The sequence below is a fragment of the Schistocerca serialis genome, chromosome 2, assembly GCF_023864345.2.
Source record: "Schistocerca serialis cubense isolate TAMUIC-IGC-003099 chromosome 2, iqSchSeri2.2, whole genome shotgun sequence".
Taxonomy (NCBI): Eukaryota; Metazoa; Arthropoda; class Insecta; order Orthoptera; family Acrididae; genus Schistocerca; species Schistocerca serialis.
In genome coordinates, this window is record NC_064639.1 from 953,876,027 (window position 1) to 954,020,205 (window position 144,179).

A 144,179-nucleotide genomic window follows, 5' to 3' on the forward strand; every position below is an offset into this window, starting at 1 on the left:
GAGTAGGTATTAAAATCCATGGAGAAGAAATAAAAACTTTGAGGTTCGCCGATGACATTGTAATTCTGTCAGAGACAGCAAAGAACCTGGAAGAGCAGTTGAACGGAATGGACAGTGTCTTGAAAGGAGGATGTAAGATGAACATCAACAAAAGCAAAACGAGGATAATGGAATGTAGTCGAATAAAATCGGGTGATGCTGCGGGAATTAGATTAGGAAATGAGACGCTTAAAGTAGTAAATGAGTTTAGCTATTTGGGGAGCAAAATAACTGATGATGGTCGAAGTAGAGAGGATATAAAATGCAGACTGGCAATGGCAAAGAAAGCGTTTCTGAAGAAGAAAAATTTGTTAACATCGAGTATAGATTTAAGGGTCAGGAAGTCGTTTCTGAAAGTATTTGTATGGAGTGTAGCCATGTGAGGAAGTGAAACATGGACGATAATTAGTTTAGGCAAGAAGAGAATAGAAGCTTTTGAAATGTGGCGCTACAGAAGAATGTTGAAGATTAGATGGGTAGATCACATAACTAATGAGGAGATATTGAATAGAATTGGAGAGAAGAGAAATTTGTGGCACAGCTTAACTAGAAGAAGGGATCGGTTGGTAGGGCATATTCTGAGGCATCAAGGGATCACCAATTTGGTATTGGAGGGCAGCGTGGAGGGTAAAAAAATGATTCAAATGGCTCTGAGCACTATGGGACTTCTAAGGTCATCAGTCCCCTAGAACTTAGAACCACTTAATCCTAACTAACCTAAGGACATCACAAACATCTATGCCCGAGGCAGGATTCGAACCTGCGACCGTAGCGGTCGCGCGTTTCCAGACTGAAGCGCCTAGAACCGCTCGGTCACCCGGCTGGCTGGAGGGCAAAAATCGTAGAGGGAGACCAAGTGATGAATACATTAAACAGATTCAAAAGGCTGTAGGTTGCAGTAGGTACTGGGAGATGAAGAAGCTCGCTCAGGATAGAGCTGCATCACACCAGTCTCTGGACTGAAGACCACAACAACAAACAGGAATTCAGGACAGAATTAGATCCAGGGAAAAATCATCATGGACAGAAGAGCGAAGAATGTTGCAAAGTATGAGAATTATAGAATATTGGACAAGCATAAAGAAAATTAAGCTGATCCTAAATAAAGTGATCGTGAGATGTGCAAGATAAAAGAAGGAGGAGAAGTAGCACTAAAGGAAAAAGTCACTCCTTGTTAAATTTTGTAGAAGCTAAACATGAGAAAGAAAATACGTTTCAGAGGTGGTTCGCAGGAAGCTACGTCTTTCCCCCCATCCAAACTCAGCATTCCGGAGTGTGGATGAGTCAACAGCCGCCTCCACCCCTGCAGCGGCTAGAGACTCCTGAGGTACGACGGTGAACTTCTTTTTCCTTGCCGGGACGCCGCGATAACGCGAAAGCAGTCTTCCCTCTTCCGCGCCTGCGGCGGCAATGGGAACCCTGAAAGCGATCCAACCAAAACACTCTTCGCATCGCCGCAGACGCGCGGGGAATTTCCGCATCCCCCACTCCACACCACCCCCCGGCGCCCCGCCCCTCAGATATCAGAGTATCGGGACGCGCAGCAGGTGGAGCGGCGTCCTTCGCGCCGCATCTCATCGCGTCGCGACGCACGCAATCCTTTGCGCATGCGCACTAGCGCCCCGCCGCGAACGCAATTCAGAGGTCCGAACCGGTTGCCAGCCACGACTGGCCTCAGTCAGCGTTAACCTCCTGCGCCGAGTGGACGTCCGTGCAGTGTGCTCTCCGCTTAAGACGCTACTCTTTCGCGACCCGATATCACTGGTAATGTTGTGAAACACTTTTCTTTTGTTATCTATTTCTCCAAGTACATCAGTATTGCTGCTTCAAGCAGCTAATTGCTTCCTAGTTTTCCTATCTCCGTTTAAGTGCTGTGTGTGTGTGTCACTAGTTAAAGAATTGATTTCAAGATGCAAATTTTCGTGAAGAGGCAGATCTCTCGCATTCTCAAGCCACATTTATGTTCGCTGAGGCACGGTGAAAGAGAGTAAATAGTTTAACACGAACATTTTGCCTCTTATTCATTTCGCCGATGCTCTACATCTTCATACACATCTACATCTACATTATTGCTCCGGAATTCACAATTAAGTTTATTGCAGAGGGTTCAGTGAACCACCTTCAAGCTGTCTCTACCTTTACACTCTCGAACGGCGCGCGGGAAAAAAGAGCACTTAAATTTTTCTGTGCGAGCGCTGATTTCTCTTAGTTTATCGTGATAATCATTTCTCCTTGTGTAGGTGGGTGCCAATAGAATGTTTTCGCAATCGGAGGAGAAAACTGCTGATTGGAATTTCATGAGAAGATTCCGTCGCAATGAAAAACGCGTTTGCCCCGCGGGATTAGCCGAGCCGTCTAAGGCGCTGAAGTCATGGGCTATGCGGCTGGTCCCGGCGGAGGTTCGAGTCCTCCCTCGGGCATGGGTGTGTGTGTTTGTCCTCACAATAATGTAGGTTAAGTGGTGTGTAAGCTTAGGGACTGATGACCTTAGCAATTAAGTCCCATAAGATTTCACACACATTTGAACATTTGAAAAACGCATTTGATTTCATGATTGCCATTCCAATTCACGTATCATGTCTGTGGCACTATCTCGCCTATTTCTTTGAACTTTTTCGATGTCATCCGTCAGTCCTACCTGAAGCGGATCCCACGCCGCACAGCAATACTCCAGAGTTTGGCGGACAAGCGTGGTGTAAGCAGTCTCTTTAGTAGACCTGGTGCACCTCCTAAGTGTTCTGCCAATGAATCGCAGTCTTTGGTTTGCTGTACTCACAACATTGTCTATGTGATCGTTCCAATTTAGGTTATTTGTAATTGTAATCCCTCAGTATTTAGTTTAATTTACAGCCTTCAGATTTATGTGACTTATCGCGTAATCCAAATTTAGCAGATTTCTTTTAGTACTCATGTGAATAACTTCACACCTGAAACTTCCTGGAAGATTAAAACTGGGTGCCGGACCGAGACTCGAACTCGGGATCTTTGCCTTTCGCGGGCAAGGGCTCTACGAAGTGCTTTGTAGAGCACTTGCTGTGTGCCGGACCGAGACTCGAACTCGGGACCTTTGCCTTTCGCGGGCAAGGGCTCTACGAAGTGCTTTGTAGAGCACTTGCCCGCGAAAGGCAAAGATCCCGAGTTCGAGTCTCGGTCCGGCACACAGTTTTAATCTGCCAGGAAGTTTCATATCTGCGCACACTCCGCTGCAGAGAGAAAATTTCATTCTGGAAACTTCACACTTTTCTTTATTCAGGGCCAATTGCCACTTTTAGCACCATACAGACATCTTACATAAATCATTTTTGAAATCGTTTTGGTCATCTGATGACTTTACCAGACGGTAAATGACAGCATCGTCTGCAAACAACCTAAGAGGGTTACTCAGATTGTCGACTAAACCGTTTATGAAAATCAGGAACAGCAGAGGGCGTTAACACTTTCTTGAGGAACGGCAGATATTACTTCTCTTTTAGTCGATGACTTTCCGTCAGCTACTACGTCTGTTACCTTTCTAACAAGAAATCACGAATCCAGTCGCACAACCTGGACGATAGTCCATAGGCACGCAATTTCATTAGAAGTCGCTTGTGACGTACGGTGTCAAAAAAAAGCCTTCTGGAAATCTAAAAATGTGGAATCAGTCCGACATCCCCTGTCAATCGCACTTATTACTTCGTGAGAATAAAGAGCTAGTTGTGTTTCACAAAAACGATGCTTTCTGAATTCATGTTGGCTATTTGTTAATAAACAGTTTCCTTCGACGTAACTCATAACGTTCGAACACATTACGTGTTCCAAAATCCTACTGCAAATCGACATTAGCGATTTGGGTCTGTAATTCGGCGGATTACTCCTATTTTCTTTCTTGGGTATTGGTGAACGCGAAGAAAAATCTGCCACCGTATAAAGCTCTAATATCTCTAATTTTGCTATGATGGCCACTATGTAAGATGAATGTAGCAAGAAAAATCCTGTTTCTTGGTTCGTCTAGGGGCATTCGCTCTCGTAGTTCCCAGAGTAATTTACACAACGCACAAATGTCTTTGTATTAGCGCCTTCATTCCGCTGGCGTTTGTTCGACATGTATACGACGCTGTTGCGCTCCAGAAGTAATACAGTCACAAATTGCGAGTCTCGGCTTTGCATTTTTCTCTCCCTCATCATACTAACTAACAAATTGACAAGCAGTACATAAGAATCAGTCAATGAGTTTTGTAAGAATTAAATTACACAGTATTATGCAGGCAAAGTAACTTTCCTTGATCGCTACACTGCACAGATACATGCCACTATTTCTAACATTGTTATCGAATCTCTGTGAGCAACGGAGATGTCTGCGTATATTTTTAAGTGTTGTCAAGCAAATAGTTTGGTTTCAGAACTGGTTGAAGTGCTGCAAATGCAATATTCTCTTTTGTCCGTGAGGCACTGGCTGGATTAAACAGATAGTCCATAGGCGTCTTTTTTTAATTTCACTACGGCACTTGATTGTGTTGATAATAGAAAAAATACTAGACAAGTTGGGCCATATATAACAAGTGATCCCATAATATTTCTGCTGATGATAATAGTTTGATAATGAAGGATGTCGAGGGCCATATAGGCAGTGCATCAAGTAGTGTAGTTCAAGACTTGTTCATGCGTGCAGAAATGAAACATGTTAAATCACAGTAATACTCGGTTATTACGGTTTCTAACATACAGTTCAGCCAAAAATGACATTTTAATTACACAGAATGGGCACGTGTTTACTGAGCCTCAACGGTCCAAATTCCTAGGTGTTCAGATAGATGGATGGCAATCTGTCATGGAAAGCCCATGTTCAGAATCTTTTTGAAAAACCCATTGCTGCTATATTTACCATTAGAAGAATATCTACAGTAGGTGATAGTGCAGCACGGAAACTAGTCTACTTTGCTTATTTTCATTCGCTTGTGACATTCTGGATTTTATTCTGGGTTAACTGTTCCCATTCGCAAAGGGTATTTTTGTCTCAGAGACGGAGAGTCCGGGCAATATGTGGTAGAAGTTCGCGAACCAGTTCTTGAGCCCTGTTGAGAAGTTGGGGATTTCTGACACTGGGCCTTTCAATATATATTTTCTTTAATATCGTTTGTTGTTAACAACATTAGCTTATTCCAAAGAATCAGCAGCTTTCAATCGGTTAATAGTAGGCGGAAATCGTCTGAAAACGTCTGGTCAATGGTGGCCGAGCAACTGGCTCGTCACAAAAGGCCAGTCACAACTCTTGATGAACTGTGGTATCGTGTTGAAGCTGCATGGGGAGCTGTACCTGTACACGCCATCCAAGCTCTGTTTGACTCAATGCGCAGGCGTATCAAGGCCGTTATTACAGCCAGAGGTGGTTGTTCTGGGTACTGATTTCTCAGGATCTATGCACCCAAATTGCGTGAAAATGTAATCACATGTCAGTTCTAGTATAATATATTTGTCCAATGAATACCCGTTTATCATCTGCATTTCTTCTTGGTGTAGCAATTTTAATGGCCAGTAGTGTACGTTAATGCATAACTCTGGGAAGTGGGATGGTCTTTCTCTCAGCTCTGAGCAAGTGAACTAGTTGATAATAATCATTCCCAGCTGTGCAGTGCTGCAGTCTTACCTCAGTCTTTTTTTTTTTAAATTATTAAAAATTTATATCCCTTTCGATACGTACATTATATTCATCCTTGCTGTCCTTTACAACAAATCCTTCTTCATCTAACAGATACCATGACAAGTCAACACAGCACTACAGAATACGTCCATCACCTACCACCCTTCAACTAAGAACGTATCAGACTGCGCAGAGGAAAATAATGTGCCATGAAAAGACCAAAGTTTGTTTAACAGTAACGTAACTTGCTCTCTCTTTGATGTGCATATCGATGACATACAAAAACCAAATGACATGACCACCTTACACATAGATTCACTATACACAAGAACAATATTTCGTCACCAGAAGTTGAAGGACACGGCAAATAGGTCCTATGAGTATTCGCAGACTGGGATCTGAACCTACTTCACACCGATTACGAGTGCATTACTTTACCACCACTAGCAGTAATGGGCTAGTATCTTTGTCGTAACGTAGTGTGACATAATGCTTTTCTTTAGAACAGCACTTAGTTCAGACGCTTCTGAGGCGTACTTAAGTGCGTTTACTGTTAGTGGGAGTGAAGTGATAACAGCACAGTATGCTGTAAACGACAACTACCACAATTGAAGGGTTGTTGCTCACATGCGAAAAATTCTTTTGTTTTAATGAGTAGAGACGCATCACGTAGAGTTCTATCAGCAATTGAGAGAAAAAACTGTAAGATGCAGATGTTGTATATGTGATTCAATTGATGCGCGAGGCTTCATCGCAGACGATAACCTCTTAGATTTTTATTATTCCTCCCAGTTATTTTTCAGTTCCCTCTCCGATTTGTTTCAGTTTTGGGTGAAATGTTTCGGTGAGTATCGTCTAGAGTTTGCATCAAAAATTATTTAACTAAAATTTCCAAGTGAACAGAGGCAGTGTATGTACACGTGTTATCCATTAGAATTCAACATTACAATGGATAAATACTTTAGATTAAAACTATAGAGAAGCAACAAATCGCATGCAACTTTCCTTTATTTTGACATGTTTCAACTCGACCAACGCAAGCTTCTTCACAAAATACGTTGCCGAGGGTCACACCTTACCAATATCTGGCTGTGTATAGTACCGCCAACATACATTCTCTTGTCGTCCAACAATTCCTAACAGATCGTTAAGCATTAACGTAAATTCAGCTATATTTCTGTCAGTTTCTTGCATCCTGTCCAACATGATGGAGACTAACATTACAGAGTGAGTTTCGTACAAATCTGACGTAGCATGAGAACCGAGGACAATTTAGTTCAGTAACGCAATCAGTAAATAAGTCTTACTCATTTCCATGTATCGTCAGCAGAGATTTCATTGAAGTCGTAACAATGTAACAGCCATAAAATTTTGAAGCAGGAAACTAGGCGTAGTATAAGTGAAGGAAACATACCGGCACTTAAGAGTATGGGAGACAATTGGGTTAGTGAAACATCCCATTTTACACCTGAGATCTTTTATCACGGATAGTAGTAGTGGGATTTAAGCCCAGTACGTCTTATGATCGGAAATCACTTCAGCGACTTCCGCATACAGTATTGCACTGTGCTGTTTGGCTTAAATAACTTTGTTGATCGTAGGTTATCAGTGATGTTACACTCATACTGTGACAGATGACTCCTGTCCCCGCCGATGAAATGTGCTGCATTACTGAAGCATAAATCACACCACATGTGTCTTTCAGTAAGGTGACCTAATCTAGCTGACATCCAGCTCTGCATCCTCCTCTCACGTGACGCAATCAATGATGACCTCCGTCTGAACGTGAAAGTTAAAATCTCAGCTAAGAAGTCGCTTATAGCGTTAACGCTTATAAGCAGAGTAGATGATACGAAATTCGAGAATGAGTCACAACTATTCATCATTTTGATTTGCAGCTCCTTGTGTTGGTCGTGTTTGGAACTAAAATTGTTGGATGTGAGGTCCGCCAGTTACGGAAAACACCGTTTTTTCTCAGTACCCAAACATGTTTCGGCACCACTGTGCCATCATCAGTGGGTTTTCGTTTTTATTTATTCTGTAATGTGAACATTTTTGTTAAATGATTATAAAATTATGTGCATCTTTAGTTCAAACAATAGATCGTTATTTGTGAAAAATACTTGTTATAGTTACGTGTGCAGCACATCTCAGCATGATGCGGAGAGTGGAAGTGCTTGCCACACAAGAACAGAAGTAAAAACGAACATAGGCGCGAAGACATCGCGACAAACTGAATTACATTCTAGAAGATTGGTTAACTTCCAGCAAAAAACTTTCTCATCAACATCGTTTGGTTTCAGATGACAAGCTACCTGTAGTAATTAACACACAAGTGATCCAGAAAATTCATGCACACCAAATGTAAAGGTAATTACAAAAAGAAACGATCTATTGCTTGAACTAAAGATGAACATAATATTATAATCATTTAACAAAAAATGTTCACATTACAGAATAAATAAAAGCGAAAACCCACTGATGATGGCACAGTGGTGCCGAAACATGTTTGGATACTGAGGAAAAACAGTGTTTTGCATAACTGGCGGACCTCACATCCAACAATTTTGATTCACAACTGCCTAACGCGATTGTGTGAAGATATTTAAAGCCACCATCAAACCTATCTGAGTAAGCTACAAATAGTAACATCTGGAAGTCGAAAACTATCACTCTATTCCTCTCAGTAACATCTTGACGTATTAAATAAATGCACAATAAGGAGGGTTAGAGTTTAAGATCCCGCCTACACTAAGTCTGTTAAAGACGAAGCACAAGTAGAGTTGGACATGATGGGAAAGAAATTTTCCACGGGCTGGTTGAATGAACCACGCACACATTCGCCTAGACTAATTTAGGCGCCTTGTTGAAAAAAGTATGCATACATTCTCCTACAGTAATTCAGCTGTCAACATCTACAGCTAATGGCTATTCTGCAATTCCAAGATAAGCCCTTGGCAGAGGCTTCATCCAACCGCTTTCAGACTATTTTTCTACCGGTCTATTTCCGAACAGCGCAGTGAAAAAACGAACACTTTCTCTGCGAACTCTGATTTCTTTAAATACAATGGTCATTTCTCGCTATATAAGTAGGTACCAAAAAAATATTTTCGCATTATTTCATGAAAAGATCTCGCGGCAACCAAAAACACCTTTGTTTTAATGAGTGCCACTCCAGCCTGCGTATCATATAAGTGACACTCCGTCCCCTATTCGCTGCTTATTGTGTCAGCAAATACAATACGCGCGATCTCTACGTCTACGAGGTGGCTGACGGAAGTAGCTAAACCGATATGAATCGAATTAATTTGATCATTATTTATTGCTTAGCGGTAGCTAGCTACTTTACCTTGTCGACAGCACAGTGGTCAAGCGTCTAGCAAATCAGTAAATATGATAATTTGGAAAATCACTTACACAAAACATTTCTGTGACGGTTCTCTACATTTACGTTGAAAACCATTGTGATGTGCTGTGCAGAGGGTACTTCCCACAGTGCCACGTAGTAGGTTGACCGAGAGGGGTGGGGGGTTCAAAGGGCTCTGAGCACTATGGGACTTAACATCTGTGGTCATCAGTCCCCTAGAACTTAGAACTACTTAAACCTAACTAACCTAAGGACAGCACACACATCAATGCCCGAGGCAGGATTCGAACCTGCGACCGTAGCAGTCGCGCGGCTCCGGACTGAGCGCCTAGAACCGCTAGACCACCGCGGCCGGCGAGGGGTGGGGCAGTTGGACTCGCATGTGGAAGTACAACGGTTCAAACTCGCGTCCATCCATCCTGATTTAGGTTTTCCGTGATTTCCATAAATCGTTTCTGGCAAATGTCGGGATGGTTCCTTTGAAAGGGCACGGCCGATTTCCTTCCCCATCCTTCCCTAATCCGAGCTTGTGCTCCGTCTCTAATGACCTCATTGTCGACGGGACGTTAAACACTGACCTCCTCCTGTCTCCTGTTACGTAGTAGGTTCTTGTTCCATTCCCGCACGGAGCGCGGGAGGAATGACTGGTTAAATGCCTCTAGACCTGCTGTAATTTGTCCTTGTCTTCGTGAACCGTACAGGAGCGATGTGTAATGAATTGTAGAATATTCCTAGATTCGTCACTTACTACCGGATGGGACAAATATAAGTGTCCCAGACGAGTGGATACGATAATGAAACTATTTGTGTCAGCATTAACGGAGGAATGAAAGACCTACACTTACAGGATGCAGCAACTGCCCATACAGCCGGCCGAACCTTGGAGCACAGTTGTGTTACCTTCACGCCTGACAGTTGTTAGCAGAGGTCAGTCTACTCGCGGCCACCCAGGTCACCTGATCTGTCAGTGTGCGATTACTTTGTGTGGGGAGCCCTCAGGTTTGAGATGTATCGCAACAACCCTCTTAGTCTTCAAGAAATGCAGCACAACGTTTCGGATCAGACTGCAGCAATTCCAGCAGTCCAGTTTCGATCCGGCTTCAGCAGCTTGCTGACCAGGGCCCAAAAGTGCCAAGAGACGGACGGTGGTCAGTTCCAACATCTGTTACAGTCAGGTTAGTTCTGTATTTCCTGTGTTTCTTTGTTACCTGGAACTCTGTTCTCTAGACACTTTTATTTGCCCCAGCTTGTTCTAGGTTTTTGAGCTTCGTAAGTAGCCTCTCACGAGATAGTTGACGTCAATCTTCAGGCTTCTGCCTTCAGAATTCCCGTGATGCTTTCCTATGGGTTAAACAAATCTGCTAAAATTCGTGGCGCACTTCTTTGTGAACGAAATTTATCCACTGTTAGCCCTGTTTCATGTAGATCCTGCAGACAAATGTTTTGTCAGCAATTTCCTTGATTGCACTCTCCTAATATCCTGCCAGTTAACCGAAGCTTGCTACTTGCTTCATCTACGACTGAGCCTTTGTGATCATTGCATTTCATATCCTTACAAATTTTTACGCACAGGTAGTTTGTGTGATTTGACTAATTCCATTTGCGACTTACTGACACTCTAGTCATAGGATACAATTTTCGCGTTTTGTGAAGCCCACAGTTTTAAATTTCTGTATACTAAAGCAATTTACCACTCTTTGCACGACTTTGTACTATTGCCAAGATCTGACTGAATATTTGTGCAGCTATTTTCAGGCAGTACTTCATTATATAGGATGATTTCGCGATGATGTCACAAACTTTCAGGGACAATGATGGTTTCAAAATTTGAGGTAAGGTATCCCGGTACTAAAACGACCGAGTTGAAAGCTACAAGCGAGAATCGTTCTGCTACATGTAATGGTAATGTTGCTGCTAAAATTATAGCGTAGGCAACCTTCAGAGGTTGTAGTATTGACCAGAACAAGAAAAAACTGCCCACTAAATATGCGGTCTAAAATGCATGCCTCAAGAACTATGAGCATTTGTTCTTCTTCGCTTCCGAGAAACATACCTCTTCTACTGATCAAGTGTCCGTAACTGTTAATGTAAGCGTTTTAGAGCCCATTTTTACTAGACATTTCTTTCCCGTTTTGGTCCATGCTACCATCTCTGAAAGTAGCCTACCCCACAAGCTTAGCTACAACTGTACCGGCACGTTACTCCGCTACCACAGGTATCAGAATGGTTTTCGCATATAACTTCGACTTGGTCGTTTCCTGATCAGGGTTGCTTACCTCAGACATATATTTATCCTTCTCTGTCATGCCTGAAAGTTTCTAACTTCATCACGGAATCACCCTGTAGATAAATGCATCATCTCGAAACAGTCTTATAGTAATATTGGTATTGTTGGTCAGGTGATTAATATACTGGGTTGCTGCATTAGTTCGTAGCGTTTATTCGTAAGTTTAATACACACAACAGACACACATAACAGACTTTAGTCGTCAATAATGTATTCTCCTTCGTTATTTATAACAGTATGCCAACACAGGGGTAAATTTTCGATTTCATAGCTGTAGAAATCACGTGGTTTTGAGGAGAAAAACTTGTAGAGCCATGTTCGGAGCGCTTTTTCGCCCGGAAAGGAAGTTCCTTGAAGGTTGCTCGACGGCAAGCTGAACAGGTGAAAATCTGTGGGTGCAATATCAGGTGAATAAGGTGGTAATGGAATGGCTTCTCAACGCAACTCCTGTACAGTGTTTTTCGTCAATCTAGCAGAATACGGGCAGGTGTTATTGTGGAGTAGCATCACTTCATTCACTTTTCTTGGACGTTGTGCTTGGATTGCGTCTGCATGACGCCTTAGTTGTTGACAGTAAATTTCATCAGCATGGTGGGAGCAATTCTTAGTACACCGCACCCTCGCTGTTCCACCAGATACATAACATTACGTTTTGTCGGTATGCGCAGTTCTTCTCCTTTCTCTGGCCTGGACCAGTCCTTTCTTTTCCTTATGCTAGCATAAGCAAAAATTTCTCGGCACCAATAACGATACAGAACAGGAATGGTGGGTGCTGTTCACGAGCCAATTGATGACGAGCAAGCAGAGATAAACACATGACTAACAGCTGATTTTTGTGATTTTGGCGTAGAGCATGCGGTGCCCCTATACCCGATGTTTGAACGTTCCCCATTGCACACAAATGTTGTATAATGGTAGAATGATCACAGTTCATCACATTGGTCAGATCTCGAGTACGCTGACGTGGATCATTGTGGATTAATGCGTTTAAACGACCTTCAACAAACCCCAAAGGTTTTCCTGAACGTGATGAGTCACTAATGTCCAAACGTTTCTCCTTAAAACGGGAAAATAATTTTCTTGCCCTGCTCTGTCCAATGGGGCAACGGCCTTGCCGCAGTGGATACACCGGTTCCCGTGAGATTGCCGAAGTTAAGAGCTGTCGGGCGTGGCCGGCACTTTGATGGGTGACCATCCAGGCCGCCGTGCGCTGTTGCCATTTCTCGGGGTGCACTCAGCTTCGTGATGCCAATTGAGGAGCTACTCGACCGACTATTAGCAGCTTAGGTCAAGAATACCATCATAACGACCGGGAGAGCGGTGCGCTGATCCCACGCCCTTCCTATCCGCATCCTCCACTGAGAATGACACGGCGGTCGGATGTTCCCGGTAGGCCACTCGTGGCCTGAAGACGGAGTGCTTTTTTTTTTTGAGTCCTCTGTCCAATGGCATTACCCCATAAACGGCGAAAATGTTTCTGACTGCTTCCGCTACTGTCATCCCTGCACTGAACTCAAACAGAAGAATATGCCAGAAATGTACCGATTTCTCCACTTGGCACACCATTTCCTAGCGCCTACAGCTCTACTCACCATCTCCAAATGACAAAATGTAAACTCAAATAGAAACAGTTAACTACAAATAAAAAATGACAATTGACAAACAACCCACAGCAACCGAATACCAACACCCCCCCCCCCCCCCCAAAAAAAACAAACAAAAAAAACAACAAAAAAAACCGCCATGAACTTATGCGCCAACCGAATATCGCACAGCATGACTGCTAGGATCGTAACACACTTCCCTGGGCCACGTCTGACCTTATTTGTACATCTATCGATGACTCCATATACGACGAGATTCTCCATCTTCACTAAAGAGGAATCCACAGTATAATCACAAATTTCGTTCGAAACCACTTGTTCGTGCTATGATTAAAATGAGAAGGAGCGATGCTATATCGCATACTTTTCGGAAATCAATCTAATTTGGCTCCTTACATCTATGTCTTTTAGAATGTCGTGAGGGTGAAGTGCGAGTTGGATTTCGCATGGGCGATGTTTTCGGAATCCACCATCGCGTCACTTCTGCCTTTGTAGACGTATACTAAACATGGTGTTGTCTGCTATGTAGTGTTTGTGGAGACCGGAAACCAGTCAATAGCAGTTAACGTCATTTGATTTTTTATCGTTTCGGCTACTCCAACCAGCAACCTCGCCGAGCGTGTTCTTAGAGAGCGCGTATAGCAGTATCTCTGCGAGACGTCGTACCCACGTGGAGAATGGTGTATTGCAGTAACTGCAGTGCTCTAGAAAGCTGGTTTAGCGAGTGGACGTACTGCCCGCCTCCCGCGCTTTCTCTGCAATGGATTCCTTATATGTCTAAGGCCTTGACGCTACACTAGTATCGCGTCTTGATCGACAGTTCAGAGGCAGACTGTTTTGTGACCCATATGTTTCTTACGATCCGTGGGCTTAGTCTCGAAATCGCTGCGTCGCACCGAGCCCCTCCACGAAGGACCTAATCAAGTCCTGAAGTGTTACACGCCGTTTAGGCAAACGACATTTCACACTCCTTGTATTGAACGAGGGAATATGTTCGCGGCAGAATAATATTGAGTAGGGAGTAAGTCGCGGAACATATATTGTGCGTGGGTGTTTGTTTTCTTACGTGCAGACATTAAACGGGAGGTGTGGAATACAAGAAAAGACAAGGTGTGATGACAAGTAAATGGTTTCACTTACAGTGGGTGGGGCCTTTTTTGTTTTGGCGTCGCGACTAGGCGGTGGCTTGACCATCAAAGAGCAACCACGCTCTCCAAGAACGAAAATAAAAGACAAGGTAGTTTGGTGACAAATAAAATATATTGTAATCTTGGATGTCATTTGGAGCCTTCGAGGCGCATGTCATATAAAAAGTTGTGTTCTACACTAATTCACGAGTCACTCTAATGATATGTCCACCCTTTCAAGGAAATATATAATAAATATGTAATAAAAGTATCTAATTTCATATACTGGTACGAAATTCACTTGTACGTCTTACGGTCACTTCCTGGTAATTTATTTACAAATCCAGATTTTCCTTTGCCTTTCCTTGTCACGCAGTTTATAATATTAATAAATACAATATATTCAGCATTATTTCGGTTTATTTGCAGTGTAACGTAAAAACTGAAAATGAAGAAGAAGTTCGTGGATAGCGACACTACCTTCAATATAACTTTCTGTGCTTTTCCCTCTATGCCAATCACAGCCTGAAGACCGCGCTAGCATAAATGACTCATGCCTCACCCGACCTGATCCAGAAATGCTATTTTTTTCTAAACGCGTGGTCATCTGGAGCTCTCACTTCTGCCACTTTTATTTCTGGCCAAGTCATGCATACACTATAACTTTGGACGAAATCGGTGATGACAAGTAGGCGCTGTCTCATTGTCAGTACAAACCATTCACGGGACTGTGTAATAAATTGGAACACCTACAGCCGTCACTACGATGTTATTTATTATATAGCCACCAGTTTCGATGCTTCAGTGCATCATCTTCAGGCCTTAACTGACGCTGAAGGCGTTAACTCCAATCGTATACACTATTCATCAGTGGCCAACATCTGTGAACTGGTGTTTGCAGACTACCTGTAACAACGATGTTGTGTCTTAAAACATCAACCACCAACTTGGTTGTTAAGGTAGTCTGCGAAAAACAGTTCACTGATGTTGGCCACTGATGAATCGTATATACGACAGGCGTCAACCCCCTCAGCATCAGTTAAGGTCTGAAGATGGTGTACTGGAGTATCGAAACTGGTAGCCATGTAACAAAAAACATCGTAATGACAGCAATAGGTGTTACATTTTATTGTACAAGTGAACGACCGAAGTCCCTCAAAAAACCAATCAGAAGGATGGATATACACAAATTCACAGAACCGAGCTCACGGCTCACAATAATTTGAACCCACTTCTTCCGCACATTATTCATCGTACAAGCTGTCTGTGTGTCCACCAGTACCCCCCACACCGTATTCTTCTAAGTGAGCATTTCGTGGTCCAGCTGACCGCTGTTTGTTCATGGATCTTACAGCACACAATATAACAAAGTCTCCTCAAATTTTACTATCAGAATAATTATTTGTCGAGAAACTTGGACAGCTCTCTGCGGACAGATTCATCCAGTTTCTCATCTGCATTACTAAGTAGCTAAATAGGTCAGCTACTCCCAGCTGCAGGTTGACTGTATCTAACGGCTTCCAGTGGTAACAAATTTTTTATTATCATTACAGTTATTTACCAGATTTAAAAATTGAAAATACCGTCATAATCTATTCATGAAAAGGTATGATCTTACGTTGAAGGCGCTACAGTCTGGAACCGCGCGACCGCTACGATCGCAGGTTGGAATCCTGCCTCGGGCATGGATGTGTGTGATGTCCATAGGTTAGTTAGGTTTAAGTAGTTCTAAGTTCTAGGGGACTGTTGACGTCAGAAGTTAAGTCCCATAGTGCTCAGAGCCATTTTTACGTTAAAGGTTTTTAACACAATAGAATCCAGTATAAATGCTAGAAACTGTTTATATGTCTCGAGCAGTGTAACTCGTGCCGTGCAAATCCCTCAGACTATATTCATCGAGTAGCAGCGATCTCGCTCCGTCTTCGAACGGATACCTCTGAATACCTACGGCCGGACTAATCGTCGTGCATAGCGACAATAAATTATACGCACAAATCTTCCTCGTGAATGAGTCCTATCTGTGAAAACAGTATCAAAATGTCTACAGTAGTTCCTGAAATTGGCCTGAACCAACAGACAGAAACTGCGGCGTAGGACTTTGATTTATGAACCGTATAGATTTGAGAATGACAGCACTTAGTGATTTCCAACAAATTTTACAAATAATTAAAAACCTTTGAAACTTTTCCTACCTGAGATCCCTACAAAATAATGAAAGGAACAATTTTATAGGTTACAACATTTTCGTTGTTCATGCAGTAACACTTCAGCATCAAGCACGACGTTTTAATGTATTACTTCTGTACTACTAACTCTATTCGCAACAAACTTTGCGGATAGTATCCACAAACACTGAGCAGGCAGAACTCTATGACTATCTACCTAATAGCCGGTATGTCCATCTTTGCCACGAATGCAAGCGGCGGCGCGTCGTGGCATGGAAGCAATGAGGCTTTGGTAGCTCGCTGGAGGGAACTGGAACCACATTTGCACACACAAGTCACCTAATTCCGGGGAGGGGTGCGATGAGCTCTGACGCCACGTTCAATCACATTTCAGATGCGTTCGATAGGGTTCAGATCTGGCGAGAAGGGGAGCCAGCACATCAGTTGGAACTCACCACTGTGTTCCTCGAAGTACTCCATCACACTTCCGGCCTTAGCGCATTATCTTGTGAAAAATGCACTGCCGTCGGGAACACGACGGTCAAAGGGTGTACGTGGTCTATACTACTTGGCCGTCATGGTGGCTTGCATGAGCTCCCCTGGACCCATGGATGTCCACGCGAATGTTCTTCAGAGCATAGTGGAGCCAACGCCAGCTTGTCTCCAATACAGGTATGAAGGGTCTATTCCCCTGGAAGAGGACGATTCGCGCTCGGTATGAGGAATAAAGTCCCGGGATTCATCAGACCATGCAACGCTCTACCACTACGCCTACGTCCATTGCCGATAGTCACGTGCCCTTTCAGTTGCAGTTCCCTATGTCGTCGTATTAACATTGGCACATTCTTGGGTCGTCGGCTGCGGAGGCCCATCTTTCTACATTTATACTCCGCAAGCGACCCAACGGTGTATGGCGGAGGGTACTTTACGTGCCACTGTTATTACCTCCCTTTCCTGTTCCAGTCACGTATGGTTCTCGGGAAGAACGAATGCCGGAAAGCCTCCGTGCGCGCTAGAATCTCTCTAATTTTACATTCGTGATATCCTCGGGAGGTATAAGTAGGGGGTAGCAATATATTCGATACCTCATCCAGAAACGCACCTTCTCGAAACCTGGACAGCGAGCTACACCGAGATGTAGAGCGCCTCTCTTGCAGAGTCTGCCACTTGAGTTTGCTAAACATCTCCGTAACGCTATCACACTTACCAAATAACCCTGTGACGAAACGCGCCGCTCTTCTTTGGATCTTCTCTATCTCCTCCGTCAACCCGACCTGGCACGGATCCCACACTGATGAGCAATACTCAAGTATAGGTCGAATGAGTGTTTTGTAAACCACCTCCCTTGTTGATGGAGTACATTTTCTAAGCACTCTCCCAATGAGTCTCAATGTGGCACCCGCCTTACCGACAATTAATTTTATATGATCATTCCACTTCAAATCGTTCCGTACGCATACTCCCAGATATTTTACAGAAGTAACTGCTACCACTGTTTGTTCCGCTATCATATAATCGTACAATAAAGGATCCTTCTTTCTATGTATTCGCAATACATTACATTTGTCTATGTTAAGGGTAAATTGCTACTCCCTGCACCAAGTGCCTATCCGCTGCAGATCTTCCTGCATTTTTCTGCAATTTTCTAATGCTTCAACTTCTCTGTATACGACAGCATCATCCGCGAAAAGCCGCATGGAACTTCCGACACTATCTATTAGGTCATTTATATATATATTGTGAAAAGCAATGGTCCCATAACACTCCCCTGTGGAACGCCAGAGGTTACTTCAACGTATGTAGACGTCTCTCCATTGAGAACAACATGCTGTGTTCTGTTTGCTAAAAACTCTTCAATCCAGCCACACAGCTGGTCTGATATTCCGTAGGCTCTAACTTTGTTTATCAGGCGACAGCGCGGAACTGTATCGAACGCCTTCCGGAAGTCAAGGAAAATGCATATACCTGGGAGCCTGTATCTAATATTTTCTGGGTCTCACGAACAAATAAAGCGAGTTGGGTCTCACAAGATCGCTTTAGGAGTGTTCGGTGTTCTGAGTGTTCAGACACAGTTGCCCTCTGCCCAGCATTAAAGTCTGATATTAGTTACCGCCACAGATCGCCGCCTGTCGTGTTCTACCAGTCTGCCCAGCCTATGATGTCCGACATCTGTAACGAGGGGTGGGCGCTCAACCCCACGACGTCTGGACGTGGTTTCACCTTGGTTTCGACTTGTGTCGAAGACACTCACCGCAGCACTCCTCGAACACCCGACAAGTCGTGCAGTTTCCGAAACGCTCGTACCGAGCCTTCGGGCCATCACAATCTGCCCTCGGTAAAAATGGTTCAAATGACTCTGGGCACTATGGGACTCAACATCTGAGGTCATCAGTTCCCTAGAACGTAGAACTACATAAACCTAACTAACCTAAAGACATCACACACATCCATGCCCGAGGCAGGGTTCGAACCTGCGACCGTAGCGGTCGCGCGGTTCCAGACTGAAGCGGCTAGAACCGCTTGGCCACTCCGGCCGGCCCCTCGGTGAAACTCAGATAGATCGCGCGCCTTTCTCATTCTAGACACGGACAGCACGCTCACTGATACTACATGCACCGTGCGTGTGTCTGACTAGCGGTAATTCCTCGCCATGTGACGCTGCTATCACCTGGACAGGCTAAACCGATAATTGGTAGGTGATGTTCTTGCTGATCAGAGTATACCTGTGGGTATACCTGCAAGATTATATCATTGTACGACATATTGTACAGTACATATGGCGTCATAAATATTGAAATGTTTGAAAACCTAGCTTTTCTTAAAACGGAGAGTAAATTACCCAGGCTATAGTCACCAGTGTTAATTTTGACTTTCTCATTAGTCTGTGTATGAATAATACGAAACTAATAAAACCAACATAAGTAGGGTTTTGTGTCTTTAACCACAACAATTTTATCTGCTTAACGTCAGACGTTTAATACATGAAGATAGTATTGTAATCATACGTTTGAAGCTGTTATTTACGTGAGAGTTTGATTGTTTAAAGAATCTGTGAAACGGGGTGGGGGGGGAGGAGGGGGCAGGATAATGGTAAGTCCCTACCAGCACACTTTGTATTGTTCGTACTCGTTCTGCCGGCCGAAGTGGCCGTGCGGTTAAAGGCGCTGCAGTCTGGAACCGCAAGACCGCTACGGTCGCAGGTTCGAATCCTGCCTCGGGCATGGATGTTTGTGATGTCCTTAGGTTAGTTAGGTTTAACTAGTTCTAAGTTCTTGGGGACTAATGACCTCAGCAGTTGAGTCCCATAGTGCTCAGAGCCATTTGAACCATTTTCGTACTCGTTCTGGTTATAACAACATATTTCTGTTCTCACGTAACACAGACTTTTTTAAACACGATTACAAGCGCGATCTCGAAGTACGTCTGCATTTGAAAATGGCACTACGTTGCTCAAACCACTTTTCAGGTTGAGGACAGCTTTACATGTTTCGCACGTGGTCCTACAAATGCTGCCCCGAAGAGGGGACGAACTCTGTTTCTGAAAGGTGACCATTCTCCTTGCATTTGTAGATGCAGATATCAACATTCTCGAAACCATCGCGACTGATGATGAAACATCCCACGCCATTTTACTAAACCAGACGGAGCATTAGTCAGCTAATGTAATGCGGAACAGGAAGGTAACGAGCGTAAGTCATTAGCGACGGAATCTAAGTACGGATAGTATAACGATAGTAGCCGACCGCATGAACCATCCCGGTAACGGTCTTATTCGATTCAAGGAAACTATGAAATACCTAAATCTGGGCGTAGGTTTGAACACCATTTGTTTGATACGAGTGGAAATCGCATAACGTGTTGCTCTTACTTCTGTTGTGGCAAATTAACTCTATTATTTTCTACTTGAAACTTTCTGAAGCTTAAAACTGCGTGCCGGGCAGGGATGCAAACCCAGAACCACGCCTTTTGCAAGAAATTCTCTTACCAACTGACTCACCCATGCACTACCCTCACACCCTCCAATTCTGCCAGGGGACCGATGACCTCAGCAATTTGGTCCCATAAAAAAAAATCTGCCAGTACGTCTCTCCTACTTCCCAAACTTCAAAGAAACTTTCCGGCATACCTTGCTGGACGAGCACAACGTAAGGGTCCAGATGGAAGAACCCACTCTACAGGACTAGTCTTGGGAATTCCTTGTTAACTTTCTCTTTCGTAGAAAAGACATTCCTCCTTGCCCTTAGAATCTTTCCAGTGGACCGTATTTTCCTTCCCCAGTATGACGCTGCATTTCTACCTTCTATTGCATTCTCTGTCGCGTCTGGGTATTGGACTGACGTGACCGGATCTCTTGATTTGTCACTGATGTCGCATATAAGCCTTCCGGTTGTCGTGCTTATCGGGAACCGTCTTCTGTGATGGTGGTCTGTGGCGTCGGTTGAGAATACTGAAACAAGGCAAGGAGGAAAGTTCTCCATCCGGCACAGAGATGCCGTTGATATCGGCACAGCTTTGATTAGTTCATGTAGCTACGTATAGCGCAGTAACCTACGTCGTCAACTTGATCGCCGGAACATTTCTTCCGAAATTAATTTTGTATCGTTCTCTGAAACGGATAAACTGGAATATAGCGCCTCATAAATTTCTTTTCTATGCGCGGCTCACGTCATTCATCCAATGTTAGTGAAGGTTAGAAAGGTATCAGGATCTATGTAATGACTTCCCAGAATGATTTTTTCACACTGCAGCGGCGCATGCACTGTTTTGAAACTTTGTTTCAAATATTAATAAGCAGGATCCACGTACATTTGTAGATGAAAATGGCCACAAGCCGGAAATCGATAATAACGCACATTCCAGAATGAGATTTTCACTCTGCAGCGGAGTGTGTACTGAAACGAAACTTCCTGGCAGATTAGAACGGTACGCCAGACGGAAACTCGAACTCTGGACCTTTGCCTTTCGCAGGCAAGGGTTCTACCAACTATGCTACTGACGACTGACGACTGTTCCTCACAGCTTTACCTTCAACATTACCCCGACTCTTACCTTCCAAACTTCAATGAAGTTCTCCTGCGAAACTTGCAGGACTAGCACCCCTGAAAGCAAGTTTTAATCTGCCAGGAAGCATCACGTAAGCACACACTCCGCGGAAGAGTGAAAATGTCATACTGGAAACATCCTACAGGCTGTGTCATAACCATGTCTCCCCAATATCCTTTCTTCCAACAGTGCTAGTCTTGCAAGTTTCACAGGAGAGCTTCTCTGAAGTTTGGAAGGTAAGAGATGAGGTAATGGCGAAAGAAAATCTGTCAGAAACGGTCGTGAGTCGTTCTTGGGTATCTCAGTCGGTAGAGAACTTACCCGCGAAAGGTAAAGGTCCCGAGTTGGAGTGTCAGTCGCAGGTTCGAATCCTGCCACGGGCATGGACATATGTGATGTCCTTAGGATAGTCAGGTTTACGCAGTTCTAAGTCTAGGGGACTGATGACCTCAGATGTCAAGTCCCATAGTGCTTAGAGTCATTTGAACCATTTGGAGTGTCGGTCCAACAAACAGTTTTAATCTGCCACCAAGTTTCATACTGCGCACCGAATGCTGAAGTACAAGTTTCTACTTTTTTCTAGGAAGTTAGACAGTCTACGATGGTTAATGATTTTGAACTCCAGAAAATACGAGGGTCAGTCAATAAGTAAGTCGCGAGCTGGCATATAGACATGTACCAGCCTGAAATTTATTTTCCTTTCCAATATACTCCTCCTGTAAGCTTAAACACATACATTCGAGAAGGCGTTAATAGTCTGCTGCATAGAGTTCTTGTGGCAGCTTTCGCATCTAACGAGTGACCTCTCTGGATATTTGGCTCCTTAAATTGCTGCAGACCACAAGACCGATGTGTCTTCGGGGTAGCGAAATACATCTAAACAGGGAAACAATGCGCCATCACTGTATTACCACGGCGCTCAGGACGCTCCTTGTTTGTGATTTTTCTTGTTCTTTGCTGAATTCCTGTATGCAATTGAACACAAATTTCCGCGAAGTACAGTTCTAACCACACACGGGACGAATTTCGCTATGGACGTGGTCTGCGGACAGTCCGTCGGCTCACAAAAATCACGTTGTTCTAGTCGGGTACACGCTCATAAGACAACCACACAAGAGTGATGGTATCACTTGTGCTGTGTCAGATTAAACGATTTGGCCTGAAATTTCCTTGTAGATTAAAACTATGTGCTGGACTGGGACTCGAACCTGGCGCCTCCGCTTCTGTGGTCAGTGCTCTTGGCAACTGAGCTAGCCAAGGACGACACCCGATCCGTCCTCACAGCTTAAGGTCCACCAGTACCTCTTTCCTACCTTCCAAACTCCACAGATGTAAAGCTGTGATACCGGGTCGCGAGACTTGTTTGGATGACCGCTGAAGGAGAGGTGCTGAGTTCGAATCCCCGTAGAGCCCACTTTTAATCTACCAGGAAGTTGCAAATAATGAATTGATGAGTTGCTGAATTTCAACGTGGTTGCGTTCGCCTGGCAGGCGATCAGTGTGAAGGATGTCAAAATACAGCAAGCACACCTGAAAACGTCGCGAAAGAGCACAATATGGTATCCAGCTGTCACAAATTAGGCGTGTACGGAATACACAAGGCCGTAGTGGTATTAGAATCAGAAATACGCATCGGCTTAGGCTAACTTTTCGCTGGCGATAAACATGTCATAACAATGAATTTTTGTGAAGGGACAATATTACAGTTTGCCCATCTGAACAGAACATGCACAGCGTTACTTTAAATAATTTTGGTTGCGACATGGTACACAGCCGCCACAAATTGCCCGACTGAAGCACTTTTCACACTGTCAGTCATGGCATTAAGGCTCGCAAGATACTGTGTATGTATATTGGACAGGATCATTCTGTTTTTGTTATCCATAAAACGATAGTTACTCTGTGATTGTTACGAAACAGTTCCTCGATTGCTTGGATGGCCTGTGCTTGATATCGCTCGCTTTCCTTCCCGATCAGCATCATCCATGTCTGTGAGGCCTTGGTCGAATCGTTGCCTCCATTTCACTACACCTAGATGCGACATTCCATCTGGTCCATATAACGCCAGAATTTCGCCTGTGTGCACTTTAGTCGTTTTGCTCACAGGAATTATATCGTCTCGCGTACTTCAACACTGGAGTACATTTCCAGTACTGACAATGCGTCACCTTTAGAGTTGTAAAACAACCCCAGACTACCATGGTTTATCATAAGTAAACGCAGACTACGGTAGTTTTTCTACTATCTTTGGTCAGTTAAGGTCATATCCGCGTTACCTGTACGCCAGGTGTGCTGCATAATTATCAGGCGTAACCTTACAACGATCGCTTTCTTCACGTATCCGATAAGTGACTTAATAAATTCCCCTAAAAACTGGAAGCGCGGAACCGTTTAGAAACTGAATGAGGATATCTAACGGGCCGGGTAACCTACGGAACATTTTTGTTCTGCATAGTTATCCTTAAGAATAAACAGTATTTGTAGCAAAAATGGAAATTGTCAATGTTTACTTCAGTTTTTATTCGAAAATTGTTGATTTGTAACGTGAAACAGAGGGATGTTGTAAAAATAAAGGGAGCAATACAGATGTATCATAGAGGCTATAAAAAGCAATTTCCTCAACAAAAAGGTAAAATAAAAGAAACTTCCAAACAAAAAGATATCGAACATCGCTTCCATACTTCGTCAGAGTTATATAAAACATATTTCTGTCATTCATAAACAATTTTGGCATTTATCAATAATAGGAAACTCTTGCCTTTGATCACGGTGAGAACTTTCTATTGAGTACAAAACAGAACATATCTATAAGATTATTTACATACATATATATACCACCTTTCGGGTTGAGGACAGCTTTACATGTTTAGCACGTGGCTCCGCAAATACTGCCCCGTAGGAGGGAAGTACTCTGTTTCTGAAAGGTGACCATTCTCCTACCTCCGTCCATCACCTTTCCCCCACTCTTCGTATGTCTTTTTTTATCCCACACTCTATCTATCCACTCCTCCTTCCTCATTTTTCTGTCCATATATATATATGTTTGTGCATATATATATATATATATATATATATATATATATATTACCAATTCTATTAAAGTGGACAGCAAGTTAGAATTGGTACATATATAGAGGCTGGAATGTATATATATAATTTGCTACGTCATGTGCGTAGTGTTCGAAAACTACCGGACCACCGTTTTGGTAGAGCGCAATTCTAGCCACCTTTGTTGAGCAATGGTCTTTGCATCGGACGACTTGTGTAACTTACTCTCTGGCTCCTACGTAATCACACTAATAATCAGTACTTCTGCATTCAGGCTGATTGGGTCGCAATGGCAAAAGTCATATATCAGCAAAGAATGACTTTATTGTGATTCTTCAGTTTCTCCCGGCGTATTTCTTGCTCGAACAGTCCACAGGTGTACTGCAGGTCCATAGTGTCCAACGGGCACAATATTTCGGCAATCAGACATGTCGCCATCGTCAGGTTCGTCAGCGCACCTGACGATGGCGACATGTCTGATTGCCGAAATGTTGTGCCCGTTGGACACTATGGACCGGCAGTACACCAGTGGCCTGTTCGAGCAATGACTTTATTGCTCATACGATGCGTTTCGGAATTTATCCATTATCAGATATCCAGGAGCGATTGCTGCACGTAGATATAGCGTTTCCAGTCGTATGAGGAACAAATACTCACAGGCTAGTTCTGAATATTTGTTCTTATACAAACATCTCAAAATGACCGAACAGCCGGAACTGCACACTAACGACAACTTCCAGTTCGTCCAGTGACAGCATCTGATCATAAAATGTTATCGTGCAGTCCATTTTAAATGCCGAATAAACAAAACACTTGACATTACGACACTGTGCTAGATGCACCAACGCAACACAAACAGATATCTGCACCATCTCTGCGCCGGGTCGAGGACAAATTTCTCCTCGCACTCGTAATGTTTAAGCCAGTGTCATCGTCACTGCTGATGAAGTAATGGACGCGCTTTTCTGTGAAGCATTATACCGCGTGCCCTCGCCTCCTAGTAAGACGAGGTCCGTAGCTGTTGCGGCGGCCCCAGACACGACCCCTGCGGGCGCCACCCTGCGGAATGCGGCGCAGTGTTTGTCGCCGCGGCTTACGCAAGGCTGACTTAAGCGGGCAGCTGCTGAGTCGGGCCCCAGTGTGCCCGTTCATTAGGAAACGCACTCACGCCGGGATGCCGTCCCATCCCATCCCAGTCACGGGTGCGACGCCTCTGACTCATTCCGCCGCCCAATGAATTTATTAGAAGGTCGCGGTTAAAGAGCGCCCGCCGCTCAGACGGCCTGCAGGCGCATCCGCCGTGTACACTGTCACGCACTGTGTTTACCATTGATTACTCGTTATTCCTTAACACGGCTCCCGGTTCTTTACGATAGCAGAGCCTTAACATCTACACGTTTTGATTATTTCTCCATTGCTGGCATTATAGCACTGCAGTATTGCATGTTGTTCTTACTTAAGTAATGTCCTTACACGGAAAACTGTCCATCGTACGCCCTCACATCTAGCGGTACCACGGCCGAGTGTAACGCCCGTCAAAAACTGACCACAGATCAAGCATGAAAACGAGAAGACGTTGTACTGAACTGTGAAAAAAGAAGCAAAATAGAAACAGCGAACGATCCAGGATCAAGATGTGCAACATCGAACATCTTGCAAGAACCACTGTGTCGTGGTGTGTGAACACGGTCTTGGCCTGCGAAGTGGGAGATCCGTGTTCATATCTCCCTCGCGCCTCGTATTTGTGAACCGCCCCTCCGGTCACTGACGTGTCTTTTCTTCTGTAGTCTTGTCTACTGTGATACTATACGTTGGTTATAGAATATCAGTCATATGGTAAGCATATATTACCGTCGCAAGAAAACTTGATGAATAGTGAGAGCAGGCGAGATGCCGCGTAGACCTCTCACAGAAGTCAAAACAACAAATAAACGGGTGTGAACTATGTCACAACGAAGGAATTCAAGAGTCAAAACTTGCAAAACGGAACGTAAGGGGCATAAGGTGTGGTTCAAATGGCTCTGAGAACTATGGGACTTAACATCAGAGGTCATCAGTCCCCTAGAACTTAGAACTACTTAAACCTAACTAAGGACATCACATACATCCATGCCCGAAGCAATATTCGAACCAGCGACCGCTGCGGTCGCGCGGTTCCAGATCGACGCGCCTAGAACCGCTCGGCCACACCGGACGGCTAAGGTGCGGTACTTGTGTAGAAGAAACAGGAGGTAAGTACGACTGGAGGCCCCTTTGCTACACGTCGTTGATGCAAACGGACGTTACACCACGACACAGACATGAATCTGAGTACAGCAAACAGACACTTTAATGGATCGGACGAATAGTTTATAATTTTGTAGAAAAAATAAAAAAACAGCGGGGCGACAGAGATTTGAACCTGAATCTCCCCGTTCTCAAACCAACACTGTCACCACATTACCACTACGCCACGGTTAGTTTGAGTAGCGCAATGTTGCACATATTCCTCTTGGACCGTTCACTGCTTCTACTTTGCTTCTTTTTTCCACACTTCAGTACACCCTCCTTCTGTTTTCATGCTTGATCTGGGTTCAGTTTTTGACGTGCTATACAAAGAACCAAGGCAACGGCATTGTCGCAGTGGATACACCGGTTCCCGTGAGATCACCGAAGTTAAGCGCTGTCGGGCGTGGTCGGCACTTGGATGGGTGACCATCCAGGCCGCCATGCGCTGTTGCCATTTTTCGGGGTGCACTCAGCCTCGTGATGCCAATTGAGGAGCTACTCGACCGAATAGTGGCGGCTTCGGTCAGGAATACCGTCTTACGACCGGGAGAGCGGTGTGCTGACCCCACGCCCATCCTATCCGCATCCTCCACTGAGGATGACACGGCGGTCGGATGGTACCGATAGGCCAAATTGTTTTATACAATGAGCCATCTTTCCACTATTCCTGAGGGGCTGCGATGGTGAGTTTCTCTTCTTAGTAGCGCAGGGAATTTTTATAGGCAGACTAGCGAACCCAGCAAAGCTTCACTATTGCGAAGGACGTATGGAATTGGATGTAAGTCGTAATCTCCCTCTCCACCTCTCTCTCCATCCCTCTTTCCTTCCCCCTCCCCCCCAACCCTTTGTCCATCTCCTCGTCCCTCCTACCTCCGTCTATCATCTTTCCCCCACTCCTCGTATGTCTTTTTTTACCCCACACTCTCTCTATCCACTCCTCCTTCCTCATTTTTCTGGCCATATTCCCCTTCCCCTTCTTTATATCCATTTCCTGCCCCCTTCTTTCTTCGCCTCTTTCTCTCACCCTCTCTCTGACCTTATTTATTTTTACTGCAAACGAAACCTTGATTTGGAATAGAACTCAAAACGAATGGGAAAACTGGTTGGAATCATTAGTAAACGCGGTATGAGAGAGATCTTTACAGCTGTGAGGATAGTAGTTTTAATGACTGTAATTCGCATGGTTGTAATCTATAAACAGGTAGATTACAAAGATAGCCGTAAACACAACTTTCCTGCTTTCTGTTAAAAAACACTGCAAAAAGGAAAACAAAACCGCACATTTTCACAACACAGCTTAGCACGTTCTTTCTCCCAGACGGTTTAACGGAAAGTGTTTACCGTATAGCATATCTGTATCTCCCAAGTATCTTGGCTCTGCATTGCCTGTCTGTCAGTCAGTCAGTCAGTCAGTTGGTCGAAAAGGGATTCATCCAACCAAATCTTTCCTTGATTTGTGTGAACTGAAATAAAACAGTTGCAGTAAGATAATGAATTTATTGAGATGGAATAAACAGGAATTGATTGTTTCGGCAATTCTTTGTTGGCGTTTTTAATGGGTTCATCGCAGCGCACCGATGACAAATTGAAAGTAAGCTTTCAATTGTATTATTTTTCGCAAAATATCAATATCCAAAGTGGAATTCGTTCTTGTTATGAAGACATGTGACAACATAGCTGTCAAACTGAAGTTCATATTCCTTTATTGACATTTTCATACAAAAATACCGTCCAGATTTCCGACTTTTCCGGTGGATTTTCCAAAAATTTTCTTTCCTGCAAATCTTGCCCTGACAATTACGAACACGACAAAACGAAATCAGCTATACCGGTCGAGCCATTCTCAAGGGATGATCCTTCATATATGCGGCAATTGATTTTTATTTATATAGTTTTAAATATGTCATAGTTAAACTTCTTTATACGAGTAAGAAAGGTGATAAGAAAGAAGTAGAGTTCTACAATTACCTTACTGACACTTTTTTGCCAAAATACTCTAAAAAGTAAAGTACTCATGAGTTGTCTCAATTCAAGTAGAAACAATTTTTCCTAGCACATCACAGTTCGGATTCGAGACTGAAATTGCTATTTATACTTTCACTAACCAAATATGACACGTTTAAATTAATAAAAAATATTGGCGTGTGGTATCTTTTGTGACCTGTCAAAGGCGTTTGATTGTGTAGGTCAAGTCACTCTCTTAAAAAACCTAAATTTCTCTGGAACTGATAACTTTACAAACAACTGGTTCGAATCATATTTAACAAACAGAATGCAAAAAGTTTGTACTCAGTAATTCAGACATTGTTGGAGGGAGAAAAACTTCAGTGATTGGACAGAACTCACAGAGTGACACGGAGTTTAATTTTGGGCTCGCTTCTGTTCCTTACGTATACCAATGACCTTCCTATTAACATTAATCTAGCAGAATTGGTGCCGTTTGCAGACGACACTAGTGTTATAATAAAACCTATTCGAGAGAAAGTAAAAGAAGAAATTGTCAATGATGTTTTTTAAAGAATTATTAATGGTTCTCTGAAAATAAATTCTCGCTTAACTTCGAGATAACATACTATATTCATTTTTTTTACAACAAATAGTGTCTTGCCAACCACCGATGTAGCCCACGAGCGAGAGACTGTTAACAGAACTGTTCCCTATTTTTGGTGCACACAGTGATGAAAACTTGAATTGGAAGAAACTTATTACCAAGGTTGACTGAAATCATTCTGAGTATTAGGCAGTATCATTATGAAACACTAAAATAATTAAAACGCTGAGGTTCCGACCGACTTTGCAGTGGTCTTCTTCACGGTGACTAACTGACCTGAAGAGGACCGTTGCATAATCCGTCGAAACGTGGGAATGCAGTTGTTTTAGTGTTTCATAACGAGAAGGTCTAATCATGTTAACATAATCTTCCGTCGGTTCTTGGCAGAAAAACATTATAATAAATGAAAAGCACCAGTTTGCTTTTGTTCTACAATATGACTTTTATTGTGTTAACCGGTTTTCGGCTTACAAGGTAATCTTCAGACATTTACTGAGCATTGTCACCAAAGAAGTTACATGAGACGTAACACGTCTAGACTGAAGCAAAAACATACAGTAAGTAACATCTTTGACAGTGTGTTGGTAATGCAATGAAAAAGTAGAAAAGTGAACAGTAAATAAATAACAATGGAGTATACAGGAAAACCTTTAACACAAATTAGGAACAGCATACCTACATAACAGTTTCTATTAATAAACAGAACTAATAAAATAAAATGTAATTAGTACTAGACAAGGCTGCATCAGGAGGTATAAAACATGAAGAGTGATACACAAACCAATTATAAGAAGAAACAATTATCAATGTAACTACGGAATACATAAGGAACTCCTCCAGCTGCGTTCATGTCAGTCAAACTAGTTGCTATATCTCTGCCTGACTGACCGATGTAAAATTTGTCACAATCAGAACAGGTGATTTTGTATGCTCCACTGTTGGCTAATAATTGGATCTTATCTTTGCTATGAAAAACACACAGGGCTGTCGTGTTCTTAACATAGTAGGAAAGCCTATACTTGCAGGCTTTCGGTGCTTTGGCTACAATCTGTAATACCTCACCTAGAAATGGTAGTGTACACCATTTCTTGCAGACAGTGGATGGGGAAGCAGGTGGGGCATAGAGGAGGGGTATAATTTTCCGTTTTTGTTTCCTGTGCAAGATGTGGTCAACAAGATCTGGACTGTAACCATTGGCTGTGGCAGTAAATTTTATTGTATCTGATTCTGCTTTAAAATCATCTCTGGACATGGGGATAGATGTGGGACAGTGTACCGCTGATTGGAAAGCTGCATGTTTGTGAGCTATGGGGTGTTGTGAGCAAGAAGGTATTACTGTGTCTGTAGTTGTCGTTTTCCTATAAATTTTGAAATAATGTGTGTGTGTGTACTGATGTCAATGCAATGGTGCAGTTGCGCAAAGCAGGGTGGCATAGTGATTAGCGCATTTGCCTAGTGATCAGGAGACCCGGGTTTGAATCCCAGCCTTGGCAAAAATTTTCATTCCTCTCTTCAGAAATGCTCTAGGGCGAGAATGGTCTTCGTTCCACTTCTGAAATCGGGCGGCAAGTACGACACCGCAGCTGGACTGAAGAAAATACGAAACGTAGAGCGAAAGCAAGGCAGTTTGGCGTCTTATAGAACTAGTGGTAAGTGATGTCGCCATTTCTTATAGCTGCGGACCTTATAGACTAAGGCACGTCGAAGTTACAAGGGCAAACGGCTTCCGGCAGGCCTTCCCCTTTAGCATCACACGTGAGTTGTATCTCTGAAGCCTCTGTCGCCATTGCGCTTAACGGCCTCGACAGCGTTGTTGTCATGTAGCGTCCTGAATAATCTGAGGTCCCCTGCGATGAGTACCACCAGTAGTCAGTCAGCGTTCCAACTGGCGTTTGCCGAAAGGGTGACCTAACGGCAAACGATGCCCTGCAGCATCGTTGAATGACTTTACCTCAGTGCGTTCCTTAAGACACTGTTTATAATCCTTCGAAGTTGGCAGTACACCTGGGATAACTCTGCCTGTGTCATCGACGCACCATGTTGAGGATACTTAGATACAGTGATGAACCAAAGCATTTTGGCGCCGTGCTTAAGGAGGCACACGTTCATGAAAAACAGAAGATGCATCAAATCTAGAGTTTCGAAGATACAGCAATAAAATTTTATACCATGCATTTTACGAAACGAACACATTTAAGTCCCTTGGACTAGACATTACTGTTTTATAGAATTTAAAAATTTTATTTTAAAAACGCGATACATGTACTTTTTTTTCAAAAATTATTCAAGAAATTTTTACAAATTTTCTGTTTTATCTCTTTGCATACAGTAAGTTTCTCCCATGAGGTTTTTTGAATATATCGAATAGGAGAATTTTAATCATTTTAATTATAATTCTATAAAATAAAATTCATGCTAAATTCCCAGCACTTTGCTCCACATCTCAGATTATACTCAGAATTTCAAAATTTACGCTTGAGACAACATTTATTGCGTTTTAAAGAAATAAGTACAAAATTTCGTAATTCTAGCCTTCATAGATTCAGAGAAAAAGGAACAAAAACTGTAAAAAATATAATTTTTAGGAAATGCTTTTATAGTTCAAGCTAACATTTTTTCTTGTCAGCTCTTCAGAAGGCACCAAATTTAGACTTAGGGTCCCCTTTCCTTTCTCGTTTGGTCTTTTCTGCCTTCTTTCCTTTGCCAGATCGTCAACTGATTTTTCAGCTGCAGAGGGGCGCTGTAAATCTATTTTTCTCGAGTAGTCATGAGTGAAATTTCCTGTCTTTGACCCCATTCTCCCTAATAGCTACATCTTCTCTGTGTTGCCACCATTAATACAAGAACTGCATCTTAAGTTCCAATTCTGGCAACTGTAGCTGATGAAAATATGGTTTTAGGGCATCGTTTACATATGAGCGAATTATGAGATTCCTTTCGGATTCTGGATTTTGCCATGAACAAATTTTTCAGATCTTCAGTATCGGTCAGAAGCCTATAAGTGGGCTTAACAACACCCAGATTACAATTTGGAAGCTTCTCCTCGTGAATGAATGGCTTGTTATCTCTCTGATCTCTGAGTATGTAGATACTGAAGCGTTGCTTCAAAAAGTGAGCGTGGCAGGAAGGTCGCGTTACACGTTTCGTTATTTTTCAGGCACTTCGAATGCGATTCCATCATTGAAACTTTTAGAACTTACGTCCTTGAGTTCTACCAATAAAAAAAAATTGAAAATTGCCATTTTCAGACAATTTCATGAACGCCTCCCTCTACCCCCCCCCTCCCCCCCCCCCCCCTTAACGGCTTGTTGATCCACCATTGAGACGCAATGGCATAGACTGGACAAGCCCTTGGAGGCTTCCCGATGTGAGTGGCAATGTCACGCAATTCCCGCAGGGGGTTTAGAAGGGTGGGGCTGGTGCTCAATAGCATCCCAGACGTGTTCCGTCGACTTCAAACCAGGCGAATTTGTTGCCCAAGACGTCAACGTAAGTTCGCTAACACGCACCTCAAACCCCTTCAGTAGATTATGGCCTGCTGGAAAATTCTGTTGTCATGTGGGGAGACGTCAAGCGTGAAGGCACGTGAGTGGTCAATAGTGATATTCATGCAGTCCACAGCTGTCCTCGCGCCTTCCAAATACCATGGTAGTCGAGGTGTATGTGCTCCCTAGCATTATGCTGCTCCCACCGGTCTGCCTTCGCGCCGCGGTGCATGTTCAGAACAACAGTTCGCCTGGATGGCGGCGAATCCAGACAACTACTATAAAAGCATGACGATTTCTCCGACTAGGTGGCAGTTTCCACTGATCTCAGTGGTCCCCTGGCTACTACAATCGTAAATGACGAAGTCGTTCTGTCGTCATGGAAGCACGTCGGGATCGTCTGCTGAGGTGCTCCATGGCCAGCTACGAGGTGCGGCTAGAAAAAAACCGGACTGATGCTGGAAAAAACATTTATTTACAATCATTTACAATTTCATGTCATCTCCTTCAATGTACTCTCCTCCTCGGTCTCTACACCGCTCCATACGAATTTTCCACTGTTCATAGCAATGCTGCAGATCATTTTCGGTAAGTCCATACATTACTTCCGTCGCTTTTTCTTTTACTGCTTCAACAGTCTCAAATCTAGTTCCTTTCAAAGCTGACTTGACTTTAGGGAAAAGAAAAAAGTCACAGGGGGCCAAATCAGGTGAGTAGGGTGGATGATCTAAGATGGGAATGTTGTGTTTTGCCAAAAACGTCTTCCCTGACAACGCACTGTGAGCTGGGGCATTGTCTTGGTGAAGGATCCATGACTTTTTTCTCCACAAATCGTTCCGTTTTCTCCGTACTCGCTCACGTAGGGTAGCCAGGACGCTAATGTAGTAATGCTGATTCACTGTTTGTCCCTCTGGTACCCAATCAATGTGCACAATCCCTTTGATGTCAAAAAAAAAAAACAATCATCATTGCCTTGAATTTCGATTTTGACATTCGTGCTTTTTTTTTGTCGTGGAGAACCAGGAGTTTTCCAATGCATGGATTGGCGTTTAGTTTCGGGATCGTAAGTAAAAAACCACGATTCATCGCAAGTAATAACATTTTGTAAGAAGGTGGGATCACTTTCAATGTTTTCCAGGATGTCAGAACAAATCATTCTTCGGCGTTCCTTCTGTTCAATTGTGAGACACTTTGGAACCATTTTTGAACACACTTTGTTCATGTTGAAACTTTCATGAAGAATCTGCCTAACACTTTCCTTGTCAACTCCTGTTAACTCAGACACTGCGCTGATTGTTAAACGGCGATCTTGTCGAACAAGTTTCCCGATTTTTTCAATGTTTGCATCAGTTTTTGCTGACAATGGGCTGCCAGTGCGAGTGTCATCACTGGTGTCTTCGCGGCCATCTTTAAATCGTTTAAACCACTCAAACACTTGTGTTCGCGATAAACAATCATCGCCGTACATTTGTTGTAACATTACAAACGTTTCACTTGCAGATTTTCCTAGTTTGAAACAAAATTTGATGTTTACACGCTGTTCTTTCTGTACACTCAACATTTTCCGACGCACAGACAAAACGTCAACTACTTAAAACAGACGCCACGGGCAGACTGAGTGCAGGAGGCAGATGAAACTCGAGCAGTAGGCGGAGCGAGAGTCACGTGACAGGCCACGCGACTTTCAGCCTTATTGCATTCGTTTTATTGTTTCAACAGTACTAGTCTGGTTTTTTTCTAGCCACACCTCGTATGTGCCCTGGACGGTGTGCTCCGCACTGTGTATGAACCAGCATTGCACTCTGTTGCCAGAGCCGCCACAGTTCGCTGCATATCCTCCTTTACAGAGCTCGATAGCCTGCAACCGCCACGTTTTGTCATGAGCCGTGAACATCAACATCTTTTCGCCTACGGTTTCACCATCCTTCAGTCTCTTTCCATTGCTCAAGACAGTAGCACGCTAACAGGCGACCTGCATCGCCGTTTCCGAGACGCAGGTACCAGGCCATAACAAACTGTTCTTTTCAACCAAATGAAATATACGGTTCCAGCGACCTTTTCAAGTTTCACATATCTATTACATATATATGCTCAGACTGAAGCGACAAATGAAAATTCGTACCAAGGCTGCGATTCGAACCCGAGTGTCATGCGCGCTAGGCAGACGTACTAACCACTACGCCACCCTTAGACGATGGCTTTGCGCAACTCCCTCCTCATTCCAAATTCCCCTTTGGACTTCAGCCCACTGGTATTCCCCTACACTCGAAAGCGTAACAGAGGCTCTCAAACTGTGTTGGAATAACATCTCAGTATCAAACGTGGGGTGCTGTCTGAGATCCAAGCACAGGTGCTTTTTAATCAAATGAAACTATACACTTTTCAAGTATCAAACGTCTTTGATTTATACAGCGTGTCTCTCCTAAAGTCGTCAGACGCATTGTCTCTTGTGCTCAGGAGATACTTGCAGTGTATCTTTTACATTGTGTAGCGAGAGTCAGCTCAAACAATTAGTGTTCATCACGCCTACGATGCGTCGACTCCCCTTCGTCACACGGACAACATACAAACGATAATCCATATCACGCTATATATTCTGAAGCATGTGTGGGGTCGTCAACGCGTGCACTTTTGAGTTCTAAAATAGTTTTCAGTGAAGGAGGCACATACGCGAGATACTTCACATCATCGCATAAAAAAATCCTCACGTGTCAGGTCCGAATATCTATGTGGTCCAGAAGAGAACATGGCGTTGTCATGTCCAGTACAACAGATCCAATGGTTTGGAAGATGATGATTTAAAAAAGTGTGCTTCGCTTGCGCAACGATCGAAATTTTGCACTTTCTATTACATTCTATGAAATTCTTAACAATATATCGCTGGGTATAGTTATAGCCGTTTGAAATTGCTATATTCACCTCGAATTGCCCTATATTACTGTTGAATATTTCATCAATCAGCAGTATTTGAATTGACTATCTTCAGATCGAGTTTATATCACGGTAGCGACCTTAATGTCGAGGGATATTCGAGAGAAGGCTGTGATAATTATAACAAGAATGTTAAATTATTTATTTTTTATTTTTTGTGGGTGTCCACAGACTCATTGTGTTTTGAGGATGAACACATGGTCCAAGTAGGCTGTAATCTATATATTACAGATTCAACAGTGAGCCATTTTGAAGCATACTTTTTAAGCTTCACGCATCATTTCACATTTTCCTACATCGCTGGTACATTTGTATACCTGGACAGGTGAGGCGCGAAGCTTAAAATACATGCTTGAAAATGACCTGTGGTTGAAACTGGCTAATTGCACAGATAATGAACAGACTTCAGCCTACTTGGACAATTTTTTCATTCTCAGTATTACATTAGCCTAAAATTACTACTTGATACACTGTGTATCTTAATAACAAACGACTCAGAATTAGTTAAACAAGTAATTATCATAACCATAATTTTCTTTCTAGATCAGTGAGGACGCCAATAACAGCGAAGTATTTCAATGAAAAACAAAAATAAAATTCAGTTGTGAGAAACATGCAATAGAAGTTCATATTTACAAGAAGATCAGTGTGTTTCACAGAGCTGGGCTAATTAATCTACCAAACGTGTACATGCGGTATTTGCAACGAAAATAGTCAGAAGAATGTCTCTACATGCGTACATGGACATCACCTAGAGAAGACATGTATGTCTCCTGTCTAAACGGCTGTTGTTCCACCTCCTTCCAGTTCGTTCTGGTTACGAGCAGTCTCGTTGACAATTACAGTCTCAACGGACCTTCCTCAGCACATCCAAATTGAAGTGTTGTGTACAGCTCCTCATGATAATCAGCGTTCCAGAGACTGACTCCACCGTATATTCACCAGGTGTTCAAAAGACACTCTCATTCCTCTAACTTCCCGTGAGATAGAGGATGTCAAATTAAATACCTTTCAGCCGTCAACTTTCAACTCTATTCTATTTGGCAACCAGTTTCAGCGTTTTATTACGCCGTCTTCAGGCCTCTGACCGACGTCTAGGAAGAATCTACCTCAGTTGTGTTCAAAACAGGGGCCTGCAATACTGGTTTTAGTAGACACCTGCCACAGCGATCACTTCAACCACACCTGCCGACCGTCGGTGATGGTTTTGAATACAACCGAGGTAGATTCTTCCTAGCGTCGGTCAGGAGCCTGAAGATAGGGTAGTAAAACGCTGATACTGGTTGGCAAATAAAATAGGGTTGAAAACTGACGGCTGAAAGGTATTTAATTTGGCATCGTCTGTCGAACAGCCGAGTTCCGCAACCATTTCTAAGAAGATGGACGTACAGAGTCCCGTGAGATAAAACAGTCAGAGCAGATGGCTTCCGTTGCAAGGGTAGCCCTGAACTAGAGCTTCACTGGTGAATCCTGAAAAGAAGTTTTCGAGAGAATGGAACACAACGAGAATAAGATAACAATCAGAGGTTCTCCATTTATGCTTATGAGAAATATGTCCGAATATGTAAGTCACTGTTTAGAAATAGAGATGCCACACTTAATTCCAGTTGGTTTCGTTAAAAGTGGCTGTTTCTGTAAGATGGTGCGGGAATATCATAATTCACTGGGGAAAACTGAGATGTCGAAACGTAAACGATAGCAGAAACAAGAATGTTCCATTAAGCATGGTTCCGCAAACGAGTCGTTTATGAGATAATTTGAGAATGTGTGATTACGAGCAGCCACTGGCAGTGCGAAATACTGCCCTAGTTAGCACAAATACATTTAAATTGTAGACTTTTTTATTAGCCTCTATAAAGTTTACCCGTGGCCTATGTGTATATTTGTAAGATATTTTGCTGGTGGTGTACGACAACTACAGCACCAGTATGGCCCAAAATGCGTTAATAGATGGAGCACTGCAATTACGTCGGTCTTCAAGATCACATGACGTCACTCAAAACTGTATAGCAGTCACGCTGATACTGCTGAAGATATTAAACAGCGAATTATACAGTTTTGTCAAGATGTAAGGGGATGTTAGAAAGTTTACTGCAGTGAGGAGGCCAGAACTGTTTTCAGCTGCGAGAACAGCGTATGGAACATCCGCTTTAATACACTACTGGCCATTAAAATTGCTACACGACGAAGATGACGTGCTACAGACGCGAAATTTAACCGACTGGAAGAAGATGCTGTGATATGCAAACGATTAGCTTTTCAGGGCATTCACGCAAGATTGGCGCCGGTGGTGACACCTACAACGTGCTGACATGAGGAAAGTTTCCAACCGATTTCTCATACACAAACAGCAGTTGACCGCCGTTGCCTGGTGAAACGTTGTTGTGATGCCTCGTGTAAACAGGAGAAATGCGTACCATCACGTTTCCGACTTTGATAAAGGTCGGATTGCAGCCTATCGTGATTGCGGTTTATCGTATCTCGACATTGCTGCTCGCGTTGGTCGAGATCCAATGACTGTTAGCAGAATATGGAATCGGTGTGTTCAGGAGGGTAATACGGAACGCCGTGCTGTATCCCAACGGCCTCGTATCACTAGCAGTCGAGATGACAGGCATCTTATCCGCATGGCTGTAACGGATCGTGCAGCCACGTCTCGATCTCTGAGTCAACAGAAGGGGACGTATGCAAGACAACAACCATATGCACGAACAGTTCGACGATGTTTGCAGCAGCATGGACTATCAGCTCGGAGACCATGGTTGCGGTTACCCTTGACGCTGCATCACAGACAGGAGCGCCTGTGATGGTGTACTCAATGACGAAACTGGGTGCACGAATGGCAAAACGTCATTTCTGGATACAGAAAATGTTCGACTGGTGCCCTGGCCAGCACATTCTCCAGATCTCTCACCAATTGAATACGTCTGGTCAATGGTAGCCGAGCAACTGTGGTATCGTGTTGAAGCTGCATGGGCAGCTGTACCTGTACAAGCCATCCCTGCTCTGTTTGACTCAATGCCCAGGTGTATCAAGGCCGTTATTACGGCCAGAGGTGGTTGTTCTGGGTACTGATTTCTCAGGATCTATGCACCCAAATTGCGTGAAAATGTAATCAAATGTCAGTTCTAGTACAATATATTTGTCCAATGAATACCCGTTTATCATCTGCATTTCTTTCTTGGTGTAGCAGTTTTAATGGCCAGTGGTGTATATACGCTGAGGTGAGGAAGGTCGTGGGATAGCGACACGTACACAGATGACGGTAGTATCGCGTACACAAGGTATAAAAGGGCAGAGCATAGGCAGAGCTGTCATTTGAACTCAGCTGATTCATGTGAAAAGGTTTCCATCGTGGTTATGGCCGCACGACGGGATTTAACAGACTCTGAACGCGAAACGGTAATTGGATTTAGACACATGGGACATTCCATTTCGGAAATCGTTAGGTAGTTCAGTATTCCGAGATCTACAGTGTGAGGAGTGTGCCGAGAATTCCAAATTTCACGCGTTATCTCTCACCACGAACCACGCTGTAGGGCAACCTCCACCTCCCCCCCCCCCCTCCTCCCCCTGCCCACCGCGCGCACGAACCTTTTGCAACAAAGGGGAATAAAGAGCTGAAAACTTATGTAAACATCAACCAATGTGTATCTAAATGTGAACAGCCCTCTGAAGATTAACTTGTCGGTTCCAAACCGGTAACATCGCTGTTTATGTAAATACTCTACTGGCCGTTAAAACTGCTACACCAAGAAGAAATGCAGATGATAAACCGGTATTCATTGGACAAATATATTATACTAGAACTGACACATGATTACATTTTCACGCAATTTGGGTGCATAGATCCTGAGAAATCAGTACCCAGAACAACCACCTCTATCCGTAATGACAGCCCTGATACGCCTGGGCATTGAGTCAAACAGAGCTTGGATGGCGTGTACAGGTACAGCTGCCCATGCAGCTTCAACACGATACCACAGTCCATCAAGAGTAGTGACTGGCGTATTGTGACTAGCCAGTTGCTCGGCCACCTTTGACCAGACGTTTTCAATTAGTGAGAGATCTGGAGAATGTGCTGGCCAGGGCAGCAGTCGAACATTTTCTGTATCCAGAAAGGCCCGTACAGGACCTGCAACATGCGGTCGTGAATTATCCTGCTCAAATGTAGCGTTTCGCAGGGATCGAATGAAGGGTAGAGCCACGGGTTGTAACACATCTGAAATGTAACGTCCACTGTGCAAAATGCCGTCAGTGCGAACAAGAGGTGACCGAGACGTGTAACCAACGACACCCTAAGACCGGAGCAATTCGGCTTTAGGAATCACCACTCGACAACACAACAACTCCTCCGCGTAGTCGAACATATAACACACGGCTACAACATGAACAAAGCCACAGGGGCCGTGTTCCTAGACATCGAAAAGGCTTTCGATCGTCTCTGGCACAACGGACTCATACGCAAACTAAGCGAAGCTGGTTTCCCGGACGGACTCGTGCGTCTCATACACTCATATCTCACAAACAGATGTTTCAACACTAACGTGCAGGATAAACAATCAACACAACACGGTATCCAAGCTGGAGTACCCCAAGGAAGCATCCTAGGGCCCATCTTGTTTAACCTGTACATTAATGACTTCCCAGCGACACGAAACACGACGTTAGCCGTCTACGCGGATGACACAGCCATCCTCGCGCAAGACTGGAAACCGTCGAACACCAACTCACGAATACAGACAGCACTCAGAACAGCTGAGCCTTGGCTGGAACGATGGCGTATTAAAGTAAACGTCGACAAGTGCGAAGCAGTTCTGTTCACACGCAGACCGAAACTACTGCGCAAACACCAACACTGTAGACCGATAACACTACATACACGCCCAATACGTTTCCGAGAGAAAGTCAGATACCTTGGTGTCTGGCTGGACCGGAAACTTACATGGGAGGACCACATCGAATACGTTGCCAACCGAGCGCACTCGAGGCTCAAACAGCTCTACCCAATGCTCAACAGGGCAAGCACACTGAATAGGAGGGTGTCGAGGTCCTTATACATGACACTGATTAGACCTCTGATGACGTACGCAGCTCCCGTCTGGGGATATGCAGTTCCCACACGACTGCGCCGCCTGCAGATCGTACAGAACAAGGTGCTACGAATCATCAGCAATGCTCCACGCTACACACGCACCGTGGATCTTCACCATGAATACCGCCTTGATACCCTCAAGGAAGTATTCAAGAAACACGCCACACGACTATACAGGAACTCGAGACACTCGAGCAATCCTTTCATCCTCACTCTGGGAAACTACGATCACAACCACAGGTGGAAACACAAGCGGCCAAAGACGCTGCTAGCTAGGGCATAACCACCTATGGTAAACTAACATACACAAACAGCGACAATCGCCGGTAAGCCCCTGCATATCAGCAACACTGACTGGCAACTACCAGCTGCTGTTAGAGCCAACCAACAGGCCACAGCAGGGACACCGACGAGCTCGCCCACAGACGCACGAACTAGCTGCCAACACTCCCTCACACTGTGCCTCCGGTATATGACCTATCGGGCACAAGACCGATAACAAACCTAACTGTTGCAGGTTGCAGGACGCTGAACGAGGACTCTGTACCAGCACCCAGCGCCAGCCGCCGAGCAGCACAAACGCACAACGTCAAGGTATCGACATGCATGATACCTACTACTAACAAAGCCTATCCTTACACAACCTATCGCAGGCAGCAAGACAACCGCTACTGCTCTTGCCGCCCGACCTAACTTTCGCAGAGGTTTTTTTCCCTTGGCTCTTGCTTTGGCACTTTTTTTCCTCTGCCCTTCAAACCGCTACCCTTCGTCAGATTTCGACCAATCTATCTCCAGATGAGCGCGTATTAATGGTTAATCCTAGTCAGACGTACGCAGACATCGCAGTACCCACATCCTGCGACACCTCACTTTAGTGAATACTAACCCTTATGCAGAGATGGCAGTAGACCTTTTGTGTTGGCCATCATGCCGGTGTGGGCGTGGAGGGGATCCACCTCTATTAAAAATTGCACCCCATACCATCACGGGTGATTAGCCAGTATGGCGATGACGAATACACGCTTCCAATGTGCGTTCACCGCGATGTCGCCAAACACGGATGCGACCATCATGTCGTTTTGCCATTCGTGCACCCAGGTTCATCGTTGAGTACACCATGGCAAGTGCTCCTGTCTGTGATGCAGCGTCAAGGGTAACCGCAGCCATGGTCTCCGAGCTGATAGTCCATGCTGCTGCAAATGTCGTCGAACTGTTCATGCAGATGGTTGTTGTCTAGCAAACGTCCCCATCTGTTGACTCAGGGATCGAGACGTGGCTGCACGATACGTTACAGTCATGCGGATAAGATGCCTGTCATCTCGACTGTTAGTGATACGAGGCCGTTGGGATCCAGCACGGCGTTCCGTATTACCCTCCTGAACCCACCTATTTCATATTCTACAAACAGTCATTGGACCTCGACCAACGCGAGCAGGAATGTCGCGATATGATAAACCGCAATCGCGATAGGCTACAACCCGACCTTTATCAAAGTCGGAAACGTGATGGTATGCATTTCTCCTGTTTACACGAGGCATCACAACAACGTTTCACCAGGCAACGGCGATCAACTGCTGTTTGTGTATGAGAAATCGGTTGGAAACTTTCCTCATGTCAGCACGTTGTAGGTGTCGCCACCGGCGCCAACCTTGTGTTAATGTACTGAAAAGCTAATCATTTGCATATCACAGCATCTTCTTCCTGTCGGTTAAATTTCGAGTCTGTAGCACGTCATCATCGTGGTGTAGCAATTTTAATGGCCAGTAGTATGAATAGAATGATCAACAGTAGCTGGTTGATTTATTTCAAGAATCAACCTGAACTCTTTAAACGTAGCGAAATGTATCTGAGTGAATTAGTGAAAGCGGTAATCTATTTCAAATGTAGGGATATTATTTAGAGACATAGTTCGGTGACACATAGAGGGTGTTGAAAGGCGTGAGCAGTTTTGAACGCACTGTGTTGGTGCTTACGTGAGAACTTCTGATGTACGTACCAGTTCCTTGTCGTACCACACCAGGGACTATGGTCGATTCTATACTTAAGAGACAAATGCACTATACTCTAATGCTCGAGTCTCGTAACCGTCCGGCGAGAGCGTAATTGGAGCTCGTGCGACACTTGCTGTGTCGACGAGGTGCTAAACGCGAAGAGAAGTTCACGGCGCCTGTAGGCGCGCTGTTACCACCGTCACTCGTGCAGAACAACACGCCAGTGTCACGCGATAACACACGGCAATTAGCGCACAGCGCCGGCAGCTTTAACGAAGGTGACTTTTTCCCTCCACCCGGGGGGCCACCGAACAGGTTCAGTCAGGGTATTGTAATACTACGGTTGTCATCACACGTCCCTTTACAAAGTGTAAACATCGCCGGATGGTGAGGCGTTGTGAAGTTACAGCATAAACAGTGCTACAAAAAAATTTTCCATCGGCATATTTTCCCACTCTTTTCACTTTCTCATGATATTGTGGTGAAGTTCCTATCCTACTCTACATCTATATTCTAAAATCAGTTTAAATTCCTTCGTAGAGAATCTTTTCGACTTTTCCGGTCCCATTCCCGAGTATTACGAGGTAAGAGCTGGTCTGTGTTATTACTTCTCTTTCCGACTTAACTATGTCTCGCTCCAAGGCGTACATGCCCGAAAAGTTTGCGTTGCGAAATTGGTTGTCTGTCCTCGACTGTTTCTATAGAAGTATAAGAAACACCTACGGTGTTCTTGTATCATATTGTAGCTTAACCATGAACTGAAATGACTGCTAAGTGTTCGTTACAGTTCATGAGTAGCAGATATTCTTAACAATTACTATTCAAAAATAGGTGATAAAATTGGTGAAAATATTTATGAAGAGGAAAAGAAAAACCAACACACTGAAGAATCAATACCGAGAAATTTAGTGAAAAAAAAAAATCTCAGATTCCCATCCGCAATAAGAAACACCATCATGACTGAAAAGTAAAAGTTCATATGGCGTGGATTATAGCTCCAATAAGACACTAAAAAGTTCAGGCCCTATAACATGTCACGCTGTTAGTCACTTATGCAATGCATCGTAACTCAGAGTGTTTCCTCAGGAAGATAGAATATCCCATTGTTAGGCATCTCTATAAATGAGATGAGTCCACATATGTCAACAACTACAGCCCACCGGCAGGAGTGGCCGAGCGGTTCTAGGCGCTACAGTCTGGAACCGCGCTACCTCTACGGTCGCAGGTTCGAATCCTGCCTCGGGCATGGACGTGTGTGATGTCCTTAGGTTAGTTAGGTTTAAGTAGTTATAAGTTCTAGGGGACTGATGAGCTCAGAAGTTACGTCCCATAGTGCTCAGAGCCATTTGACCCATTTTTGAACTACAGCCCAACGTCGCTTCCTACATTATAAAAAAAAAAATCGAGAGGGTAATGTACTCCAGGGTTGTCATCCACCTGTGTAATAATGGGATACTTAGAATGTCGCAGCTGGGATTTCAAAAGGGCCACTCTACTGAGCCAGCTACTTATGCATGCTCGGAGATGTTATGAAAACTTTAAAGGACAAAATATCAGAACTGGAATCTTCTGTGACTTGGTGAAGGCATTTGTGTCAATCGTAATATTCTAGTAGAGAAGTTAAGTTTTTATGGACAACGAGTGTTGTAGTTCAGCAAATGCCTGATTTAGCTTTTATTTAAGAAACTAAATGCAGAAAGTTATCCTAGGCTGTTCGAGTCATACAAAAGTAAACGGCATAGCTTCTGCATGAGCAGAAACTACAATCAGAATGCCAACGGCTTCGATCATTGGCCTTCTACTTTTGATGATAATCATTAGCCTTTCTATTTGAATCGAGAGGCAAAATTGCTCCTGTTTGAAGATGATTCAAGCATTGTTGTGAAGCCAAGTGAAATCGTATCAATAGAGAAAATTGTAAACAATGATTTTTTTAAGTTATTGAATGGTTTTACAGAAATGGAGTAGCTTCAAACTTTGAAAAAACGCAGCTCACCCAGTTTTGAGCTGTCAAATATATCCTACCTCCTATTAACACAATGTAGCCTACAAAGAGATAGTAAAAAGCGTAGAAAATTGAAGATTCTTATATGTGCGTAGTGATGTAAACTGAAACTAGAAAAACGGTGTAGTAGACGTGCTAACACGTTTAGTTTCAGCTACTTTTGCTACAAGAAAAATTGCTAAATTTGAGGATACAAAATTTAGTAAGTTAACCAGTTTTGCCTATTATCATTCATTGATACCTTATGGATTAATATTCGGAGATAACGCTTCACTTAGGCAAAAGATACTCATCACATAAAAAAGTAATTAGAATTATGCGTGGGGTTGCAGGTATCTCTTTCATCAGATATGTTATAAAAAAACGCCCAGTTATTTACTCACTTATGAAATTTCTTACCAACAATCCGCCTAAGTTTGATAGTAACAGATTATTCACAAGTACAATATTAGAAGGAAAAATTATCTGCATTACACTTTAATGGTTGTAACCTTGGCACAGAATGGGTCCAATTATGTAGCTATAAGGCTCTTTGATAGCTTACCAGATGGAAACATAATGTCTGACAAATAGTAGAAGTATTTTCAGGTGTGGATAGAAGACATTTCTCCTCAACAGCTGCTTGCATGTCACAGATTAGAGACAGTTACTCATTTTTAAAGAAAAAACCTTGTAAATGACCAGCTCGTTGACACATAAACAGTATTTTTAATTTTTTCAGTTGTATATAAATGTTCTATGTTTGTTCTGTTGACACGTTCCACGTCGTAGCGTTTATCGTGAGTCTGGAACAAGTAACTAACTAATGTTTCCAGAATGTCGTTGACCCCGTCAACGAAACGAGGCGAACGCTACGCGATGATACTGACACGAGAATGAGTGATTAGTTCTCATCGATGTGTTGACACAAATGCATTGCTTTATACGTTTGTAGATTATCTGATTATGTAGTGTAATACGAAAAGTATGAAGCAAGAAAACTGTAATGATGATACAGTTACAAGTTACGGCAAACAACATTGCAATGTCGACTGTGCAACGACAGTAAGCTAATTTTAAAATAAAGAAGAACGTTAAGTGATTTGGGAGGACATAGGCACATGAAACGTACGCCCTTTTCAACTACAGTTATAACACTTGTACCACAAACAAGAGGCAGCGAGCAAGCAGCACGTTTTCTTAGATGGAAATTTTTTGACAGAAGCAGAGGTAACCTCATACGTTCCACAGGGTAGTGTGTTGAGAACTTTGTACATTAATGACGAGTCAAGTGTATTAAGTCGTGCTAGACTTTTCACAGGTGATGAAGTCATCTGTAATAATGCACCGTCTGAAATAAGCTGTATAAATATATAGATCTTGATGAGACTTTAAAGAAGTGCGAATATTGACAGCTTCAGTTTAAATGTAAAATTAGGTTTACAACACAAAATAAAAACCGATCAAGTGCGAGTAGAACTTGCGCCCTGAGGGTTCCATAGAAAATGGCCAGAAACAGTGTGAAAAGCTTGTAAGGGTATTGCAGGGTAGAATGTGACGATAAATAACTGTTAAGAAAAAAATTCGATGCCTTGCCGCGTTTTAGATTTTATTAGCCTTGAAGTTAGCCTATTAGGCCGTGGTGTGCGCAAATTTAAGCGGGCCCGCCAGGTACAGTCAGTCTCAGTTACTCTCGCAGCGCAGATGATAGCGAGACTGCTCAGCGCTCGGTTCGGGTTCGATCCTTACTAAGATCCTATGTCCAATTTTTGCATCGCTCTCTTGTTCTGCTTTAGGAAACCAAACGAAGAGCACGTCTGACGGCAGCACCTCTAGCGGGCCACTTGAATATGCGCCCTCAGAGGCCTGATTGGCTAATTTCAATGTTAACTAACTCGGGAACGGCGAAAAGTATCGATTTTTTCTCTTGACAATTGTTTCTCAGTACACCCTAATCTGCAAAAAGGTTCCCTCCTCTCTCAGAAGCAAAATTAAAAGAAGACGTGTTTGTTGGACCTGACATACGAAAAATAATGTTCTATTGCCTATTTGAAAAAGAAAGTTATGTTGGTAAGAGGGAGAGGGGTATCATTCAGGGAGGTTGCTACTAAATTCTTAGGGAACAAAGGATGCACCTTATATTTCTGCTGTAGCCAACATGCTGGAAACATTCAAGAATATTAGGCTGTTTGAGGAGCTTCAAGATTCAATTTTAGACTGTGGCCTTAATGTTTGTCTCTGAAATTTTCGGTCAGTGAGGAACAACGAAAGCACTCTCGTCACCGGAGTGATGGAAAGACGGTATCAGAGCCTCTGGAATACTGGTACGGTGAGAGCCTACCGCTGTTCACTTCACGAGAAGTAGAACGTGCAGTTCCTAGAAGAAGAGAGCTACCTGAGATGCTTCAGGAAAAGGAGAGACAGAGATGGGGAGGCGGGGGGGGGGGGGGGCGGGGGGCGGGATTTGTACCAACTGACACATAATTCCTAGCATTTGTAGACTTAGAGAAAGCTTTTGACAAATTCTGAAAGTGATAGGGGTAAAATACAGGGAGCGAAAGGCTATTTACAATTTGTACAGAAACCAGATGGCAGTTGTAAGAGTCGAGGGGCATGAAAGGGAAGCAGTGGTTGGGAAGGGAGTGAGACAGGGTTGTAGCCTCTCCCCGATGTTATTCAATCTGTATATTGAGCAAGAAGCGAAGGAAACAAAAGAAAAATTCGGAGTAGGTATTAAAATCCATGGAGAAGAAATAAAAACTTTGAGGTTTGCTGATGACATTGTAATTCTGCCAGAGACAGCAAAGGACTTGGAAGAGCAGTTGAACAGAATGGGCAGTGTCTTGAAAGAAGGATATAAGATGAACACCAACAAAAGCAAAACGAGGATAATGGAATGTAGTCGAATTATGTCGGGTGACGCTGAGGGAATTAAATTAGGAAATGAGACACTTAATGTAGTAAATGAGTTTTGCAATTTGGGGAGCAAAATAACTGATGATGGTCGAAGTAGAGAAGGTATAAAATGTAGACTGGCAATGGCAAGGAAAGCGTTTCTGAAGAAGAGAAATTTGTTAACATAGAGTATAGATTTAAGTGTCAGGAAGTCGTTTCTGAAACTATTTGTACGGAGTGTAGCCATGTATGGAAGTGAAACATGGACGATAAATAGTTTGGACAAGAAGAGAATAGAAGCTTTCGAAATGTGGTGCTACACAAGAATGTTGAAGATTAGATGGATAGATCACATAAATAATAAGGAGGTATTGAACAGAATTGGGGAGAAGAGGAGTTTGTGGCACAACTTGACTAGAAGATGGGATCGGTTGGTAGGACATGTTCTGAGGCATGAAGGAATCACCAATTTAGTATTGGAGGGCAGCGTAGAGGGTAAAAGTCGTAGAGGGAGACCAAAAGATGAATACACTAAGCAGATTCAGAAGGGTGTAGGTTGCAGTAGGTACTGGGAGATGAAGAAGCTTTCATAGGATAGAGTAGAATGGAGAGCTGCATCAAACCAGTCTCAGGACTGAAGACCACAACAACAACAACAAGGAGTTCTTTCCGTGTTTATAATTTAATATGTAATAAAGAGTTGTTTCCACGTTTAAATTTCAGTATTGTCTTTGTGTATAATGAGAAATTAAGTTACTTTTAATATTTTAGTTTGGATAGGAGGCATAGCCAAATCAGTTTTTCTAAATGATAAGACCGCCATACTGGATTTTATGTCGCCTCGTTGTCTCGGCAGAGCTTTGCCATGGGAAGCAAGGAGAGGATGTTATTTGGTAGCCGATATCCTCTTTCTATAATACAAATTGCACGCATAGATTAATTGTGTTCTTTATTCATGCAAATGGAAAGTATACTTAAGATGTGATTTTTGAGTTTCTCCCGGCGTATTTGACAATCAAAATATCCACGGGTGAACTGTCGGTCTACAGTGTACAACTGGTACAATATTTCGGCGATCATACATGTCGCCATCATCAGGTGAACTGACGGACTGAGCTCCTATGAACATGCCGGTACGGAGATCCGTACGCTATGGCTGCTCAGGGGGAACTGGGTTCGGTCGCGGCGGCCGCCGATTTAAATACCCTCCACCCGCGACGCACTCCCTCCGCCGTCCGCGCCCCGCGCCACGGTCGCGCGGTGTAACAGATTGCGACGGCGTCTGAGATGACGTCGGTGTGGTGGCTCTGTCCACCGTGGTCGTCACAACTATACGTTTGCTCGATTTACTCTTGTTTTACGCAATCGCTGGTTCCCAAGCCTTGCTAAGATTATAGCCACAGTCACGGTTTATGAGGTCGTCATTGGTGCGAATTTCGATGGCCTCTCTAACAACGCAGTCCCAGTATCTCGACGTCTGTACCAGATGGAGTATGAACGCACGATGATTCGCCGAGCGGTCCTAGGCGCTACAGTCTGGAACCGCGCGACCGCTAAGGTCGCAGGTTCGAATCCTGCCTCGGGCATGGATGTATGTGATGTCTTGAGGTTAGTTGGGTTTAAGTAGTTCTAACTGCTAGGGGACTGATGACCTCAGAAGTTAAGTCCCATAGTGCTCAGAGCCGTTTGAACCATCACCCGCTAAGTTGCAATGCGGACGAAAGTGTGCTGGAGTGATCTTGACAGACGGTTACTGAAGACGAAAAATAAGAGGACGACAGCTGCAGAAGTCACTTCGGAACTAATGCCGCACTCGCGATCGCTTTCAGCACCAAAACAACACGAAAGGAGCTTCATAGCAAGCGAACGCCAGGGCGAGCTGGTCAACCAAAGCCACTCATCACTGATTCAAGTGGCTGTAATACGAAAGCATGGTGCCGAAGCCATTAAATCTGGACTTTGGAGCAACGGAAGAAAGTCATTCGGTGGGATGAGTCTTGTCTCACACAGTTTCCGTCTGAGTTTATATTCCAAGAGTGAAACACGGTGGGGATTCAGTGATGATTTCGACACCCTTGTCGCGGTATTCGTTGGGCCCCATGTTTTCTCATTAAGTTTGGATGTGTACATTATGGCTGATTAGGTCCATCCCATGGTACAATGTTTGTTCTCCAGTGATGGTGCTGTTTCCAAGGCGACAGGACCCTGTTCTCAAATCTGCTTCGACCAGGACTGGTACTGTGAGCAGGAGGATTAATTATTCCAAACTCGCGTGATCACCACGATCACCAGGTCACAGTATTATTGAGCCTTGGTGACCTTATTTGGAGAGAAGGGCGCATGATCGCTGTCCATCTCCATCATCGTTAGCAGAACATGCAAGAATAATGGTGAAAATTCCCTTAAAAACCACACAGAACCAGTATTTGTCCATTCCGAGACGATGGAAGCTGGTTTGAGTGCCGACGGGCTTCCTACACTTTATTAGGCACAGGAATGTGTTGCGTTATTGGTGTTTCCGTATTTATTTCACCTCCTGTACATGTTCTAATGGATTGTTTCGGAAGCTCTGTGACCCTGTTAGTGGACAGTGTTGTTGTCTATAGGAAGGCTGTAGAGAAATAGAGGAAGACCTGCTGAAGACGGACGGTTAGTGCAGAGAGGGGCAGCTGACCATGAACGTATTGCAACGCACTGCACGCAAATACGCGAAAAGATCCGTTACTGTTACATTACCCTATTAGCGACGAATCACTGGGAATAGTGAAACTGGGTGGGAACAACCGTTCGAAGCAATCTAAAGCGGAATAAAAACATAAAACTAGCTATAGGTAAACCAGATGCCCAGACTAAGAGTCACGGAAAAATTTTAAGGAAAGGTAATTCTTCTCCTCCTTTCACTGTCTGGTCTGTGGATGGTCCGTCTTTGCATTGCGTCATGTCACGGGCTCGTTTAGTAAACGCGAGGGCATTACCGAGGTGGGAGATGTCAGAGAAATTAGTGCTCATACGGAGGATTTCCGACAGTGGTTCCTCCAAATCAGCCTTCGCGAATGAAGCAAGGGTGGTGGAAACTGGTAATGATACGAATCACCTCCCACTTCACATACCGTGAAGTGGCTTGAGGAGGTGTAGACATAGATGTGCCTTTTCACACCCTGTGGAAGACATTCCCGAAAAGATTTGTCTAATTAACAATATTCCATCACGCTGCTTTTATGGTTTGCTTGAAACTCGTCCTTTCCTTAATAGTTGACTAGTTCCTTCTGAGTAGTCTTTTTTCATTCATACAACGTCATATTAGCCCCTTCTGCTGTGTCTCAGTAGCTGCTACCTCAGTACATAGGAATTGGACAAGAATATGGGAACACAGAACACCCAAGACATTACCACATTAATACGGTACTGATGTCATTCAAAACAGCTTCCAGTCGTCTCGGAATGGATAAATACAGCTGCTGTACGGTTTACAAGGGCCTCTTATACCGTTCTCCCTGCAAAATAGTGACAAGTTTAGGAAATGGTGGTGGATCTGAGTAGAGATCAGCACCCTTCTCTCCAAAGTTGACCACAAAGGCACAGTAGCCTGGTGACTGTGATGGTCAGGGTAGAAGGACAGTTCATTCTCGTGCTCTCAAAGCCTGGCCTGGAAGAAGCGCGGTCTATATTTATTCCATATTTCAAAATTGCAGATAGGACTCAACTCGCCGCTCTTAACGGAACAAAATCGATAGATATAAAGGTAGCTTCCAGAGTACTCGAAGGAATTGTGATTCGATGCTTACTCTTTACGATGTATATAAATGATCTACTAGAAAGCGACGGAAGCGCTTTTGAATTTTCGCAGACGATACGGTCATCTACAAGAAAGTAACAGCAGAAGGAGGCAGTATACGAGGAAAGACTGAAAAGTAATGCCTCCACCTTCGTAACTCTTCAACAGCTGGCAGCATTGGGATGCGGCAGGTACTTACCTGTTCCGTAGCCTCTTCTTTATAGGTCAAGTTGACGGGAAGCCTTAGCATTGAACGGTTGTGTTGTTACAGTGTTAAGTATGGAACCCTGCGCAGACAGTCGGTCAATGCGATTTAAGCAACGTGCAGTCACTGAATTCTTGACAGCAGAAGGTGTCACCCCAAAGGAGATTCGTCAGAGAATGAAAGCAGTTTATGGTGATTGTGTTGTTGTGAGTACTGTGCATCGTTGGGCGAGTAAGTTTAAAAATGTTGAGGCGGAAGAGTTGGACGTCCTATGACAGCAGCCACCGAGTTACACAAGCAAAACATCGACAGGCTGATTCAGGACGATCGTCGTATCACTTAGAGTGAAGCTGCAAGCACAATCGGCATTTCACAAGAACGTGTGGGTCACATTATTGCTTTGCTTGGCTATCGGAAGATCTGTATACGATGGGTATCCCGGATGCTGACTCCTGAAATGAAAGCGCACAGACTTAAAATTTGCCAGGAACTCCTCTCGCTTTACGAGAATGAAGGTGACACCTTTCTCCATTCAATTGTGACAGGAGACGAAATGGGGGTACACCATTACGACCCGGAGACCAAACGTCAGTCTATGGAATATCGACACAAAGACTTGCCCCAGAAAAAGAAATTCAAGACGCAGCCCTCAGCTGGAAAAATCATGGCCACAGTGTTCTGGGACGCAGATGGTGTTATCCGTGTTGATTTCCTTGAGTGAAACAACAGTAAATTCAATTACATCACAACGCTGCGAACTCTGAAACGACGGCTAACAAGGGTCCGAAAGGAAAAGGCAAATGTTTTCCTGCAGCATGACAATGCCAAACCATACACTTCACGTGTCACCACAGCAAAACTCCAGAGACTGAATCTCACCACCGTACGGCATCCTCTATACAGTCCAAATTTAGCACCGTCTCACTTCCATCTGTTCCCGATAATGAAAGACGATCTGCGGGGACATCATTATGCTTCTGATGAAAACTTTGAGAGAACTGTGAGAATATGGTTGCGGGAACAGTGTCGACTTCCTGCGTGACGGGTTCTAAAAACTTCTTCATCGTTAGCAGAAATGTATCCAACTAGCTGGTGATTATGTGGAAAAATGAATATTGTAATTAAAGATCACATTCTAAGGATTATTTCTGCGTTTGAGTTATTAAAATATTCCCATCCGAACCCAATTAACGAAGGTGGAGGCATTACTTTTCATTCAACCCTCTTAGGTTTGCAGAATGACCTGCAGAGGATTGATGAATGGTGCAAGGTCTAGCAGTAAATAAATGTAACGTACTGCGCATACATGGGAAAAGACATCACTACTGTACAGCTACATTGTTGATGACAAGTTGTTGGAAACAGTACCTACCATAAAATATCTAGGAGGAACTATGCAGGGCGATCTCAAGTGAAATCACCACATAAAGCAAATATTAGGAAAAGCAGGTGCCAGATAGCGACTTAAGGAAATATAACTCATCTATGAAAGAAGTATCTTACAAGGTGCTCTTTCAACCGATCCTTCATTACTGTTCATCAATCCGGGACGCTTCCCATTGATTGACAGAAGCGGTAGAAGAGATCCAACAAAGAGCGGCGCGTTCCGTTACAAATTCATTTAGTCGGGTCGAGAGCATTGCAGAGATAACAAACTACAGTGACAGATGCTGCAAGAGAGGCGTTGTGCATCACGGAGAGGTTTACTATTGAAATTTCGAGAGAACACTTTTCGGGAAAACTCGGACAACATATTACTTACCACAGTCAATAAATTTTTCTGGGTTTGTGACCGCATTGTTAATAAGTAAAACGACCGATGTTTCGGTCACTGTTACAAGTGACCTTCTTCAGGGTGTCACTTGCAACAGTAACCGAAAGGTCGGTATTTTTACATATTGACAATGCGGTCACAAACCCAGAAAAATTTATTGACTGTGGCAATGACCGCGGAAGCCTACGTTTATATTTAACATAGTACTTCTTCCCATACACACCTCACGAACTGATCACAATAAGAAAATTTGAGAAATTAGAGTGACCACAGAGGCTTACCGCACAAGCACTCAAATCTTATTCGTTATCAACACCTGCGACCTCTTCTACAGTAATATCACAGTCAACAATGGTGAACGTGACAGGGGAATCGGCAATTATTTTCGATTCCCATGCTACAAAACGTGTTACAAAGTCTGTTTAGCAAATGCCAAGGCTTGATGGATCATGCCATGGGGAACAACTGTTGTCGCAGACAAAATATTCCGGTGGCCGTGCGGTACTAGGCGCTGCAGTCCGGAACCGTGGGACTGCTACAGTCGCAGGTTCGAATCCTGCCTCGGGCATGGATGTGTGTGATGTCCTTAGGTTAGTTAGGTTTAACTAGTTCTAAGTTCTAGGGGACTGATGACCTAAGATGTTAAGTTCCATAGTGCTCAGAGCCATTTGAACCATTTGAACAAAATATCCGCTGACGCTTTCCGACGACGCTATGCGACCTTTCGTCTTGGCTGTGCCCCTGACAGCCTACAGGACCAAGGCAGTCCGCTGCGTGTGTGTACAATACAGGAAATAGGCAAAATAATGCGAACAATGGTAGTAATGGGGTGGTTGTGTTTGACGATCAACCACGCATGTGTCGCGCTGGACTGTGGGTGTTCAATACGGACTAGGCATCAGAGGGTTGTTTACGAGTAGTGCACACTTCGTATTTGCATTAAGAGGCCGACGTCGACGTGCAATGAGAGACCTAACAGACTTCCAAAGAGGGCTGATTCTGGGGGCCCGATTAGCTGGAGCATCAGTAATCAAGACAGCCAACTTATTGAATGTTTCAAGAGCAACTGCTTCAACAATCATCACAGCCTACACAAAATATGGAAAGACATCATCGTGTAAACGTAATAATGGGCGAAATCAAAACTAAATGACAGAGATCGTCTTCTGCTAATACGAATTGTGTCAAAACAACACAAAACTACGGCGGCTAAAGTGACTGCAGAGCTCAATAGCCATCTTCAAGACACCGTATCTATCGACACTGTCCGCCAAGAACTCCATAAAGCGAATATTCGTGGGCAAGCTGCTATACCGAAACCATTAGTGAACGACAACCAATGCAAAGAAACGTAAAACGTGGTGTCAGAAGCATAAATCCTGGACGGCTAATCAGTGGAAACACGTCATGTGGTCCAACATCGAGCCGGGTGTACGTCTGGAAAACGCCAAAGATGCTAGAATCCTGATTGCTTGATTCCAACGGTTAAGCATGGACGTGGAAGTGTGATGGTGTGGGCAGCCATATCATGGTATTCTGCTGGTCCCATCATTACTCTCAAAGGTCGTGTTACAGCCAACCGGTACGTGAATATTTTAGGTGATCAGGTACACCCCATGATACAAATGTTGTTCCCCAACAATGATGCCATACTTCAGGACGATAATGCACCCATTCACACAGTCAGGACAGTACCAAGGCAGTACAATCGTGGTTTGAGGAGCATGTAACTGAACTGCAGCGACTTCCTGGCCAGCACAGTCCCCAGGCTTCAACATTATCGAACCCTTGTGGGCGGTATTGAAGCGCAGATTCGGAGCGGATTTGCGCCTTCCTCGTCACTAGAGGGTTCTGATCGAAGAGTGGCGTAACGTTCCACTGGAGAGTATACAATCATTATACGCAATATTCCAAGAAGAATCGCAGCTGTATTACGGGCAAATGGGGGTCCAACCCCTTATTAATAAACCAGGTGTTCACATTATTTTGTCTATCCCCTATATCTGTTGCCTATAATTCAGCCATCTAGCAAGGGCAGGCGCTGTCTGAACGCAAGCGACTCTTAAAACTATGTTTTTGAAAACGGCAACAACTCTCACTTAGTATTTTTTATTTGCCGGTTTGCTTTTTTTCAAATAAACAGGAGCGTCATCAGAATGTAAAGTTTAAAGTTGGCTGACAACACTAAAGATGGCGTTTAAAGTTGGCTGACAGGAAGAAAGATTAAACTGGCTGTACTACAGTAAAACTTGCGTTTAAACTTACGTGTAAAGTACAGTAGTAAATGGTGACACTGACAGCGCCGTTTACTACTGTATTTTAAACGTACTTTAAACCTAAGTTTAAGTTCTATAGTACAGCCAGTTTAATCTTTCTTTCTGTCAGCCAACTTTAAACGTCATCTTTAGTGCTGTCAACCAACTTTAGACCGTATATTCTGATGATGTTCTTGTTTATTTGAAGAACGAAACCGGTGAAAAAAATGCTAAGTGCAGCTTGTGGCTGTTTTCAGAAACTTTCCCAGTCATCTACTGTGCGTGAAAAATGATAGACCGAGCAAAATTAAAGTTTCTGATTCGTTTCTAAAATATCTTACCGACTCTCATTCTTAATCTTTTCTTGGTGAAAATCATTCTATCTTTTTGATGGGGCAAGTAGTATTCAGGAATACAGAAATACAATTCACTGAAGAATGAAATAAACAGGAAGTGCAGGGACCTAAGACGAAATCACTGCATGAAAAAAATGAAGAAATCGAAAAAGAAATGCTTGTTGGAAGGACGTCCTCAGCATATACAAAAGTCAAAAAAACTTTCGGTGAAATTAAAAGCAAGGGTGGTAACGGGAATTCCACGTTTAATGCAGAGGAGGGAGTAGAGAGGTGGAAAGAGTATACTGAAGGGACTTGTGGAAGACTTGTCTGATGTGATAGAAGAAGAAATAGGAGTCGATTTAGAAGAGATACGAGATCCAGTATGAGAGATACAATTTAAGAGAGCTTTGGATGACTTATAATCAAATGAGGCAAAAGTAATAGATAACATTTCATCAGAATTTCGGAAATCATTGGGGGTAGTAGCAACAAAACGCCTGTTCGCGTTCGTGTGTAGAATGTATGTGTCTGGCGACATACCATCTGACAATATCATCCACACAATTCCGAAAAACTGACAAGTGCGAGAATTATTGCACAAAAGCTTAACAGCTCAAGCATCCAAGTTGCTGACAAGAATAATATACAGAAGAATGGAAAAGAAAATTGGGGATGCGTTAAATTAGGATCAGTTTGGCTTTAGAGAAGGTAAAGGCACTAGATAGGCAATTCTGATGTTGCGGTTGATAAGACTAAAGAAAAATCAAGACACGTTCATTGGGTTTGTCGACATAGAAAAAGCGTTCGACAATGTAAAATGGTGCAAGATGTTCGAAATTCTGAGAAAAATAGGGGTGAGATGTAGGGAGAGACGATAACATACAATATGTACATGAGCCAAGAAGGATTAATAAGAGTGAACGGTCAATAACGAAGTGCTCGAATTAAGAAGGGTGTAAGGCAGGGATGCAGTCTTTCATCCCAACTGTTCCATCTGTACATCGAAGGAGCAATGATGGAAATAAAAGAAAGGATCAGGAATGGAATTAAAATTCAACGTAAAAGGACGTCAATGGTACGATTCGCTCATGACATTGCTATCCTGAGTGTAAGTGAAGAAGAATTACGGGATCTGCTGAATGGAATGAACAGTCTAATGAGTGCAGAGTATAGACTGAGAGTAAATCAAAGAAAAACGAAAGTAATGAGGAGTGGCAGTAATGAGAATAGCAAGACACTTAACATCAGGATCGATGGTCACGAAGTAGATGAAGTTAAGGAGTTCTATTACCAGGGCAACAAAATAACCAATGACTTACAGAGCAAGGTGGACATCAAAAGCAGACTAGCACTGGCAAAAAGTGCATTCCTGGCCAAAATAAGTCTACTAGTATCAAAGATAGGCCTTATTTTGAGGAAGAAATTTCTGAGAATGTACATTTGGAGCACAGCATTGTATGATAGGGAAACATGGACAATGGGAAAACCGGAACAGTAGAGAAACGAAGCATTTGAGATGTGGTGCTACAGACGAATGTTGAAAATTAGGTGGACTGATAAGATAAGGAATGAGGAGGTTCTGGGCAGTATTGGAGAGGAAAAGAATAAGTGGAAAACACTATCAAGGAGGACAGAATAATAGGACATCAGGGAATGACTTCTGCGGTACTAGAGGGAGCTGCAGAGGGTAAAAACTGTAGAGGAAGATAGAGACTGGAATACATCCAGCAAATAATTGAAGACATAGGTTGCAAGTGCTACTCTGAGGTGAAGAGGTTGGCACAGGCAAGGAATTCGTGGCGGGCCGATTCAAGCCAGTGAGAAGACTGATGACTCAAAAGAAAAAAAGAGCAGGCAGTATGCAGCAAATCTGGTTAACACACTATGCTAGTTGAATGAAATTTCGTCGTTCCAGGCCCTGCCAACACTTAAAGGACCCCTATCATTACTGAGAAGCGCCAGCGAATAATTTATCTCTTATCAAAAGTTTTTTCCCGTGACACCATCTGTCAACCTAAGATGTTTGATCCAAAGACTTTGAAACACCCTCTATACACGTCCGCTGACGATTACTCCGTTCTGTTGCACAAAATTCTGTTCAGCCTCACACAGTACCTGATACCGTCTAACAGCGAACAAGAAGCGGCATTTAGCTGTAGCGGGCCAGAAACATTGTTTCCTTTTGTCTGTACCGACATAGCCATAGATGGCTACCTTCGTTTTTGCAACGTGCTGCGGACATCAATAGTCCGGCAGGAGGCGCAAACAGCGTTGCGAAACATGCTTCAAAATCGGTATAAGCGCGGCTTTAATATATGACCACAGGTTCTTCGCCAGTAGTTCAAAATGGCTCTGAGCACTATGGGACTTAACTTCTAAGGTCATCAGTCCCCTAGAACTTAGAACTAATTAAAACTAACTAACCTAAGGACATCACACACATCCATGCCCGAGGCAGGATTCGAACCTACGATCGTAGCGGTCACGCGGTTCCAGACTAGCGCCTAGAACCCCTCGGCCACATCGGTTCGCCAGTAGTCTTTTGGGACATTGAGAATTTGGTTGCGTTTAAGTTCGGAGAGTAGTTCCAGTGTGCTGACCATGTCGCACGCTGGTCGACGTTTGGCATCTCTCATGGGATTACATCGCGGCGGCCACGCGCCCCGCCATTTCACCGGCGGACTTCTGAGAATCGCCTGACGCACCAGGTGACTCCGCCAGCCACCAGCCACCACGCACGCGGATACAAGAACCCCCAGCCACTGCGCTGTGGAACAGTAATCTTAAGGAAAGATGATATATCCCCTAGTTCGGTTGTCTTGAGTATTGATATTCCGTCTTGGGCCTGTACTAGGATTAATATCAGAATTAGAGAAAATCCTACGAAGAGCGGCTCGTTTGGCCTCAGGTTCGTTTAGTAAATGCTAGAGTGTATGGAGGAGGCTCGACAGACTATGCTGTCTCCCTAAATAAAGAGACGCTACAGCCTTTGAAGTGAATACAGTGTGCAATGCGTGTGCGACGTAGAAAACAGAGGAAATTCGTTTAACCACTAATTGATGTCTGAGGACCGCCGAAATACAATGCATAACGGAATACCATGCCGAATCGTGCAGTGCGGCCCTTACCTTCAATTTCACTGGCAGAAAACTTCGTCCAGGTGCTTGCCACACATGCATCAGAATTAAAAACAGTTTAGTATAAAAACTATTTCCTTAGCGACTAACTGTTAACTTGAGCAACCATAAGGTGAATATAAATGAAAATATGATCTACAATTCGTACGAGGGATAAGCACAAAATGCAGTGAAGCAATACTTTCTACACTGCGTTCTTGACACACGCAGAAGCGAAAGCAGTATATTTAGCATAAGCACCTTCTTCTTTAGCGCGAATGAATTATCAGTGAAATTACACATGACAAAAAAACAGTAAAGTTACCGGTCACACGTTACGAAGGTAAACTTGTATATGTCGTCGCATAACTACGATTAACAAGTAGTGATGAAGTTAGGATTGTCAAAGGATAAAACATTCCCCATTCTCGCTCACAAATGAGCACTCTTAAATATTGTACAAACGGCTCTGAGCAGTATGGGACTTAACAACTGAGGCCATCAGTCCCCTAGAACTTAGAACTACTTAAACCTAACTAACCTAAGAACATCACACACATCCATGCTTAAGGCAGGATTCGAACCTGCAACCGTAGCAGTCGCGCGGTTCCGGATTGAAGCGCCTAGAACCGCTCGTCCACCTCGGCCGGCAATATTGTACATAGTATGAAGGTTTGTCAAATGCCAAGGGTAGAATAAGTACACTAACGACGCACTACAAGTAGTAATTCTAGAAGCAGTTTGATCTCTGAAGTTCAAATGTGTGTGAAATCTTATGAGACTTAACTGCTAAGGTCATTAGTCCCTAAGCTTACACACTACTTAACCTAAATTATCCTAAGGACAAACACACACACCCATGCCCGAGGGAGGACTCGAACCTCCGCCGGGACCAGCCGCACAGTCGATGACTGCAGCGCTCAGACCGCCTGGCTAAAGCAGACGCTAACACAACCTCTTTTTTCTATGTAGTTAGTAGTGCTGGAACGTATTTTTTATGTGTAGTTGTCAAGGTAAAAATGCGCAGGAGGTCGATCCTACACAACAAGAAAAGAAAAATACAAAAAATTCAGAATAAATGCAATATTCCTGCTAATTTATATATAAGCGTGTAAGATGGTGCATGTCATGGAGTCCATACAGACTTTTTACTTATTCTCACAACCAAAACGGCTACCGCCGATTACGCTCCAAAACAACTGGCGTCTACCTTCGTTCATTAACAGAGAGCGAGTCCTTTCTCTTACCGAGGAACAGAAAACATCTTATGTTTTTTAACATTTGAAAATCAAAAATAACAGACGGTAGGCGCAGGCTGTAGTCTGGGCTACCGCTTCACCTTTTCTCTTTGCCTTTGAAGAAAACAAAAACATAAAAGCCAGAAATGCAAAAGGTACATCACAAGACTCCAGTGTCAGAGTTTACAAGAGAGATGTTGTGCGTCACGGAGGTCTGAGAAATTTAGACAGGAGTTCAGATGCATATGTTGACGTACCTTTTCACATCGTATGGAAGACATTAGCGAAAAGTTTGATTCGTGGTTTTCCATAACGCATTCATGCTGTGCAAAATGCAGAGTACAAATCCTTTTCGTTGACATCTAGCCATGCGGCCATCTCTTATTAGACCCGCCAACGAAAAACCATTTGAACCTTACTTTTTGACAGGAAATAGATACCGAGCGGGAGCCGTGATTCGGTAGCTCAGATGGTAGAGCACCTGCCCGCGAAAGGCAAAGGTCCCGAGTTCGAGTCTCGGTCGGGCACACAGTTTTAATCTGCCAGGAAGTTTCATATCAGCGCACACTCCGCTGCAGAGTGAAAATCTCATTTAGGAAATAGATTGATCATAGCTTTTTTATTTTTTATTATTTAGTTACTTTTTTTGCACTGACTCCATACCTGACCTCAATCTTTTTTTTCTATCGCGTCCGGTTTTGTAAAAATGGAACCAGAAAATTAGCATACTCACGTAACTGGAATGAAAAGTAATTTACTGAATGATGACAATGCACAGCACTGGCTATCACTGGCAGGATTAGAATATCCTTTTATTTTGTGTAAAGGGCAATGGCCTTGCCGCAGTGGATACACTGGTTCCGGTGAGATTACCGAAGTTAAGCGCTGTCGGACGTGGTCGGCACTTGGATGGGTGACCATCCAGGCCGCCATGCGCTGTTGCCATTTTTGGGGTGCACTCAGCCTCGTGATGCCAATTGAGGAGCTACTCGACCGAACAGTAGCGGCTTCTGTCAAGAATACCATCATAACGACCGGGAGAGGTGTGTGCTGACCCCACGCCGCTCCTATCCGCATCCTCAACTGAGGATGGCATGGCGGTCGGATGGTCCCGGTAGGCCACTCGTGACCTGGAGACGGAGTGCTTTTTTAAAAATTTGTATAAAACAATAATGTGCAGTTTCGGCTGTGTAGCCTTATATCAAGATGATGTACAACTTTAAAATAACAAAGCGTCAGGAGAAGCCAATGTAGTTGCTGAATTATCCAGACAGTCCGATGACAACATTATTCTATGTTAACGGATATCATTAGTGAAATCTGGACGACAAACAGCTTCCCAGCAATTGCACCTCGGCATTAATACCTCCACTAAATAGACCCGAGCGGGGTGGCGCAGTGGTTAGCCACTGGACTCGCATTCGGGAGGACGACAGTTCAAACCTGCGTCCGGCCATCCTGATTTAGGTTTCCCGTGATTTCTCTAAATCGTTTCAGGCAAATGCCAGAATGGTTCGTTTGAAAGGGCACGACCGATTTCCTTCCTCATTCTTCCATAATTCGAGCTCGTGCTGCGTCTCTAATGACCTCGTTGTCGACATGACGTTAAACATTAATCTCCTCCTCCTCCCTCTCCTCCACTACATAAATAAGGAAAGACAACAGACCATAATAATTACAGAGGAATCTTCTTCTTGCCATTGATGTGTTAGGTCTTCTCCACAGCACTTTTGGAGAGAGCTGAAGTAATTCTCGACCTACAATGAGTAGGATGTAGCAAAGTCTTTCGCAGAGCAGATATTAAATCCCTAGAAAGTAATGGAAATGAGGAAGATCAGGAACTTGCAATATGTGGTAACTTATGTAGATTTTAAAAAGTCCTTAACTTATTCGGCAGAAACGCACTGACTCACGCTATTAAGGAATTCGGAGCGGATAGTAAAAGAGCAGAACTAAAAAGGAACTTAAACAAACACAATATAGAAAGTAAAATTAGCAGGAGGTCTGTCAAAACCTATTGCAACAGAGTCGAGTGTAAGGTAGTCGTGAGAGAATGGAGCTAGTGAAAGAATGGAGGAAATACGAGGGAGAGTCAAATGAAAACCTTAAATTTATAATAACGAATCAAAATTTCGCGCCGTTATCCTGTAAGTTGGTAAGCGCGCTAGAAACAGCGTGCAGAACGGCCTGTAGGTGGCAGCATAGTGCAGATGTACACGTACCGTCGCAGCATCAGTATAAAGATGGTCGCCCCACTTGCAACTTGCACCAGGGAAGAACAGCGTTCTGTTAATCAGTTTCTGTGTAGTGAAGATGTGAAGCCTATTGAAATTCATCGACGAATGAAGGTTCACTACGGCGATGCATGTTTGTCACAGCAGCAAGTCTACAAATGGAGTAGGAAGTTCGCAAATGGTGTGACTTCAGTGGAAGATGCTCCTCGTCCAGGTCAGGCACAACGAGTTGTGACTCCACAGAACATTGCAGCAGTTGAAGCCATAGTGAAGGAAAACCGCCGAGTGACACTGAATGACATTGCATCATGTTTACAGATTAGTCATGGGTCAGCACACCACACTGTGCATGATGTGCTCCAGTTTCACAAAGTGTCTGCAAGATGTATGCCACGGCAGCTGACTCCTGAAATGAGACAAACACGTGTTGATGCTTGTGAAGAACTTCTTCGGCGCTTTGAACGAGAAGGTGATGGTTTCCTTGCAAGAATCGTTACTGGGGACGAAACCTGGGTTCACTTCCACCAACCGCAAACGAAGAGTGCGAGCAAGGAATGGCGCCATTCCTCATCACCAAAACCAAAGAAGTTTCGAACAGAACCATCAGCACGGAAGGTTATGCTGCCTCTCTTTTGGGGCGAAAAAGGGCGTCATTTTGGAACATTACATCCCTAGAGGGACCACTGTTACCAGTGCATCATACACAGATCTCCTAAAAAATCATCTGCGGCCTGCAGTCAAATGAAAACGTCGTGGATTGCTGTCAGCAGGTGTCCTTTTGCAACATGGCAATGCAAGGCCCCGCACTGCCCGTACAACAGTTGCAACAATCGCAGACCTGCATTTTGAGTGTCTTCCTCATCCACCATACTCACCAGACCTTGCCCCAAGTGATTTCGATATGTTTGGACCACTTAAAGACGCAATGGGAGGAAAGAAGTTCCGTTCTGATGCAGAGGTACGCCACACGGTGCATGAGTGGTTGCGAGGACTACCAAAAGAATTTTTTTCTAAAGGAATTTATGCACTTTGTAAGTGCTGGAGGACTTGCATTGAGCGTGGGGGAGATTATGTTGAAAAGTGATACAGCTTTCTACCACTTCTGCACAATAAATAATATTTAAAAATATATTTAAGGTTTTCATTTGACTCACCCTCGTACATCATTGCCAAGAGTGTTTAACTGGGAAGAAATGCAAATAAAATCATCATAGGTCGTCTGGCTTTTGCAGACGACATGGCGTTGATAACTGACCCACTGGATGGAGTCAAAGAACAGTCCACAGAATTACAGAAACAGGCATCCATAACAGGACCAAAGGTATCATTAAAAAAAAGTTCATGACCAATACCAGTGAAGCAAAACAACAGTGCAGAGATGTATCGAATGCCTTCCGGAAGCAAGACAGCATCAGCATTGTCGTCGTTACCTACGAAGCTCTTGATTTCATGTATGAAAGACGACCGAGCTACGAACTTACAGAGATAATCGTCTCTAAGCAAGTTTGATGGAAATATAACAAAAACTTCTGAAGACACCATATTTCATCTGTTGGGATGTCAAATAGGACAGTAACGGATAGAGAAAAATTTGATTTCAAATGATTCAGAAACATAAGAAGATTTGGCAATTTTTTTTTTTTGTTTTTTTTTTTTTTTTGTTTTTGTTCTGCGACCACAAACGTCATTATCTATGCAGGAGGCAAGTCGAATGCGGAAATTTCACTCTATATGTATTCATAGTTTAGCTGTTTGTGTCTTGTTTCTTAGAAGGACATGAAATCCCTGATTTGCATGTGCCTCGGCAAGATTGTGGAACAATTTAAAGTCCATACTCTGCCTGCCCAGTTGCACTTTGCGCTACATTCCACAATTTTTATATTGACTTCTTTTCTTTCATCAGCCATCTGAAGGGTTTGATGCAGTACACCGAAGTTCCTCTCTGCGCTGAAGTCCTGATTTCAGAGGAGCACTTGCACACAGGGTCCTCAGTTATCTGTTGAATACGCTCCAATCTTTTTTTCAGTTTCAGAATTTTACTGAAACACGATCCGCAACTTTTTTTTAGAATTTCATGAACCGCTTATTAAAAAAACTTTCACAAATGCAGTACTTATGTTTGGTGACTAATCCGAACTAACTAGTTCTTTCTCAGTCACTATCAAAGTTTTATTCTGATTTGCCAAGTCGGCACATGTTGATTGTGACAGTCATCCACGATTACTTGGTAAAGCACGTATTGCCATCATGATGTTCGTTATTAAGATCAGGTACATTCAGGGCAGCCTCGCTAGATCAGGCTTGAGAATGAACAAGTTGGTTCGAAAATAATCGCCGAACTTCTGTACTGCAACTGTGACGGATTTGTTTATAAACGTTTCATGAAATATTACAATCTCTATCTTCCCCTACAATATTTACACTCTATAGCTAAAGCAAATACCGTGGAAGTTATTTCCTGATGTATAAAGATGTCCCAGAAATGTCGCGACAATCTTCGAGGGTTGTAGAGGGTATCTTGAGGAACAAATCGAGGTTAGGAACTTGCGTCCGGAAAGGTCATCCAGCGATGCTACAGAGCGTTGAAGTCATAGGCGCCGGCGCCTGACACCAGACCATCCCTTCGGCAGCAAACGCGACATTTTATTGCTGAAGGACCGTAGTCGGAACGTCTCGCAATGATGTTTGCTACTCTGTGATCGCGACCGATTGCCACGGTCGTCAGTGGAAAAGGAGCTAGCAGCTGTGTAGAAGGGCCTTATCTCCTGTGAATACGATGCTCTGTTGCCTCGGCGGAGTATGGTTTCGGACAAAGGTTTCGATCTGCAGTTTATTTTTCCCCTGGAGCCCTTTAGAATTTCCATTAATTTCCGGTGTACAAGAGAAAAATAAATACCAAGTTATTGGCACCATGCATGGTTCCCATCTCGAGACATACATTTCCGGAAATTTCTTCCTCGAATTACGGACTATGTTTGTTATTAGTTGACTTCATTCGGTATTGAATGCCTTCTTTGTTTGTCTTAGCCTTTTTATATCCTTGTTTCGCCCATCAGGAGCTATATTTTTCTAAGGTAGCAGAACCATTTGCCGCGCGGGATTAGCCGAGCGGTCTTAGGCGCTACAGTCATGGGCTCTGCGGTTGGTCCCGGCGGAGGTTCGAGTCCTCCCTCGGGCATGGGTGTGTGTGTTTGTCCTTAGCATAATTTAGGTTAAGTAGTGTGTAAGCTTAGGGACTGATGACCTTAGCAGTTAAGTCCCATAAGATTTCACACACATCTGAACATTTTGAGCAGAACCACTTCCCTTCAGCTGCCATCTGATAGCCGGCCGAAGTGGCCGTGCGGTTAAAGGCGCTACAGTCTGGAGCCGCAAGACCGCTAAGGTCGCAGGTTCGAATCCTGCCTCGGGCATGGATGTTTGTGATGTCCTTAGGTTAGTTAGGTTTAAGTAGTTCTAAGTTCTAGGGGACTAATGACCTCAGCAGTTGAGTCCCATAGTGCTCAGAGCCATTTTTTTTTTTTTTGCCATCTGATCCCCAATTTCGGTGTTAAATTTTTTGCTAATGACATTTCTGCAGCTGCTCTTTACTTTCGTCTTTATTTGTTTTACTCTCATTCCATATTCTGTGCTCAATAGACAAATCATTCCATTCAACTGTTCCGTAATTGTTCTTACTTCCACTGTGAATAGCAAAGCCGTCAGTGAATCTTCTCCTTGATATGCTTACACCCTGAATTTTAATCCCCCTTCAGCACTTCCTTTTAGTTCCTTGTTTGCCTCTTCGTTGTGCAGGCTAAAGACTTTATAAGGTACCGAATCTCTGTATTTCGTGAGTTTATTTGTGCCAATTACAGCGCTTAGACGCACGGTTCTACCATTTAACTGTATTTCAATAACATTAATTCAGTTAATATACGATAGTGAAATTTTATGTTGCATATATACGACAGTTTATGTAGATATGTCACGTGTCTCCATCCCCGGAGATGCGTTGAGTTGTCGAAGAGCAACCAGTTCTGTTATATACTTGGTAGACAGTTTTATGGGGTCTAAATCGTGTTTCAGTCAACTGAGCCACAGTACCACGTATCAAAAACTTCCTACATATAAAAAGAGTTTTCCGCACGCTTAAGGTGTCAAGGTTTCCATTTCGCGATAGTTGTGAGGTGATATATGCTGAATACTTCTGTTAACTTTCGTTTCTTTTCTGCGTAAAACGACCACATGTTCCATTAGTGCACGTCTGATTGTGAGAGTCGTTCCCTGCGCTGTCAGCAAAATTCCCGTCCTTTTCGCGTGCCTGTGGCGCGTTGATTGTGGCCGCCTTACCGCATCTTCCTGTTAACCAGCACTCGTGAATTGCTACGTATTTCCGGTGCTTGTGGTCACCTGTTGGTAAGATGGAGGGAGAGTAACTAGCGATTCAGTTCACCACTTCCCTGTAACGTATACACTAATCATGTACATCCACAACGAGTCACCTTTTCTTATTTTTTCTTTATTTTTGAGCAGTGATATGCAAGGTCTCACAACTGTACAAAAAACTATTTAAATAAAAACCTGGGCTAAAAATGTAAAAAATAATGTCTCCTAGCCCCAGACGGCTTCCTAACCCCATGAAAATAGTTCTGAAAATTTGTGCTTGTGAATTGTTAATAGCATGGCAATATCTGCAAAATTTAAAACGAAAAACGTGTGGCATATGGAATAAGTAATTCATGCATGAATGGTTCACCTACGTCAATAACAGTTTTATTGCTGCGCAAATGATAGTAACTGTTGTACGATTTTTCTCAACGACAGCTACTCTCTACACTTCTTACTATTATCTATACCTTGCGCCCCACTTTTTCCGCTTTCAATTTTACAAGTATTATCATAGCTTCTAGAAATTCACAAGAACAGATTCTCAGGACTGTCTGTATGGGACTAGGAATTCGTATGGGGCTAAGATATATTATTAAATTATTTTATACTTTTTAGTTCGTTTCAAAAACGTGTTATATTAAAAAGCTTTGTATGTAAATAATTGAGGCCATAAGTGCCTAAAGCACTCTATCGTCGATTTTTGAGGCTGTAGCGTGTATGTATTCTTCTGACATTCACTAATCTTGTGGTGAGCCACATTTATTTGTGCTGTATGTCCAGAATGTACAGTCATGTTCAGAAAAGAAACAGAACACCTTGAAGGCCTAGAGATAGGATGTTCTCGCAGGACATATAGATTAGCATGCTCTGCAGAAATGATTAGCATTTGAACTATGTTGGCTGGTGGGTTCAAAGTCAATATCGATATGCGGCGCAGCGCCACCTACCCATTTGTTGTCGCTATAAACCGAAGGTAACGGCTCAGTGTGACTAGGGCAGACGTGCAGGATGTCTCGCAGACGTATGGGCCAGCCGTATTGTCAGATCACTGAGTCTGAAAGAGGGCGCATTATTGGCATGAGAGAATGTGATGCCTACGCGAAATTGTTGCTCGTGTGGGACGAAGGGTTTCGACAGTGCAACGGGTGTGTGCAGAATCGTTCACGGAAGGCCGTAGACACGGCGAGATGGGTCAGGTCCACCATCCAAACCACACCCCGTGAAGATCGACATCTCAACCGAATGGCATTGCAGGACAGACCTGCGTCCTCCTCGGCTGTAGCGTAACAGTGGAATAGCGCAACATATCGTACACTACACTACCGCCTACCTTTGACGAATGTGCAGAAACATGCTAGACCGCAATGGTGTGTGGAACGACGTCAGCCGGCCGAAGTGGCCGTGCGGTTAAAGGCGCTGCAGTCTGGAACCGCAAGACCGCTACGGTCGCAGGTTCGAATCCTGCCTCGGGCATGGATGTTTGTGATGTCCTTAGGTTAGTTAGGTTTAACTAGTTCTAAGTTCTAGGGGACTAATGACCTCAGCAGTTGAGTCCCATAGTGCTCAGAGCCATTTGAACCATTTTTTGAACGACGTCACTGGGGACAGGAATGGCATCAGATAGTGTTTTCGGACAATCCACGTTCCGTTTTTTTGAGAAGGATGGCTGCATTTTGGTTCGCCACAGACAGGGGGAGCTGCATCGCAGTGACTGCATTTGCACAAGTCCCAGAGCACCACCTCAAGGCCTTATGAATGGGGTGCTGTTGCATGCAACCAAAAATCGCAATTGGTGCGTATGCAGGCCACTGTAAGCAGTGTGACCTACATTAGTTACATTTTGTGACCCATAGACATACCCTTTCTGCATAACACCCAGTCGCCATTTTTCAGCAAAACTGCATGTTGCTGCATGAATACCTGGCTTCTTGGGGTCACACGATGTTAGCCTTTTGCCGTGGACCGCCAGATGACCAGACTTGTCACCAGTCGAAAATATGGTGGAACGACACGTTCAGCGCTGTGACTCAATGTCAACCACCACAGATGAACTTTGGAACCAAGTGAATACAGTATGGATGGCTATACCACAGAAAGCCATTCGCGCCTTATGCGCGTCGATGTCATCACACTTGGCGCAACCTGTGCCTACTAAGCAACAGAGCACATACTGAACCGAAGTGACTGAAATGCTTATCATTTCTGCTGAACATACTAATGTACATGTCCTGTGAATGTGAACGCCCTGTCTGTAATTGTTCAAAGTGTTCTGTTTTTTTCTGAACACGAGTGTATATACCAACATTCATGAACAGTTGTCTCACCGGTTTCTTTGATATTCGCTTCCATATGAGTCCGACGACCGTGTGCTTTAGGCCTTTTGGTTCTCAGCGCCTCGATTATTCTCCGCTTTTTAGTTTTGTGTGTACGAAATTTTGCAGTCGAATTCAAACATTTTGATGAGATTACAACATATATGTGGTAAATTTCAGGTTCATTCAGTTTCTCTTCACTTGAGCCAACCAATACATTGCTTCCTACAGCGTATCTCCCGCAAAACCAGGGAGGTAAAATTTAATGGAAATCGTAATCATACGGAGACTTACCAGCTATCACTCTTAACTACGAAACATTCGAGACTGGAGAAGGAAAAGGCAGAAATAGCAGTGGTACATAAAGTAACCTCCGCTACGCGGCCAGACAAGAAAGCGAGTCGGGCCGGCCGCGGTGGCCGAGGGTTTCTAGGATTTTCAGTGCGGAACCACGTGGCTGCTGCGGTCGCAGGTTCGAATCCTGCCTCGGGCATGGATGTGTGTGATGTCCTTAGGTTAGTTAGGTTTAAGTAGTTGTAAGTCTAGGGGACTGATGACCTGAGATGATAAGTCTCATAGTGCTTAGAGCCCCCCTTAAGAAAGCGAGTTAATATTGGATTGCTATCCAGTTCTGAGCTGTGTTGAAAGATTCTAACCTCTAGCTCATCGGGAAATTAGTCAATTGCAAAATATGTGATGAACAGACAGAAAGACAGAAAAACGAAGTGTCCACCGTCGTACACCTCGAGCGAGAGCGAGTTAAAAATGCATTGTCGTTCAGTTCTGAGCTCCACTGAAAGTTTCAATTTTGTAACTCGTAGGGGAGTTAGTTTCAAAACAGTTGCAAAATTTGTCCCGAACAGACAAGAAAGCGACCTAATACATTGATCAGCAAGAACATTTTGACCACCAACTTACTACCGCTATAAACCCGTCCAGGCGATAGCGGCGTCGCCTGGTGAGGAATGACTGCTAGTCAGACACACGCACGGTGCGTTTGGTATCAATGAACGTGCTGTCCGTGTGTCGTGTGTGGGGTAGGCGCGCGATCTGAGTCTGACCGAGGGCGTGCTACGGTGCCCCCGTTCGGCATGAGCACTCATGAAACTGCACGACTTGTCGGGTGTTCGAGGAGTGCTGTGGTGTGCGTCTTGGCGAAACCAAGGTGAAACCACAGCCAGACGTCGTAAGGCTGGGCGGCCACCCCTCATTACAGATGTCGGACGTCGCAGGCTGGGCAGACTGGTAAAACAGGGCAGGAGGAGAACTGTGGCGGAACTAACATCAGACTTTAATGCTGACAAGTATGTCTGAATACATAGTGCACCGAACACTCCTAACGATGGACCTCCGCAGCCGACGACCCACGCGTGTGCCAAAGTTAACACCAGGACGTCGGCAACTACGACTGAAATGGGAACGTGACCATCGGCACTGGACGTTGGCGCAGTGGCAGAGCGTTGCATGGTATGATGAATCCCGATACCTTCTTCATCATTCTGAAGCGACAGAGCGAATCCGTAGTCTTCCAGGGCAACACCTCCTTGACGCTTCTACTGTGGGACGGAGACAAGCTGGTGGCGGCTCCATTATGGTCTGCGCAACATTCACGTGGGCGTCCATCAGTCCAGCGGAATGGAGCTCGTGCAAGGCACCACGCGTACATTGGTTGTAGACCTCGTATACCCCTTCATAACGATCAGGTTTCTCGACGGCAGTGCCATTTTTCATTAAGACATTGGGCCACGTCACAAGGCCAAGAGTGTGATGGAGAGGTTTGAGGAACACAGTGTCGAGTTGCAGTTGAAGTGCTGGCACCCAAACTCGCCGCAAGGCGAGGACTTGCCTTGCGGGACTCGGCCGTTCGATACAGGATGTCAAATTAAACACCTTTCAGCTATCTAGTTTCCAAACTTGATTTTATTTCTCTACCAGTTTCAGCGTTTTACTAACGTGCAGGAAGAGACTACCTTGGTTCTGATCAAAGCAGGGGCCAGCAGTACTGGTATTAGTAGATTTTTGCTACAGCGACCACTTCAACCATCAACTGGACAGTCGGCTGACCGAGGTAGAATCTTCCTACAGGTCGGTTAGGGGCGTAAAGATGGCGTAGTAAACGGCTGAAACTGGTAGCCAAATAAAATTAAGTCTGGAAACTAGACGGCTGAAAGGTATTTAATTTGACGTCCTGTATTTTCACAAGCAAATTTGCTGTTGTGCTTTAGTTAACGCGTCCAGATGAACTTTAGCGTGTTGAGTCCTGCCGATGATTTCTGAGTGAAGTGGAATCAAGACTTTCGGACCATCTGTTTTTGATATCTTCAGATGAGGCCTGATTCCGCCTGTCAGGACACTTGAACTCAACAGGACATGCGACACTGCCCACTAGAAAATCCTCGTCATTGCTTTGAATTGCCGCAGCATCATCTCAAGACTGGTGTTTGGTGCACAATGTCTGGTGTTCGCATGGTAACGCCATTTTTTGACCAAACTGTTAACGCTAAGCGGTATGTCCAGAATATGTGGATCAACTCACGTATATTTTCAGCAAGTCGGAGAAAGAGTACACAACGCCTTAACAATCTTGCCACGAATACATGAAGCGTTTTGTGAGGAAAGGAGAATCGGCAGAATGCAGTGTAATCTCCTGACCAACTCGATCACCTGCTCTCTCTCCTTGTGATTTTAATCTGCGGGGTAAATTAGAGGGTCATGTGTACCCAGTCTTCACACAATGAGAGAACCACAACAGAACACTGAAAACGCTATTGTGCTATCCGTCAGGCAGGGCTGCTACGCGTGTTTCACAGTTCGATAAATGGAGCAGAACATTGCATCGACACAGACGGCGGCCATATCCTGCATATTATTGTAAATACACTCTAAGACACAAAAAAACGAGGCACGAAGAAATCATCTGAATGAGACGAAAATCGGTAGATGTGATGTACGTGTACAGGCAAGCAAATGATTACTATTCCAGAAAAATTGAATGATTTACTCAAGAGAAAGAGCTTCACAAGTTGAGCAAGTCAACCACGCTTTGGTCCAGCTCTGGCCCTTATCCAAGCAATTATTCGGCTTCGCATTGATTCATAGAGTTTGTGGATGTCCTTCTGAAGGATATTGTGCGAAATTCTCTTCATTTGGAGCGTTAGATTGTCAAAATTCCGAGCTGGTTGAAGGACCTACCCATAATGCTCCAAACGTTCTCAACTGGGGAAAGATACGGCAACTTCCAGCCAAGATAGGGTTTGACAAGCAGTAGGAATTTTGCCGTTTCTGAGCGGGCATTATCTTGCCTGAAATGCAGCTCCAGGATGGGTTGCCATGAGGGCAATAAAACGGGGCATAGAATATACTCGACGTACGCTGTGCTGAAAGGGTGCCATAGACGACAACGAAAGAGGTTCTCTATGAAAAGGAATGGCACCCCTGACCGACACTCCTGGATGTCCGCCCTTATGGCGGACGACACTGAGGACACCGCTGTCCAGGGCGTCTCCAGACACGTCTTCGGCCTGGAATCTCATTCGCTGGAGGTCTTCAAAATGAGCCCCCAAGTCCAACGAAGACGCCATCTAAAGCGCTCCGAAGCGACCACTGTAGTCTTTTAAGGATGGTGACTAACATATCTTCACCATGTTTCCAGTAACATGTTACTCCCTTGTAAGTCCATGTCGCACATTCGTCCGAGCGGAAAAATTCTAAAGTTTCTTATAGAAGCCTACGCTCTCTCGGTTTTCCCACGTTTGTGAGTGGAATCTTTTGGGTGCGGTGGAGGGGGACATACTGCAGCTGTAGCCAATGTACTATTTGTGGTAGTCCTAAGACTTGGCGGATATCATCGTCACGTTATTATCCGGTCTTATCTCTTCCCGTGTTCACCACAACATCCTTATTTCTGGTCGTGCTGCCCCCGAGTATCCCAACATTCTCTGAATAGACCAAGGTCACCTCTTTGCTCCTCTCTCATCATATCCTGCGAACTCCTATCTCTGCTAATCGTCTCAACACGGAAAGAGCGTGTGATTGCAATAAACTTACCGTCGAATTCTGGAGGCTGATGATTTTATTGATGTCACTGATCAAATGAGCGGCTTTACCTGATCCGTATAAAGCATTTTGCTTTGAAACTGGTGTCCTTGTGACTCTGGTCACAAGCAAAAAATACTGTGGGTGGGTACACTGGGCTATGACGCAAAGCGAGTTTCGCGAAAAATACGGTCTTAGCAACGTAAACGTGAAATACGGCACCTGATAAGATAAGCGTGCGTGAAACTCACACGGGAAACTAATTTATGCAGAGAAACAACTCTGGTACGTGCTAAAAGACGAAGTGAGCTATTAAAATTTCATTGCTGCTTAGTACGAGCCTCTGAAGAAACCCGATTCATGGGTATGTTTCAGAGAAATCCGCTTTTATGAGCTCTTTGTGCCATTTCTTGCTCTGACAGCTGCGTTCGTCTTGTAACAACATCTTCGGTAACTTGCCTATGTGAGTGAGGCCTCAGTTTTCATGTAATAATGGGTTTTGTAAATGCTTAGGGCAGCCTATGTATTACATGTATGTAGCAAAATGAGACGCTCTCGCAACAAGAGTTCCGAATGCAAACAGTAAAAAAAGTCTGTCAGTACACAAAGCAACCAAAAATGACTAACATCAGACTAAACTAAATTCGCTTAACGATTTCCTGCATTACTTTGCCTCAGGAACGCCGCTTTGCAACGACCAGCAGCGGCCGCACAACATTACTGTACCCCATTTCCGCATTAGAAATGTGCTCGTGGAACTGCTGACCATGTTCTTGACTAACAGTGAAAAGATTCCAGAATGAGATTTTCACTCTGCAGCGGAGTGTGCGCTGATATGTAACTTTCTGGCGGATTAAAACTGGATGCCGGACCGAGACTCGAACTCGGGACCTTTGCCTTTTGCGTGCAGTGAAAAGATTATCCGGGAAGAAGTCTGTATGATCATCCAAGAAATTTAGTTCAGTTGACAAGTTTTTGTTCAATATCCCGATACTTCTTTGCCCTATGATTGCCTTAAACATTTTTGCAGACACATGAAAGGTAGTCAAGCCATTCTTACAGTATCATTCAATAAATAAAGGAAAACTTCATCCAACGTTAATTTCCTAATGTGCGGTCCTACAAATACTCCTTCCTTCAATGTTGCTTCACTGATCCTTCGAACATCTCTCGCAAGTACATAAATCGGCGTGTAGGTTTGGTCGTAGCTTCCACAACTTTTTTCGCCATCTAATTTAAAATACAGCGGAGTTTGAAACATACACTACTGGCCATTAAAATTCCTACATCAAGAAGAAAAAATGGTTCAAATGGCTCTGAGCACTATGGGACTCAACTTCTGAGGTCATTAGTCCCCTAGAACTTAGAACTAGTTAAACCTAACTAACCTAAGGACATCACAAACATCCATGCCCGAGGCAGGATTCGAACCTGCGACCGTAGCGGTCTTGCGGTTCCAGACTGCAGCGCCTTTAACCGCACGGTCACTTCGGCCGGCTCACCAAGAAGAAATGCAGATGATAAACGGGTATTCATTGCACAAATATATTACACTAGAACTGACATGTGATTACATTTTCACGCAGTTTGGGTGTATAGATCCTGAGAAATCAGTACCGACAACAAACACCTCTGGCCGTAATAATAGCCTTGATACGCCTCGGCATTGAGTCAAACAGAGCCAGGACGGCGTGTACAGGTACAGCTGCCCATGCAGATTCAACACGATACCACAGTTCATCAAGAGTAGTGACTGGCGTATTGTGACGAGCCAGTTGCTCGGCCACCATTGATCAGACGTTTTCAATTGGTGAGAGACCTGGGGAATGTGCTTTCTGTATCCAGAAAGGCCCATAGAGGACCTGCAACATGCGGTCGTGCATTATTCTGCTGAAATGTAGGGTTTCGCAGGGATCGAATGAAGGGGAGAGCCACGGATCGTAACACATCTGAAATGTAACGTCCACTGTTCGAAGTGCCGTCAATAAAACCAAAAGGTCACCGAGACGTGTAACCAATGACACCCCATACCATCACGCCAGGTGATACGCCAGTATGGCGATGTCGAATACACGCTTCCAATGTGCGTTCACCGCGACGTCGCCAAACACGGATGCGACCATCATGATCCTGTAAACAGAACCTGGATTCGTCCGAAAAAAATGACGTTTTGCCATTCGTACATCTGGGGTCATCGTTGAGTACACCATCGCAGGCGCTCTTGTCTGAGTGTCAAGAGTAACCACAGCCATGGTCTCCGAGCTGATAGTCCATGCTGCTGCTGTTCGTGCAGATGGTTGTTGTCTTGCAAACGTCCCCATCTGCTGACTCGGGGATCGAGACGTGTCTGCACGATCCGTTACAGCCATGCGGATAAGATGCCTGTCATCTCGACTGCTAGTGATACGAGGTCGTTGGGATCCAACACGGCGCTCCGTGTTACCCTCCTGAATCCGCCGATTCCATATTCTGCTAACAGTCATTTAATCTCGACCAACGCGAGCAGCAATGTCGCGATACGATAAACCGCAATCGCGATAGGCTACAATCCGACCTTTATCAAAGTCGGAAACGTGATGGTACGCATTTCTCCTGTTTACACGAGGCATCACAACAACGTTTCACCAGGCAACGCCGGTCAACTGCTGTTTGTGTATGAGAAATCGATTGGAAACTTTCCTCATGTCAGCACGTTGTAGGTGTCGCCACCGGAGCCACTTTGTGTGAATGCTCTGAAAAGCTAATCATTTGCATTCACAGCATCTTCTTCTTGTCCGTTAAATTTCGCGTCTGTAGCACGTCATCTTCGTGGTGTAGCAATTCTAATGGCCAGTAGTGTATTTTTCGGTTCATGAAAAGGAGTGTTCAGATTCTTCTGTCCAGGCAGTACTTCATTTCGAATAGGTCATTTTTCCCCATAACAATGACAATTCTATCTCCGCTGTCTTACTCATACAAAAAACAGCAATTCTTTGTGTGCCTCAGCTGCATTACCGAGGTTAATTGGAAGAACTACAATTGCCATGATATCGCCACACGTACACCATTTGTATTTCTCATACTGGATAAGGGTCAGAAGCTATTTAAAGTTCTCATTTGTGTCTTTAGGTTAACTGCACGGGTAATCGGAACAGAAGGTTTTTTTTCGACTATGGAGAAGTACTGCTTTCAGGCTAACTTTGGTGGAGACAACGGACAAGCACCACTCATTTACATTGGAATCTTACCCAAGAGTCTTCGTAATAAACTCTACATCATTGCAGAAAACCAAATCACCTTTCTTGGACAAATATTCATGATAAACACTTTTGCATCACGAAAACTAAGGTTCAGTCCCTTTTTATCAAGAAGTTAAATGCCCAGCCTGTTACTTCGACAAACTTAAAGCATGAACAAGATCGCTGAGATCCCATTGAGACAAAAGGTGCGGTTCATTTGATTCACTGTAGCCCTGAAATCTTGGGTCGGCGTGCTCATTTCCTTCGCTGTCTTCCTCTCTCTCTCTCTCTCTCTCTCTCTCTCTCTCTCTCTGGGTGTGTGTGTGTGTGTGTGTGTGTGTGTGTGTGTGTGTGTGTGTGTGTGTGTTCATCACTCTATTCGTCTTCGGTCATTGTCACAGTTTCAGGAGGCACTGGTATCGGCAATTCTTCGCTGTGACATGAATGTGTTATAGTGGATGATAAACTAAGATATTGCACAGTTCCCCTTGTTTTCGAGGTGATTCTATTTTTGTCAGGCAGAAATAACAGTCCACTGTGTGGTCCGTTGGCTTCTCCAATTCTTGGGAATACGAACGATGTGTGATATGATTCTGCTTGCCATCCTGTCAGCAGTGTTCAATTTGAATGTATGGGAGGGGTGGGGGAGGGGGGAGAGAGGGGGGGATTCTTGTCGCCTACTTTCTTTTGTTTCTCATCTGTGCATATCAGAGTAGCATTTGCTCCCTACGTCGTCAGTTATTTGCTGGATGCATACTACTCTGTCTTCCTCTACAGTGTTTACACACTAAAACTCTCTCAATTGCCGAGTGTTTGTAAATAAACTGACGGTATTGCGAGTGCTACAGCGCTGGCTGTGTACATCGCTGGGTGTTGAAACATCTTATCTAGCCGCCCGGTGTGGCCGAGCGGTTCTAGGCGCGTCAGTCTGGAACTGCGCGACCGCTCCAGCCGCAGGTTCGAATCCTGCCTCGGGCATGGATGTGTGTGATGTCCTTCCGTTAGTTAGGTTTAAGTAGTTCTTAGTTCTAGGGGACTGATGAAAAATGGTTCAGATGGCTCTGAGCACTATGGGACTTAACATCTGTGGTCATCAGTCCACTAGAACTTAGAACTACTTAAACCTAACTAACCTAAGGACATCACACATATCCATGCCCGAGGCAGGATTCGAACCTGCGACCGTAGCGGTCACGCGGTTTCAGACTGAAGCGCCTAGAACCGCACGGCCACAACGGCCGGCCGGGACTGATGACCTTAAATGTTAAGTCCCATAGTACTCAGAGCCATCTTATCTACGTTCATTTATCGGTGCGTTCGCAGAGTACGCTGAAAAAATAATAGTCCTACTTTCTGCCACTAGGTGAAAATATGACGTTGTAAGCAGTCAGGAAGTGAAATGTTTTTTGTCTTTTACGCTTGGTCAAGATTATTGATATCTGTTGCGAAGTGATTGCTGGTGTAAAGGTTTAGGATGAAGCTTTCGAAACGAAACGCAATGGCTATTGAGAAGAAAGACCGTGCTCTACTGGTAACATTGCTTTATTTGAACAGCAGCAATAGTAGCGCTGCATTGCGGGAATATCGCCGACAGAGCTGCGAAGATGCTCCTGTCAATAAATGGGCTGAAAATATGATAAAGAAATACGAAGAAGCAGGTGAATTAGGTGGTGCTACAGGGAGAAGACGGCGGCCCATACCCATGACAGCTGTTGGTGAAGTTGGTCGAAATGTGCCTGATGGATTTTCTTAGGTGACATTTAATGACTAGTCCTCGTTCAAAGTCACTGAGATCTCATGATCAATCTATTTTACTGATATTGATTCTCTACTGACAACACGATACTACCCGCCTCATTTTGTGCTGGTGGGTCCGCCTCCTGTGACATTTAAATCAAAGTCCGCCTCCTTTTGATCGGGTATTGTATACCGTGAAGACTATTACCACTGGCTTAAGAGGAGATAAACAGCGCTATCCCACCAAAACTCCAATATCCGAAAAAGTGTGTCATACAGTGTTATTCACGGCATGCTTCAGTTATCTGCAGCGAATGAGGTCGGTGCAATGATGAAGTGAAACCTTGACAACTCTGTAAATACGCAAGGGTGTCGTTTCCCCTTTTAGCTGCCGTGTGCTGTGTATCATGGGACACGAAAATGTCAGAAAGGGATTGCAAGAGGCGCCGGTCGCTCTGCCGGCTACGCAACTCGGGTCCCCATTTTAACCGCTGTCCACTGCGCCTTGCGGAACACGAAAACAACCCGTGGTATTGCGAGAGTGGGTGAGCATCATATCTGTTTTTAGGACGTCCGGTTCTGCTTCGTTAGGTGTTAAATGGTCCGTCGACAGTGGTGTCATTGTATAAGATGGATTCTGCTCAAAAAGGTACCGTGACGTTCATCTGGCTTTACGTAGGAAAACAGCTGAGAACCAAATTCAGGGTAACGGGTGGCTGGATCGAGGTTTGAACTCGGCTCCTCGAGTACGAGCAAGCACTTTGAACGCTGTGCTTCTTATTTATTTATTTATTTATTTTTTTTTTTTTTTTGGCATGTTGCCGCTTAGCTGCAGAATATACAATGCGTTTGAAACAGACTCATCCGATTTCAACAGATTTTTGCATAATTGAAAATAAAAACTTGCCTTAAATTTTACGTTGCGCATCGTTGTTTTGTTATAAATCCACTCACAGATCACAGAAGTCTTTTGATCTAGTGACGAAGCTTGTACAAGACTGGATTGCAAAAAGAAGAACCTTAAAGTACATTGCATTACCTTTGCAGATGATATGGCCCTGTTTGCTGAAACAATGGAAGAAGCATGGGAGCAAATCCTTGAACTAAAGAAACAAGCAGCTAAAATAGGTATTCACATTTCCTTTGAAAAAACCTAAGATATTGACAAACATCAAGCACTCATGTAAATACCTCAAAGTTCAAGAACAAAAGATTGAAATAGTAAAAGTATTCAAATATCTCGGAGAATGGATTAGTTGGAATGCTGGGGAAAGCAAAGCAATGGAATCCAAAAAGAATAAACTTGAATTGGCCTTCCATCTAACAAAAAATCCCTTTCGTGGGGCTCCAAAATTATGCATTACAAGACAGTGATTAAGCCAGAAGCACTGTATGCAGCAGAAACACTAAACATGAATTTCAAAGGCCAAATGGACAAACTTGAGCTAAAGGAAAGAAAAACTTTAAGAAAAATCATAGGACCAAAATTTCAAGACAATAAGATTATATACATCAAAAATGAAACACTCTACAAGAAAATTGAAAAACTTTCAGATACTATGCGAAAAAGGAGGATATATTTTTATGGTCATCTTCTGAGAATGAATTCCAACAGATTAACTAAACAAATCTTTGACTTTTCCTGTAACCGCAAAACGAAACCCAACTGGTTTAAAGAAACTGAGAAAGACCTAGTGGAATTAAAGATTTCAGAAAATTCACTTATTGATCGAACAGCTAAATTAATTACCAAAGATGAAAAGATAAGGTTCCAAGACAAATCTACAAAAAAGTCCAAACCCTTCATTCGGAAGAAGAGAGGAAAAGAAGATCAGCAAGAATAGAATGAAGAAATAATGGGCCCTAAGAAAAGAACAACGCACAAAGGAATGATTGATCCAGCGTACCCCAAAGAGGGTGAAACGAAAGAAGAAGAAGCTTGCGTGACTTATTTATGTGACTGTACCATTTATATACGTAATGCACGAATTATGTAGTGTACCGGATCGACTCAGGCACAGAAATCCTGTCACGTTTGCTAATAATGATTCCTGATTCTATTGGTTGGTTGGCTGATTTGGGGAAGGGGCGCAACAGCGAGGTCATCGGTCCCATCGGATTGGGAAGGACAGGGAAGGAAATCGGTCGTCCCCTTTCTAATGAACCATCCCGGCATTTGCCTGAAGCGATTTAGGGAAACCACGGATAATCCAAATCAAGCTGGCCGAACGCGGGTTTGAACCGTTCTCTCGAATGCCAGTCCAGTGTGCTAACCACGGCGCCACTTCGCTCGGTTTTCATGCTGTATTTTATGTAATTTGGAAACATTGTGCACCAAGCAACCTCTATATTTTACTATTTTTAGGTCTGAAAATGGCCACAGTTGACCGAAATTAATAACCTGGTTAATAACTGGTTAATAAACTTTTGCGATGTGCCGACTGGATTTATAACAAAACAATTTTTTTTTTTTTTGGATCGCATGGAATTTAATTGCGAATATGTCACAACTATGAACTAAAAAGTTTCTTTTCCTCAAAAAAAAAAAAAAAAAAAAAAGGTGATTTTACAAGGGCATATTAGAGGCATTCAGATACAGCCACGGGAAATGTCTGCAGTTACGTTGTGATCCAAGTTTTGTTCTGGTTTTCACAAATGTTCAACGTGCCGTCCAACGGAAACTCATCGTACACTTCAGAGATCGTGTTTAGAGATGCTACATTCTCTGTTGTGGCTATAAGGCTTTGAAGTTCACTGAAAGTTGGAAGAGGTGCCAAACACCCGGATTCTTACACAAGATACACGGATTCATACACTAGGTACGTCTTATGAACGTGTCTTGATTTTTTTTCTTCCACTATCAATCCCAACGTCAGAACTGCCTCTCTGTTTCCTTTACCCTACCGAAAGTCAAACTGATCGTCATCTAACAAATCCTCAATTTTCTTTCCATTGCATTTTCTCTTGTCGAAAAATCGGAAGGAGCGGATGTGTTTTACTTGGTAAAAACTTTCTAAAGCCAAGACTGCATAAAATTTTCTTTATTTACAAATAACCACTTTTGACAGACTTTGCTATCATCTTCAGGTCTTCACAAATGTTGGTTATCAAATGTGTTCATTTTGAGCTGGACCTGTTTTCCATTCTGCCGTATATTATTCTTGTCAGCAACTTGGATGCATGAACTGTTAAAATGGTACGAAAGTTCTCGCACTTATTTGCTCTTCCAGTCTTCGGGATTGCGTGGGCGATATTTTTGCGAAAGTCTGGTGTATGAGTTCAGTACAACTTGAGTAGTCGTTTGGTTCCACTTCACGCAATGATTTTAGAAATTGCGAAGGTATGTTACTGTCCCTTCCATCTTACTTTGTCGCAAAGTCTTCCAAAGTTCTGTTGACCTCTACTCTAGTAAGGGATCCCCATTATCTTCCGTATGGACTCCCACCCAGAACATACTGAAAGCACTAACAGGAAGAAGGTAAAGGATGATGGGACATGTGTTAAGACATCGGAGAATAACTTCCATGGTTCTAGAGGGAACTACAGAGGGTAAAAGTTTTAGAAGACAGAGATTGGAATACGTCCAACATATAGTTGAGGGCGCAGAGCGCAAGTGCTACTGTGAAATGAAGAGGTTGGCACAAGAGAGGAATTGTTGGTGGTCAATTCCATTCAAAATAATGAACATTCCCCATGTAACTACTGCAGCCATCCTGATATCGTACACGGAAATTAACCCTACATTGACATTGTAGTGATAGATATTTCATTTTTACAATCGTGGTTTCCTTATTTTGTACACTACGCATTCAGAATTGTCTATTTCTGTTTTTTGACATCCGAAAGAGAGTTCTGTTATTTTTTCTGTTAACTTTGTCTTTGACAGACAAAGAAATTTTATAAATCGTAAGCACTCGATTCTAATAAGTATTAATTTATGAATCGAGAGAGAAGTTGCTGAAACCTCCCGGTTAGTAACGCTTCTTTTACAAATTTCAAATGCTCTTTACGCAGCTGCTTTTTTAGTCTCTCAGTTTCAGAGAATTATAACGGAACTACAGGTTGTTGGTTGCGGTTGCTAACGTTATTTACATTCGACCATTTCTAAATCTACTAACAACGGTCTCGTAAATTGGTTTTAGTTAGGCTAACTGATAGGCTCAGTACAATTCTCCAGTATAAAAAAGCATTGCAAACACGAAAGATAATACTGTAAATTAAATTTACGCGCTGACGTCGACTCCAGAACTTCATGCGCCTAGAAAGAACGAGTGAGTGAAATGTCGATGTCAACGTCCGTGGAGGACTGGAAATTACTACAACACAGAAACAATGAAGAAACGATTACCTATAGATAGCAACCAGATAGCTCCTACAAACCACTCTAAAACACGCACACTACGGTATCTTTAAATACAGGTGAATTAAACCATCGTTTGACTACTTTTCGTTTCATTCCTAACAACTAGTAAATCGTAAAATCTCATTTCAAGACAACAGCCGCATGAGGGGAGTTTCTCGCAGAAGACAGAACACCTAAGAAACATTTTACATTCCTTACGAACTAAACAATAAGAAAAAAACTGAGTACATACCATACACAAAACAAATGCGTGCTGCTTTACAAAGAACCTCCGTGCTACTACCCTTTACTTATGAGATCAGCATTCTGGGCGGTTACTGTACGTCTTCTTCACTTAACCAGCTAGAATTAATCATGAAACGTCTTACTCTAAATTTATTACTGTACTGACAAAGTTGTACATTTAAATGAAATTTAGACTGAGGCTTTGTTCACAGTTTTTCACTTTCTCTTTGTAATTTTAGTGTGTTGCCTTCTAACATGACAATAACGTTACTCAGAATTCCATAGATTCAGTTGTTGTAAACCAAAAGTATGCGAGAAGTACAAGGAGATGAGAGACAAAAATCTTTAAACACATGGTGTGATATTATAAAAATCGTTTACGACTGCCTTATTTTTCTATTTCTTTTTGTCATCAATCTCCTGACTGGTTTGATGCCACTCGCCACTACTTACCTTCTTCTGATCAGCATTTTTCACGTATTACTTTCCACGATTCCTTTCCTCGCCATTTCTGTGGAGAACCTCCGCATTTCTTAACTTCTTCTCTTCTGTAACATCACATCTCAAACACTCCGGTTCCTGTATTACCGATTTTAGCACAATCCATGATTCACTTTCCAGCACTGTGCTACAAATATATTGTTAGAAATTTCTTCCCCAATTATGGTCTACGTTTGACATTAGTAGGATTCTTTCAGTGAGGAACGCCTTATTTGGCTGTGCTAGTGTCATCCTTATAATCTCCTTCCTCCACCCGTCATATTTGCTCCCAAGGTACCACAATTCCATCATTTCATCTACAACATGGTCCCCAATTTTGACGTTAAATTTGGCGCTAATATAAATTCTGCTATTCCTTAATACTCTCGTCTTTCTTTGGTTTACATTCAGTCCATATTCTGTCCTCAGTGCGCTGTTCATTCCGTTCAACTGATCCTGTAATTCTTCGTCACTTCCGCTGAGAACAACATGCTTGCTCTTCAGCATAAATTTCAATTCCACGTCTGAAGCTTTCTTAAATCCCCATCATTCCTTCTGCGACGTAAAAGTTGTAGAGTAGGACTGCATCCATAATTTTCACCCATTATAATTCGATCACTTTTACCTTGGCCTTCCATTCACCTTGTTCCCTCTTCGTTCCTGACAATATTGTATATTACACGTCTCCCCTACAACTGATGACTATTTTTCTGAGAGTTTCAAACATTTTACACCATTTTAGGTTGTCTGGCGCTTTCTCTCGGTTCATAAATCCTGCGGAATTGTCTCGACTCTTTCAAATTCATTCTTCCGTCATCAACAGCAACGTCGTAACTGACTATTCCGTTCCTTTACCTTTACTAAAGCTGAACTGATGGTACTGTAACGCATCCTAAGTTTTCTTATGTAGGCTGCGAGCTGAGTTCAAAAAATGTTACAAATTATTAGGGCTGCTATGTAACTTCTATTGAACACTGCATTACAACTCAAAGTGACACAGACACACGAACCGTTTTCAAATTAGTCGTCACATCTCTATAAACAACGTTCAGAATCTTCTACCAATCGCTTAGCTCCTGACGGTCATTTCCTCGATTTCCCGGACGTTGTGGTCTTTGGTCGATGTCGACGACCTTCCTTCCCGAACAGCATCACACACTGCTCTGCGGCCTTGGTCGTATTGTTGGCTCCATTTTACCACTGGCTGCCCTTTTCTCAGATGATATACTGCGAACTATAGATGAAAGCCAGCAAGCAGTTTCATGTGTCTAGATTTCCAAAACGCATTCGACACGGTACCACACTGCAGACTGTTAACGAAGGTACGAGGATACGGAATAGGTGCACAGATATGTGAATGGCTCGAAGACTTCTTAAGTAATAGAATCCAGTATATTGTCCTCCACGGCAAGTGTTCATCTGAAACAAGCGTATTGTCAGGAGTGCCGCAGGGAAGTGTGACAAGACCGCTATCATTTTCTGTATAACTAAATGATCTGGCGAACACGGTGGGCAGAAATCTGCGGTTATTGCTGATGATGCTGTGGTGTACGATAAAGTGTCCAAGTTGAGTGACTGTAGGAAGATATAAGATGACGCAGACAAAATTTTTAGTTGGTGTGATGAATGGCAGCTAGCTCTAAATGTAGAAAAATGTAAGCTAATGCAGATGAGTAGGAAAACCAAACCCATAATGTTCGAGTACGGCATTAGTAGCGTCCTGTCTGATACAGTCTTGTCGTTTAAATATCTGGGCGCTACGTTGCAAAGCGACACGAAACGGAACGAGAATGCTAGAACTGTGTTGGGGGAGGCGAACGGTCAGCTCGAGATTATTGGGAGAATTCTAGGAAAGAGTGGTTCGCCTGTAAAGGAGATCGCATATAGGACGCTAGTGCGATCTCTTCTTGAGTACTGCTCGGCTGTTTGGAATATATACCAGATTGGAGTAAAGGAAGACATCGAAGCTATTCAGAGGCGGGCTTCTAGATTTATTGCCAGTAGGTTCGAACAACAAGTAAGTGTTAAGGATCTGCTTCGGGAACTCAAATGGGAATCCCTGCAGGGAAGGCGAAGTCCTTTTCGAGGAACACTGCTGAGAAAATTTAGAGCATTGGCATTTGCAGTTGACTGCAGAACGACGTTTCGTGTAAGGACCACGAAGATAAGATACGGGAAACTAGGGCTCATACGGGGGCGTATAGACAGTCGTTTTCCCCTCGCTCTGTCTGCAACAGGAGAGGAAACGACTTGTACTGATACAGGGTACCCTTCGCCACGCACCGAAAGGTGGCTTGCGGAGTATATATGTAGACATTCTGTCCGCATACCGTCGAATTTCACGGTGAATCCGTGTGCAGCTTATTCTTTTTGCGCTCAAGAATCCTACTGTCTCGCATAGTTCAACTTGGGAGTGCATTTACAGTCGCCACGCTCTTTCACTTCCACAATTGTTATCTGAACAGCAGTAGATCTGTGTCGGCGGGAAACACGGAAAATGTACTTCCTTCCGACAATGCGCCACTCTTCTTGCGGAATTGTCTTAGCTTAGGAACACATGTGCAACTTACTTTCCGAAGTTCCTACGTATAGTTTTATCATTCTTCAAGTTGCTGATAAGAAAAATATGGTAGGTTATGGACTTCAGTGTGTTTATCATACTCCTCTTTGAAACTCCCTACCAGGTTAAAACTTCGTGCTACACCGATCCTTGACTTAACCACAGCAGGTGATTGTTTCCAAAGCATTACATGCGAAAGGCAGGATTCCACGTTCGAAACCCGGTCCATCACACAGTTTTAATGCACCAGGTAGTTTTAAAATTAGTGCAGTTCCCTGCAGAATGAAATATTCATTCTGGAAACAATCCCCCCGGTTGTGTTTAAGCCAGTTCTCTGCAGTATCCTTCCTTCTGTTTAGAAAGTAGGAGAAAGATACTAGCTCAGTTATTGCAATCGTATGCATCAGTTATAAACACAAAGTTGCTATACGTATTTAATCAAATAATACACAGTACATAAACATTCAATGGCCCGGGCTACTCACGAATGTCAGAAGACTGGATCCAGTGTCTCGCAGACACTTAATACCACCTGGAAAATACCTGTTACGGCACTCATTTATAATGTGGCTCATTGTCTGGGTATCTCCACACTCACATGTACTGTCACTGCAAAAGCCCCACTTCTGCACGTTGTATATGCACGTACCTTCTCCAGTCCAGAATCTGTTAAGCTGTACCGTCACCACCCTAGGACGCTGAAAGCCTGTAACTTTAACAGTTAGGTTATGAAAAAGTTCGTGTTTGCAGGTTTTCGTCGCATGCCGTTCAAGTTCCCATTCAGCGTCCCTATTGAACCCAGTGGAGAACATTTGGACTCCTTCTCCATATGCTGTTGTTGATCTGAGGCATTTTCTAGGCAGCGAGATTAAATATTCGTGAAGAGGGTGTGAGTTACCTTTCGATGAAGGTAATCTGGGGAAATGCTTGATGGTATTGGTAGCCAGCATGTAGGTGTGACTCTCACTTGTACCACTAATGATTCTCATAAATGCACTGAAATCAACGTCAACCTCCTTCAGATAAGCACAGCGTAGCCAAAATTGTGCGCAATATTCTGCTGCAACAAAGTTTACTAATGCTCCGCGGAGAATTGATGTATTTGCTCCCCACTTACTACTTTTTGGCTTCCTCGCGAGGTTCATTCATATTTTTACCTTCTTAGGAGTGTTGGAAAGGTTTTTATAGTTTGTCAGTGTTCTCTTTAATATGACACCTAGGTATTTTGGCTTCTTCTATTTGACTATGCGAAGAAGGCCAAACTGTAGTTTGATATTTGCTGATGCTAGACAATTAGACAGTTTGGAAAGACACATTTCTTGTTTAAAAACTTTAAGCCTCAGTTATCATGTCAGAAACCTTCTTGTCCACATGGCATAACAGAACTTTTGTCTGGTATTCGATCTAATACCATTCTTTGCAAGAGTTTATAAGCAGAGCTAAGTAGAGATATTGGTCGAAACCGTTGTGCAGCTGTTCCTCCTTTCCCTGGATTTTGATAGCAATTACTTTAGGTCTCTTAAATTTTAATGGTAATGATGCTGTGCAAAGAATTCTGTTGAAAAGGCAAACCAGCGACTTTCACATTGTAAGACCATTGTTCACTAAAAATTCAGGACAGAGCCCATCTGCACCTGCTTCTTTTCTACATTTCGTATGGTTGAGGGCTGGCTCCAGTTCAGTGGTCATAAATGGAGAAGAGAATTCTGGGTTAGACTGTAGACTTTCTTCACCTCCGTCTGCAATGCATCGCTTGCTTTCACGTAATTAGTCCTTCCCTAATTAGGAGTGATATTTATATAACCTTGAGCCTTAGGACTGAAATGGTGATGATCGCGTTTAGTAGCTACTATATAATCAATTTTGCACTACACAATTAATGAGGGGAGGGCGTATGTAAGCAACTATACTTGAAATAATGTTCTGAAATAACAATCTGATGAGTGGACGGGTTGCTACCTATACTGATAATTTCATTGTAACTTGGAGAAGACTGGGGACTGGGAGCAAGTGCAACAAATGCAATTCATTAACTGCAGTAAGTCAGACTATCAGCATATACACTCACGCGATGTTAACATGTATCACACACAACAATAAAGAACATTTACATAAGAAATACACAGCAAGCATATTTATGACTAAACTGTATTACCCAGAAGTTACACTGTGCATTGTGGTGGCTAGTCGTTCGAGTATTCGTGTGAGCAACATTTCAGCTTATAAATAACGGTTTTAAGTTGTTCACTGTACAGCAACTGAAATGAAAAGCAAGAGTTAACTGAATGTGTCACTGAAAAGTAAGCTTTATGGAATTAATATTTTATCTTCATCACACATGCTGAAAGAAACTGTTTTCACTGGAACTAGTTCACCACAGTGCATCTTCTGAATAGTGATTAATTCAGCATGTTACTCTTTGAAGTCACATTCGTTGACTCTTTCATAGTGTGTCACACATCGGTCACATGAAGCTGATTTATTGTTTTCTAGCTGTGGCTGCACCTGCATATCAGTAATTTTGTTATGATGTGTTATGGTGAGAAGTAAGTGACTATACGTACAATAATATCAGCTACCCTCACGCGTCTGCCTGTTTGGACAAGCATAGCTTGTGATGTGTGCCCCACTGTTCCCCATCCCAAGCTGTCCCAATGCATGATGGGTTGGCATGCACAGTGTTGCTACCGAGCAGTGAGTACAGAGGGGCAATGGCAGGATACGCATCTATGCATCATGCTATTGAAGTAGCTATACATTATACAATGTGCACATTCGCAACAGATAGTGTGGAAATGCAATTCTGTCAGAGACAGCAAAGCACTTGGAAGAGCAGTTGAACGGAATGGACAGTGTCTTGAAAGGAGGATATAAGATGAACATCAACAAAAGTAAAACGAGGATAATGGAATGTAGTCGAATTAAGTCGGGTGATGCTGAGGGAATTAGACTACGAAATGAGACACTTAAAGTAGTAAAGGAGTTTTGCTATTTGGGGAGCAAAATAACTGATGATGGTCGAAGTAGAGAGGATATAAAATGTAGACTGGCAATGGCAAGGAAAGCGTTTCTGTAGAAGAGAAATTTGTTAACATCGAGTATAGATTTAAGTGTCAGAAAGTCGTTTCTGAAAGTATTTGTATGGAGCGTAGCCATGTATGGAAGTGAAACATGGACAATAAATAGTTTGGACAAGAAGAGAATAGGAGCTTTCGAAATGTGGTGCTACAGAAGAATGTCGAAGATTAGGTGGGTAGATCACGTAACTAATGAGGAGGTATTGAATAGGATTGGGGAGAAGAGAAGTTTGTGGCACAACTTGACTAGAAGAAGGGATCGGTTGGTAGGACATGTCCTGAGGCATCAAGGGATCACAAATTTAGCATTGGAGGGCAGCGTAGAGGGTAAAAATCGTAGAGGGAGACCAAGAGATGAATACACAAGCATATTCAGAAGGATGTAGGTTGCAGTAGGTACTGGGAGATGAAGGAGCTTGCACAGGATAGATTAGCATGGAGAGCTGCATCCAACCAGTCTCAGGACTGAAAACAACAACAACAACAGTGTGGATATATGGATTAAACGTATTGAAGATTGTATAAGCATTGCATTCATTACTTCCAATCGTTTCACGTAGCACATATCAGCCTATGAAATCATTTTCACAAATGTGATACAGATCAAAAGTCAAAGAGCAAGTAGCTTTCTCGAACCATGATCATTTTCCCTAATTCACGAAATATTCTTCAAATCAATAAGTATCTCGTACTACATACTTCCTAAAGTAGGCTACATTCTTTCTCACGGTTCAAGCTACCTCCATACAAGATTTCATTGACATCTGTTCAGGAGGGTAGTCGTGAAAATGTAACAGACAGAGATACTTTCACATTTGTAATATTAGTACGAATAAAACTTTCTGTTACGATATTTTTTTTTTCGTGATACGATTTTGATTAGATAAAAATCTGTACGGCATCACAAGCTATGGTCAAGGTACCTGCCAAAACCCCATGAATATTCGTCTAGTTGTTTTGGAGGTTTGCGTGTTGAAACAGACAATGGGACAGACGCAACGGTTTTAACAAAACTCTAAATAACGATGCACTTTTGTTTCGTGATCCAGTATTCTCGAATTAAGGCATATACGGAGCACCAAGCTAAGCTCAAGTTACTTGCGGAAACCCTAAAAAAATTCGTCCAGTAGTTTTGGCGAAGCTTGTTCAGACAGACACGACAGTATGGCAGACTTATTTGTATACAAGATGTAGATCCACTGCGTTCGTTAAATACTGAACATGTTAATTTTCTGGTACCAGCTTCTACTTTTATCACCGTGAAATATTAATTGACGTCAGCACAGGGAACATAGCATCAGGATAAATTCACTACTTAGTGAATGAAACTCCAAGTGTATTACCAAATTATTTAAATAAAACCGCAAAGTTGAGAGAGCGTGGTTTTTACACCACCTCCAGTTAATTTCGCATGTAGTGTGTTGTCACCGAACTCAGGTTGCACAACACTTGTATAAAAGTACTTAAGATATGTAGTCACGTCTGTGAGCAGTTCTGTGCGTCTGTTCTAGATACTATGTAATTTCGACAGTAGCACGTATCAACCAGTACAAACGTTTTCACAAGTATGATAAAGATCAGAAGTCGAAGAGTACCGGTACATGATCCTTCTATCGTGATATTTGGTTCCATCCAACAGCTCATATTCCATGTAATTTGCTGCTTCCTTTATGTAGCTATCCAAACAACAATCCAATCCAAGTTTTGATGTCCATTTTATCTTTACTTCTTCTAGCTGTTAAGTCCCTGTAGAAATTTGGCTGGCGCATTCCATGGTGACGGCGTACTGCTACCATATAATTGGCGACGCAACAATATTATTTTACATACAATAAACAAGAGGCTGTGTCCATGTCTGTTCACTAACAAGCACCCTTCACGACGTCACAAGAAGGCTCACGAAGAAGCCAACTGAAAAGGCGGAATAGTCAGTCACTTGTTCTTTGTATGTCTATACTTCCCGTAACTGACGAACATTGCTGTTCTCCCTATAGTCTTTACTCCCGTGCAATTTACATTTATATTTTGACAATAACATTTACTTATTTTATACACAATATTATTTGCGTATCAAGCATTTTTGCTATAAATAATATCCGAAACATAACAGCTAATGTAGCTAGATATTTACAATATTTGTCTCTAGGTGGCAGCACCGCACAGCACCGAACAGTTCGATCTGTGATATCCTGTTAGCTCTTAATGCTGCTGCTAGATGGTGTAGGCGTACCCAAAGCTAGTAGGGCTCTACATTGTGAAAGATGCTCCTGCTACTCACACATGAAGCCAACGCAATGAAATGAAAACTCATTTTTAGAATTTTGTAAAGGTGCTAGGAAATACGTGTACCGTTACAAGTTTTTTCTTTACTTGCCGATTATTTGCTTTATCTGAAGCGATGCCGTGAAGACGGGTCGTGAGTCATGCCTGTGTTGCTCGGTAAGTAGGAGCACTGCCCGCGCTATGCGGTTCCAGGTTCGAGCCCCGGTGTGGTACGCCATTGCAATCAGCCAGGAAATTCCGCAAATAGCGCACTCTCCGCTGCAGAGCGACAGATAGTTCTGGACACTCGTCCTGCTTATACTTCCACTTTTTTATTTTATTTAGCTTATGGCATTTACGTACATTTCAGTATTGGATCACGTTATTCTACATTACATAAAATTACATATATTCACAGACAAGCATCTAGTCCTTGTATATATTCGATGGATTTTTGGGATGGCACGAGGAATTCTTCGAAGTCCCCACTCAACGCTCTAGCACTGCATTGTTCTCTGATGTGTTGGATGGTCTGCTTAGGCGCGCTGCAGTCACATGCTGGCGAAGACAGCAGTCCCCATTTGAAGAGTGAGTCAGCACTTCCATGCCCAGCTCTTAATCGGTTCAGAGTTGACCAGATCTTTCGGAGCTGATCAAACCCAGGAACTGCCTCGGTAATAATTAGGTGGCAAGTTGTTGGGGCATTCTCTTCTCCAAGAGTTGATGTCAGACCCAGGGAGGCTGTCGACAGCAAGAGGAGATGCCTCTTGGCACTCAGATCAGGTATATCGATGTGTACCGGTAGTTCAGGGTTTGCTTCGATCTTGTTGTATTCGCTGACCAAGGTTGCTTCTCGTCGTATTTTTGGGGGTGGTAATAGACTCAGGACAGGTAGCCATATGTTAGGGGTAGACCTAACGGTTGCTGAAATAATGCGCATGGTGTAGTTCGACATCGATTTTGTTCACATGACTACTGTTTAGCCATACTGGTGCACAGTACTCTGCCGCAGAGTATACCAGTCTCAGTGCAGACGTCCTCAGAGTTGTTGCCGATCAATGGCCCAGGTGGTTCCGCAGAGTTTATGGATGAGGTTGTTTCTTGTTCTCACCTTGGCAGCTGCTTTTGTAAGGTGCGGTGTAAATTGCAAGGTTCTGTCTAACGTGACCCCTAGGTACCTTAGCTCCTTGTTGTGGCTGAGGCGCGTGTCGTCAAGATATACTTCCAGAGCTCTGTCGGATTCCCTGTTCTTGAGGTGGAAGCAAGTTACTTCTGTCTTTGTGGCGTTAGGCCTAAGCCTCCATTTACGAAAGTATGCTGCCAGGGCAGACAGATCGGGTGACAGGGTTTCTTCCATTGTATGAAAATCGGTGTGCCTTGTTGCAATATCCCAGTCATCAGCGTAGCCAAATTTCATACAAGCTGTTGCTGGCATATCAGAAAAGTGTAGGCTGAAAAGCAGTGGGGCTAATACTGAGCCTTGAGGTAAGCCATTTTGAAGAAATTTCTGGCTACTGACTTTTTTTCCCATGACGACCTGGAATCCTCTGTTACCAATCATGTTACCAATAAGCTTTGTCAATTTTTGACAAGGAAATATTTTCATCAGTTATAGAGTAGGCCTTGTCTCCAGACAGCATCATAGGCTGCTGACAAGTCAATGAAGGCCACAGATGTTTTTAATTTCTTTTGGAAATCCGTTTCAATATGTGTTGTAAAAGCCAGTATTTGGTCTGCACAGCTGCGGGTGGGACGAAAGCCGGCTTGTTCTACTGAGATGGCCGTTGAGTATTGTCTGGCCGATCCTGTTAAGTAGTACTCGTTCCAGAAGTTTGTACACCATGGTAAGCAGTGCTATGGGCCAGTAGATTTGCCGAAGATTTCCCGGTTTACCTGGCTTTAGGAGGACAATTATCCGGGCGCGTTTAAGTTATTGGGATATGTTTCCTGTCTGCAGTAGTGATGTGAAGAACTTTGCTAACCATATTTTGGTATATTTGCCAGACTTGATAAGAAACTCTGGGAGGATGTCATCTGAGCCAGGGGCTTTACCTGGTTTTGTGTCCTTTAATGCTGCCGAGATCTCTTCGGGGGTAATGTCGCATGAATATTTACTGTCAACACTGGCTGTTGCTTTAAGCTTTCTAAGTTCACATTTAATGCGTATTGTTGTCTCTCGGTGGTTTATCCCTTTAGATGTTTTAAGAATGTGAAAAGCAATTTTGTTAGGTGTTGTGGGGTTTTCTCCTCGAGTGAAACGGCTGGCTCCTCCTAGTTTTCGAAGCAGGGACCATGCTTTTCTGCTGGATACTTTAAAGTTCATAGCCTGAGTAGTTTCCATCCACTTCCGTCGTAGTGCAGTATCAAGGCTGTGTACGAGTTCTTAGCTGTTTCTCTGTCACCGCTGCTTTGGTAGTCATTGTACAGTTCCTCACACTCTTTGCGGTCTCCTGTAGGTGTGTGCTTTTTTGCTATACTGATGACTGCTCCCAAAATCTTTTATAGCTATGAGCAGATGGACAGATCCATCGCAGGCATTTATCGAGGTCTTCAGAGTAAGCTTTCCAATCCGCATTTTGTAGGTTCCATCTGAGTCGAGGAATTGAGGTTACCAATGGAATACTTGCGCCGATTTCTACTAGGACTGTACGGTGTTGACTGTAAGGGAAATTTGCCAGAACATTTCTGCTTGTGTTGACAAGCTGGTGATTTTCATCAGCTGTGACAAAGCATAGGTCTGGGTCATACTCTCGTTTCCAAGCTGCTGATCTGAAGGGACCACGATCTTTAGCATCGAAAGTGAGGTGGATGTTGCTTTCTTCTGCCCAGTTTGCTAAGGCTTCACCATTTGTATCAGTTGTTCTGTATCGCCATTGCGTGTGGTGGCTGTTAAAGTCCCCTACTAAGACCGCGGGGTGGCGGTGTGATTGCAGAACATCTGCTGGTTCAAATGGCTCTGAGCACTGTGGGACTCAACTGCTGAGGTCATTAGTCCCCTAGAACTTCGAACTAGTTAAACCTAACTAACCTAAGGACATCACAAACATCCATGCCCGAGGCAGGATTCGAACCTGCGACCGTAGCGGGCTTGCGGTTCCAGACTGCAGCGCCTTTAACCGCACGGCCACTTCGGCCGGCAACATCTGCTGGCCATACGGATCCTGGTGGTTTGTATTGTTACTTATGGCCAGTTCACCTATTTTGATTATCACAGAGTGGATATTGTCATTTGTGGAAGTGGATAGCAGGTGAGCGTTCTCTGCTTTATTTTTGACGTATGTGGCTACTCCATAGGCATGGTGGTATGTTGCAGCAATGATATCGTATCCTGGTATTTTTCCTCTGGAGCGTAGTTGATCTTCGTTATTTGTGTGGGTTTCCTATAGGGCAACCACATCAATGTTGTGCTTAGTCAATAACTTTTGAAGAATTTGGCATTTGGTTTTACGAATGCCCTCAATGTTCAATTGACATATTTTAATACTTGTTCCAAGTTTCCTAGATGCTTGGCCCTGAGAAGGGCTCTTGATGTGATTACGAGTCATTTCCTCTCGATTATGTACTTCTCGTATAGCCAGGAGGTCTAGAAAGATTGTCTGGCTGCCAATTTTATTGCCTTCTTAGCACCACTCAGGGGTCACGTGTGGGGAAAATTTCAGGTTTACACCTACGGACGTGAAGCAACATCGACTCCCATTACGAAGTGAACTTCGCAGGTAATCAGAGATCAAATCTGTAAGGCGATTAGGTAAACTTTGTTCTCCGTTCACAGCTGTTCAATAGCGGTACTCGCTTTGGGTACAGATATGTAAAACTGAAGAAACAGCAAAAAGGTGGGAATTTGAGGTGATGGGACCTGGATAAACTGAAAGAACCAGAGGTTGTAGAGAGCTTCAGGGAGACCATTAAGGAACGATTGACAAGAATGGGGGAAAGAAATACAGTAGAAGAAGAATGGATAGCTTGAGAGACGAAATAGTGAAGGTAGCAGAGGATCAAGTAGGCAAAAAAGACGAGGGCTAATAGAAATCCTCGGGTAACAGATGAGATACTGAATTCAATTGATGAAAGGAGAAAATGTAAAAATGCAGTAAATGAAGCAGGCAAAAAGGAATACAAAAGTCTCAAAAATGAGATCGATAGGAAGTGCAAAATGGCTAGGCAGGGATGGCTAGATGACAAATGTAAGCATGTAGAGGTTTATCTCACTAGGGGTAAGACAGATAATGCCTACAGGAAAATTAAAGAGACCTTTGAAGAAAAGAGAACCACTTGCATGAATATCAAGAGCTCAGATGGATACCCAGTTCTAAGCAAAGAAGGGAAAGCAGAAAGGTGGAAGGAGTATATAGAGGGTCCATACAAGGACGATGTTCTTAAGGACAATATTATAGAAATGGAAGAGAATGTAGAAGAAGATGAAATAGGAGATATGATACTGAGTGAAGAGTTTAACAGAGCACTGAAAGACCTAAGTCGAAACAAGGCCCCAGGAGTAGACAACATTCCATTAGAACTACTGATAGCTTTGGGAGAACCAGCCCTGACAAACTCTGCCATCTGGTGAGCAAGATGTATGAGACAGGTGAAATACCCTCAGACTTCAAGAATAATATAATAATTCCGATTCCAAAGAAAGCAGGTGTTGACAGATGGCAAAATTACCGAACTATCAGTTTAATAAGTCACGGCTGCAAAATACTAACGTGCATTCTTTACAAACGAATGGAAAAACTGGTAGAAGCCGAACTCGGGGAAGATCAGTTTGGATTCCGCAGAAATGTTGGAACACGTGAGGCAATACTGACCTTGCGACTTATAAAATAGATTAAGGAAAGGCAAACCTACGTTTCTAGCATTTGTAGACTTAGAGAAAGCTTTCGACAATGTTGACTGTAATACTCTCTTTCAAATTCTAAGGATGGCAGGGGTAAAATACAGGGAGCGAAAGGCTATTTACAATTTGTACAGAAACCAGATGGCAGTTATAAGAGTCGAGGGGCATGAAAGGGAAGCAGGGGTTGGGAAGGGAGTGAGACAGGGTTGTAGCCTGTCCCCGATGTTATTCAATCTGTATATTGAGAAAGCAGTAAAGGAAACAAAAGAAAAATTCGGAGTAGGTATTAAAATCCATAGAGAAGAAATAAAAACTTTGAGCTTCGCCGCTGACATTGTAATACTGTCAGAGACAGCAAAGGACTTGGAAGAGCAATTGAAAGGAATTGACAGTGTCTTGAAAGGAGGATGTAAGATGAACATCAACAATAGCAAAACGAGGATAATGGAATGTAGTCAAATTGAGTCGGGTGATGCTGAGGAAATTAGATTAGGAAATGAGACACCTCAAGTAGTAAAGGAGTTTTGCTATTTGGGGAACAAAAAACTGATGATGGTCGAAGTAGAGAGGATATAAAATGTAGACTGGCAATGGCAAGGAAAGCGTTTCTGAAGAAGAGAAATTTGTTAACATCGAGTATAGATTTAAGTGTCAGGAAGTCGTTTCAGAAAGTATTTGTGTGGAGTGTAGCCATGTATGGAAGTGAAACATGGACGATAAAATATTTTGGACAAGAAGAGAATAGAAGCTTTTGAAATGTGGTGCTACAGAAGAATGCTGAAGATTAGATGGGTAGATCACATAAATAATGAGGAGGTATTGAACAGATTTGGGGAGAAGAGGAGTTTGTGGCACAACTTGACTAGAAGATGGGATCGGTTGGTGGGACATGTTCTGAGGCATGAAGGAATCACCAATTTAGTATTGGACGGCAGCGTAGAGGGTAAAAATCGTAGAGGGAGACCAAAAGATGAATACACTAAGCAGATTCAGAAGGAAGTAGGTTGCAGTAGGTACTGGGAGATGAAGAACCTTGCACAGGATAGAGTAGCATGGAGAGCTGCATCAAACCAGTCTCAGGACTGAAGACCACAGCAACAACAACATGTAAAATATCAAGAAAATCAGCAGTTTTGTAGTGTAGTATATCAGGTGGTGATGTTTCGTAATTAACTACATTGCAAGTCGGCTATCTGCAAGAGCAGATCGTAGCTGGCATGCACAGATGTCGGCGACGGACGCGCGTGCAGTCAGCGCTGTGGCACGCGGCAATGTAAGCGACACGGCCGCACAGTTCCCGTGGCCAGGGCTGCATAGCAGACAGACTGCAGTCACGCGATCTTATTTAGTAGCACACTAGCGTGCGCGGGCGTTTCGGATTGTCGGTTTTCCTCCCGGCAAGTTTCTTCTACAGCAAATACGTTGATTCACATGCTGAAGCAGCGTGAACAATGGAGCTACAACTTTCGTCTGACGCGGACCCACTAAGACATTGAAGTATTTAATAGTACAGGTATGAAAGGACAGAGTAAGTAATCGGGCGGTAGCGACTATTCAAGTCCATGGCGGGAGATACACAGTACCACTATTACCGATTTTCTTTCCAGTTCCATTCGCTCACAGGGCGAGAGGAAAATGACTGTTGTGGCGTTCGCTGTGTTATTCTGTGGTTTGGTATTTAACTAATTTGTAAATGAAAATGATAATCTTATTTTATTACATTGAGTAATTACCAAATAATTTTTCTCCCGGCTAAAGAATTGGTCAAGTTGCTAAAGAACTCCAAGTTAACGTCGTGTTAAAGTGTTGTCTGTAAGTTGTGTAAGTGTCACTAAATCACAGTTCATACACCAGATTCTATACAACTATGGATTATGATGGAAACAGTTATCTTGAGCAAAATGATCATTAAAACCACCGAATATCAGCTGCGCACAACACTGACGTATGTTACCTGAAACAATATTCTTCGCAACTGGTGCGTAATTAATTTCGGCTCCATACATCCGCTAGAAAAGTTTGTTATAAGGATCGTGCTATGAGCACTGTTTTTAAAGAATCAATCTGATTCAAATCATTTTCATTAAAATGAGTTCGGGACCACCGGTGCACATTTATTTTTACACGTTTGTATTACGTTCGGCATTTATGTCTGCAGAGTTGCGTAATTTGAATTTGCCGCTGAGATAATTGTTAAGATGGCGGCAGACAATTGATAGAGACTTTCTATTGTTAGAGCAAATAAGTATATTAAATGCTTATTAAACATTACTTTCGTATTTTGCACTATTTAGACTTCATCAAGCGAATACTTGATTTTTTTCTAAGGAAAACAGACAAAAACGCGATACAAATCGCTATCATCAATGGCTGCGCTCCTTGCAGCGGAAAGAAATAATTAACACAGATAATGCTTACTGAGAGAGGAATTAAAGTTACAAATAATTATTCACTCATATTTATAATAATAATAAACTCTATTATCAAGTAATAATTAACAAATAATTACAATTTCTTAACAGACCTCAGTTTGCTATGCGTCCGCAACCTACAAAAGCCATCCAACAAAAGGTAAAAATAAAGGAAGACAAACGCAGATCATAAAAGGAATTTACAATTATCATTGTCTTTGTATGATACACATCGATATATCCAATTACATCATAGAATATTATATAAATAATTAATATTTATCATCTTTTTCACTATTTTTTTATATGTCAAATAGATAATGTTTATAACTGTTACAGGCATAATTTCCTCTCGTCGCACTGTAGCTAAAATTTATCTCGTGGATGTTACACTGTCTGTACACTGGCAGGACAAAAGTCATGGAATAGCGGTGTGCACACATACAGATGGCGGTAGTACCGCGTCCACAAGGTATAAAAGGGCGGAGCTGTCATTGTACTTAGGTGATATACCCTGAAGCGCCAAAGAAACTGGTATAAGCATGCGTATTCAAATACAGGCAGAATACGGCCTTGCGGTCGGCTACACCTATATAAAACAAGTGTCTGGCGCAGTTGTTATATCAGTTGCTGCTGCTACAATGCCAGGTTATCAAGATTTAAGTGAGTTTGAACGTGGTGTTATAATCGGCGCACGAGCGATGGGACACAGCATCTCCGAGGAAGCGATGAAGTGGAGATTTTCCCGTACGACCATTTCACGATTGTACCAGGAATGTCAGGAATCCGGTAAAACATAAAATCTCCGACGTCGCTGCGGTCGAAAAAATATCCTGCAAGAACGGGACAAACGATGACTGAAGAGAATGGTTCAACGTGACAGAAGTGCAACCCTTCCGCAAATTGCTGCAGATTTCTGTGCTGGACTATGAGCAAGTGTCAACGTGCGAACTATTGAGCGAAACATCATCGATATAGGCTTTCGGAGCCTAAGGCCCACTCGTGAACCCTTGATAAGTGCAGGACACAAAACTTTATGCCTCGTTTTAAACACAGCTGCTTGGTTCAGTGACCGTTTATAAATTAAAAGTGAAACAAATGAGCCCCTGGTCACAATTTTTAGCCTTGCTAACCACGTTTCAACACTTCTAAGAGTGCCTTCATCAGAATTTAAATGTTTGAAGTGGCCTATAACATAACTACAAATTATGGAAAAAGAAAATTTTTTGTATAAAAGTGTAACTACTGATTAACAATACAAGACAGAGACAGTACTTACATGTCACGTATAAAATAAATAACAGGCAAGAAGGGCTTTAGTCACAACTTTTTTCAAAAAGAATGCAGGAAGGTGAGCCACGATGGGCTGCTCATATCTGTAAAGCCACAGGTAGCAACGGACTGAGGCGCCCGCGTTAACAAGTGCGGGCAGGTGAACATGACACCAAGAGTGCCATCTGTTAGCCGTAAATATAAGTAGGCTATTTAACATTTAAAATATAGGCATATGAACGTTAAAATGAACAGTATTTAGTATTTGAATTCACACGTAAAGTTTTATATGACAACAGCAGACATGGTAACATTTTGCTAATGTAAAAGCATAGAAATACAGTTTGAAAACTGAAAACTGATAAACTGTACAAAAAGAAGCATTACTTACACGTCACGTATAAAATAAATATAAAGCGAAACAGCTTTTTTTTCTACTTGTAAGAAAGATCCCAAGTTCTTTAGACCTATCATTAAAAATCTCATTTCTGATAATGTTAAAAAGCTATATGCTAAAAAAAAGGCCTTCTTAATGAAGAGGCATTTATGCCACATATTTTGATACTCAAAACTCAGAAAAATGTTCAAATGTGTGTGAATTCCTAAGGGACCAAAATGCTGAGCTCATCGGCCCCTAGACTTACACACTACTTATATTAACTTATGTTAAGAACAACACACACACCCATGCCCGAGGGAGAAATCGAGCCTTCGGCGGGTGAGGCCGCGCAGTCCGAGACATGGCGCCTCAAACCGCGCGGCCACTCCGCGCGGCTCAGAAACTTACTTATCAAAACCTACAGGGCATTTCTCGTTCACCTACAATCATGAAATTATCAAGAAGTAATTTTCACAGTACAAGTAAAGGGAGAATCCGAAATTGTTAATTTGTAATTGCATGAAACGAAAATAAAATATTGGTTGTGTCACTTGTTATCCGACCTCCAACTTGAAACTAAAACATTACCGAAAGTCCTAGAATCCCTGGGACCGATGTCTTGCCAGTATTATTATTGATAATAGGTGCAAATCGTCAATATCCTCGATTTCCGGAATGGATAAACCGTCTGTATACATTGTTAAGTTTGTACGGAATGGTAGAGTCCTACTCGCTTGTGGCCTGTTATACTTAAATTAATTTCCTTATCTTGTTTACTGTTTTGTGTGATTTTTACTCCTAGATGTTTGTACTCTTCAGTATGTGTAATAGTTCTCATAACTCCTTCCAGTGTCAGATCTTTATTTGTTCCTCCTATTACCAAGTATTTAGTTTTATTCCTGTTGTACCGAACCCCCCCTCCTTTTTTTTCAGTTTTAATGACCAACAGTGTTCTTGCTGTCTATGCATGAATGCCTGACACGGACGTGGCACCCTGTGATTGAATTTACTCATTATGAGATTACTGAAGGGCGATCTGTTTTAGTTGTTAAAAACCACTCATAAAGCCAAGATCGCTCAAAATACTTTTTGTTGCTATGGGTACACGTCTTGAGCTGAATGCAGTGTAATCAATGTAATTAATAAGAATACACCAGACGCGTTTCGTCTTTATTCATAAAACATTTTCCGTGGTTATTTTTTCTATACATACGTTTGTAAATTTTTTGTTCTTTTAGGTTAAAAACAGCATATTGTTTATTAAGTTGGTGTGCGAGTAACTTACGATGTTTCTTTACATATTCTGCTCCTTCCGTCCTTACTAGCAGCGGTCGACATTAAAAGATTTCATTCACATTGGAACCTGGCAGTTTTTGCGATTCTGTAGTATTTCTTGGGCTGCATTATTTACACTTTTGTAAACTGTTTCTCATTCGCACAAATGGAAACGTCGTGTGGCTAGGGCCTCCAGTCGGGTAGACCAGTCGCCTGATGCAAGTCTTTTGAGTTGACAGTGTTTATGTCTGTTCGTTTGTTTTCGTTCACGTTGTGAGTGTTGCCAACCTGTGAAACTACTTTTTTGTGTGTGTGAGAGTTAGTGAAAATTTGAGAAGTTGTCTTGTATGTTAGGTAGAGACGTGAGAGAAATGGGGTGGGTTGACAATTCTTTTCTTCTTTTTTGGGGGGGGGGGGAGGGGGAGGGGTAGCAGCAATGGGCCTGGACGGTGATTACAGGCCAGAATCTGGGAGGATATGTTAGTGGTAAATGGAGCATGTGGTTATATGTCTGTATTTTATTTTATATTAAGTGGTCAATCAGTTTAAAGAGTGTGTGGTTTTGCCAGGCTGGTTTGATCATTTGTGTGTTGTTTCTTTTCTGTTTCGATATTTTGGAAGTGGCAGTTTTTTTTTAAGGTGAGGAGTAGTTTTTTGTTGTTGTCTATCCTTATGATTTCCATGTCTGTGTCTCTGGCTGTAATTTTATGTTGGTGTTGGTGTAAGTGTTCAGCAAAAGTTGAATGATTTGTCCAATATTTCCATTCTCTTACACGTTCTTTCTATCTGGTGTCTAACATCCTCCTCATTTTAACCAATAGTTTTTATTGTTGTTGTGGTCTTCAGTCCACAGTCTGCTTTGCTGCAGATCTCCATGCTACTCTGTCCTGTGCAAGCCTCTTCATCTCCGAATAACTACTGCAACCTACGTCCTTCTGAATCTGCTTAACACATTCATCTCTTGGTCTCCGTCTACGATTTTTAGCCGCCACGCTTGCCTCCAATACTAAAGTGGTGATCCCTTGATGCCTCAGAAAGTGTCGTACCAACCGATCCCTTCTTCTGGTCAAGTTGTGCCACAAACTCCTCTTCTCCCCAGTTGTGTTCAGTACCTCCTCATTAGTTACGTGGTCCACCCACCTAATCTTCAGCGTTCTTCTACAGCACCACATTTCGAAAGCTTCTATTCTCTTCTTGTCTATGTTTCACTTCCATAGATGGCTACACTCCATACAAATACTTTCAGAAAAGACTTCCTAACACTTAATTCTATACTCGATGCTAACATGTTTATGTTCTTCAGAATCGCTTTCCTTGCCATTGCCATTCTACATTTTATATCCTCTCTACTTCAACCATCATCAGTTATTTTGCTCCCAAATCGGAAAACTCATATACTATTTTAAGTGTCTCATTCCCTAATCTAATTCCCTCAGCATCATCTGATTTAATTCGATTAAATTCCATTATCCTCGTTTTGCTTTTGTTGATGTTCATCTTACATCCTCCCTTTAAAACACTGTCCATTCCGTTGAGCTGCTCTTCCAGGTCCTTTACTGTCTCTGACAGGATTACAATGTCATTGGCGAACCTTAAAGATTGTATCTCATCTCCATGGATCTTAATACCTACTCCAAATTTTTCTTTTGTTTCTTTTACTGCTTGCTCCGCATACAGATTGAATAACATTGGGGATAGGCTACAACCCTGCCTCACTCCTTTCCCAACCACTGCTTCCCTTTCGTGACCCTCGACTCTCTGGTTTCTTTACAGATTGAAAACAGCCTTTCGCTCCTCTTATCTTATCCCTGCTACCTTCAGAGCCCGAAAAAGAGCATTCCAGTCAACAATGTCAAAAGCTTCATCTAAGTGTACAAATGATGAAAACGTAGGTTTGTCTTTCCTAAACCTATTTTCTAAGATAAGTCGTAGGGTCAGTACTGGCTGGCGTGTACCAATATTTCTACAGAATCCAAACTGCTTGTTAGTATTTTGCAATCGTGACTTATTAAACTGATAGTTCGCCAATCTCTGCTTTCTTTGGGATTGGAATTATTATATTCTTCTTGAAGTCTGAGGGTATTTCGCCTGTCTCATATATATCTTACGCAGCAGATGGAAGAGTTTTGTCATGGCTGGCTCTCCCAAGCCTGTCAGTAGTTCTAATGGAATGTTGTCTACTCCTGGGGGCTTGTTTCGACTTAGGTCTTTCAGTGCTCTGTCAAATTCTTCACGCAGTATCGTATCTCTAATTTCATCTTCCTCTACGTCCTCTTCCATTTCCATAACATTGCCCTTAAGTATATTGCCCTTGTATACACCCTGCATATACTCCTCCCACCTTCCTGCATTGCCTTCTATGCTTAGGATAGGTTTCCATTGTAACCATTAGTAACAGATTTTAACTGCTGTTACGGAAGATGGTCATGCAAACAAACGTAAAATACACAACTGGCCATTAAAATTGCTACACCAAGAAGAAATGCAGATGATAAACGGGTATTCATTGGACAAATATATTATACTAGAGCTGACATGTGATTACATTTTCACGCAATTTGGGTGCATAGATCCTGAAAAATCAGTACTCTGAACAACCACCTTTGGCCGTAATAACGGTCTTGATACGCCTGGGCATTGAGTCAAACACAGCTTGGATGGCGTGTACAGGTACAGCTGCCCAGGCAGCTTCAACACGATACCACAGTTCATCAAGAGTAGTGACTGGCGTATTGTGACGAGTCAGTTGCTCGGCCACCATTGACCAGACGTTTTCAATTGATGAGAGATCTGGAGAATGTGCTGGCCAGAGCAGCAGTCGAACATTTTTTGTATCCAGAAAGGTCCGTACAAGACCTGCAACATGCGGTCGTGCATTATCCTGCTGAAATGTAGGGTTTCGCAGGGATCGAATGAAGGGGAGAGCCACGGGTCGTAACACATCTGAAATGTAGCATCCACTGTTCAACGTGCCGTCAATGAGAACGAGAAGTGACCGACATGTGTAACCAATGACACCCCTTACCATCACGCCGGGTGATACTCCAGTATGATGATGACGAATACACACTTCCAATGTGCGTTCACGGATGAGACCATCATGATGCTGTAAGCAGAACCTGGATTCATCCGAAAAAATGACGTTTTGCCATTCGTGCACCCAGGTTTGTCGTTTAGTACACCATCGCAGGCGCTTCTGTCTGTGATGCTGCATCAAGGGTAACCGCAGCCATGGTCTCCGAGCTGATAGTCCATGCTGCTGCAAACGTCATCGAACTGTTCGTGCAGATGGTTGTTGTCTTGCAAACGTTCCCATCTGTTGACTCAGGGATCGAGACGTGGCTGCACTGTAACAGTCATGCGGATAAGATGCCTGTCATCTCGACTGCTAGTGATACGAGGCCGTTGGGATCCAGCACGGCGTTCCGTATTACCCTCCTGATCCCACCGATTCCATATTCTGCTAACAGTCATTGGATCTCGACTAACGCGAGCAGCAATGTCACGATACGATAAACAGCAATCGCGATAGGCTACAATCCGACCTTGATCATAGTCGGAAGGTACGCATTTCTCCTCCTTACACGAGGCATCACAACTACGTTTCACCAGGCAACGCCGGTCAACTGCTGCTTGTGTATGAGAAATCGGTTGGAAACTTTCCTCATGTCAGCACGTTGTAGGTGTCGCCACCGGCGCCAAGCTTGTGTGAATGTTCTGAAAAGCTAATCATTTGCATATCACAGCATCTTCTTCCTGTCGGTTAAATTCCGCGTCTGTAGCACATCTTCGTGGTGTAGCAATTTTAATGGCCAGTAGTGTATTTTTATTCGAGACAACCGGTTTCAACAGTCTTAGATGTTATCGTCAGGTCTTAAACTTTTTATTAGTAAGACGTGTTCGTTTTACCCTTTGTATGAGGTTCAGCGTAAAATGAACCTTGTTACTACCAAAAAAATGATTAAGACCTGAAGGTGACAGGTAAGACTGCTGAAACAGATTGTCTTGAATGAAACATACCTTGTGCGGTGATGGCTCTTGAGTGGTTCCCTGTCTTTGGCACAATACTTTTCGCGTAACGTTCATGTACAGCAAAGTTTACTTATCCGGCACCACTTGTTCCGGAATTTTTATTAACAACCAAACCCAATTCAAAAGTAATAGCAGTGTGCATAACTATAATACTAAGGAGAAAGGATGATCTTCACTATTCAAGATTAAATCTAACTTTGGGATAGAAAAGGGTGAATTACTCTGCCACTAAAGTCTTTGGTCACTTACCAAATAGTATCAAAAGTCTGACAGATAACCAACAAGTATTTAAGAAGAAATTAAAAGAATTTCTGAATGACAACTCCTTCTACTCCATAGAGGAATTTTTAGACATAAATTAAGAAAGAAAAAGAAAAAAACCAAACAAAATAATAAAAAATTAAAAAAAGAAAAACAAAAAATAAAAAAACTTAATTATGTCATGTATTGGAAAATTTGACTCGTTCCACAGCATTACGAAATATCGTATTCATGATCCTTGGAACTAGTATTAATCTAATGTAATCCGGTTCGCAGGTCCCTGTGATGGCGGTGTGACGCCATGCGGCACGTGCTGTGGCTGTGCGCTGTGCTGTTGTTGGCGGCCCTGCCGCGCCTCGGGAGCGCCGGCGTCGTCGCCCGCCTGACGGACGCGCCCGTCGGCGCCGACTGGCTGCCGCAGCCCGACGAGGAGCGCGACGAGGCTGACCGGCCGCGGCGCATCGTGCCCAAGTCGCTGTTCGTCGCGCCCGGCCGCCAGTCGCAGCCCTGCTCGCCGGGCTACCGCTCCGACGGCAAGGGCCGCTGCGTCAAGTTCCTCTGGGTCGACCGCAGCGTCCACCTCAGCTTCCTCATCAGCCAGCTCAACGGCCAGTTCGGCGGCGGCGGACCCGGCACCTCGGCGAGCAAGATCTCCGACGACATCAACAGGGTGGACCGCAGTCCGCTCAGGGTGACCCTCGGCATCGCCACTGAGACCATCACCACTCCCGATGCCAGTGTCGAGGGGGTCGCCGCTTGAAGCTCCGACTTATTCGGTGAACGATGTGTCGAACAGAACCCAGTGAAATAACTCACTGTTTTACAGTTGTCCACCAGTTTTACAGGCATCTCTTGTTGAGAGACGGTAACAATAATATTCTTCCAGCAGTAGTCACAAATTGCTGCTGAACTCTAGTCCACATTTAATTTATAGAGGACGACACTTTGACAGTGTTCGTGTGTATAGAAAAGAAAAGGTTAATGACCAGTCAAAAGTATTACAGACTGAATGTAATGATACAATCATGTTATACACTGTAAGGCACAATAGTTCCGGCTTTTAAATATATAGTCTTAGATAAATTATATATATATATATATATATATATATATATATATATATATTAAACACAGATAGCTGACGGATAAAAAAGCGACTATCTATCAGAACATATAAAACATGGGAGAAAATGCAGTAGCATTCTTCTCGATAATTCTAATTTCATCAGTATTGTCAATATGGTGCTTCTGTTTCTTAGGTCCACTAGTCAGTCGTTTCTCATCATTCAAGAGAGTGAAACCTGTTTTCTTACTGTATGGAACATATTCATTTCTTAGTAATTAAGTTTCTCTATTTTATAATGTGTTGTTATATTTAATTATGTTTTGAAGTTGAAATAAAAGTTTTCTTTATTATTTCTTAATCATAATAATTTACAAGCAGCTAAAATTTTTCTCTACATATGAATTTAAAATAAGAACTAAGTTGATAACAAAACAATAAAATTGTGTTTAAATCCATAACAGATTCCTTTGCCATTGTTTGTCTCCTTTATTAAGCTAAACAATACTCTCGTTTTTGGTGAACAAAATTTATTACTCCTTAAACAGTTTTGGGTTTCGTGCTCAGTAATCCATTGGTTTCCTTGAAGTTCGGTGCAATATGATCAAGAGAGCAGAAAGTGTCCCATGTAATAATATGCTACCAGTTTTTGAATAACTCATTACTTTGAAAGTACTGATTGTGCAAAAGCGAGAACTAACAATAATGTGTCGTGCTTAACCGCGGTAGTGCAATGGGATACTGCCCCTCAAAGATTTAGGCATTTTAATTGCATCATCACAATACATATAATCGCTAGTAAAATTCGTCACAAATAATCCATCACAATTCTGGGAAGAATAGTGATATCCGCACTACAACACTAGAGGAAGAAAATTACTTTAATAACCCGTTATTTAAGCTGCCGCTGTCTCTCAAAGGAGCTCAGAATACACCAACAAAAACTTTTGATTATTTTCTCACTAACATGAAAATTGTCATACAGGTAGTAAAGCAATTCTTAAATGTAACTCCCAGTCATTTCTTCTGGACAAATCTTTCTGTCCCACTGACGACTTTTTTTGTTTCAGAACTGGTAATGTGTAAAAAACAATTAGTTTTAAGTGTAGTTGCATGAGTAGGACTGAAAAATAACATGGTCAATAATGTTAAATATTGGGCAGTGTGCCTTTTACAAACTTGTAAATGGTCAGCACAGATATGTTGTTTTAATAGCCTATAAATGGACGGTTTCCACATGATTTGGTTGGAGAAAAGACCATAACCATCTTCCTCTGTCATTCATTTCTCACTACGCTAATGCTGTGTCTCTGATGACATCAATATCGACGAGACAACTCTAATCTTTACTCTTTTCGCCAGTGAGCTTTTACCGAATCACTCGAACGAACAGTGAACACACAGCTTCTTGAATTTTGGAACGTAATATTCGTTACATGAAATGTAATGTTAAACTTAGTTCATTCGAGGAACCATATTTGCATATTTACTTATTGGTACATCCTAGGCACTGTCAAATCTTGTTCTGTATTGCATAAAAGTGTAATTTGGTCAATACGTAACTACTTTTTAGTAAGAATTTCTACTTTGTATTGCATAAAAGTAAAATTTCTTCAATCCTTAAATAATTTTTAGTAAGAAATTATATCAGAACAAGTCATCAAACTACATAAAGAATTTTCTTTGTTTTAAAATACCAAGGCGGTTATTTGCTATTACTAATAATTTTTACTTAGTTTATATTGAACAAAGAGATGACTGTGGCTGCCTTTATCTGAGGTATTAACATTTTGCATCGATGTGTAAGAAGATATCACTTAGACTTTGTTTTTAAAAAAAAGGAAATTTTTGCAAACTCATTACTTTACGGCATTCTGGTTGTTTTACACGGACGTATCTGAATGTTCTAGCGTTAGCCGACATTAACATTGTGAAAATACAGTTATCGTCCTTTAAATAAACAAGGTGATTCTATAACAGTTTTTTTACTTTAAATACGGGTATTTTAAAAAAATCTCTCCGCAGTGCCATATGATTATTAGCCGCGCGTGCCTTTTGATTGTTCTCCTGCCTGGGTTTTTCAACGAAACAATAAACGCACAACGATACTGCAGTGATATTCTGTACCCATTCATAGGAGAACTTGTGTTAAGTGGAATACTGAACAGTTATTTTCAACAAGATGGTGCAACCGCGCATACAGCTCGCGTTTCAATGTCACTGCTTACTGATGTTTTTGGTGATCGAATAATTTCACAGGGACTTTTGCCTCCACGACTGCCTGACCTAACACCACCTGACTTTTTACTCTGGGGTGCAGCGAAAGCAACTGTCTATAAAAACCGTCCAAAATCCATCGATGAATTGAAAACTGCAATTTTCACTTTCACTGCTTCTGTTACAGAAGAAATGTTAGAACTTGTGTTTGGAAATATGATTAGACGAATTGAATTGTGTATTCGACACCAGGGGGGACACTTTCAACATTTAATGTGAAAATCTGTAAGTAAAAATGAATATTCAATAAATTAATAACTTGCCTTTCACTGAGTTTCATTTCGGTATATTCACGGCGGCATACGGCACGCGCAGCTAACAATCATACGGCACTGCGCAGAGACTTATTGAACACCCCGTGTAAATGCTATGAACCACGACCTAAAAGAACGTCTCTAGTCTCTAAGCAGAGAGCATAGCCTGGTCAGTTTCTTGCCGAAAAGAGTGCGACGACAACGAGAGAAGAGGTAAAACGGAATGCAGAACCCCATCAACGAGTATCGCTCAAATTCTTAAACCCAAATTTCTATTTGCTCATACGTGTCTTCGTAAAATAAATAAGTAAAAGCTGGAGAGCTTCTCTCTGTCTCTCTTCCTGTGTGTGTGTGTGTGTGTGTATGTGTGAAAGTAAGTTACTTCTGTTGTGGCGTAACAAGCTTGCTACGCCACACTGGGAAGGGAGCCTAAAAAAAGGCACGCGTACACACACGCCGACTGGCGTCAAGTCTGGAACAGGATAACTATTGAATGGTAGCAAGAAAAGTACGTAGCTGCTTTATACTTAACTTTTATTCTTTGATGAATACAGCGTTCTTCTTGAGACATTTATACTATAACTCTCAAAGTAGGTAAGGCTAATGGCGCCTTGCTAGGTCGTAGCCATGGACTTAGCAGAAGGCTATTCTAACTGTCTCTCGGCAAATGAGAGGAAGGCTTCGTCCGTATTGTCGCTAGCAATGTCGTCCGTACAACTGGGGCGAGTGCTCTATCGTATATCGAGACCTGCCTTGTGGTGGCGCTAGGTCTGCGATCACACAGTGGCGACAAGCGGGTCCGACATGTACTAAATGGACCGCGGCCGATTTAAGCTATCACCTAGCAAGTGTGGTGTCTGGCGGTGACACCACAACTTCCTTATTCATATGCAATCATAAAATGTAAAATCCAGGTCTGTTGTTATTTGAGTTTATACAATATTGTACAAAACATGAGGACAACGGTAACATCCTCGTAATGTGTCACTGCCATAACACAGCTCGATGAAATGTAGACTGTACACGTCATTTCTGGAAACCCAGAATCTGCTCTGTAGGAATCAACATGGATTCCGGAAACAGCGATCGTGTGAGACCCAACTCGCTTTATTTGTTCATGAGACCCAGAAAATATTAGATACAGGCTCCCAGATAGATACCATTTTCCTTGACTTCCGGAAGGCGTTCGATACAGTTCCGCGCTGTCGCCTGACAAACAAAGTAAGAGCCTACGGAATATCAGACCAGCCGTGTGGCTAATTTGAAGAGTTTTTAGCAAACAGAACACAGCATGTTGTTCTCAATGGAGAGACGTCTACAGACGTTAAAGTAACCTCTGGCGTGCCACAGGGGAGTGTTATGGGACCATTGCTTTTCACAATATATATAAATGACCTAGTAGATAGTATCGGAAGTTCCATGCGGCTTTTCGCGGATGATGCTGTAGTATACAGAGAAGTTGCAGCATTAGAAAATTGGAGCGAAATGCAGGAAGATCTGCAGCGGATAGGCACTTGGTGCAGGGAGTGGCAACTGACCCTTAACATACACAAATGTAATGTATTGCGAATACATAGAAAGAAGGATCCTTTATTGTATGATTGTATGATAGCGGAACAAACTCTGGTAGCAGTTACCTCTGTAAAATATCTGGGAGTATGCGTACGGAGCGATTTGAAGTGGAATAATCATATAAAATTAATTGTTGGTAAGGCAGGTGCCAGGTTGAGATTCATTTCGAGAGACCTTAGAAAATGTAGTCCATCAATAAAGGAGGTGGCTTACAAAACACTCGTTCGACCTATACTTGAGTAATGCTCATCAGTGTGGGATCCGTACCAGGTCGGGTTGACAGAGGAGATAGAGAAGGTTCAACGAAGAGCGGCGCGTTTCGTCACAGGGTTATTTAGTAAGCGTGATAGCGTTACGGAGATGTTTAGCAAACTCAAGTGGCAGACTCTGCAAGAGAGGCGATCTGCATCGCGGTGTAGCTTGCTGTACAGGTTTGGAGAGGGTGCGTTTCTGGATGAGGTATCGAATATATTGCTTCCCCCTACTTATACCTCCCGAGGAGATCACGAATGTAAAATTAGAGAGATTCGAGCGCGCACGGAGGCTTTCCGGCAGTCGTTCTTCCCGCGAACCATAGGCTCCTGGAACAGGAAAGGGGGGTAACGACAGTGGCACGTAGAGTGCCCTCCGCCACACACCGTTGGGTGGCTTGCGGAATATAAATGTAGATGTAGATGAAAAAACTGCTACAGTACATCACAGAAGGCTGGCACTTTTATTCAAAGAAAATAATTACATTGAAGGCACAGCAGTTCGTGGCTGTCCCCCGGACGTAACAAAATCGGCACACTGTTCTTAACAGGGTGTGATCATTCGGACGGCCGTGCATGCTCTGCCACGTGCTCCCATGTTGGCCACAAGCTTGGTACGGAGTTGCTGTGGGAGGGCGTGTCATTCCTCCACCAGTACGGTTGACAACGGCTGTATGGTCGTTGGTGCATGTGGACGTACTGCAGTACATCTCTCCAACGCATTGCTCACGGGCTCATTGGGATTTAAGTCCATTCTGCGAAAATCCTCTCGTTCAAAAGAGCTCCTCCACCTGCCCTGTTCGATGCGTCGCGCACTTGCATCTATAAAAATGTTCGCCCCTGCTAGCTGAGTGTGGTCAGCGCGACGGAATGTCATACCTAACGGCCCGGGTTCGATTCCCGGCTGGCACGGAGATTTTCTCCTCTCAGCGACTGGGTGTTTTGTTGTCCTTATCATCATCATTTCATCCCCATCGAAACGCAAGTCTCCGACGTGGCGTCAACTCGAAACACTTTCACCAAGCGACCGGTCTACCCGATGGGAGGCCCTAGCCACACGACATTTCCATTTATAAAAATGAAGTCAGGGACGAAAGCATTCCTGAAAAGATGCACACATAGAATGTGTACAGCATTACAATAACGTTGACCGGTGACTACACAGTGTTCATTGTAAGTCAGTGTGCACGTGAAACATTATGCTTCCCCACACCATAACATCTAGACCATCAAAACTTTCATGTTTGACAATGCCGGACGTAACCTCATATGGCGAGAGGTTGGAACACGTAAAGCACCCAGGAACACTGTCGAAGATGATCGTTTTGACGGACCAAGTTGCAGAGCATGTATTTCCGTCCGTGGCGATCACTCATCTGCTAAGAACCATGACGGGCCTTTTGTATTGTCCAGGAGAGCATCATGAATCACGGTGATTTCAGCGTAATTATTGTCTTTGAATAAAACTGTCACTACTCCTCTGCTCGTTGGTTATTTCTTTCAGTTACACTATGTGATCACAAGTATCCGAACACCTGGCAGAATATGACTTACAAGTTCGTGGCGCCCTCCATCGGTAATGCTGGAATTCAATATGGTGTTGGGCCATCCGTAGCCTTGATGACAGCTTCCACTCTCGCAGGCATACGTTCAATCCGGTGCTGGAAGGTTTCTTGGTGAATGGCAGCCCATTCCTCACGGAGTGCTGCACTGAGGAGAGGTATCGATGTCTGTCGGTAAGGCCTTGCTCGAAGTCGGCGTTCCAAAACGCCCCAAAGGTGTTCTATAGGATTCAGGTCAGGACTCTGTGTAAGCCAGTCCACTACACGGATTTTGTTGTGTAACCACTCCGCCACAGGCCGTGCATTATGAACAGGTGATCAATCGTGTTGAAAGATGCAGTCGCCATCCCCGAACTGCTCTTCAACAGTGGGAAGCAAGAAGGTGCTTAAAACATCAATGTAGGCCTTTGCTGTGATAGTGCCACGCAAAACAACAAGGGGTGCAAGCCCCCTCCATGAAAAACACGACTACACCATAACACCACCACCTCCGAATTTTACTGTTGGCACTCTATACACTGGCAGATGATGTTCACCGCGCATTCGCCATTCCCATACCCTTCCATCGGATTGCCACATTGTGTATCGTGATTCGTCACTCCACACAACGTTTTTCCACTGTTCAATCGTCCAATGATTACGCTCCTTACACAAACGTGTCGTCGCTTATGAGCAGCCGCTCGACCATGAAATCCAAATTTTCTCACCTCCTGCGTAACTGTTATAGTACTTGCAGTGGATCATGATGCAGTTTGCAATTCTTGTGTGATCGTCTGCCTATTACACATTACGACCCTCTTCAACTGTCGGCGGTCTCTGTCAGTCAACAGACGAGGTCGGTCTGCACGCTTTTGTGCTGTACGTGCCCCTTCACGTTTCCACTTCACTATCACATTGGAAACAATGGACCTAGGGATGATTAGGAGTGTGGGAATCTCGCATACAGACGCATGACATAAGTGAAACCCAATCACCTGACCTCGTTCGAAGTTCATGATCTCCGCGGAGCGCGCCATTGTGCTCTCTCACGATGTCTAATGACTACTGAGGTCGCTGATATGGAGTAACTCGCAGTATGTGGCAGCGCAATGCACATAATATGAAAAACGTATGTTTTTGGTGGTGTCCGGATGCTTTTGATCACATAGTGTACCTTCTCTACTACACAATAACAGTTATTTCAATGAATGGACCACGTTGCACCTCAAAGAAAACGTTCTATTTACACAATGTTTATACAGATTTAGAAAACATCGTTCTTGTGAAACACAACTTGCTCTTTACTCATGCGAAGTGTTGACTGCTGCTGACAAGGGATTTCAAATTGATTCCGTATTTCTAGATTTCCATAAGGCTTTTGCCACTGTACCACACAAGCGGCTTGTAGTGAAACTGCGTGCTCATGGAATATTGTTCAGTTGTATGACTGGATTCGTGATTTCCTGTGAGAGAGGTCAAAGTTCACAGTAACTCACGGAAAGCCATTGAGTAAAGCAGAAGTGGTTTCTGGCATTCCCCAGGGTAGTGTCATAGGCCCTTCCTAGGACTCATCTCTAAACGATTTAGCAGACAACCTGTGCAGGAGTTTTAGGTTGTTTGCAGATGACGCTGTCGTTTATCGACTAGTAAAGTCATCAGAAGATCAAAACGAATTGCAAAAGAATTTATAAAAGATATCTGTATGGTACGAAAACTGGTAACTGACTCTGAATAACAAAAAGTGTGACGTCATGAGTGCTAAAAGAAATCAGTTACACGCTAAATCAGTCAAATCTAAGGGCCGTAAATTCAACTGAATACCTAGGAATTACAATTACGAACAACTTAAATTGGAAGGAACACGTAGAAAATGTTGTGGGGAAGGCTAACCAAAGACTGCGTTTTATAGGCAGGACGACTTAGAAAATGTACCAGATCTACTAAAGAGACAGTCAACACTACGCTTGTCCGTCCTGTTTTAAAATACTGCTGCGCGGTATGGAATCCTTACCAGATAGAATTGACGGAGTACATCGAGAAAGTTCAAAGAAGGGCAGCACGTTTAGTATTATCGCGAAATAGAGGAGAGAGTGTCACTGAAATGATACAGGATTTGGGGTGGACATCATTAAAACAAGGGCGTTTATCGTTGCGGCGGAATCTTCCCGCGAAATTTCAATCACATGTTTTCTTCTCCGAATGCGAAAATATTTTGTTGACGCCGACCTACAAAGGCAGAAACGATCACCATAACAAAACAAGGGAAATCAGAGCTCGTACCGAAAGATATAGGTGTTCGTTTTATCCTCGCGCTGTACGAGATTGGAATAATAGAGAATTATTGTGAAGGTGGTTCGATGAACCCTCTGCCAGGCACTCAAATGTGATTTGCAGAGTATCTATGTAGATGTAGATCCAGCTATGTTACTTGGTAGTAACACGTCTTGCCAAAGTTATTTTCGTCCGTTAGTTTTGCACGATCAAAGTATCCAGGGACTTTAGAAAGTAGCATACACGTCGCAAGATGAGACCTTTTGTGCCTCAAATTAGATTACAAAAGTCAGTGTCTTCGTCGCTTAGTATTTTATTAAAATGTTTCAGCAGTTCCTCTTTCCAGGCATCATCAGATCTAAAAATTTACCAGCGACACAAAGGCGTGTATTCAGTACATAACTAAGGACCTACTTGAAGCTCTAAAATTTTTAGATCTTATTACCGTTGCAAAGCCGAAATTGGTAATCAATTTTAATAAGACACAAATGAATGAAAGGCATTAGCATAGTGGGCACTGATTTAAATCAATGAGGAAAGTTGAAAATTTGAACCAGACCGGGATTCGAACCCGGGTGTCCTGCTCACTAGGCAGATGCGCTGACCATACAGCCATCCGGACACACTATTCACCACAGCTACAAAGGTTGCACGAAGACACTTCTAGTCGGACCCAAATTCCCATCCACTGCAGGATCAAACTGGTGTCTGTTCCTTCAGACATTTCTGAAAGAACAGACACCATATATACAACTACAGCGAGGATGGCCAATGATTCCATCAGTGCAGACGCACACCAAGCTCTAACTCTTGCGGGAATCGGCAAAATGCTACGAGTAATGAGGGTCAAATGGTTCAAATGGCTCTGAGCACTATGGGACTTAACATCTTAGGTCATCAGTCCCCTAGAACTTAGAACTACTTAAAGCTAACTAACCTAAGGACATTACACAACACCCAGCCATCACGAGGCAGAGAAAATCCCTGACCCCGCCGGGAATCGAACCCGGGAACCCGGGCGTGGGAAGCGAGAACGCTACCGCACGACCACGAGATGCGGGCAGTAATGAGGATAATTTGCAAGTCGCACTACTTCGGTAATGTAGATAAGTTGATAATTTGGGCCTTCAGTCTCTGGCATCCATCCGTGCAGGTGAGGCGTCGACTTCTTCTATAACTCCAGCCTTGCCTTCTCTGGTGAAATGGTGAGCTTCTCGGATGTCCTCAGGAAGCTCTCGCGAGCTCAGCCCTTGCTGTAGTGGATGTCCGTGCAGTGCAAGGGCACTGTTCTGTTCCATTTCAGTCTCTCCTTGTTGGCAGCCACTGCTCTGCGTACCCATGGTGGCGCTATTCCAGCCAGGTAGTAGAGCTTACCTGTTGGGGTAGGTCTTAAGCAACTTGTGATCAACCTGCAGGTTTCGTTGAGAGTAATGTCTACTTGTTTGGCATGAGATGACCTGTACCAGACTGGGGAAACATAATCAGCAATTGAAAACCACAGTGCCATGCAGAAGAGCGAACAGTTCGTGGATGTGAGTCCCACTGTGTTCCAACTAATTTGCGAATTAAGTTGTTTCGAGTGGAAATTTTCATTTTGGTATTCTTGCAGTGAGTTTTTAATGCCATAGTTCAGTCGAGAGTGACTCCCAAGTATTTAGGGGCGTGATGATGCTGGAGTTGGATGCCTGACCATTCAATATGTAGCTCATGATTAGCTTCCCTGTTCCTTAAATGAAAGGCACAAACTTGTGTCTTCGTAGGGTTTGGTCTCAGTTGGTTCCGATTGTAGTAGCTTGACAGTGTTCTAAGTGCTGTTGTGAGGTCTCTTTCCACTCTTTCAAAGCATTAGCTCTGCGTAGCAAGGGCTACGTCACCTGCATATTAGAATCTCCTTGTGCCTGGGGTCAATGGCTGGTCGTTGGTATAGATGTTGAAGAGAAGTGGAGCCAAGACGCTTCCCTGAGGTAGACCATTTTTCTGCGCTCTCCAGCGACTGCGTTGTCCTTGAAATTCAACGAAAAACCTGCGGTTTTGGAGGAAGGTGCTGATTAGTCTGACGAAGTGGACGTTCTTGATCATATTGTATAATTTTACATGGAGTAACCGATGATGGACAGTATCGTACGCTGCTGTGAGATCCACGAAGACCACGCCCGTTACTTTTCGAGTTTCAAAACCATCCTCTATAAACTGAGTGAGATTCAAAAGTTGCCCTGTACAGCTTCTGTTTGGTCGAAATCCTGTTTGTTCGGGTATGAGAAGAGGGTCTATTACTGGTAGGGTTCTATTCAGAATCATACGTTAGAACAATTTATAAAGGTGACTCAAAAGGCTAACTGGTCTGAAATTCTTGGGATGATTTGCTTCCTTTTCAGGTTTCAGAAGAGCTATCACCCTACTCTTTCGCCAGATCTTTGGTATGTGATAATGGTTCACGCAGTTGTTGAAAAGCTGCCGCATCCATTTTCTTGTTGTTGGGCCGAAATTCTTGATTTTCTCCATGCGGATGTCATCTAAACCGGATGCTTTACCAGTTTCGCTCTCCTTAATAGTCTTGTTTAATTCAGATCTCTCGAATGGGGGAGTCAGATCCCTTGTTTGTTCTTGGGCCTCTTGGTGTACTTTTGGCACTTTGATTCTATGGCTTCCTTTCCCATTCACGAGCAGTTGGTGTGCTATATGGTCCGCAGTGATGTTGCAGTGTGCTGTGGATCTGGTTGGGTCATTATTGAGGCTTCTCAATAATCTCCACGCTTTATGGATGTTCCTGATTAGATCAAGTTCTTCTATAGTTTTAACCCAAGAATTCCTTTTGGATTCTTTCAGAGATGTAATAAGTTTATTCCCAGCCGCCAGCGTTGCCTCGCCGAATGGATCAACCACATATACAGTTTTAATAAAATATTATTTGACCATGATATTGACTGTGTGCAAATGAAATGGCGTGGGAGCTGGAAAGATACTCCAAATATGAAGTACGCGGAACAGTACCATCCTTGTGGGCAAAACGCCTAAACTGCGCACATATTCACCAGGAAATTCCGGCGGTATGTGGGCCAAATGTACTGCCGCATTCATTCATAGAGAAATGGTGTCACTAATCTGAGCAAGGGCACACATACGTGGGTCATGGTGATCGGGAAGGAAGGCCATCGACACCGGCCACAGACAGCAACGTCCAGGCAATCAAGGAAGAACATCTGGGGAGGAAAGAAATTTTCCAACAGTGAGGATGTTCACACAGCAATTCTCGGACAGCTCCAAGTGGCGGTTTTCTATCGTCTACGAATTCAACAATTAGTAGAATGTTCCCAGTGTTGTTTACAGAGATTTGGTGGCTATATTAAATTATAAAGTTACGTATGCGTGATACTTTAAAGTGTAGTACAGCTATCACTAAAACTTACTTGGCCTGCCATAGTAATATGTAACTTACTTTTTGAATTGCCCTAGGCTTCAAAGAGATGAATTACACTGTATCTCACTTCAAGTTTCAGCTATAATCTAATACGTTAAAACAAATGTGTAAAAATGTAAAGAATTATCTATAATTCATATCTCAGTGACCTCTAGCAAACATATGTAAAGAATACGAAGTGCCACATGCGAATAGCTGAGAGTATTCGAATCAAGCCGACTACAAACGCCTCGAGATGGGGTGTAGGGACCTTCGTCACTCAGTTTGCAGCGTCTACCAGGATGGCAGGAGTAGACACTGGATTCGATAGTCAGACAGCCGGCACAAATATGGGTATATGTAGGTGGGACCCGGCGATTCAGTTTCAGTGACATATATGTTGAGAAAGAAACGTGTAAAAATTAACTGTAACCATATTTGTGAGTGTTCTGTGTGCGACTGTATATCTCTAAAGCAAAAATAGAATTCTGTACGTGTGTAAACAACATGTTTCCGATACTTGGTTTTATCTTCAGGTGATCTCCAAAACAGCTTTCATGCAGCCATCTACTTTTCTTTTACAAATATTGCTACGTGGTAGGTTACAGCTCGCAGTTAAGTAAGTATGGAAATACATCCCCAAATTTGTCAGAAAATATACACTCAAAGACAAAAACGGACGATCTAGTGTTTTTTTCAACGCAAAAAGGGCGCCATTCCTTAAACATGAAGAAGACCCCTGTACCGTAGCAGCACCTCCTCACTATTGGTGCCACACACGATGCCAGGCATTCGGCAAACCCAAATCCTTCTATCGGATTGCTGCACGGTAGGGACAGGAAAAAAATCGTTGTATTTTTGTAGTCAAGGCCAAGCGACGTTGAGGTGACACAAACAGCGACGCCGCTGGATAGTGGATGAGTGCAAATGAGTGACGTGGAGTGACGAAACACGCCGTACCTAGAGGTAGGAAAATTTCGAGAAAACGACAGCGCGAAAAATAGCTCGAAATTGGCAGTTTTTAGCAAAATACCAAAACTGGTAAATGGTAGGTTTTGAATATTGAAACTGCTTTTTGCCTTCTTTTTTCCTAAAGGCTGAGGTTCGTCTACAATCTTGAAATGACAATTTATTTCCCGCGTAAAGAACTTGCCAAAAAAAATAACACAGAAATTGACAAAAAATAGGACAGAAATTGCCGAAAAACTAACGAATTTGGCAATAAACACACCGAAATTGGCAAAAATATAACAGCGATATTGTAAAAGAAACCACTGAATCCGGGAAACATTTTATACTAACTTAGCAATGGAAAAACTGATTCTGGCGAAAAATCAAGACCGAAACCGGCAACACGAAAGCAACACCGAATCCGGCAACAAAAAAGTAACACTGAATCTAGCAAAAAAGTAATACTGGTTTGACAAAAAATAATTCGACTTTTACAAACAGTAACACCGAAGTTGGCAAAAATAATACCTAAATTGACAAAAAATAACACAAAAATTGGCAAAACATTATACTGAAATTAGCAAAAAATTATCATCGAATTTAGCAAAAATAATGCTAAACTTAGAACTTAGAACTACTTAAACCTAACTAACCTAAGGACATCACACACATCCATGCCCGAGGCAGGATTCGAACCTACGACCGTTGCGGTCGCGCGGTTCCAGACTGAAGCGCCTAGAACCGCTCGGCCGCTCCGGCCGGCCCATGATGGCTCCCTGGATATTACAAAAGGCAGGACATGGCTCTTAATAGGGTGTTTCATCAACATGGATGGCAATGCACACTCTGCGACGTCCTCCCATGATGGACACAAGGTTGGTAAGGGTTTTGTGGCAGGACGTTCCATTTCTCCAACAACGTGCTTGACAACTGCCGATTGGTCTTTATTGCCTGTGGGCGTACTGCAGTACTCACCACCGCTTCCCACACGCGCCTCATGGAATTTAAGTCTGGGGGAACAGAGAGACCAGTCCAGCAACGAATATCGGCTCGTTCCAAGAGCTCCTCAACCTGTGCTGTTTGATGCGACCGCGCATTGTCATCCATACAAATGAAACAAGGGCAGAGGGCTCCATGAAAAAAAGTTCATGCGGAACGAATACAGTGACACATTAACGTTGACCAGTGAGTGTATCGTTTTGAAAGATTTGGAGAGAGTACACCCATGCAACGCCGTGCTTGCCCGCACCATAATATCTGACGACCAGAAGTATCATGTTCGACAATGTTCCTCGTTGCGTTACGTGTTCCCACATCTCGCCGTATCAAGGTAGATCTAGCACTGTCGAACATGATCGTTTTGGTGGACCAGGTTTTACGATGTGGGGAGTCAAAATGTTGCATGTGCATACCGACCTCCAAATCTCTCAACACGGTACATTCACTAGTCACTGATACTGACGCTAGACACTGTAATCCTTGCCCATTTGCTTCTTTCCAGGGGTGCATTCGGCACAAACCCTTTTTAAGGATGACGCTGTACGGCCGTATGGAAGAGAACAAGTGGAGGAGTCTCGGAACGACAGAATATTCGGCGAATGGACTATTCTCTCCGATCCCCCGACTTAAGTCCCATCGAGTACGTATTGCAGAATGTCCACATACACCAATGACCATTCAGCAGCCGTCATACACGTTGTTGGAGAAACTGTAACGTAGTGCGACAAGAATCCAAACTAACGTTACGGCCAGCCTTGGAGCACGTTGCAGACCGTGCACTGCCATCCTTGCTGATGACACACATTAAGAACCGTTTCCCGCCTTCCAGTGGACCATCACGAATCGCTGTGACTTCAGTGACACTATTGTCACTGAATTAATCTGTCATTTCTGTTCGTCTCACTGCGTATTTCTCTGTTATGTGCTGTACTATACTGTAGCATTTCTTTATATGTATGGAGCTAGTTTCATCGATCTATCTGACTTGGCAGCGACTTATCACGAGAGAGTTACTTTCATCCTTAACCTTTACACACCTATGTATTCAAGTAGTCAAACAAAATTGTTAAGGCTTTCGTGGCCACTTGTTGACAAACTGCCTTCTGTCTCTGGTTCTTCGGCCGACGTTCATCTAGTGATTTTACTGATGTTTCGCCAGCACGAGTGACTGGCATTGTCAAAGCTTCACCCTCCATTGCCGGTGGTGAACTGGAGCCGAGCTCGCGGCCGCAGACTAAATGTACCTGGCACGCCAACGTCCGAGGGCTTCTCCGCGGTCATTTCCGGTGCGGTTCTCCTCTTGCTGCCTGCGACGGTCTTTCGCTGCAGTTCGGGAAGCCAGGATCCGTTTACCTTAAGGATCTCCTCCTTCTCGTTGAAGATGTTCGCGTGTTTTTGGATTTCTACAGCTTCTCTAAACAAGCGCGTGTGACAGTGCTTCTCTACAGCCAGAATTTCCGTGTCGGCGAATTTTATTACGTGGTCGGTCTCACTCAGTGCGTGCTCTGCCACGGCCGATTTCTCCACTTTCCCCAGCCTGCAATGTCGCTTATGTTCTTTGATCCCAGCCTTGATTGACCGTCCAGTCATTCCGACATAAACTTTTCCGCATGTGCATGGTATACGGTATATTCCCGACATTGCAAGTGGGTCCCTTTTCTCCTTTGCCGATCTAAGACACTCTTTGGTCTTCCTTGTCAAAGAACATAAGCGACATTGCAGGCTGGGGCAAGTGGCGAAATCGGCCGTGGCAGAGCACGCACTGAGTGAGACCGACCACGTAATAAAATTCGCCGACACGGAAGTTCTGGCTGTAGAGAAGCACTGTCACACGCGCTTGTTCAGAGAAGCTGTAGAAATACAAAACACGCGAACAGCTTCAACAAGAAAGAGGAAAGCCTTAAGGTAAACGGATCCTGGCTTCCCGTATTGCAGCGAAAGACCGTCGCAGGTAGCAAGAGGAGAACCGCACCGGAAATGACCGCGGAGAAGTCCTCGGACGTTGGCGCGCCAGGTTACATATAGTCTGCGGCCGCGAGCTACATAGAGCACACGAACATCCAGCTCCCTGTACTTGAAAAACTAGAGGCTGCGGCCGTCAGGGTCAAGTTCAACGGAGCTTACACAGTGCTAATATCGGTCTACAACACACCTAGGAACATCAGCACCCGAGATATCAGCTCACTACTCAACATAGCACCGCAAGTAATCGCCGCTGGTGATCTAAACGCCAAACACCCAGACTGGAATTGACGTACACGAAACGCCAACGGCAAAAAACTATACGAACATGCACTAGATAGAAACTACATCACACTTGCACCGGTTGAACCGACTTATACTCCTTACCAAAGGATTCATAGGGCAGACGTGCTAGACATGGCCCTCATGAAGGGCGTAACAGTAACTCTCAACCTTGAGGTTGTAAACGATCTGCCCTCAAACCACACGCCTGTAATACTACACACGGAAGAAACACTGCAGAACAACGAACCACGCAGGATACTGAACTATAAGCGCGCGAATTTGTTCAAGGAAACGCTTGATAGTCGTATTCCTGAAACTCACGAGATTACACAAGCAGAATATATCGAAGCGGCTGTTGTAGCTCTCACCACTGCTGTCCAAGACGCAATGGCTGGCGCCATACCAATTCGTCCACCACAACATCACTCAGCGGCGCTGCCTCAGGAGATACTGAAAACTATCTCATTGAAAAACCGTCTCAGGAGATATTGGCAGAGGACCCGGCACTCGCTGTATAAACGGCACGATACCAGGCTCCCGGGAGTCATACGGGAAAAAATACATACATTTAAGAACACTCAGTGGGATCAAAAACTCGCTGGGATGGATACCACACGTCCTAGAGTGTGGCAGCAAGCCCGACACTTCACCAGGGAAAAACACTACATCCCAACGCTACAGGGTCCGGACGGCCGCGCCTACCCCGCGGAGGAGAAGGCGGAGCTCATGGCCACCACACTAGCAGCGTCTTTCACGCCGAACCGGGCTCCTTCCGACCCAACGTTCACACTTGAAACTGACCAGGTGGCTACACAGCTTGTAGCCCAGCCAGCGCGCACCGAAATCAGACGCACAACAACAAATGAAATCACATGGGTTATTATGCACTCCACCCCTAGGAAAGTCCCTGGTCACGATGGCATTCAGAACCGCGTTCTCCAGGAGCTCACGGTCGAAGCCATAGAATATCTCACCTACATTAAGAATGCCATCCTCAAACACGAACATTTCCCTGCCTGTTGGAAGGTGGCCAAAGTCCTGATGTTCAGGAAGACAGGGAACGACCACTCCCTCCCACAAAATTATCGACCCATCAGCCTGCTGAGCGCGCTCAGTAATATTGTTGAGAAGGTGATTCTAAAACGATTCACTCGGCTTTGCATTAACAATGACACCCTGCGCCCCGAGAAATTGGGATTCAGGAACCACCACTCGACAACACAACTGCTACTGAGAGTCGTAAAGTACATAACACACGGCTACAACACGAACAAAGCAACTGGGTCAGTGTTCCTTAACATCGAGAAAGCTTTCGATCGTCTCTGGCACAATGGCCTCATCCGCAAACTCACGGACGCTGGGTTCCCCGACTGACTCGTATGTCTCGCACACTCATACCTCACCAACAGAAGTTTCAACACTGACATTCAGGGTAAACAATCGACACGACATATTATCCAAGCAGGGGTACCCCAAGGTAGCATCCTAGGGCCCCTCCTGTTTAATCTCTACATTAATGATATTCCAACGACACAAAACACGACTGTTGCCATCTACGCGGATGACACAGCCATCCTTGCGCAAGACTGGAAACCGTCAGACATTAATAACAGACTACAGACAGCTCTCAGAACTGTCGAGCCTTGGTTGGAGAAGTGGCGTATTAAAGTAAACGTTGACAAGTGCGAGGCAGTTCTGTTCACTCGCAGGCCGAAATTACTGCGAAAACACCAAAATTGCAGACCAATAACACTACATGCAAGCCCAATACGCTTCACCGCGAAAGTCAGATACCTCGGTATTTCGCTAGACCGGAAGCTTACGTGGGGGGACCACATACAACACATGACCAAGAGGGCAAACGCGAGGCTCAACAGCTCTATCCAATGCTCAACAGGAATAGTACACTGAATAGGAGGGTCTCTAGGACATTATACATCACACTGATTAGACCGCTGATGACATACGCAGCTCCTGTCTGGGGATACGCAGCGTCCACACACCTGGACCGCCTCCAGAAAATACAGAACAAGGTATTACGTATCATAAGCAATGCTCCCCGTTACACGCGGACAGTGGACCTTCATCGAGAATACCGACTGGAGACTCTCCAGGAGGTATTCAAAAAACTCTCCACACGACTGTACAAGAAATTAAGTCACTCGAACAATCCTCACATCCTACACCTGGGCAACTACGACCACAACCGTAGATGGAAACAAAAGCGCCCAAAGACACTCCTTAGGGACTAACCATCTATGGTAACTTCGTAACTACGCAAACGTCTAAATGAGGCGAGCCGCTGCACATTAGCCACTGTCTAGCTTTCTAGCTGAGACTCTGCCATAAGCCGGCCGGAGTGGCCGTGCGGTTCTAGGCGCTTCAGTCTGGAACCGAGCGACCGCTACGGTCGCAGGTTCGAATCCTGCCTCGGGCATGGGTGTGTGTGATGTCCTTAGGTTAGTTAGGTTTAATTAGTTCTAAGTTCTAGGCGACTGATGACCTCAGAAGTTAAGTCGCATAGTGCTCAGAGCCATTTGAACCATTTTGAACCTCTGCCATAACTGGCAATCGCAGGGAAGCCACACACGACACAAAAACAAACCCCCAACACATATCACACTGCCAGTTCCTTAGAGGACCATCGAACTGACGAACCTAAAACGAGATGGGTATGTTACAGGAGCAGCAGCAGCAGAGCTCACCTCCTCGACAGGACTGATCATTCTACGACAATCTGGCATTGCTTCTATGGTACTGATGCATGATACCCAACCACTAACATAACCTTACCTTGCACGATCTGTCGCAGATAGCAAGAAACCGCTACTGCCCTTACTACCCAACCTGACACTGTCGCAGAGGTTTTTTTCCCTTGGTACTTGTCTTGGCAGTTTTTTCCCCTCTGTCCTTTAAACCTCTCTTCTTTCAAGCTTGATTCTGTCAAGCTTCTTCGACCACTTCTATCACCCAGATGCGCCCGTATTAATGGGTAATCTTACCCAGACGTACGGATAACATCGCAGTTCCTCGCTCCTGCGATCTCCTCGATTCTAAATACTAACAATGCAGAGGTGACAGTAGACCTTTTGAGTTGGTCACCATGCTTATGCGACCGTGGAGGGGCTCACACCTAAAAAAAAAAAAATTAAAAAAGAAATAAAAAAATCCTGGCACAGCATAACATTAAACGTGAGTATAGGTACGGTGAAAGATGACTTGGGGATCCATACACCGGGTGCCTAGTCTATTCCATGCAAAACAGCCAAATGCATACAACGGACGGAGAGACTTTGCGTGCAGTCGAAGAAAGGTGCCAGGAGCACAGGAGACGCACTGAACTCACCCAACCCAAAAACTGCAGTTGCGGAACGCTTTATACCCACATGGGACTCTGTTAATTACAAGTAAACCGAAATGCCAAGGCAAATCTCGTCATTTTGGGATTGTGAGGCTGTTGAGGGACGAATAATCTACCTTGTTTTCACTCTCAGCAAAGCGTGGGACGCAGCGCTAAGCCAACAGAAGTCATGCCGAACGAGGGCGACTTCTGGGCCGGACGGGTGCTGCAGAAGCTGCCGAATCGGTCTTCGTGCCCAACTTCCGGTGACTACTCTTCCTCCTCTCCCCCCCCCCCCCCCCACCCTCCCCTCTCCCCGGCCACAATAGTACATCCACCATTGCATGGGGTCAAGTAGAAGTTTAGAAAGTGTATTTTTTGGGCAAACATACGCTTTTTTTTTAAATGGCACATTAGAATGTGAGTGTTATTTGTTGCAGGAGTCTAGTGAGATCCGTTTACGAGATATTGTATTTTGAAACGTTTCCCCGCTGACACAAGTGCTACCGGAGGTAGCACACACTAAAGAATACCAAAAGGGCATCCACTAGTTACGTGGATTCTGCCCAGTAACGAGACAACTGATCACATAGATCGTGCTCAAAAAGACACAGGTTGCAGCAATACATGCTTCCAGACTAGTATGTACCAACTGCTTCATACGTACTAGCATTTCAGCCGAGATGACCGAGAATACTGCAGTAATACAACTTTGTTTATCTTCGGGTGTCGTTGGTATGTCTTCGTAGACAGCATCTACAGGGTGTTACAAAAAGGTACGGCCAAACTATCAGGAAACATTCCTCACACACAAAGAAAGAAAATATGTTATGTGGACATGTGTCCGGAAACGCTTACTTTCCATGTTAGAGCTCATTTTATTACTTCTCTTCAAATCACATTAATCATGGAATGGAAACACACAGCAACAGAACGTACCAGCGTGACTTCAAACACTTTGTTACAGGAAATGTTTAAAATGTCCTCCGTTAGCGAGGATACATGCATCCACTCTCCGTCGCATGGAATCCCTCATGCGCTGATGCAGCCCTGGAGAATGGCATATTGTATCACAGCCGTCCACAATACGAGCAAGAAGAGTATCTACATTTGGTACCGGGGTTGCGTAGACAAGAGATTTCAAATGCCCCCATAAATGAAAGTCAAGAGGGTTGAGGTCAGGAGAGCGTGGAGGCCATGGAATTGGTCCGCCTCTACCAATCCATCGGTCACCGAATCTGTTGTTGAGAAGCGTACGAACACTTTGACTGAAATGTGCAGGAGCTCCATCGTGCATGAACCACATGTTGTGTCGTACTTGTAAAGGCACATGTTCTAGCAGCACAGGTAGAGTATCCCGTATGAAATCATGATAACGTGCTCCATTGAGCGTAGGCGGAAGAACATACTGACGAAACTAAAATGAGCTCTAACATGGAAATTAAGCGTTTCCGGACACATGTCCACATAACATCTTTTCTTTATTTGTGTGTGAGGAATGTTTCCCGAAAGTTTTGGCGTACCTTTTTTTAACACCCTGTATAAGCTTTTCATACAGAAAAAAGTCTACAGGCGTCAAATCCGGGGAATGGCCCGGCCAAGGTACAGCTCCTCTGTGTCCAATCCAACGATTTCGTGTACTTCGAGCACTATGGGCTGGACAGCCATCATGTTGGCACCACAGGTTCCTCCTAGTCAACACAGGAACGTCTTCTAGCATCCGTGGAAGATGGTCTGTTAGGAGGCTACGATACTTGAGCGCATTCGGTGTTCACTATATGAAAAATGGGCCTATGAGCTGATCGTTCACTATCCCATAGCACACATTTACACTCCATGGACGCTGACGTTTCACTTGACCACTGGGGATTGTCAACAAACCAATAGTGCATGTTCGAGCGGTTTACCTGGCCATTATTGGTAAATGTAGCTTCGCCACTTCACATGATACACCTGGAGTACCCTGCCTTAATACCCATTAGATAAGTTAACACCATTCTCATGATTGTTTGCATGCAGCTTTTGATGGTGAGAGATGTGATATGTGTGGAATCCGTATTGGTGGAGAATGTACAGGATACTTGTCTGAGTCATGCCACTTCCTAGTGCGATTGCGGGGGAGCTAACGTGTGGATTAACTGCAACAGCAGCAACAACATTAATTGTTTCCTCTTCTGTCGTCTCCTGCTTCCTAGTGTTACGTTGCCTTTATGTTACATTACTATTTTCACGTTAACTGGTTGAAGAGGTTGATAAATAATTTCCGAGATGGTTCACGTCTATTGGGATATCTTGCCACATGCACCATACAAGAACGAACTGCATTATTCCTACACTCTTCTTACACCAGCATATTGGCTAATTATGCATTGGTAAATCCCATCGTCCACTCACGACCTACTGCTTTGCACTGTCACACACTAACTGGCTAGCAAGTCGCAGTGTACTCGAGGTACACACAAGCACACTATAAACAAACATGACAACGTCATACCTAGTAAAAACGCAGGTTGAATGGCTAAAAAAGTGTCAGTAGGGAACTTCTCAAAATACAACTCACACTAGAATCCTGCAGCGAAATCATTGCCATACTAATTAACCCTACTTTTAGTTTGCTAATGTCAACAGGCATTGTTCCATTTAAAAAGTATATGTCTGCACAAAAAATAAACATTTTTTTAGTATAGTTACAGTCTGTTTATTGGCTAAAAATACGAACACTTGATATCAATCTATTATCTTAAAACTGCATGTCAATAGCACTTTCCATTTCCGCAATATTTACGGTCCAAATTTTAGGTGATTCACCCTGTACATCGGCCACAACGTAGCTAACCTTAGCATACAAAAAAAATACCTCAGAGTGTACCTCGACAAATATCTGAACTTGTCCATGTTAGGCATTTGGCCTCACGAGGCTGCACGGACCCCATTTCAGACTTCCCTACTGCAAGCTACCCCCTCCTTCCTAAGAAGGAAATATTCCAGAATTCGAATCGAGAACAGCTGCCAACATGAGTAACGTAGAAGTAAATATCCTCGGAGTAGTGAAACACCTTAAATCACTCAATAAAAGCAAGTCTTCTGGTCCAGACTATATACCAATTAGGTTATTTTCGGAATATGCTGATGCATTAGCTCTATACGTAACAATCATATACGACCGTTCGCTCGACGAAAGATTCGTACCCAAAGACTGGAAAGTTGCACAGGTCACACCAATATTCAAGAAAGTTAGTAGGAGTAATCCACTAAATTATAGGTCCATATCGTTAACGTCCATATGCAGCAGGATTTTAGAACATGTGTTGTGTTCGAACATTATGAATTACCTCGAAGAAAACGGTCTATTGACACACAGCCAACATGGGTTTAGAAAGCATCGTTCCTGTGAAACACAACTAGCTCTTTATTCACATGAAGTGTTGAGTGCTATTGACAAAGGATTTCAGATCGATTCCGTATTTCTGGATTTCCGGAAGGCTTTTGACACTGTACCACACAAGCGGCTCGTAGTGAAATTGCGTGCTTATGGAATATCGTCTCAGTTATGTGACTGGATTTGTGATTTCCTGTCAGAGAGGTTACAGTTCGTAGTAATTGACGGAAAGTCATCGAGTAAAACATAAGTGATTTCTGGCGTTCTCCAAGGTAGCGTTATAGGCCCTTTGCTGTTCCTTATCTATATTAACGATTTTGGAGACAATCTTCGGTTGTTTGCAGATGATGCTATCGTATATCGACTAATAAAGTCAGCAGAGGATCAAAACAAATTGCAAAACGATTTAGAAAAGACATCTGAATGGTGCTAAAATTGGCAGTTGACCCTAAATAATGAAAAGTGTGAGATCATTCACATGAGTGCTAAAAGGAACTCGTTAAACTTCGGTTACACGGTAAATCAGTCTGATCTAAAAGCCGTAAATTCGACTAAATATCTAGGTATTGCAATTACCCACAATTTAAATTGGAAGGAACACATAGATAATGTTGTGGGGAAGGCTAACCAAGGACTGCGTTTTATTGGCAGGACACTTAGAAAATGTAACAGATCTACTAAGGAGAGTACGCTTGTCCGTCCTCTTTTAGAATACTGCTGCGCGGTGTGGGATCCTTACCAGATACGACTACGGAGTACATCGAAAAAGTTCAAAGAAAGGCGGCACGTTTTATATTATCGCCAAATTTGGGAGAGAGTGTCACAAAAATGATACAGGATTTGGGCTGGACATCAGTAAAAGAAAGGTATTTTTCGTTGCGACGGAATCTTCTCACGAAATTCCAATCACCAACTTTCTCCTCCGAATGCGAAAATATTTTGTTGACACCGACCTACATAGGGAGGAACGATCAGCAAGATAAAATAAAGGAAATCAGAGCTCGTACGGAAAGATATAGGTGTTCATTCTTTTCGCGCGCTATACGAGATTGGAATAACAGAGAATTGTGAAGGTGGTTCAATGAACCCTCTGCCAGGCACTTAAATGTGATTTGCAGAGTATCTATGTAGATGTAGATGTACTTGCAGTTCTTGTCCACATTAGTCTTTTATGAAGATTTGAGAGGAGCGAGGATTACATTAAACTCTCTAGTTTACTTATCTTTCCACATAGAGTTGGCTCTAGTTCTTTTTGTCTAGGGTTCTGATTCTTGAAGGTGAAATTCTCACATTTTAGGTCCTCGTGGTTGAATTGATCTAAATAAATTTGAAGATTATTGTTGCTGAATTTTTGTTGTTACATTAACATATTTTGTCACATTTTAGTTTATTATACAGTCTTTTAATTTCTCGCATTAAAAAAGCCGAAATTACATTCTTCGCACAAAATATGAAGATACGTCCCATCACATCAGAGACATGTTTACTTCTCTGTCAGTCAGCGGAAATAACAATATTCCAAAAGGGATTACAATTTTTCTTGAAAAATGAATTTCTATCAGTTTCGATTATTATTTCATAAATGAATCCGGAAATAAACTTAGTAAACAGTACTAGATTGCGTAATTAATAATATAAATTTTAAGTGTGCCAAATAACTTTTAATTTCAAATGTTTCTTAAAAAAATAATTTTAACTGTACATTCAGAACTAGTACTTATCAATTATAACATACAAAATAACGCTAACTATTCACCTATGGAGACAATCATCCACTACCAACGGTTTGCAAGCTCTACTTACAACTACTTTCTTTCTGCGTAGTACAAGAAATGTTAGCCAAAAGTGACCTTTGTACACCAATACAGTAAAAACAAACAAAACTGTAATTAGTAGTATCCAGAAGTAATTTAAATGTAAGTTAGAATAAGAAATATTGCCATGATGAAGGAAATAAAATGATAATGCAGAGCCCCAACACAGTAAAAGATCTCTCAGAGGTCTGCTCAGTCTTCTCATGACAGACAATGAAAATGTAAAGAGAATAAATAAATAAGAAAAGAAATACGCTTATGGTGCAGGAGTTAACTGGACGGGAACGTACTCTGTCGAAATATCGTGTTTCGTCAACGACTGCACCCGGCCGGATACGCGAGAGCAATACAAATGGGCGGTATAATGTTTTACTGATAGAATTCAGTGTGTTTTACCGAACGACGAATGTTCAACAGAAACGCAAGGAAAATCGAGTGTGCACCCAAGAACTGTAATAGAACCGCTAATATTCTGATTTTTCACTGACAATAGTGTAGTGAACAAGAAAAATACCTACGCTGGATGAATGTGAGGGAATCCAGAACGAGGCCCTCGACAAAGAAAGGCTGCGGTCACGAGGGTAGGGCTTAGATCGGTCAGCTCAGTACACGAACTGCGTTTCTAAACCTGTTAACTCGTAACTAGCTACTTACGGGCAAACGAGAATTGCATCTTCTACTGGAGTCCGCTATTATGGAGTCTTACTGATTTCTACTACCACTAAAACTACTGAAAGTCCGAGGACCTACTTGTAATTTGTTGCGCCTGTACTAGGTGCAATAAAAGTAAAACCATGCCAAATTGATTACACAGGCTAACACTGGCTCTGCGGCAAGGGGTTTACTAATCAATTTCGGGTAATTTTGGTCTCCTGAATACGAAAATAATAATATTTTTGTTGAATTGACTCTACGTTTTGAGATAAAGGCAATCCACTTATACTGAAAATTAAATTATAAAAAAGAGGAGAATATTTTTAAAGCGTTTATTTTAAAGTTATCAGATGATTTCAGACAAACAAAGGGCTATAGGCGATGCAAAGTCTGATAAAATTAATCATAACAACAAAGACATATGAATAAGGACTATGAAAAATATTTTGTATCGGATTTTCTTTGGTGTTTTTCATTCGGACAGTTTCTCTGCAAGTTCCAGCAGTAATCTGCCGTCATGTGGCGATCCCAACGGCCTTGATATCTTTCCTCCACAATCCTTATGTCCTGGTGGAACGGTTCCTATTGTTCTTCGCTGTAATCGCTCAAATTGTCAGCAAATTTATCTAAATGACTGTGCAAAAAGTGCAGTTTAACATTCATATTAGTTTCTAATGTTTGCAAATTCTGGAGCATTTTGTCTGCTATTTCGGAATATTCTTCTGCTTTGTGATCCTCCCCCCCCCCCCCCCCCCCCCAAAAAAAAACTGACAACTGATACAAAGCTTGTCCATGGTTCCCATTAAGCTTGAGTCACGTGACTTCCGAAATCATCATTTGTTGTAAGATTACGGAATTCTGAACCGTCAAAAATTCCTACTTTTAACTTTTCTATAGTGCGACCAGGAAACGGTTGACAAATATATTTGAAGCACAATCACCATTCCCATCTAACGCTTTAACAAACTGTTTTATAAACCCAAGTTTAACATGTAGTGGCAGAAGAATGATTTTTTCCCTACTGACCAACGATTAATGAATGATGTTATCTTTCCCTATAGTCAGGTTCATTCTTGACGGCCAGTCTTCCCTGCTCCTTCGTTCAGTTTTCGCACGACTGTTCCACAGACAGAGAAAACAGCGATATTTAGTGTATCCACTTTGCAGACCCAATAAGAAATTCACCATTTTTAAATCTACATACACTAACCACTGATATTGAAAAAATGAAATTCTCTCTAAAACAAGTTTAACATTTTGATATTCTTCCTTAACAATAGTTGAATGAGCTGTCGGGATCGAAGTTGATTTATTTCCGTTAAGCAGTAACGCACACTTAAAACTTCTTTTGACCTACTAAGAGAAGTCGTCAGTCTTTTGGTTGACATACTGGAAGACCCTTTAAATTTAAACATGCAGAAATATCACTACAATATACGATCTCATTTGTCTCGTTAAATTACGGAAGAATGTCGCGCTCTCTATTGGACAGGATCTTACTGATACATCAGGCTAAAGGCTGTGTTTTTCTTTTAGTCTTGACGCAAGAGGCTCAGCTTATTTCTTAAATAAGTTTATATCTCGAATCAAGTCGTCTAGCTCGCTCTGATAAAAGCCTTGCAGCGTAGTGTGTTTTTTATAGAATGGTTCATCGTGAGAATCAGAGTCTCTTCACAAAATAATTTATAGATTAAGTACTTCATCATCATATGTATCTAAGTAGACTCCGTAAACTTATGCGGCAGAAACGAACTTTTTTTGTTCCCCTGTGTTATCGTTCATATGAGGTACCATATCTTTTATGAAATGAGGACTGTTAAGCAGAAGAGACTGTATACTATAAGCAAGCCATTACACAATTTATGTCGAGCATAGGTCTTAATTTAGGCCATACTTCAAAGTTGTGTATTTCGTTATAGTACCAATAATCAGTATGACTCCGTAATAGTGGATTCCCGTAGAAGATGCAATTCTAATTTGTGTGTAAATACCCAGTTAACTGGTGAACAGGTTCAGAAACGCGCCGCCACATGTCTTTGTCGTGGGTCTCGACCCAGAACGACTTAGTGTATTTCCGCCTGCCATTCTGTGGATAAACTAGGTGGTACTCACAAATCTCCCGCGGGAGTACCGTCTCTCGTCAATATGTACTTTCAGTATGGAGACGACATCTCACTCGGGTAATCGCAGCGTTGAGGGGCCGAAAAGTGATTGTGACTGCTGACATAAACGCAAAATCCCCCCTATGGTTCCGTGGCACAAGAGACACAAACGGAGGTAAGACGGAAGAAACAATTATGGCTTTGCAACTTGTGGTGGCCAACAAGCCTGGTAACCCTCCCACCCATACAGCGGTAGGTGGGCAAGGCACAAACATCGATGTACGAGCACTCACCACACCTAATGCCGTAAGCATCGTTAGAAATTGGGAAGTGGAAGTTAATGCCACCACAGGTGACCACAATCCGATCACATTTACGATAGGCGACAGAGAGTGCCACAGGGACATGTGTTGGGAGGTGCAATTGAATTGCAACAGAACAGACTGGGAGCGCCTAGCAAGGGAGTGCGTCATTCCTGCATTACCAGAAGATGACCAATACCAAAATATGAATGTGGATAGATATGCCGAAGAGCTGGTGAGGGCGATTACCAGAGCAGTGAAAGCAGCCGTACCAACCAGAAGGAGGGCCATAGCGGCCTCTCCGCCACCATGCTCTGGCGAACTGGAGCATACGCACCAGTCTATTATAAGAGTTAGGAGGCACTATCACCTCACTGTCGTCTGGTGGGAAAGATAAAGATGATTGTAACGATATAGGGAACTAAAGGATACATTCCAGAAGGAGCTGCAAGCGGTTTGATTCGACGTTGGGAGAGGTATGTTATACATCAGCTAATTACTGACCCATGGGGAGAGCCGATGAGAGAGAAGATTCGCTCTCCAGTGGTGTTATCCAAAGTCAGGCATGGGGACAGGATGGTGGAATCCGGGCAGGAAACTGCTGAGGTCCTCCTCCAGTCCCTGTTGCCCGAAGACAGTGAGGAAGGGGAAACGGAGCGCCAGCGCCAAATGAGAACAGCTGATCTTGTAAGATATAGAAATGACAGGGCAGTATACCCCTTCTCTGAAGAGGAGATGGCTGCCCAAACAAAACCTTTAAAGAGAGGAAAAGCTTCTGGGCTAGACGGCATTGTTCCGGAGGTAGTGCAGTTTCTCGCCCCTCAGTTGGTAGCACCACTTACATAATTGTATAACGAGTGCCTCAGACTACAAAAATTTCCCAATATCTGTAAAACAGCAAACGTGGTCATAATAAAGAAAAGCACTCCGTCGTAAGGCCACGAGTGGCCTACCGGGACCATCCGAACGCCGTCTCATCCTCAGAGGAGATGTGGATAGGAGAGGCGTGGGGTCAGCACACCGCTGATGATGGTATTCTTGACCGAAGCCGCTACTATTCGGTCGAGTAGCTCCTCAATTGGCATCATGAGACTGAGTGTACCCAGAAAAATGGCAACAGCGCATGACAGCTGGATGGTCACCCATCCAAGTGCCGGCCACGCCCAACAGCGCTTAACTTCGGTGATCTCAGGGGAACCGGTGTATACACTGCGGCAAGGCCGTTGCCCCATAATAAAGAAAGGACCTGAAAAAGACCCAACTGAGACCAAGTCATACAGACTAATATGTTTGTTAGACCTCTTTGAAAATCTATTCGAGAAATTGCTGGCTGATAGACTGGCTGCACATCGAGTGCTGTGGGGGATGAGTGACAGGCAGTTCGGCTTCAGGCCTGGGTGGTTGACGACTGACGAAGTCGCCCTGGCGGACGAGGTCTGTGACTCGGCTCCGTACAAGTACATAGTTGGCATCATGGTGGACATCAATGGCGCCTCTGACCACCTGTGGCGGCCTTCGCTCTTCTCCTGTTTACGGGAAAAGGAGTGTCCAGGGCCGCTATACAATTATTTGAGGAGTTATTGTGAGGATCGGCAGGTGTGGCTATCATCCCCTAGCCGGAGAGCTAGAAAAACAATAACAAAGAGATGCCCCCAAGTTTCTGTGTTGGGCCCCTTGTTTTGGGACATCCACATGGAACCTTTACTAGACAGCATGCAGCAGAGTGAAGATGTACTAGAGGTGATAGCACATGCAGATGACCTCCTCCTGTTCGTGGGCGGCGGTAGTCGCGAAGACATTGAGCCAGAGATTGAGATGGCTATGGATATATCACAACAATGGTGCCAAAATACTAAAATATCACCAAATAAGTCAACCTATCTCCTGTTGAAAGGACAACTAATTAGGAACCCAACAGCTAGAATCAAGGGTTCACCAGTTCTCCGGCAATGAGAGGCGCGATACCTGGGAGTTATCATCGATGAAAGGTGGAACTTCGCAAGGCACATCAAAACCGTAACCCGAAGGGCCCTATAAGTGCTTAAAAACATCATATACATTAGACACAAGAGATTCAATCTCATCCCCGAATTAATAAAGTCACATCACAACAGTATACTAACATCAATAGTGGGTTACAGCTCGGGAGTCGGGTAAGCAGGCTCACGAGGGTGGTGGCTGCTATGACGGTGAGAAGGGTACAGAGAAATATGTTATTAAGATCAAGTGGGGCCTGCAGGACATATCTGGGCGGGGTCTTGTTGGTAATAATGGGGCTTTCCCCCTTGATATCAAAACTAGGGAGAGGCAGCCTGGTTCTGGTCGAAGAAGGGAGAGATCGGGAAGACAGGGGATATTCTGGATATTCAGGCTGAGGGTAAGGGTGTAATCAAGGGAAGGGGCGAGGAGCTGTTTCAGGAAGCATGGGTAGCCGATGACACAGGCCGAAGAACTTTCCAATTCCTACCAGATGTCAAAGAACGATTAGGTTTAAGATACTTTAAGCCGACAAGGGGCTGTTCCGTTTACTCACTGGTCATGGGCCCTACGGGAGAAGGGCTACGCATTCGTGCGACTGTGGTGTACCGGAGGGTACTCCCCACCACGTGGTTTACGAATGCCTTCTACACTATGACGTAGGAGCTGCGGTGAGACAGCAACTACCGAACCACGACACCTTTATCCTGCTACCATGAGGATACGAGTACTAAACGACCGCCGCGCGTGGTAGCCAAGCGGTCTGAGGCGTCTTGTCACGGTCCGCGCGGCTCCCCCTGTCGGATGTTCGAGTCCTCCCTCGGGCATGGGTGTGTGTGTCGTCCTTAGCGTAAGTTAAAGTTAGATTAAGTAGCGTGGAAGCTTAGGGACTGATGACCTCATCAGTTTGGTCCCATAACACTTTACCACAAATTTCCATGCTAAGCGACCTGGCTAACGAGATATCACAATAAGTTCTCTTGGAATATCTGAGGGGCAATCGTGATTGACGACAAATAATAAAATGTATCCCAGTACCCCAACCCCATACCACCTGGGCGTGAATAGGCCGACTGCCGTTACGTCCAGGATTAGGGGAATGGAGTACAACAACACCGAATTTGATGTAGATTAGGTTCTCTAGTAAGTAGGATTTCGACATAAGGAAATAAATAATAGGAACCTGCAGCGAATAGTCAAGACATCTTGGGCCTGCCGAGTGCCAGGGTCACGCTCACCGGCGTTAGCTCGGTGGGCAAGGCCCTGCAGAGTAGGTTTATATCCGACTGGCACATCTGTAACGCTGCAAGGTAGTGTAGAGATTAGTCTTTAAGTATACCACTAGAGTAAGTAGACCAATATCAATAGTGATGTACCTTGCCCATTGCTATTAACTCTACTTGTAGTTCATCGTAAACTAGCTGCAAAAAACCACTATAATAACTTTAGGACCCACTAATTGCTTAACCTAATGCGTTGTTATGTATAATAAAAGATTAAGAATAAAGATTTTTTTTAAATGTTGTAGCGCGATACTTAATATTTATCTCTCTGGTATATCCTAAGCAGCACCTCCACTGACTCGGTGCCGGAAGCCCCTGATAAATCCAAGAGAACGCACCTCTGTCTCAGCCTCAACTCTATGGTCTTAAATGCGGTGCGTAGTCGATGTGCCCACACGCTGGCAGCAAAACATGTAACTGGCTGGGAGAGGCACGGGTAATCCGTAGTTCACTGTGTTGATCCCGACAAGTCTCTGCAGCAACTTGCAAGTCTTTTCTGTGGCTATTTTGATATGTTTACTGAAGTTTAATTTTGGTACAGGTATATACTAGGGAAGACGGTTGTTGCTGAACCAACCGGTTATCGGTTATAGCTACCGATTCCTTGCATCTCAGGTTTAACGTGGCTGTTAAAACCCGTCCTAGTAACCGGTTTCTGAAATAACCGATTTTATGTTTTTTATTGTTGTTATTTACAGCAATAAACGTAAACATCCAACAGAGATTGAAGAATTCTAAGAATCCCTCCGACTTTTGAACTATACCTTTTAAGAAACGTAGAATCAAAATATCAAATTCAGTAGTTAACTAAAAGAAAACTTAGTCCATCCACCGTTGGCTTCTTTGTTTGAAAAGTATTAAGGTGTTGAGTAGTACAAAAAATTCACCAATATTCTCCTACTGATTCTAATTATTTAAATCTCTGCTCAAAAACCATGTTGTATCCGAGGATGATACCACTATTTGGGCATTATGAATAGTCAGGACTAATGGGTGAAAAGTGAGGCTGGAGAACTCTTATTTTTCGAGTTCCATTTATAAGGGCTACAAGACGTCAAAGGCATATTTGTAGGCAGAGGCAGCAAATCAGCTATGTTCTATTTCTATTGTAAACTGTGAATGAGTTCTTAAGTTTTTAATTTATTACTGTTGCCATAACTTTCTTCCTCTTTTATTATTACACAAAAGTGACGGACGAAAAATAAGATTTTGTGTAAAATTTGTAGTGTTTTTTCCTTTAATTATTTCCAAAGAAAAGTTGTTTTTAGAAAAATATCTTTACGTTCTAAAGAGAATTTGAATACAGTTGATTTTTTATTGATAGTGCCAAAAATGCTCTTTAAAAAATCCAATGTATATTTTAGATAGTAGGCAAACTATAATATTTGCTGGGAACAATTACACGACAATAGTTAAAATTTCAAGGATGAATAATCTGTTGCCCAATATTTACAGTCCAATCTGTTCACAATTTTTTTTTTTCTGTACTGTGTTGATATGTAAGTTGATTCCTTTCATCAGAAACAACGTCATTCAAAGATGACTCCAATCTTCCTACCTAATCCGTTATTAAAAATTTTTATTTACAAACCAAAAATTTTACACTACCGCTATGTCAGATTGATATATTGGTTTAATACCAGGCCATCAGTAAAAAATAAAAATACCTATCATAGCCGAGACCAAGCAAACATCAAAAAATACCGGTTGTTTAGAACTAAAATACCAGTATCGCTTTTAACCTGTCGGTTTTTCCCATTCCTAGGACGTGCCCCAGTATTTAATCATATTTCTTTTTATGCTATTTCCATCTAATTTAGCGATAGGCTGCCTTTGTAAGTTTGCTTTCAACTTAACGTAGACGCTCTATATGTGCACCTTTTCAGAAATGGTTGCGGGACTTGGCTTTTCGTTACAGCATGTCAAATCAAACACCTTTCCGCCGCCTAATTTCCAAACTGTTATTTTATTTGGCTACCTGTTCCGGCGATTTACTACGCCATCTTCAGGCCCCTTACCGATGTGTAGGGAGATTCCAACCTCGGGTCCTGTCAAAATAGGGGCCAGCATTCAGTACTGGTATCTGTAGATTTCTGCTTGATACAGCGATCACTTCAAACATGATGGTGGAAGTTTGGAAATTAGACGGCTGAAAAGTGTTTGATTTGATATCCTATATCGCAGAGGGTTTTATTTGCCGTAATGGTGAGACTATTTCTAGCACACCAATCGCTCACGGCCTGTAATACTGCTGATGTTTTCACTTCAAGGTGCTCTCTCGAGCTGTCCCCTAGCACGAATTGAAGGTCATCAATCATACGCGAGTACTCCTTCTGCGCCATCGGCCCCTTCCATTAATATGAAGGTCACTCCAAAAGCAATGCGCACTATTTTTGTAAAAATATATTTTTCATCCTGCATGTGTGAAAGTTTTACAGTATGTAGATACATCCTTCCCGCTTGTTTTCAATCTTAGTTCAATCTGTTCCCGTGAGTGGCACCGTCACAGTATGTCTTCAAGATGGCTGCTACACTTGACGTTCGTCAGAAGCAACGTGCTGTCATAGAATTCCTGTGCTGTGAAAACGAGACAGCGGGAAACATCCACAAGAGGTCGAAAAAGGTGTATAGAGATGCTGCTGTCGATCGCAGTGCAGTTAGTCGGTGGGCAAGCAGGTTACTTGATGAAAGCGGGAACGGCAATATTGAGAATTGTCCTCGCAACGGCAGGCCTCGTACTGCATGCACTCCAGACAATGTGCAGAGAGTTAACGAATTGGTGACTGCTGACAGACACATCACAGTGAACGAATTGTCACGCTACGTTGGGATAGGGGAAGGAAGTGTTTGCAGAATACTGAAAATGTTGGCGTTAAAAAAGGTTTGTGCCAGGTGTGTTCCCAGGATGTTGACAGTGGCTCACAAAGAAACAAGAAAAACGGTATGCAGCGAACTTTTGGAAAAGTACGAGAATGGTAGAGATGAGTTTCTTGGAAGAACTGTGACAGGTGACGAAACATGGCTCCATTATTTTTCACCAGAGACGAAGAGGCAATCAATGGAGTGGCATCATGCAAATTCACCCAAGGAAAAAAATTCAAAACCACACCTTCTGCTGGAAAAGTTATGGCTACGGTGGTTTTCGATTCCGAAGGACTCTTGCTTGTGGACATCATGCCAAGTGGAACCACCATAAATTCTGATGCATATGTAACGACACTGAACAAGCTCGACTGAGTCGTGTTCGACCACATCGACAAAAGCAGGATGTTTTGCTGTTGCACGACAATGCACGGCCACACGTCAGTCAAAAAAACATGGAAGCGATCACAAAACTCGGATGGACAACACTGAAACACCCGCCTTACAGTCCTGACTTGGCTCCATGTGACTATCATCTCTTTGGGAAACTGAAAGATTCTCTTCGTGGAACAAGGTTTGAAGATGATGAATCCCTTGTGGACGCTGCCAAACAGTGGCTCCAACAGATTGGTCGGAGTGAACCTCGTATTATGTGGTTCAGTACTAACGTTCCAGAGAACGCCGTAGGCAAATCAATTCCTGCGGGCATCCCTTTTCGATCACCTCGTGACCCCCCGCTCGTCACTCAGCGACTCTGTTGCTGCAGTGGTTCAAATGGCTCTGAGCACTATGGGACTCAACTGCTGAGGTCATTAGTCCCCTAGAACTTAGAACTAGTTAAACCTAACTAACTTAAGGACATCACAAACATCCAAGCCCGAGGCAGGATTCGAACCTGCGACGGTAGCGGTCTTGCGGTTCCAGACTGCAGCGCCTTTAACCGCACGGCCACTTCGGCCGGCCGCTGCAGTGGTCAAGATGATTTTTGTTCACCGCCACCGGCAGCTACTGGTCTCGAAGGCGTGCAAAAACCACGAGCCACCGTAAACTGTCAAATGCTCCTGCTATGTTTACTCTGCTCTGCAAATCTTAAGTGCGATATATACTGAAGCGCCAAAGAAGCTAGTATAGGCATGCGTATTCGAATACAGAAAACTCGAAGAATACAGCTTTGCGGTCGGCAACGCTTATATAAGACAACGAGTGTGTAGCTCAGTTGTTCGATCGGTTACTACTGTTACAATGGCAGGTTATCAAGATTTAAGTGAGTTTGAACGTGGTGTTACAGTCTGCACACGAGCGGTGGGACACAGCAGCTCCGAGGCAGCGTTGAAGAGGGGATTTTCCCGTACGGCCATTACACGAGTGTACCGCGGATATTGGAAATTTAGTAAAACATCAAATCTCTGACATCGCTGAGGCCGGAAATAGATCCTTTGAGAATAGGACCAACGACGGCTGTAGAGAATCGATCAACGTGACAGAAGTGCGACCCTTCCGCAAACTGCTGCAGATTTCAATGCTGGGCCATCAGCAAGAGTCAGTGTGCGAACCATTCAACGAAACATCATCGATATGGGCTTTGGGAGCCGAAGGTACACTCTGAAACGTCCCCCTAGAAAAATTTATGAATTACTGTGCTGATAAACCTCTTCCGTTATTTGATTTTCAAACAGCTGAGCAGAACTGAACGTACTCAGACATTTCTCTCTTTACTTATTCTGATCAACACCAAACTGACACACAATATTTTTTTTGCCCAACGCAATCTGACTTCCAATAATACCTACAAAAGAATGGCCCTGGCTAACAATAACCTATACTTTTCATGAATCACTTACCCCACAAAAATCTTCGTTACTCAAGCTACTGCAATACAGCGAGGGCCAATACTGCCAGCTAAATAAAAGATTCTAACTACTGAAGGCACTAACTACTGATAGGCATACTTAGCAAATGAAAGATTTTGATAGAGAACAAACAATGTATTTACCTTAATAATATTCAAAAGTCATCATATACCAGTTCACGATATACAGCATTACAAATTTACTTAACATCTAAGGTCATCAGACCTAGAACTACTTAAACCTAACTAACCTAAGGACATCACAGACATCCATGCCCAAGGCAGCATTCGAACCTGCGACCGTAGCAGCAGCGCGATTCGGGACTGAAACGCCTAGAACCGCTCGGCCACAGCGGCCGGCAGTGGACTGCTGATGACTGGAAACGTATTGCCTGGTCTAACGAATCTCTATTCAGTTTGTATCGAGCAGATGGACGTGTACAGTATGGAGACAACCTCATGAATCCATGGACCCTGCATGTTAACAGGGGACTGTTGAAGCTGGTGGACGCTCTGTAATATTGTGTGGCGCATGGAGTTGGAGTTATATAGGATCTCTGATACGTCTAGATACGACTCTTGATAGGTGGCACATACGTAAGTATCCTGCGTGATCACCTGCATCCATTCATGTCCATTGTGCATTCCGGCGGACTTGGGCAATTTCAGTAGGACACTACGACACCCCACACGTCCAGGATTGCTACAGAGTGGTTCCAGGAACACTCTTCCGAGTTTAAACACTTTCGCTGGCCACCAAACTGTCCAGACATGAACATTATTGAGCATATCTGGGATGCGCTGCTAGGTGCTGTTTAGAAGAGAGCTCCACCCCCTCATACTCTTACGGATTTATGGACAGCCCTACAGGATTCATGGTGTCACTTCCCTCTAGCACTACCTCAGACATTAGACCAGTCAATACCAAGTCGTGTTGCGGCACTTATGCGTGCTCACGGGGGCCCTACACGATATTAGGTAGGTTTCTTTTGCTCTTCAGTATAGATGAAGTACCTTAACCTTGCAAGTACTATGTGGAAATGAATGAAAGTGTGGGAGTACGTTGTTAGGGGTCTCTCAGTCGTGCACAGAAAGCTGGAAGTCACACTGTGTGAGGTCAGCGTGACTGTTGTGTCTAATGGGGATGGCTCCGCAACATGAGGCAGTTCAACAACCGAGAAGAGGCAGAGTATATCAAACAGTGAGCAGTTACGGTGCACTGTTGTGCATTACAACATAGCCCGGAGACTACATTTGGATGATTTCACGCATGGATGAGTCATCGGGAGACTGGAAGAATGATGACGAAGTGTGCACTTCTGGCATGGGAGCAGATGAAGTCTGAGTAGTGAGTCTGACGTACCATCATACGGCGAAAGGTGGGAACACATACAGCAACCAGGAACACTGTCGAACATGTCGTTTTGGTAGTCCATGTGTAATGATATGGGGAGGCATAATGTTGCATAGGCGTACCTCCAAATCTTTGAACACGGTGCACTCACCTGTCAAGGTTACTATGACACTCTACTCCGTCTTTTCAAGGGCACATTCGGCCCTGACTTCGTTTTTATGAATGAAAATGCGCGACCGCGTGTGGGATGCGTTGGGGAGATGTATTGCAGCACATTCACATGCACCAACGACCATACGTCAGTAGTGAACTAGGTGGTGGGGGAACATAACGCCCCAGTACAAGAACGCCTTACCAACTTTGTGGCCAGCAAGCGAGCACATTTCAAATCATGCATTGTGTCCGTGCGATTACACGCCCTGTTAAGAACCATGTTCCGCATTTGTAACATTCAGGGGGCCATCATGAATCGCTGTGACTTGTTCGTATTTCTTTCAGTTGTATTCTGTCCTGTACTGTTCTGTAGCAGTTCTTTCAATGTATGGTCCAAGTTTCATCTAGCTATATTACTTGGGTAATACCAGTGGCCTCGCCGCATAGGTAACACCGGTTCCCGTCAGATAACCGAAGTTAAGCGCTGTCGGGCGTGGCTAGTACTTGGATGGGTCACTATCCGGGGCTATCCAGTGCTGTTGGCAAGCGGTGTGCTCTCAGTCTTGTGGGCCCAATTGCGGAGATACTTGACTGAGAAGCAGTGGCAGCGGTCACGAAATCTGACAACGGCCGGGAGAGCGGTGTGCTGACCACTTGCCTCTCCAATCCGCGTCCGGTGACGCCTAAGGGCGGAGGATGACGCGGCGGCCGGTTGGTACCACTGGGCCTTCGTAGTCTGTTAGGACGG

At 43.4% G+C, this 144,179-nt stretch overlaps 1 protein-coding gene and 1 pseudogene across 2 annotated transcripts; both read left to right on the forward strand.

Moving 5' to 3' along the window:
* The first annotated feature begins 1,713 nt into the window (after positions 1-1,713).
* On the forward strand, positions 1,714-106,955 carry LOC126456530 (uncharacterized). 2 transcript variants are annotated; one of them, XM_050092280.1, is made up of 3 exons: positions 1,714-1,803; positions 41,145-41,221; positions 105,816-106,955. In XM_050092280.1, exon 3 carries the CDS (start codon positions 105,841-105,843, stop codon positions 106,297-106,299), a length of 459 nt encoding a protein of 152 aa, XP_049948237.1. In that variant the 5' UTR covers positions 1,714-1,803; positions 41,145-41,221; positions 105,816-105,840; the 3' UTR covers positions 106,300-106,955. The 2 variants fall into 2 exon arrangements, with proteins under 2 accessions (XP_049948237.1, XP_049948236.1); XM_050092279.1 differs by lacking the exon at positions 41,145-41,221 and having other exon boundaries at positions 1,723-1,803.
* LOC126458919 (5S ribosomal RNA) lies at positions 26,902-27,019 on the forward strand (annotated as a pseudogene).
* Positions 106,956-144,179: the final 37,224 nt, after the last annotated feature.

Excerpts from the sequence above, each read along its gene's own strand:
- LOC126456530 (XM_050092280.1), top strand. The coding sequence starts at position 105,841 with ATGCGGCACGTGCTGTGGCTGTGCGCTGTGCTGTTGTTGGCGGCCCTG.